Source organism: Mirounga angustirostris, unplaced genomic scaffold (assembly GCF_029215605.1).
Source record: "Mirounga angustirostris isolate CCGP_5_RB_7025 unplaced genomic scaffold, mMirAng1.0.hap1 SCAF_6, whole genome shotgun sequence".
NCBI lineage: Eukaryota > Metazoa > Chordata > Mammalia > Carnivora > Phocidae > Mirounga > Mirounga angustirostris.
Window position 1 is genome coordinate 27,933,851 of NW_026991714.1, and position 128,519 is coordinate 28,062,369.

Here is a 128,519-nt window from a genome sequence, read left to right on the forward strand (position 1 = left end):
ACTTATTGCGAGGATAAGCTTTGGGGCAGTGCCTGGCACACTCTGAAATGCAGATTCTGACTCAGTAGCTCTGGGGTGGAGCCTGAGCTTCTCCAACAGTTCCCAGTGCTGACACTGCTGGTCTACAGCCCATACTTGGGGTAAAAAGGCTTTGGGAGATCCAAGGAACTAGATAGAATAAATCTTCTTCAAGCAACCACTCATAAATAGTTTTGCAATCACTTTTTTGTTAAGTATTGACCAGACTGACTCACACAGATGTCCAGTTGTGGCCTGGCATGGGCAAGGCCAAGCAGAGGCTGAAATCTGGCCCTCACTCCACTCACGAACTCTGCCCCATCCCCGCACGGTGGAGACACAGGGGCACTGAGCGGGCTGGCGGCAGCCCCCGGGGGGTTCTGGGGCAGGGAGCCGCAGTGCGGTGCAGTCCCCATGGAGGGGCAGACAGAGACCCTCAGCAGCCCCTCCAGGATCCCTGGGAACCGTGCAACATCTCCACCTCCTGCTTCTGAGGTTGCCTCTGTAGGTTAGGCTCCCTTCCTCTTGGAGAAAGTGAAGTGAAACCCAGTCCACCCCAGAGTGCATTTGAGGCTAACAAAGCAGGGGTAGCTGCTGGCTCTCTCCCCTCTGACCAGAACAGGAAGGAAACTCAGGGATATTACAGCAGGAAGGAGGAGGGACACCAGGAAGAACTTCCCAGGGATCACATTCTTGAGGAGCCACACTAAAGCAAGTGGTGGTGAAGGACTTGGTCTGCCCGTGCCAGGGTTCTAGCTTGGATTAGGGGTGGGGGGCTGCAGCAAAACTTCAGGAGGGCCCCCAGGGCAAGCTTCTGTGTCTCCAAACCTTTCCTGTTTGCTATACCCTTTACCCCTGACCCCCTACAGGCTCCAGGGCTGTCCATCAGCGCCGGGCACACCAGGGTTCTAGGGGTTAGCCCAGGTATTTCCTGACCCCAAGCCCCACCCCCAGCGGGTCCCCCGGGCCCCGCAGCGTGGTGCCTTTGCACCCCCATGCCAATCTGGAGGGTGAGGCTAATACTTTCTGGCAGGTAGAGGCAGGGCAGGCAGAGGGGGAGGCGGCACCCTGGGCTTCTGCATTCAGATCAGGGGAGCCAGCAACGAAGCGAGGGTTGGCGTGGCGTCGGCTGGCGGGGGGGTGGGCATTCCTCTTTCCGCTGGCTGCACATAGTTAATGGGGGGCCTTGTTCTGGCTGGGCACGCAGCCCTGGAGGTGCTGGTGATGGCCGTGCCTTGTCCCAGCCCCCGGGATCTCAAGTCTCACTGAGTGAAACTGCAAATCTCTGGGGACCCTGGCACCTCCCTCATCCCACAGTCTTAACATGGCCTCGCTCATGCTCCTTCCTCCCCTTCTCTTCCCTCTGCCTCTTCATTTAAACACAATCATTTGTCTCTGCAATATCCTGGGATCAGGAACTGCCAGCCCGACAGGAAACAGGCCCAAAGAGATCAGAGGACTTGTCCAAAGGCACTCAGCAAGTTGGTGGCAAAGCAGAATTCTAGCCCAGGGTCTCCTGATTCCAGTTCCACTGACCAGAGAGCGGACCTACAGCTCAGGTGTGCCGGTGTCCGGGGAGTCTCAGACAAAATTGGAGGAGGGAACCTATTGATATCCCCCCATTCTTCCAGAATGGGCAGCCCTTCACTGCACAGTAGCCGGAGGGTGGGAGAGCTGGGAGGGCCGGGGCCAGCAGGGCTCTGCGGGTGGGTGGGAGGATCTCCTGAGGGGGCTCACATAGGGCACTAAATCTTTGTCTCCTCTCCCTGGACCAGCCACTGTGGCTGTTATATGGAGAACTGTTGATGTAAAACAGGGTGCCAAGCACAGCTGTGCCTGCGAGGGAGTACAACTCAATTAACGTTTATCAGTTGAATAAATGAATAGTAATAGTTAACGCCCTTTGAGGTTACTATGCGTCAGACACTGTTCTAAGCATTTTCCATATATTAACTCATTCGGCCCTCCCAACAGCCCTACGAGGTGGCCATCATTATCGTCCCTATCATTTCCAGGTGAGGAAATTAAGGCACCAAAGAGTAAATCCTTCCCCAAAGATTGATGAAAGGCAGAGCCAGGATTGGAGCCCTGGAGGGGCAGCTCCAGAGCTCATGCACTTAACCACGCTGCTATACTCTGAAAAACTAGGAAGGGGTGCAACTCACACAGAAGCCCTCCCAACAAGCAAAGGCCTTGCCCCCCAGAGTCACACCAAGATTCAGGTGCGCCCCGTGCCTCACCTTGGCACAGTGCACCCCGTAACCCTTGTCCCCTGCAGATGCCATGCTCAGGCCAAGGAGTGCCCCCAGCCCAGTGATACCCAGTGTCCCTCCCACCCCTGAGGCCACCTCAGGTACATCCGGACAGAAGCTGCCTCTTCTACCCTATGGCATCCCTAAGGAGACCCCTCCTCCTGTCCATTCCTGCCCTCGTCCCCCCGTCTATCAGGATTGTAAGAACAGAAGACATGTATCTGCGATGTTAGAATCAGAGGACAGAGCACGGAGAAGGGGTCTCATTTGAATCTATGACAACTTGGAATGGGAGATGGGAGGCTGGTCAGGAGATTTCCTCATTCTACAAACCAGAAATACAAGGCTCAGAGAGGTGAAGAGCAGGACAATTTATGCGACCCAGTGCAAAACAAAACTGTGGGGCCACTTGTTAAAAAATGATGAAGAATTGTAAGATGGCAAGAGCAGACAGCATTCACCCGAGCACGGGGCCCGTGTGGTGGAAGAGAGGGCACGTCTGTGATGTAGGCGCTTGTCTAAGGGGTTAGCCCAAGTCACCCAGCTCACAAGTGCAGAAGCTGGTAACTGTGCTGGGAGAGCTGGGGTCCAGTCCGGTCTGAGATGCGAGCTGGCTCCCGGCTCCGGACTCTCCTGGGTCTGCCCCCAGGTAAATGAGGGCGGGAGCCCAGGCCCTGTCCCAATTCTTGTTCTCTCTTGCTTTTGTCCTAGACAATAGTCCCCTTCCTTTCTTCTCTCTTCCCAGCCTCCTAATCGGCTCTGTCCACCACAAAGGCAGGGGATTAGTTTACGGCCCCTTCCTGACTCAACCTTCACAATCTCTGAACACTCGATCCACCTCCCCTTCCTCAGACACCCCCACCCTTGGGCTGCCCCAGATCTGGAGCTGAGGAGGAGGGAGAAAGACCGAATGCATAGTCCTGTAGTGTTTGCGACCCTGTTCAGAGTGCCCCCTGCAGGTAGAGGCTGGTACGTGTGTGTGTGTGTGCGTGTGTGTGTGTGTACACACGCACATGCCCATGTGTTTGAAGGGGGGCGTGTGATGTAGTCCTAAGAGGAAGGGAACCAGGAGCCCAGATCCTGCCTTCAGGAAGCTCCCAGTCTGAAGCCTGAGTTCTGGCCCTTCCCCTGAGAGCTCCAACTTCTAATGCCCGGAATCTGAATCTGATAAGGCAGAGCCTTTGTCAGGTAGACAGACAGATGGACACACACACGCCCTCAACAGACATGGGTACACAGTCCTACTTGATATTTTCGCAGCGGCGTGGGGCGGGGGGAAATAACATCCCCTATGTGCTAAGCACTCTTCCAAGCAGGACCTTGCTTAATACAACCACTTCATCGGGGAGAGATGATTATTCTGTTTTGCAAATAAGTGTCTACCTAGGGCTTCTAACGCCCACTCCTGTGGTTTTTCCCTTGCACAACTGTCTCTCCAGGGGTTTCTCCATCGACGGCATTAGTTAACATGAGCTTTCCTCCCTCCGTGCGCCTGCCCCCTGCTCCTTATCTGGACCTGCCTGGTGCACGTCTCACTCCCCACAAAGTGTCACAGTTATTTGTGTGCTTGTCTTGTCTCCCCCTCCGAGCCCCCAGGGCAGAGGAAAGAGCCTGGGCTTTGGAGGCCCCAAGCTGACCTCCAACCTTGGCTCTCCCCCGTCACCGGGTGTCCCCCTCCCTGTCTGAGAGGGGGAGGAAGGACAGGACGGCCCACAAGGGTGGATGCACGAGAGAGCCTCCAGCACGGTGCTCCCAAATGAATGTGTGCTCCCCACACGGCTAGAGAGTTTGAGTGGCGTTATCACTGACCATTAACAAAGGGGAAGGGGAGGGCGCCTGGGTGGCTCAGTTGGTTAAGCGACTGCCTTCGGCTCAGGTCATGATCCTGGAGTCCCTGGATCGAGTCCCGCATCGGGCTCCCTGCTCGGCAGGGAATCTGCTTCGTCCTCTGACCCTATCCCCTCTCATGTGTTCTCTCTCTCTCATTCTCTCTCTCTCAAATAAATAAATAAAATCTTTAAAAAAAAAGGGGGGGGAAGGGGAGAGCACAGCATGAGCTGGGAGGAGAGGTATTATCAGGACGCGAACAGTGCGCTCTGGCAACCGTGCTTGAACCCGGGCTTACATACACTCTACACAGAGCTAGCCCCACTGAACGGCACAGTCCTATATGCAAAGGAACATGAAGCAAATTGGGAGAGACCCAGGGACTGGGGAAAAGAATCCTTAGTCGGGGTCAACCTGAGCGAAGGCTTCCTTCCTACAGGAGGTGTTAAAAACCCCTTAGTGGCTGCTGCCTTGGCCTGTTTCCCAGGAGTCAATGGTAACTCAGATCGGGAGACCATTCAAACTTGCAAATCACACAGGGAGGTGGAATAAATCTCAACAGTCTTGATCCTCCATAGGCCACCTGAGCGACCACCCCCTCCCTGCCCTGCAGTGACCCGAGCCATGAACTGGGCTGGGGTGGTAGATGGGGACGGTGATGGCACTCCTTTGCACCACCACTCCTCCCCTCTTTCCCCTTCAGTAGCCCATCTGCCTTGGCTTTGGGCCTAGGGACCATGTCCAAATCCCTGACACCAGTGCAATGGAAGGCACTCAGCACCCTCCTCCCATCCGCCTCTCTGGACACTCTCAGGGACACCCCCACCTCCTCCAGCACCTCCAAGGGCAAAGGGGAGGGGACAGTGGCAGGGAGAGAGGATGAGGAGAACTGTGTTCTAGATCTAACCCTCTGCGTCTCGCTCCCTGCCAAGCCCTAGATTGGCGGAGTTGTCAGATGCAGAGCTATTTTTTGCCTGCCTCCATTTCTCCATCCAAGTGCTTCTCCTTCCAAGGGAGATCAGAGTGGGTAATAACAATAGCCCCCATGTGTCGGGCATCTGCTGTGTGCCAAGCTGCAAATTGCAAACTCTGCCAAATTGCAAACATCTTTCAAAGAGCTTGATATTCTTACACCCATTTTGAAGCCAAGGCATTTGAGGCTCAGAGAGGTGAAGAATCAGGGAGGGCCACCCAGCAAGTTAGTGCTGGAGTTGAGCTTTGAACCTGCGCGGCCAGGCTGCAAACGGGAGCTTCTTCCTCCGCAGCAATGCTTCCAGGTGTGGCAGAGAGAGAGAGAGAGAGAGAGAGAGAGAGGGTCTCGGCCCCTGGGGGACTGGATGATGCCTGGGGTTGGCTAGATGCCTTTGGCTGGGAGCAGCCTAGTTGATTTATCCCAGCTGCTAAACACCTTGAATCCATTTTTGTTTTTTAAATGTGTGGCCTGAGGCGAAAAAGGCCAAGAGCCCAGCTCTGGAATATCCTGCCTCGAGGAGTGAGACGGAAAGTCTGTGGTGATGAAGTAACAGAGCCCCAGTGTGTTCTGTGTTCGAGGCTCCTGCTTTCCCTTTTCCAGGAGGGCCTTGCCTGTCCGCTCCCTGCCTGAATTCCCTGGTCCTTCAGGACTCAGGATGGGGTATCCCCTGACCAGCACCGTCCTCCCTGTCCTCAAAGAGCTCCTAACCTCACTGCTGGTCCTCCGGGGACACTCCCCATGACCATCTGGTACAGTGAGCCAACTCTTCCTGTCTCCTCTGACATCCCCATCCCCATCCTGACGGCCTCACAGAGGACCCAGCACCTTCCCTTCATGCAGCCCCCACAGAGGAGCTCCCAGAGACCCTGCTGGCCAATGGGATGGGAATGAAACCACCAACACTTCTTGAGAAAGACAAGAAAACTGGAACTAGGCTTTAAGGGACTGCTCCACCTGGGAGTTTAACATGCCCAGAGTCTTGCCCATTCCCTCAGAGCTCCAAAACCCCCAGCTCTGACCCCCTGAGCGGCAGTGGTTAGGGCGAAATCCCACCACTGGCTGTCGGCCTCAGGCCAGACTCTTAACATCTAGAAGTCTCAGTTCCTCATCCTTAAGATGGGGATAATGTTAGCCCCTCTCGCCTGGGGTTTCTGCGAGATGAAGCCGGGGGGAATGCTTACACAAATGCAGTAAATGCCAACTAGTACCACCATAGGTTAAGGCAGCGAGGCCCTCACAGTGGCACTTTCCTAGATATGTCTGTCTGGGCCCCAAGGATGACCTTCTTGACAATCTGGTTTCTTCCTGGAAGAAAAGTTACAGTCCAGGGAATGGAAATGTCAACCAGGAAGGCAACCAACCCCACCGTGTGCGAGAGCAGACAGGAGAGGCAGGAAACTGGGCACGAGGAGCGTCCCTGGCCCCAGCCTTAGATTCTGTATCTCACACGATTCATCAGAGGGGGCCCCGATGCCCCAGGGCTGGGGAAATTCAAGATACAGGCCTTCCTTATTAGCTCTGGAGGAGGAAGAGGACAGTGGCACAGAGGGCACCTTGGTCGCTCTGGAGGTACCCTGTCTTGGAGGAGCAGGGCCCAGCCCCCACCTGCCTGCTGCCAGCCCGCCCATGGCCTGCTCTGGCATGGCTCCGGGGGGCGCAGTGCCAACCCCTGAGCCCGACCCGCCCCCCCCCCACCATGTCCTTTCACTGCTTCCAAAATAACTCTGCTCCCTGCCCAGGTTTGGCCTCGTGGGTGTTTTTCTCCTTCTGAGACCTGTTCTCCCATGTCTGAAGGGCAGGGGGGGTGGGGGAGGAGGAAGACCTGAATTGTCATTAGAAATTGGGGACCACCCCCTTTTTTAGCAAGGAACTAGTTAGCACCAAGGGGCTCCCACAACCCTGAGAGCCCCTGAGTCAGTAAGTCCATTTCAGTTTGGCTAAAAGAAGGCATCATTTCCAACATGAGAAAGAGGGTTGGAAATTTCTCCCCCACCCCTGTCTCTTGTACCTTCCCAAAGCCCCAGTGGGACTCCTTGCCTTGGCCCTGCACCCAACAGAGTGAGTTTATTAGCCTAAGGGTCACACAGCCCATTAGGGACAGGCTCAGAGAACCCTTACTGGCCCCTAAGGGCATGTCCTGGAGCAGAAATCCTAACGCCCCGCACACACCTACTTTTCCTCAGGCTATACCAGAGAAGGCTCTAATTCCACAGAACTCCCGCTTCTAGGGAGAAGCTGGGCTCTGCAGACAGGGGTGACCTGGAAGCCTAGACTTCTCTCTGGAGAGTCTCCCACCAGGTACCAGGCCAGGGCCCAACTCCTCACGTGTCCCTGTGAGGAGGATCACTTCCTCCATCATCCCGGGGGGCTGGGAGCTCAAGAGCTGAATGGGCTCTGTGAAAGACCCAAGTCCCTGAAGGCCAAGGGGAGGGGGCTTTATTAGTACAGATGGAGGGAGGGAGGAAGAAAGAAGGGAGGCAGGTGGGGCCGATCTGATGGGGCTCTAGAAGATCACACAGGCACCTTACATCCCCACCCTGTCACAGGTGGCTCTGTTATTCCCCTTCTGGTTCTCAGCAGATCATTTGCAGGTGAAAAGATGGAGAAAAACAATATAAATTGTCAACATTTGAAAGTGGGTATAAACATGAAAGACACCGAGCTCTGCTTTCTTTGTGTCATGAGCCCTTCCCCCACCCCCTTCCAAGTAAATACTGTTCCTGCTTCCAGGTTCAAGGTGAAGAAGCTAACTGTGGAGAGGTTAAGTGACTTGTCCAAAGGCACGAAGCCCCTAGCTGCTGGGGTGGAGAGACTGGGGGCCACAGCCAGAGCCCCCCGGCCTCCCGGGCAGGGTCTCCCCACGCGGTGCCCTATCCTGTGCCCTGTGCCCCATCTGTCTCTCAGCCTGGTGGGCCAGGGGCAGTGCGGGAAGCGGGCTGTGGCACGTGTGGGGCCATCAGGGTTGAGAGCCCACGGCATGGGGGAAGGCGGGGTTGAGCGGGGGGGTGGGGGTGGGCTGGGGGCCAACTCTGCTCGGAGCCAGGCCTTCTTCTCCTCCACCAGCCGCCCCACCCGGCCGCGCCCAGGACCCGCTGCTGCCAGAGCCCAGAGGTTTCCTTTTTCTTTTGCCTAGGGTTGTTTCCTGCCTTTCCTTTGAACTGGGGTGTTGGCTCCTCCACGCACTCACCCTCCTCCGGCGACCCCCCAGGACTGCCCTCTGATGGGCCCGTCCCCCTAGGCTGCACTTTGGAGGAAGCCTGGCACCCCATTTCCTGGAATCACTCTCCCCGGCTTTGCCCTTCTCCTCTCTGCCCTGATCTGGGTGCTGTCCGGATCCTCCCCCTTCCCTCAGTCCCTTCCTCTACTGCCCACCTCCGCCAAGCTATTCTCGCTGGAGGCTTTCTGCATCCTGCATCAGGGGAGCAGGCCCAGGGTTGGTTTCTCCCTGCCTCTCCCACTCTTGTTTTTTGACGAAATGTGTAGACATTGAGGTCCAGAAAAGTTTGGGGGCTCGCATCACAGCAACTGAGGGACCGAGGATTAGAACTCACAAATCCCAGGTTTCAGGAAGGCAGAGATGGCTCAGGCTCTTAGAATCTACCAGAAAGGGAAACTGAGGCCTGACCCAGGGAGGGTAGCCTTGGAGGTGAGACAGGAGACCGGGCACATTGAGCCCCCGGGTACATCCTGCCCAAGGCCAGCTCTTATCCACTGAAGCTGCTTGCTTCTCTGCTTCTTCCTGTGACAGGCCCTGAAAGGCCCATCGGGACATGTTGGGAGGAGGCTGGCATCTTCCATCCAGGGTCCACCTCCTGCCCCGATGCCCTAAGACTGCACCAGCCAGCCGAAAACTATAGCTACTCCGGGTCCCCAGTATAGCAACTTCTGTCTCCTTGCCAGCCACTCTTCCTTCTCGTGGCCCCACCACACACACACCCACACCCACACCCACACACACCCCATCCCACGCCTTTCACAGAACAGTGCTCCTCCTCTCCTCCCAGTGCTGGCTCCAGGACTTCCTCCTCCAGGAAGACTTCCATGCCTAACACTTCTTGGCCCCAGTCACCCTAATAACAATACTGGCTAACACTGACTGAGCTCTTCCCACAGGCCACACACCATGCCAGACCCTTTACAAACACTACTTCAGTGAATCCACACAGCAACCCTATGAGGTAGATATTAGCTCCATTTACAGATGAGAAAACTAAGTCACAGACCAACTGGCCCAGGTTCACAGCTTAGTGATGAGTCATCCCCCGCTCTGTTGTGGCTGATGCCTGTGCTCTCAACCCCTCTGCCCTCCCCCTGTGGCCTGCCTCCATCTGGTCATGGGCATCCCCCACGCAGTGATGAGGAGGATGCAAATTACCTAGAATACACACACACACACACACACACACAAACAGCTGACCTTACAAACAAGCTTAGTGGTTATCATGGCAGTCTGAAAGGGAGTGAAGTCCCAAGAGGGCAATGAGCAACCTGACTAAGGCTGCCCAGAGGGGCGGCCCCTCTCTTTGCCCCCAAATCAGTGGGTGATGGAGATGGATGCTCAGGGCCAACTGCAAGTGTAGGGACCTCAGGCCTTTTACAACTCACCTCCCAAGAAGGCTTTTCTCCCACCATCCGCTCCTGATACGGCTCAACTTTGGAAGCAAAAGGAGGAACAGAGAGTAACTACTCAGATTCTCCTACTTGGGGTCAACTCTGGGTCTTTGCCAACAAGTATTTGCTCTCTGGACATCCCTGTCCCTTCACTGTGTGTATGTGGGGTAGAATACAGCAAGAGGCATCCTGTCTTCACGTCACCATCAGGCTGGAATGCCCCAGAGCTCCACCTCCTCCAGATGGTTTACCAGAATAGGCCCTACCCAGGAAGAAGGTCTAAACCCCAGTGAGGCTCATGGCAACTCAGTTTGGGAGGAGACTTCAAAAAATGAGAGATCCTTGAAAGATTGGGGGTATTTCAAGTCTGTCCTCCCAAGCCTGATCAAACAGGGCTGGCATTGGGCCCCAAAAGAATCATAATTTTTGGACTTAGGTGTCAAAGCAAAGGGTAGCAGTTGGGTATAAAGACTTTCTGGTCTTCACTAGAACCAAGATGGAGGAAGGTAGAGGTGTGTGCACCACGAGAGGTAATTGACTAGAAGGAGGGACTCTCACCTTCCCGGGGTGGGGAAGCAGATGTGAAGTAATTTTTATTGGGGCAGGTCTAGGGCCCCCAGGTATCTTCTGGAGTCCTTAGTTCCTTGGTACTGCCTATGGTTCAATCTATGGCTCCTTCCAAGGATCTTCAAGTACCCTCTGGCCTGCCACTTCTGTACACCCAAGTGCTTTAATCTTACCTTTCACCTTCTTGACCCCGTGTCAGGAAGACTTAAGAGTCCACTCCCCTCCCACCCCCACCCCCACCGTCAACCAACTCCTTGGACCCCAGGCCCCCAGAACAACCAAGCATTGAGCAAGACCAGCACCCACAGATGACTCCCTAGCACACACCTTTCTTCTTCCTGCCACAGACCATTCCCTTGGGTTCTTTTTATTTAAAGATTTTACTTACTTACTTACTTACTTACTTATTTATTTATTTATTTATTTATTTATTTATTTATTTATTTGAGAGAGAGAGAGTTGGGGGAGGTGGGGAGGAGCAGAGGGAGAGGGACAAGCAGACTCCGTGCTGAGCGCAGAGCCCAATGTGGGGCTCAATCCCAGGACTCTGAGATCAGGACCTGAGCCAAAATCAAGAGTTGGACACTCAGGGGCGCCTGGGTGGCTCAGTTGGTTAAGCGACTGCCTTCGGCTCAGGTCATGATCCTGGAGTCCCTGGATCGAGTCCCGCGTCGGGCTCCCTGCTCGGCAGGGAGTCTGGTTCTCCCTTTGACCCTCCCCTCTCTCATGTGCTCTCTCTCGTTCTCTCTCTCTCAAATAAATAAATAAAATCTTTAAAAAAAAAAAAGAGTTGGACACTCAACTGACTGAGCCAGCCCGGCGCCCCTCCCTTGAGTTCTACACTCATCCCTGGACTCAATTTCCCTCCTATGTGAAGTGTCCTGGGAGCTTGCTTCCATCTCCACTGCACACCCAACAGCAGGCATGATAATAATAGCCACCATTTCTACATCACCCCCCGTGTGTCAGGCGCTGTGCCGGGGACTTCATACTGACATATTATCTCATTTAATCCTCCCTGCTACCTGTTTCTCTCTATGCACAAATGACGAGCCTGAGGCTCAGAGGAGTTCAGTGACTCAGTAGGTGACAAAGCTGGGAAGGAACCAGGGTTTGGGGGCCGAGACAAAGAGGCACTCTGGGTTCCATCATCAAATACAAATCTGCACCATCCTCCGCTAGAGCTGGGCTCCTTGAGGCAAGGCCAGACTGGGCATTGCCTGACATTGCTGAGGAGGAAGGGAGCCCCACGACCTCCCTGCCCTTGCTCTTCTCGGTGACAACCCTCATGCCTGCTCCACCTTCCTGAGAGGCAAAAAAAGAAGGCTCCTCCTCTGAGCCACCCTCAGGCCAGCTGCCCCCAGCAGAGACCCCTTCATCCACCATCCACATGGGACCCATCCACAGCCCAGGGCAGGGGACATGGTTCTCTCCCACCTCCCTCCAGTATTCCAGAGCCCACTGCTAAATCCCCCACATTGCCTCAGGACCCTACTCCGTCTCCTCCCCTCTCCCACAAGTCTGAGTCTTGGGAGGGAAAGGCTTTCTCTATTCCCACAGAGACACAAGACAAGTTCAGAAAGTGCCACCTCCACTGAACCCAAGTGCAGATCTCACAGCTCCAGGGAACTGTGACAAGGTGGTGGAAAATCTCCCATCAGCCTGGATGGCGGGACGCTTGGATTCCAAAGGTGGCATTGTACCTCTCCTTCCCCAAGTTCTTCCAGTAAAAGGGTCAGTCTAGAAAGACAGGTGCTGAGAAAGGAGACTGGAGCAATCAATTTCTGGAAGCCCCCCCACCTCCTTCAACCCAGGAAAAGGCCCTTCCTTCTGCTCCCCCGGAGAAAGACTCTACAGATGCCATTTCCAAACTCTTTCTAGCCCCAGAACCCTGTCTTCAAATGAAACAATGTCATATACCCCCAATATATAAAATGGTTAAAAGTGGGGCTGCCCTAGCTGTAGCAGACATGGGGGCCAGAGCCAGCCCTCCTCCGCCAGCTGTGGGGCAGCCTCCCAGCCCCCCAAGGGGCTCACAGCGTTCACCCCTGCCTTCACCTCCCGGGCTGTGAAGGATTCAATTTGCCCTTTTGGAATATGGACACTATTTTCTCCTCTCACTCCCTGCCCTCGTCCCCAGCCTGTGCCTCTTGAAGTGGCGACGGACATCCAACTAGGGACAGAAGGACTGGGAAGGGAGCTCCATGAAGGCTTGCAATCAGGACCCTCCACGTGCCACCAGGACACCCTCACAACTGATTGTCGGATCCCATTTAGCTCAACAGACACTTGCTGGGCTCCTGTGAAAACTAGCCCAGCCCCCTCTTCCTCAGAGCTCCCAGGTCCTGGAGCCCCAGAACCTATCCCCGGGACAGATGGTCCGGTACTTTCCCACCTGAACTCCTCTGAGAAAAGGTGAAGGAGCCTGGGCAGGGCTGGGGGGGGGGGGGTTCCTTCCCAGAGCAGAGGTGGGGTGGGGTTAGGTGGTCTGGAATGCACTCTCACACACTCCTCCTGCCCAGGTGGGAGCAGGGAGTGCCCCCAGCCCTCAGGCCCTGAGGGGGAAGCTCCTCTGAGCCTTCCCTGGGACAGCTGCCCCCAATAGGGTCCCCTTCACGTGCCATCTCACCCCAACTCAGCTCTAAAAATGGTTCTCTGGTTTTTGGCCTCGGCGCCTGCCCACAAATTAGTGTCTCCAACGCGGCCTCTTGGGACATGACTTCAGGGAGGCCCCCGGGGGAGACAGGAGGCCTCAGCAGAGGGAGATGGTGCTGGCAGGGGCCCTTTTGGAGGAGCCAAGAGTAGCTAGGCCCCTCTCCCAGCTTCTAGGATACCCTCCCCCCGGGGGAGGCCACCCAGCCTGTGTGACAGCTCTGCTCTCCTTGCATGCAGAGGAGCAGACATCTCTGCACCCCACTGGGGCCCCACCCCTCTGCTCTACCACCAAATCAGTCAGCTTCACGCTGAGCCACCGTCTGGGCACTGCTGTGCAGGGGGAGAAAGCAGCCCCAGGGCCCCCCAGCTCCAGGGTCCAGACACCCACCTCTTACCAAGCCTGAGCTCCCACAGTGAACCCCAGACAGGGGCCACTGAGAAACCAAGGGAAGCCCAGCCTCACCACTTGTCTGGTCCACAGTCTCAGACTCACCTCCGCCCCCCCCCCCCCGGAGGGGCACGCCTCACCCCAGTCCCGCAGCAGTCCACTTGGAAGGGGAAGAGCCCTCCCCGGATGCCCATGCCTCCCGGCACCCTCCTGGCAGGTGCCCTAGCCTGAGGCCGGAGCTGGGCGCTAGCGGCGGCCAGGCGGGAGCGGGGAGGGGCGTGCGGGCCAGTACTCACAGGTAAGCCGTCAGGGGGTCCAGGTCCCCAGGCACGGCGGAGAGCCCGAGCTCCGAGCAGTCGGCCGACAGCATGATGCCGTCCTCCTGGCAGTGGCAGGGGGCCGGGCAGGCGGCGGGCGCGGGGCCCGACTGGGGGGCGCACGGGGAGGCGCACAGCGCAGCGCACAGCCACAGCGCCCCGAGTCCGGGCGGGCTGGGCATCTCGGCGGCCGGCGGCCGGGGCACCTGGCGGGCGCTCCGGCGCGGTGGCGGCCGCTGCTCGCCTCTGGGTCCCGCGGCCGGGCGGGCGGGCTGCGCCGTCGGTGGGGACCGCCCCGTGGGCTCTGCTGGGTGTCGTCGGCCGCGGCGGCGGCAGCGCGGGGCCGGTGCAGTCAGAGAGGGGCAGGCATTGTTGAGTGATCTTCGTTATTCAGTTTCACAGGCTGGGCTTGGCAAGGGAGAGAGACACAGGGGGAGGAGGAGTCAAGGAAACTTTCTGCGCTGTGGCTCGCTCCCCTTCCCTCCTTCCTTCCCAGCTGGCAGGAATTTCATCCAGGAAAGAAGGGGGAAAAAAAAAAAGGCAAAGAAACCCTAAGAGAGTGAGCAGAAACGGCATGTCGGCATGTCGGGGACCTGTGCTTGCACTTGTTTGGAAACCGTGAGATGTCCCAGGACCTAGGCTTGAGGACTGGGGACCCTCTTGCCTGCAGGGTCAGCCACGGCTCCGTGGGACTTGGAGGAGGCCCTCTGGAAGCAATCTTAAGAGTTCCCACAGGCCCCCAACCCCTCTACCACATTTGCCACAGAGACCCAAGAGGGAAGTGATTTGTTCAAGGTCACATGGCTGAGGGGGAGGGGGGCAGCCCCAGAATTGGAATTCAGGGTCTGTCCTTGTCACCTTGTCTCCTGGAGGAGGGAAGTAAGGCGTTGTCCTCAAAGGGGTCAGGCGGTGAAAGGTTCCACTTTATGCAAGGATGGGGGCAGTGGGCAAGGAGGAAGGGCCTTCTCACTGAGCAGCCGGCCCCGCCACCAAAGAAATGGGTGCGGATTTCCACCCACTGAGTGTACTTTGCATGCATGCAGCCCCAGTCAGGTCTAAGGCCCTGGGACCACCCTGATGCTGTCCACGGGAGCAAGCTAGGTAGATAGACGGAGAGACTGAGCCAGCTGGGTTGTCAGAGGCTTCCTGAAAGTCAGTGGATTGGCACCACCTGGAGCTCAGAACTGCAGCTGCAGCCCAGCCACCCTGAGGCTGGAATCCCAGGGTCCTTCTGGCCGTCCCAGGGCCTTGAGGGGCAGAGCAGATGGTGGCTAAGGCTGGCATCAAGTCCCTACTCTCTTCTTAGACCAGACTGGGCTGGCTGTGCTTCCTTCACGTAGCCTTTTGCTTTCTCTGGTCTCTCCCACGCTGAGCCAAACCCCAGTGCAGAGCTAGAGCCTGCTCTGTCTCCCATTTGGGCTCTATCTTCCCATGGCCCATCCAGAGTGTATACCCAAAGCCTGGAGACTCAGAGGCAGCCATTATTCCTTCCACCCCATACCTCCAGACCCCTCCATACCTCACATCAACTGCCCCCACCCAACCCCGTTCTCTGCTACTACTGCTAACCTCCCAGGTCCCCAGGTCAGCCAGCAGACCCTGAGCCAGGCTCCAGTTGGGGCCATGGCCCTGAATGTAGCTGAGCCACCCAGGAAGGCCAGAGAAGGTCCTGCACAGATGGTCCTGGCTCTCATTACCAGAAAAGACCCACAAATGGAAGCTGCCCCTGCCTTCCCAGATCAGCCTGGGTTTCTGGCCTCACTCATCCATAGCTTGGCTCCATTCCCCTGCCTGTTTGCAGCTCCCTCTGCTCCAGTGTGAGGGGCCCAGACTGGAAAAACCATGGTTGAGCCCCGTTCTGACCTCAGCAGCAGCCCTTCATGGCAGGCGTGGGGGCCTCAGAGCTAGTCTCCAGCCCTCCAGTTTGAGGGTCACGATGGGGCCAACCTCTGGGACTCCTGATAAACATAGTTTAGAAGAGGCCACGACATCCGTTCCCCCCGGTGGGAGCATCAGAGTCTAACCTCATCCTGGGAAGGCTCCGGATCGAGCAGAGAGCCCTACCTCTGTTCCGCTTCTCCAGCCAGGCCTGAGAAAGGCCCTCTCTGACCCCTGGCGCCTTGTACTTTACCAGGAACTCAGGTCGGCCAGTGAGAGTTCTGTCTCCTCTTCCATTTGGGGATCTAACTGCATCTCAGGGCCTCCCGCTCTGATTGGCCTGGGGTTTTTTTGGGCCCCGGCCCCCACCCCAGGGCCCTCCACCAGGGACAACTGCTGTTGAGCCCCAGGCACCTGTCATCCAAAATCGTGCAGTCAGGGAGTCAGATAGGAGCTCGTGAGGCCATATCATGTAACGACGTGGTGTGCAGTTCAGTCCTAAGGTGTGGGACGGACTGCTTCTCCTGGGTCCTCAACCCCACCCTGTTTTCTGATTCTCCTCCTGGTTTTCCTCACCTCCAAAATTCCCTCACTGCTTTCTCTCCACCCTCCCTCCTATGGCGGAGGGGAGGAAGGAGGGGGTGAAGGAGCTGAGAAAACTTGGCAACTCCGGCCTGAGGAGCAGCCTCCCAGGAAGCAGCAAAGCCCCCAGCTCCCGCCTTCCGCGTCGGTGTGCCTGCGTCCTGGAGGGACAGCAGATGTGGCTGAAGAGGACCCTGGGGACACTGGCTGGTAGAGACGGCTGGCGATGGCAGGAGAAGGCAAGCGAACGCAAGGAAAAGGGAACAGGATTGGTTCTACTGCATCAGGGGTGGGAGGTGGGGCAGGAGAACCCTGAGTAACTGGGGCTCTGAATCTGGGGCACCCCAAGACCCTAGAGACCAAAGTCTAAGGCCCCCGGAAAATTGGAAGATGGGGCATCAGGGGCTGCTCCCCAGGAAAAGCTGTCAGCGGGCAGGCCGTGGGTCAGCCCCTTCAGCCAGACCCCACCCTGGCTCAGGGTTGCCCACCAGGCCCTTGCACTGGGCCCCATGTTGTGCCAGTCTTTGAGGCCATTTCTCTCCTCCTTGGAGGGTGGACGGACAGAACACACTCAGTCTCAGTCTTGACCACATTCTTTATTCCTCAACTCTGCCCCTTCCCAACACAGGGCCAGTGTGCAGGCTGCCCTCCCAGGGAAGCCAGGCCCCAGCGGGCTTGCTGAGGCCCATTGTCACTGCCCAGCAGGGCCCAGACCTCTTCTGCTCGTGCACAAGCACAGTGACCAGTGCTGACTCAAGGCAGCCCGTCCATGAGTGCGCTGTTCAGACAGGTGTAGAGGTATATATACTGCTCCTGGGGGCAGACGTGGGGTAAGGAACTTCCCCCTGCCTGCCCACATCTCTGCAGAAAGGCTCCCTTGTGTCTCCCAACCCTTAGGGTTCCATGCGGGAGCATCGTGGTCCCCAGCACCACCTAGTGGCTGCCCAAATAGTGCTGCCTAAAGGTGGCTCCTAGAACCTTCCCCGCCCCCTTGCCCCTTCCCACAACTGAGCCCTGGTGGCCTCTCACCAGCGTTGGGGTCATGAGGCCACAGGCCTGCGACTGCTGCAAGGCCACATTAAAGATGTCCACGGTGCACTCGGCCCCCGCCTGCTGCAGCAGCTGGTCCATGGCCAGGAAGGTGCCCAGCTGGGCCACACCCCTGCTGCAATTGACCTCCAGTTGGATGGGGTACCGGGGCGGGGGGTGGAGGGGCGGAGAAGGCTGGGTTATCCAGGTATATGGGGAAACCCAACCTGGGCCTGGGAACTGAGAAGGGACACACCGGGCACCTGGTGGGCCCGGCAGCTGGGGCCCGAGCCAGGAGAGGGTAAATTCCTAAAAGATGTCATATTCCCCAGAGATATCAGGGCAGAGTAAGGAGATGGGAACACTGGGAGACTGTGGCCTTTTGACCCATGACCCAAGGAGGGCTCAGTGAGATGTGAGGGCCTGCTGCAGAGGCAGTGAGGGGGTCCGGGCACCCACTCCCCGCCCTTTCTCTCCAGCCGTACCTGGAGTGGCTGAGCAGTGTGCCTGGCTTCGTCTTGTCCCTAGAGCAGCACCGGCCCACGGCAGCCAAGAAGGGTAGCAAGGTGGGGGCCGGGAGCTCACGCCCTGGCTCCCAGCACGGGAACAGCAGTCTCTGCACCTCCCTCTCCTTCCTGCTCTTCCCCTGGGGGCAAAGCCATCAGCACCGGTGCCAGGGAGAAGCAGAGGCAAACCAACACGCAGCCCACCACCCCACAGCCTGTGGCCCCGACACCTACGTGTGTGACCCTCAGGAGGGTACAGGGCCAGCCTGCCGTGCTGCTCTCGGCCACCCAGTGCACCGTCACCATGTCCGTGACAATAGGCCGTGTCTCCGTTGGCCAGAACTCCTGTGACCGGGACCAAGTCAGGGCTGCTCAGGTGGCTTCCCAAGCTCTCTGCCCACACCCTGGTCACAGGCCACACCACAAGCTCCCCCAGCCCTGCCCCAACACCTGAGGCTCCCCCCGCCCCGTCTCTCTGCCCCCCTCACCTTCTCCCAGGTGTCAGGCGGGCACAGGGAGACCAGCACGTGGGCCCCGTGCTCCCACACCAGCTCCCAGAGCTCCTCGGGCCCTGCAGGGCCAGTCAGCACAACATGGTCATGGCCAGAAGGCCCACCCTGCAGAGCACAGATAGTTGGCTCCCAGGGACTGAGGTTGTCCCCTGCCCATCGCAGCTCCAGGGCCCCCCCAGAAACCCCAGCTCCAGCCTAAGAAGCACAAACGATCCGAGAGAGCAAGTGATAGGGCACCATCTCACCGGGAAGAGCCAGGCTTCGAGCATCTCATTAGGGGGGCTGTCCTCCACCGGAGAAAACTGCACTTGAGAATAGTCGTCTGAGGGAAGATGGGGAGGGTGAGGCCGCCAGAGGCCCTCCACCCAGGCCAGGTCCAGAAGCCCTCCACCTAGGCCCAGTGCGGGGGCCCCACCCACTGGGACCACTGGCACTCACAGGAGACCATGCTGTCCTGCTCATAGCCAGGAGGGGGCGCTGAAGAGTCAGCTACGTCCTTGACGGCCTGGAGCAGGAGCTGCAGGGGGTGGAGATGGGCGTTAGGAGGCTCAGCTGGACAGAGCCCGCAGAAGTGCCGGTTGGGCAGGGACAGCCCCCGAGTTGTCACCCCCCTGGTGTGAAACACACCTTGTACTCCTTCAAGAAGCCAGCGTTGGCATTGGCCGCCCTCTTGGCGCAGGCCTGTGCAAAGTTCCTCACCGAGATGGGTTGGGACCTGGGGGAGGGGCGGGGAGGGGAGAAGGCACTCGGGGTTCCCCAGCTCCCGCTTCTAGTCTTCTCAGCTCTGCCCATGGACAGGATCAGGGGCCTGTTGGTGGGAGGGCACAGGGAACCTGCGCCCCCACCCCACAAGGGCCCCAGGGGAGCTGCGACTCACTCAAAGATGTCAGAGGGCCCTTCCAGAATCTTGTTCAGGAGGCAGCTGTGCAGGAAGATGTACTGACTCTGGCAGGAGGAGGACGCGTCAGTGGCCCGGCAGGGAGATTTCCCGGGCTCCAACCAGCAAGGCAGGGATGGGGCGAGGAGGGCGGGCCGCTTGGGAACCTTGCCCCGCTGCCACACAGTGTCAAAGCTGGCAGGGGCCTGTCCCACCCCCCACCCCCCGACAGAAAGGGAGACAGAAGCCTGGGGAGGATGGCGACATGTTCGAGCCCCTCCCCACCAGGTCCCCTGTGTGTCCCCGAGATTCCTTTTCCTGGCCCCTCCAGCGCCGCGGCCCCGCAGCCACCCACGTCCCGCCCACCCCTTCGGGTCCCTGGCCGCCCGGCCCAGCCTGCGGAGCCCTCACCGGGGTCTGGATCATGAGGGGCCGGTACAGCCGCAGCGCGTACACCGCGTTGAACACGTCCACGGTCTGCTCCTCCTCCAGCTGCTGCAGCAGCCTCGACAGGGCCACGAAGGTGCCCGTGCGGCCCACACCCGCACTGCGGGGACAGCCCTGGGGCTGAGTGGGCGGAGGGGCGGCCCCGGCTCTGCCCAAGGCGCCGAGCCCTCCCCCCCCCGCCGCCCCCCCCCCCCGCCCACCTGCCCTCACCTGCAGTGCACCAGGATGGGTCCGGTGGCCTGGGTGGCCCTCGCCTGCTCCCGTACCAGTTCCGCGAAGGTGAGCAGGGAGCCGGGGGCCTCAGGGACGCTGTGGTCGGGCCAGGTGGTGAACTGCAGCTGCTTCACCCTCCGCTGCTGTTGCTGGGCAACCTGACAAGGGGGCGGGACGGGAGCAGGGACCTAACGCTGGGGTCCCTCTGCTCAGCCCTCAGCGTTCCTCACCAGATCCCTGAGGGCAGGGAGGCTGATGCCTGCCCCCTCAGCAGGGTGGCCGCTATGCCTTCCCCCCAGATCCGAAGCTTCCCTGGCCCCCTGCCTTCCCCAGCCTCCTGGGTAGTCTCGGCCTCTAGGGGGTGCCCCGGCAGAGGGGTGATGCCGGTCCCTGGCCTTCCTGCCCCGGCCTGCCCTTGTCACAGCCTGGCAAGGCAGATGGGCACCAGGGGTGTGGGGTGAGGCAGGAAGCCCTGAGCTGAGGGGAGGGCAGAAACTGTTGCTTCACCCTGCTCTACCTTTGACACACTGTGCAGCTTTGGAGAAAACCTTAACCTCCCTGTGCCTTCCTATCCCCTCCCTAACCAACTTCCCTGGACAGCGGCTGGGCGCTTACAATTCTCAGAAGGACGCAGGCCAGGGGACCCAGAGGTGAATCAACCTTCTCAGAGTCGCCACCGGAGTGCCCGCCCCGCCCTGTCCCCTGGGGCACGCACATGCTGCAGCTGGAACTCCCGCTTGGTCCACTCATCCTCGGGCTCCTCAGCCAGCAGGTGGACCATGATGTGACCGTGGGTGATGGGGGTAGGGTCTGCCGGCCAGTAATGCTCACATAGCACCTAGGGCCGGAGGGTCAGAGCAGAGGGGGTGGCTGTGGGCCCAGCCCCATCACTGCCACCCGCTGGTTTATCCAGACAACCCTTTCCACCATCTTTCTGGTCTCTGCCACCCTGCTGAAATTCTGCTCTCTGTACCCACCCAGCTCCACGGCTACCTCGTCCAGAAGCCTCTCTCCTCTGGCTGGCCCCTGACACCATCACCCCTACACCTCTCATATGACCCTTAGGACTTCAGGGCAGCTGCTGGGCTCCTTTGCAAAACCAGGTGGCTTTATTTAGGGCTGCCTGCCCTCGCCTCACTGCACCAGCTGGAGGACAAACCCAGCAGGTGTTCTCTCTGTCCGGGGGCCCTGCCCTGAGCCGCGCACGGAGGACACATCCACCGGGCTTGTTGAAAGAAAGGCTGCAGAACGTCCTATCTCTGGTGCCCACCCTGGGGCCATCCATACCCCATTCTTCTAACCCCTTCGCGGCTCTCTGCCTAGAGCGAGGCAAGTGGAGACGCAGAAACAGCAGAGGTCAGAGGAAGCGGAGTCAACCTGGGAGCTTAAGTACCTGGTCCCTCCTCCTGTCCCCTTCTGGGTGGCCCTGGGGACCCCCACCAACCTCCAGGCCTGACTGGCCTCACTCCCGCCTGACCCACCTTCCCAGACCTAAGACTGAGACAGCAAGGGGGCCATTCCTGTAAGGAGAACGTGTGCCACCTGGTGGCCATTCTGGGAAACTGCAGGGCATGCTCACCCTCCCGTTCTCCATGCCCACAGTCAGCATGACGATGATATGAACTTGTTGCTCCCACACAAGCCGCCAGAAGTCCTCCAGAGTTTTCTTGAGAGGCCCCTGGGTGGCAATAAATTCCTGCGGGTCGGTGTAGCCCTGTGGGGGTGGAAGACAGGAATGTCCTACTCGGTGACTCCTTGGTCCCCCAGGCCCCACCAAGCACACAGCAGTAAATGTCCCATGTATGGTCTCCAGGAGTGAGGATACCATGCCCACACGTGTGCAAACACATGAACACGTGTGTGCACCAGGAATTCAAACCAGGAGGGGCGGCTTCAGAGACACGGCCATCACTACCCTAGCGCGACCTTGAAGGGGCCAGAAAAACCTACATGAAAATAACAAGGTCCTCACGAGCCAGAAGTAGTGTCCCCAGTCCAACCTCTTCACCAACCCCTCTCTCAAACCAAACTCCATGTTTCTTCCATGCTCAAAAGTCCTCCATGGCTCCCTACTGCCCTCCGAGTAAAATCCAAAGCCCTTAGCTTAACAATCAAGCCCCTCCTTCATCCAGACCCAATCTGCCTTTCCTGTCTCATCTGCCACCACCGGGCAACCCCAGCCCCACACACCACCTGCATGCTCCCACCCAGCTCTTCTCTGGCTGTTCTTGTCAGCCAGAATGCCCTTCTCCCCTTTCATCTCTTATCAGAATTCTACTCATCTTTCAAGTGAGTACATGTCCCCTCCTCCAGGAAGCCTTTCTTGATTCCTCAGGTAGGCTTAATTTCTCCTTCTTCCATGTGCTCTGAATACCATGCCTGTTCCCTTAATACCTCACTTGTCACACTGAGCAGATGTGACACACTGATGCAATGCACGCGTGTGCACGCACACACGGTGTGCTCCTTCGAAAGCGAGAATACAGGTAGCCAGCTCTGCCTCCTGCAGGCCCAGCACAGTGCCTGGCACACAGGAGGCCCTCAACAAATACCTGGTGGACTGACCTGGAGGAACACAAGCTGGTGATCTTCGAGGACAACTGCTAGAGCTAGGGTAGGGCAGTGTGTCCTGCACAAGGGCCCGTCTCCCAAGCGGACTCCCCCCCAGACAGCCCTGCAGGTGGCTCTTACTGGGATGAAGTTGGCATTGATGTAGTCGGAGTGGGGCTCTCCCTCCAGCTGGGTCAGCCTGACCCGGGAGTGGTCATCTGCAGAGGGGAAAAACTGAGCATCCAGCGCCCGGCAGACACCAGCCCCCTACCCACGCCCACAGCCCTGCTGCCAGCACTCACAGGGTAGCACGTGTGGGTAACGGTTCTTGGTGGCATTGGCCGGGTGCTCTGCCTCCAGTCTGGGCTGCTCCTTGCCCACCTCCTTCAGCTCCTGCAGAGATCGGGACTGCTGCTGAAGAGGACCCATCTCACCCCACCCCAGGAGAGGGATGGGGGTGGGTGTGCACAGCTGGGAGCTCCCGCCCCGGACGTCAGGGCAGGTCCCACCTGAGCTAGAGGCCCCAGGTCCTCTATGCTCTGAGCCCAAGGGCGGTAGAGGCCTTACCTCGAACTCCTGAAAGAAAGCCTGGTGAGCGTGTGCACTCTTGGCCTCATAGTGTTGCCGGAAGCTTTGAATCGGGATGGGCCGGTGGGTCCGCCTGGTGGAAGAGGGAGGGGGTGGGCCCACGGCAGAGCCCGCCCTGAGCTCAGCGGCGGTGGGAACAGAGCTTCCCGGGTCACGCGGGAGCACATGGACAGACAGACCTGGGCCCGACCTCCCCGGAGTGGAGCCGGGATGCATTTCGAGCGCGTGCTGATGCACGGTGGGGGCTGCCAACCCCCAGTGCGGAGAGACAGACAAGGGGACAGGGGGAGGAGGGCGGGCAGTCAGGCTCGACCCGGGAAGGCACCCGCGAGTCTTTCAGACCCCGGCCCTGGTGCTGAGGAGGGCGTCTGTGCGCAGCCGGTGCTCCCCGATGTCAGTTCCAGGTGAAGTCAACGTCAGGGAGCACAGGAGGGACAGAGCAGAGTGACAGGCCTAACATCCCGAGAGAAAGAAAGACATTCGGCCCCATTCCATCGAGTGGTGTATCGGGGATAAGGGCAGCCCTGGAGAAGGTGAATTGGAAGGAGGAGGCTGAATGGGCAGAGAGGAGCCAGAAGCTCTGGGTTTGGACACCGCTGTGAAGGTGTGACAAAGGTGTGAGGTGACCAGGGAGGGATGCAATCCCAGAGGGGCAGGCTGCCAGGAAGGTCGGGGGCAGTGCCACCGTGGCCCATGCAAGGCAGGCCCACACTGCCCAGCACGTCACGAGGAGAGGCGGGAAGGCGCCCTCACCGCAGGTTGTAAGCTGTCAGCTCTTGGGAACACCGATTCTTCTCTGCCCTGCAAAGGATGAAGAGGCGTGTGGGAGTGAGCCCAGGGGGGCAGGGGCGTGGGGAGCTTCTTGGGGAAGATGCCACTCCTCCCCCAGCCACGCTGGCCCCAGCCTGCCCTCGCACTCACCTCTGCCCCTTCACCCTCCTCCAGCACAGCAGGCCCAGCATGGCACAGATGGTGAGGACACAGCCCCCCATGATGCCCACCACCGCTGGGAGGGGCATGACTGCCCCGGAGACGCTGACCCGGGGCTCTAGGAAGGGCAAAGGAAGGGTGGAATACAGTCGCCCTTGTCCCCCTGCAGTGACACGCCAACCTCTCCTGGACTTGAAACCCTCTGGACGGAGGGCATGGCGACAACCCACCTCCGGAAGTCCCACATTCCAACCCAAGGCCAGAGACGGCTGCCGGTGGGACCACCCTGCATGGGGACCCAGAACGCCCGACAGGCAGCTCTCCCTGCCCCTGGCGTCTGAGCTTGCCCCAGAGACTCTACTCCCCTCCCTGGCACCGTCAGAGAAAAAGAAGAGGGCGAGGACCGGGCTTCCTAGACCTTCTGGGACTGCACTGTCCAGCATGGTAACTACTAGCCACATGGAGCTACTGAGTGCTTGAAATACCTCTGCTCCAAATTAACATTTGCTCTAAGTATAAAATACACGTAGGATTTCAAAGACTTAGTAATAAAAAAAGAATGTAAAATATCTCATTAATAATTTTTAAATTGATCCCATGTGGATATGATAATATTTTTGATATCTTAGTTTAAATAAATTATTACAAAAATTAGTTTCACCTGTTTATTTTTACCTGTCTCATGTAGCTACTGAGAAATATTAAGCGGCATATACGGCTCACACTTGGGGCTTGCTTTATGTTTCTACTGGACAGTTCTAGACTGTTGGACTGTTCTAGAACCTCGATGGTCTGGGAGGAGCAGCACAGAGAAGGGCAGTACAGGAAGGTAGTGTGATTGTGGGGAGTGACACAGCATTTCATTAATGGTGTGTCTCTACCTCTCCTCTCCTACTCACCCCCTCAGCCCACCTAGGCCAAGTCTGGTGCCAGGAGCACCTGTATCCCCGGCTCTGGGTCTCCCAGCTCTCCTCTCCCTGGAGTCTAAGCTCAATCCCGCCTGCTGCTGATTGGGGGTGAGCCTCAGCGGGGGGATCCCAGCACTCTTCCCCTCCCCCCGGGGCCCAGCTGGAACCCTAGCCGGGTGTCCATCCTACCTGAGAAGGCCGAGAAGGAGATAATAGTCTCGGGAGGGCTATATCTGGTAAAAGCCACAACACTGAACCTGGGGCAGAGAAACAGGACCTTATGTTGGGGAGGGGCAAAGAGGGCAAAGCCTTTCCAGGAAACGGAGTCATGAGCAATAGACGCTCAAAAAGTGAGAGCCCTCCTCACCTGCTAAGAGGCTATGTATCATGCTGTCTGTAACTTTAGAACGAGCCATGCCTAACCTCTCTTCCATCTTCCCTGCCCTATTCTGACAGCAAGAAGCCTCAGAAATCGGTACCTACATATCCTTGGAAAGCTGAAGCAGAATCCACCCCCCGCCTTTCTTTTTCTGAAAAAAAGATCCATGTAACAGATGGGTGTTCCCTTTTTTGCCTCGCCTACCAGGAAGCCCAGTCAAAATAACTCAGTGGACCCTTATGGACCAGCAAATGCTTTCTCTTTGTAAGTCAGTCCAGATCTTTTGAGGAGAGAATGTGCAAACAACCCCTAAGTGAAACTCACTTACAAAACCGGCCCCCCCCTTCAGTCTTAGCCCTCACCGATACTGGGAACCTGGCTTGAGTTGCCCGTTACATATCTCCTGGGTCTGGCCACAGTCCTCTGTACCCATGGGCACCATCCAGGATCTCGGCACAGCCCAGGGCCCCGGGTAGAAGGGGTTGGGAAGCAGGATGGCCAGGTAGGAGTCATGTCCTCCATAGTAGTGGTCGTACCACGTGTGGTTGATGGCTTCCTGGGGAGGCCGAACCACTGCAGAGGAACAGGAAAGGGGCAGAGTCAGCAGTGGGGCTGAAGCGGCTCTCCCCGCCACAAAGCAGCTACCCCATTTCTCTAGCATATTCCCACCACGCACAGCACGACATCAGCCCTAACTTCAAGAATGTTCCGGGTCTCCCTCCCTGCTCCAGTGCTCATGCCGGCCTCAGACATTGCATCTTACCAGTCCGGTGTCTGGAGCCCCCTCGCCCGGCCCATGCTAGGTAGTCACCGGGGTCTCCCCGGCCCCTCTGGCCCAGGACTCACGTGACATGTTGGTGGTAGCAATGACGCCGTACCACTGAATCTGCCCATCGTCCTTGCCAAACATGCCCCGTGTGATCATCACTCCCATCCCCGCCTCTGGCTCTAGCTGGGGGGCTGCAGCTAAATCCGGGGGGTGCCAGCCTGGAGATGGCGAGGGGAAGACTGAGGTCCTAACTAGGTGCCAGGGGCCAAGGGCAGGGGTCATGCGGTCATATCCCCAGCACCTCTGACAATGTCTGGCAACTGGTGTCTGATGGATAGGCTCAAGAGCATATGGAATGTGGGTCAGGGCCATTTCATTAATGGCATGTTCCCTGGGGGGCCAGGGAACAGGGAGAGCCCCCGGCAGGGAGAGCCAGGGCGGTGAGAACCCCCGCGGGCAATGCTCGAGGGGGGCTGGGAGAGCAGGGGGGGCTCCCCAGGCCACGGGAAGGGCTCACCCTCCACAGAAGTGGTGCACACCAGGGTGACCACACGACTCCACAGACCGTTCCTGCCCAGCACGGTGAGGCTGAGGCGATAGGAGGTGGCAGGCACCAGGCTGGGCAAGAGGAGAGCGTCCCCCGAGGTATTGGCCTGGAAGACGAGGTGAGCACTCCCTCCGGCAGCCACTTGCTCTGCCACCACCAGACAGATGGCCACATCCCCCGAGGGCACCATCCAGTTCAGGGCCAGGCGAGTGGCCTCAGGCTGACACTGCACGTCCTCCACAGGGCCAGGCTCTGCGGGAACCGAGGGGTCTATGTTGTGTGGGCATCGGGACACCCCAAGAGGCTGGCATCTGGGTCAGCTGCTCTCAAAACCAGCAGGTACAAAGGGACCGGGCATTTATGTCCACAGAAAGGGGCCCTGGCCACACGGAGAAACTTCTCCTCTGGACATCACTGCCCGTCGGGAGAGGCAGAGAAAGCGTATCCCCGGGCGGGGGTGGGGAAGCACCCACCTGGGAGCAGCAGGTGGCTCTGAATAGAAGGGGCAGTGCCACAGCCTGGATCGGAGCCTGTGCTCAGGGCCACCCCCTTCTCCCCCGACAGACACCCACATACCGACAGGCAGCACCACGGGGTGAGTGGATGCCTGCAGAGGCCCCGCCCGGCACAGCACTGACAGGGACAGATTGCGTCCGGGCGTGAGGTCCCTCAGAATGAGGCGGACCTGGCCGAGCCCCAGGGGCCGCTCCCAGGAGAGGTGCCCAGCCGCTGAGAGTTGGGCATGGCACACCCCGTGCCCCAGGGGGCCACTGGCCCAGGCCAGGCTGATGACGGCGCTGCCCGCCTGCATGGACACCAGCAGCTCGCTGGGCGTGAGCGGGGCTGTGGAGGGAAGGAGAGCGGGTGAACCAGCTGCTGAGGGCCCAGCACACGAGGCCACAGGCGCACTGACCCTAGGCGGGGCCCTCGGGTGTGGAGTTTGGGAAATGGAACTAACATGGGGGCTAAGGTGCTGTCGAGAAAAGAATCCGGGGGTCTCAGAGGCAGCCCTGCCCACCTCTCCAGCCCTCACTCACAGGTCCAGCCGGAGGCGTTGGCTGCTGCCGTGTGGAGGGGTCCAGCCTTCGAGATGATCTCCACCTCGTACTGAGTGCCCGGAGTCAGAGCTGAGAAGCTGGTGCTGTCCACCTCAGCTCCCACGGTGCTGGTGCCTGCCTGGGCCCCTGCCTGGTACAGAGTCACCTGGTAGCCATCTCGCGCCCCGGGAGCATGGGCCCAGGATGCCCGGAGCTGGGTGGGACCTTCAGGGGTCACATTTACCAGAAGAGGGGCGAGGGGGGCTGTGGGGAAAGCAAGATACGGGAAGGTTGAGGAGAAGAGAGGTGTTATAGGCCAAATTACATCCCCCCCAAAATTCATGCTGAGGTCCTAACCCCCAGGACCTCAGAATCTGACTGTTTGGGGGGATAAGGTCTTCAAAGAGGTCATTAAGTAAAATGAGGTCATGAGAGTGGAACCCTCATCCAACATGACCCGTGTCCTCGTAAGAAGAGGAAATTCAGACACACCCACGCACAGAGGGGAGACCCTGTCAGACACAGGGAGAGAAGATGGCCATCTGCGAGCCAAGGAGAGAGGTCTGGGACCGATCCTTCCCTCAAGGCCCTTGGAAGAAACTGGTCTTGCCAACACTTTGATCTCAGACTTCCTGCCTCCAGAACTGAGAGACAATATATTTCTGCTACCCATGCCCCCAGCCTGGGGTGCTTTGTGCAGCCCTGGCAAATGAATGCAGAAGAATGCAAACCAAATCTCTGGCTCCCTCCTCCCTTGGGTGTGCCTCCATCCTTCCCAATCAGGAAACAGCAGCTCAGGGTGGTCCAGTGAGCCCGAGATTCTCCCCGACAGAAATAGCACCACATCAGGGCTCTGGGCTCACGGCTCGTCCCGGAGAGCTGCGCACAAACTCGCCCAGTAGCGCATGAGCGAATTAATCCCTCTCCCTACCAAAGTACCCCTCCTGGAGGCAGGGCTGGACTGGGCAACACCAGAATTAAATCCAGTGCCTTTTCCCAGCCCCAGCCCCTGTACCCAAGCAGCTTTCAAAGACCTCCACGTGACTGGGCAGGTTCTCAAAGACAGGCAATGTCTAGGGGCCCAAGTAGTGCCCCTTCACCCTCAGCGGGAGCCCAAGCCCTGAAGTCACATAAGCCTGGCCCCGTCACCTAGTCAACACCTCCTTTGCAACTGGGGGAAACTGAGGCTCGGCGAGGAACAAGGTTTGCTCTGGGTACTGAGCCATAGCAAGCACCCAGGTCTCCTGCCTCCCAGGCCAGAGCTCTTTCCAGCTTCTTCTCGGGCCTGTCTGAGGTCACATGGTCCCTGGGAGGAATCAGGAGGGCAGGGCCGGGGTGGGGGAGTCACCACACCGGAGGAGGCTGATGCTAAGGGTGGGGGAAGGGCTCCAGCAAGAATGCGGGAAGCAGAAAAGGCAGGAGGACCCAGGCCAGTGTGAGAGGGAGCGTCCAAACCCAGCTCTGTGGCTCTGGAGGGTTCAGGGGCGAAGGAGAGAACCCCACTGCGTGATGCGCAGCGTGTCCTGCGCTTGACCCTTTCCAGCGCCAGCACCCCCCCCCCCCACCTCTGGAGGTTAGGATGTGGCAAGGAGCACAGACCCTGGGTCACAGTGCTGGAAATGGAATCCTAACTCCCCACTAGGGCTGAGGAACCCAGGACAAGTGACTTGGCTTATCTGTGCCTCAGTCTCTCATCTGTGAAATGGACAGAACCATAGCATCCACCTGCTAGGCTGGTCGTCATGAGGAGGAAATGAGGGAACACAGGGAGAACACTTAGCAAAGGGCCCGGTGAACCCGAGCCACTGTCGCTGCCAGACGCCCCCAGCCCAGGGCGGGCTCGGGGCTGGGTCCTGGCTGGGTCCCCACTGCCCCCCACCCCCGTCCTGACCACGCAAGAGCCTGGACAGTGGCATGCCCCGGCTGCCCTGCAAGAGCAGACCCCTGCGTTCTGCCCACCTTCTAGGAGGTCCCGGGGGCTCCCAGTTAGGGTCGTGGGGCCTCCTGGTGTCTAGAGGTCAGGGAACAACCCCCATCACCCCAGCTGCCTGCCCACAGATGACAAAGACATCGAGGAGAACATGTAGTCCCCAGGGAATCCAGCCAGCAAGGGTGGCCAGGCAGGAAGGGGTGTGTGGGCGGCACTCACGCGTCCAGCCTGTGGCGTTGGCTCTGCTGCTCTCATCTGGACCCCGCAGGGTGACCAGCTGAACCAGGAACTCGGTGCCTGGGGGCAGCTGGGCCCAGGAGAAGTTCTGAGCCTCCGGAGCCAGAGTCTCCTTGCTTTCCAGAGTCAGGGGCCTCAAGCGGTAAAGCCACAGCTGGAAGCCATCCCTGTCCCCCGGTGGGGGCCTCCAGGAGGCAGTCAGGGCAGGAGGCTGGGAGGCAAGGCCCAGGCTCAGATTGGCAGGAGGAGCAGGGACTGCAAAGTCAAGGACGAAATAGATTTGGAACGACCCAAATCCCCTGCCATTGTCCCCCGCCTCCCCTTCCCCACTACCTGCACCCTTTTCCTGGGTCTCCACAAGAGCCCCAAACACTGCCAGCCTACAAGTCCAGCTTCCATGGGGCTCTAAGCACACTCCTTTTTCTTTCCCAAGGAAACCACCTGAGGGGCACCTGGGTGCTCAGCTGGTCAAGCCTCTGACTCTTGATTTCGGTTCAGGTCATGATCTCAGGGTTGTGAGATCGAGCCCTGTGTCGGGCTCCATGCTGAGCAGGAAGTCTGCTTGAGATTCTCTCTCCCTCTCCCCTTCTGCCCCTCCCCACCTCTCTCATATAAATCCATCAATCTTAAAAAAAAGAAAAAAGAAAACCACTTGAAAAACATGGGTCTCTGCCCTGATGTCTGCGCCTCCACCTCCCCACACTGTCAGCTTCTTGAGGGTGTGATGTCTGGTTCACAGGGTCCCCACAAGACTCAGCACCCACCTCTCTAACCCCTTAGAGCCCTGGTCAGCTCACCTGCTGACATTCAGTTCCCACAAGCTCATTCTCTCTCCCTCTCCTCCAACCTCCTGAGGGCCTTGGTGCATGTTTAGCCTCTCCAGAAAGCCCTTGTCTGTCCGACTCAGACTGCAGGCTTCTCAGCTCACTGTCCTCCTCCTCCAAGAAGCTTTCCCTGACTCCCTAAGCAGGTTTCCCTCTTGTGAGCCCTAAAAGATTAGCCTGAACCACATACCACATGAAATTCCTGATAGTCATCAATTTTAACCTATAAGAACACAGTTGCATGTGGTTTGAAATACATTATGCATATTCCTATCATGCATTTACATTTATGATATATAAAATAGTATACATTATATATGTGCATGTGTGTATATATCTATATATAATCCTCTGTTTGCTGTCAGTCTTCCTTTCTAGACTGTCTTGTTCGTGATTTTTAGCCTCAGCACCTCGCCCCATACCTAAAACACGCGAAGCACTCACTAAATATTTGTTGAATAGATGAATGGATGGATGGATGGATGGCCAACCCGATGGTAGGAGGCGGAAAATGCTTGCAAACAGATTCACCAAAGGCCCCCGTTGGATGGGCACGTGACCCTCCAAATCCAGAACGTGCACACAGAAGAGCAGACAGTAAAGGAAGCTGGGCCCCCACCCCCACTGTCCTGGGCCAGCCTCCTGGATGCTACCCGGGAACGCACGGGGGCTCACAAAGCTGGAGCTGAGGTTCCCTGCCCAGGTCCACACTGACACAGTGTTGCAGTGAGAGCCGAGCATTAGAGCCCTCAGAGTCAGGAACTATCTGGAACTATCTGGTCCCCAGGCGACAAGACTGCCCCGTGACCTCTGGCTGCCCTCATGATGCCAGGTGACCCTGGAGCCTTCTTGCTGCCCTGGTACTGGGGGCCCAACCCATGGCCAGGTCAGAGGGGCTGCCCCCGCCGGTGACCTCCAGGGACTGTGGCGCCAGGGGCTTTGAAGAGAGGGGCAGTTTGGTCAGGGGGCCAGATAGTGTCTGTGGCCCTGGAAAGCCCCCTCCCAGCTCTCCTGAGCCTCCCCTCTACCCAGATGTCCCTCCCCAAGGCAAGCCTCACCCCGACCAGGGGACACAGTGGCCGGCACTCACTGGTATGGTCTGTGAGGCTCCGGGTCATGGCCCGGGTGGTGGCAGGTGGCATGGAGATGTTTCTGAGGAGGCCTGGGGCTCCCTCAGTGTAGAGCAGTGCCTGCCTCCTGGGATCCCCGGTGGCCGCCAGCCCATCCGGCTGGAGGTTGGTACCATTGCTTCGTCTGGGCTGGGCGACAGAATCTGCAGAGGATGCAGTTTCTGGGGAGTGAGGACCCAGCTGCTTCTCCATGCAGGTGCCCCTGGGCAGGACCCCAGCCCGTTCCCCACCAGCCCAGACTCACCATCCAGCCAGGCACTGGCCCGGGCCCAGGCGCCGTAGGGCCCAGCCAGAGCCCTCAGCTCCAGAGTGTAGTGTCCAGCAGGCAGGGGCCCCAGGAATGTGGCATTGAGGGCTCCAGGGCCCCGAGTGGTGTTCTTCTCCACCTGCCCGCTTAGCCTGAGCAGGTAGCCCTCGCAGGCACCAGGCCCCGCCTTCCAGCTTGCCCAGAGCACGGAGGGCAGGGGAATGAGCACCAGGTCCAGAGGAGCAGAGGGATCTATGGGGACGAGGAGCAAATATGTGCAGAAAAACCTAACCGGTGGATGAGAAACATCCTCCCCTCCTCTCGCCAGCTTCTTCCCGTTTGCTCTAGGCTGTGTCTCGCCCAGAGACAGGCGGCTGCCATTTGCCATTCCCGGTGGATTCTGGGACCTGGCCGCGGACAACAGTCACAGAAAGAACACCCAAGTGACCAAGTGTGTCGATGCCAGCAGGGGTCTAAGTGCCCCCCACGCACTGCCTCACGAGCATCCCCGTGACACTGCCGTGATAGGGCCCTCTTACCACCAGCCCCCTCTAAAGAAGCAGAAATGGAAACACAGAGACGCTAAGTAACGGGTCCGGAGACCCCCAGCCAGTGAGAGGCACCAGTGAAATTTGGAACCCGCTCAGCGGAGCGGTCCCTCCACCCTTAAGCACCGCGAGATGGGGCATCTCGGAGCAAAAACGTGGCAATGTCCACGTGGGCTCCACGGGCACCCAGCCTAGGCGCAGACTGGCGTGGCCGCTCACCAGCTGCTTGACCTTGGGCCCCTTCTCTCTGCACTTCAGCCCCCTCTACCCTACCCGGGGGGGGGGGCGGGCGGGGGTGGGAGTGGTGGTGACAGGGCTCCGTTGGTTTGAGGACTAAATGAGACGATCCGCAGCAAGTGCACGTCACCATGGCTGGCCCGTGAAGGCTGCAAGTGATGATAACTATTGCACCACCCTCATCTCTTCAGGGGCCACCCCCACCCCCGCCCCCCGCCAGCAGGGGGGGCGCTCCCTCCGAGCCTTACCCCTTCCCCGCAGGATTCCAAAGGCACCCCCCTCCACCCTTTGTAGCCCACCCACTCAGCCAGACAAGAGCTGAGGAGCCTCTGCTGTGTTCCCTGGACCCCCCCCCCCCAAAGCACTCACAGGTCCACTCGGTGGCATTGGGCCCTGCCACCCACTGTGGCCCGGCAACAGCCCTGAGCGTCAGCTCGTAGGGGGTGCCCGGAGAGAGGTGAAGGAAGGTGTGATTGGAGACCCCGCGTCTGACTACCGCGGTCAGGTTGGTGCCACCCAGGAGGTCCGTGAGCACCAGGTGGAGCCGGGCGGCCCCCTCAGACCTGTTCCAGGAGGCTTGTAGGGCCCTGGTGCTCAGGGTCTGCAGCACCAGCTCAGGAGGAGACACGGGGGCTGGAAGAAAGATGGAGAGAGCAAAGCCAGGCTTAGAAAGAGCCCTGGAGTCGGATCCTGCCGCCAACCAGCTGTGTGGGGACACGGTTGCCTATGAGGCTCTGGACGCCCCCCACCACTCCCAGACCGGCTGCCACCTGGGTCTTGCCAAGTGCCTGCCTTACCTGTCCACTGGTGGACGCTGGTCTTCGCCTGGAGGTTGCCAGCCCAGGTGGTAACCTCCAGAACATACTCGCTACCTGGTAGGAGGTTGCTAAAATTGTAGGACAGGGTGCCCGGTGGCATGGAGGTATTATGGGCCAACGCCTGGGATTCTAGGTGGTAGAGGAGAAGTTGGTAGCCATCCTGCTCCCCAGGGGCAGCCCCCCACGAGGCCTCGAGGCTGGATGGGCTCCCAGGGCTGTGGAGCCGCAGGCTGTAGACGGTCGATGGGGCTGTGCCAGAGGTAGAGAGAAGCGCCAAGTTCAGGGCCAAAGGGGCATCACCCGTGTGCTTCTAGTGCTTCTACATGGGTCACCGTAGCAGGCATAGTCCTCAGAGAAGTTGCCCTCCTTGGCTACCCTGTCCCTGGGCAACCCTCCAGGACAGCTGCTTGGACTGCGAGTGATGCCTGCCCACACCCGGCCCCCCTAGCCTGCAGACCACACACCGGTGCGGGCAGCGAGGGTGACCGTGGCATTCTGTCCACAGGCTCGCAGGGCAGTCACTTCCAGCAGGTAGCGACTTCCTGGCACCAGGTCCTGGAACTCAAAGCTGGATGCGTCGGTGTGGGCCTGGAGCGGCTGCCCTTCTGGAGAGCCCAGGGGACTCAGGTGGGTGAGGCGGAGGGCATGGCTCAATTTGTCTGGCCCCGGGGTTGCCCAGCTCAGAAAGAGGCTAGTAGGCCTCCCCTGGCTGCTGACGTTCACTTTCAGAGGTGGTCCTGGGGGAAGGAGGTGCATTCAGAGTCTCCCAATGCCCTTTCTCCTCTAAAGAAGGAGGGAAGGCAAAAAAAGGGCCAGAGCAGAGGCCAAGTCTGGCATGGAGAAACTGAGCCTGCACCCCCACTCCCTACCTCCCAGACCTCCCTTCCCTACTGAAGACACCTACCTCCACTCTCTCTGTCCGGGCTCCCTGCCAGGGTGTGACACTCATCTCCCTGTAAGAAGGAAGGGAGGAGGGGAGGGGAGATGGGCAGAGGGCTCTGGGGTCTAGGCCTCTGGGAAAGCCAGTGGGGGCCAGGGCCAGGATCAGAGAGAAGGCTGTCCTCTTGTCTGGCACTCCCCCAGACAGGGCCAAAAGGACATCACCGCTAGGCACACCTAAGGCCCGGGAGCCAGCCCCGGGCAGGCAGAAGCAATTTGTTCTTGCTGTGCTCTGAGCCAGTGGCTGGGAAGGAGCAGCCCTGCTCTGCTTAATGCAGACCAGCTGCAGGGCCCCGCAGAGAGGTGGGAGCCTAGACAGGCCCCAAGGACAGGGCCCCACCCGCCCACCTGCCCCCAGTGCCCACCTGCCCCCAGTGCCCACCGTACCTTGGCCAAGAAACCCCGGAGCCAGAGGAAGGCAGCAAACAGGATTGAGGGCCTCATCCCGATGTCTGTAAAGGAAAGTTAAGAGGCAGCAGGGGAGGAGCCAGTCCCCCCAACCCTCCCCTTGCCCCGCTGGCTGGCTGGCTGGCGGGTGGACGGGCAGGCAGGCAAGGGTGGGAAGGCTGAATTCCAGGCAGATGGCAGGCAATAGACAGCCAAAGAGCAAGGGGCTGCCTCTCAACCCAGACCCTAACCGCTCACCCCATCCAGCCTTGGCAAGATTCCGTGAAGGGAGAAAGACCCCAGGGCCCAGAAGGTAGAAGGGGACTGCCCTGTCAGGCTGCAGACAAGCCCACCTCTCCCTCTGCCTCCCCCCGCCCCCCGCCTCCACCCCTCCTCCAGCACTTGACTTTCTAGGGAGGCCTTGAGAAAGACCAAGACAAGAGATGGCCTTGCCAGTGGACACACAGAGCGAAGGCAGCTGGCTCCCCACTCCCAGACCCCAGAAGAAGAGTGTGGCTCTGTTGACTCTGTCAACACGTGGGAGAGAGGCTGTTTGTGTTCAGTCGGGGGAGGGGGATCCTGGGGACACCACGTGGATGTGCGTTGCTGTGGAGTGGATGGCCCAGCTGGGAGTGTGTGTCTGCTTCTGTGCACCCGTGTGGTGCCATGCCCTTGTGGACAGGGTCACAGGGGCATGTTCTAAGGGCCTTGAGTCACAGACATTATAGATCTAGAAGAGCGCACCTGGGCCTTGCGACCAATCTGTTCCCACTCCCTCACTGCCCAGATGAGGGAGCTGACCTCCAGAGAGGGGAAGAGCCCAGCCCCAGAAGGCAAACCCTGCTCCTCACCCCCAAATTGGGGTCCTCTCTGCTTGGAACTCTCTGAAGAGCTACTTGAATCTCTAGGATATCTGCTTTCTCTCCCCCACCTCCTCCCTAGATCAGTGGGTACCCCCCTATCCCCCCACCCCCCCATCCCCCCACCAGGCTGCAGGCAGGTGAAGGCCCAGGGGAGCTTCCCTGAGGCTTGGCCTAGAAGCAAGGCTGCTTCACCCCAGCCTAAAGCCCGCTGCTCACCTGGAACTGCTCACCCATGTGTCCCTACCCCATGACAGCTGACGGTGGGGAGGGGCGGGGAGAGGGGAGAGGGGAGGGAGAACAGAAGGAAGAAATGGCTCTGGGCCCTGGGAAAGAAGCCCAGGACTCAAGCACTAACTCAGGAAGTGGGGAGGAGGAATATGCAGACAACAGGCAGGTACAGAAACTGAACACCAGGACCCCTTCCTGGGAGCCAGGCTCTCAGGGCTAGCCCCAGCAGGGAGGACAGGCCTGCATAGAGACCCGCTCGGCCTCCCTCCGGCTCAGTTCAGAGCCAGGGGCTGCTCCCTGCCCTTGCCCCACTCCACCCAGCCCCAAACCTCAGAGCCACCCACCCGGCCTCTGGACAGGGGCCTGGAAACTGAGCACTGCAGACTCATCAGATTTTCCAGGCTGCGTGTGAGTGTGTGTGTGTGTGTGTGTGTGTGTGTACATGCACGCATGTGTTCTTTCAAAGGGGAGTGGGGGGAGGGGGGTGCAGAGAGCAACTGGGGAAGCTGATACAAAAGGACAAGGTCCCCGTCTGGCCAAGAGGTGGGGGAAACATCCTCCCCCGCTCCCCTCCCCCATCCCACCTCACCTGGGGCACCTCACTCTGCTCTTACTAGCAGAGTCTCAGTCAGTAGCAGCACAGGGGAGAAGTGGGGTGGAAACATCCTAATTCAGAATCTAAGTCGAAGAGCTGTGGCAAGACATGGTTGTAGGTAAGGGGGGGCGGGTCTTAAACCCTGCCTGAGAGGCCCCACAGAAGAGGAGCCTGCTGGGGACAGCATAGACTCCGTAGCTAGTTCTGTGGACAGTCCAGGAGGACGCACCTGGCCATAGAAAGCACACCTGCCAGGCCCCCCGCCAGCCTTGCTGATGGAAGGGGGGTGCTCCAGAAAGGGGGCAGAGAGGATCTGACAGATAAGATCCAGCCTCCCCAGCCCAAGCCTCTCCATTCAGCAAAAAAGTACCACAAGGGCTGTGTCTCCTGCCCGGCAACCACTCTCACAGACAAACCCACATCCTCTCCCTTAGAGAAGCCCCGGGGTCCTCCTGAGGTCTCAAAGCACCTTACTGATTCCTTCTGGAGAGAGCCAGCCGGGAGGCAGAGGAGGGCAAGAGACAGGTCCAGGCATCCTGATTCCCAAATGTGAGCCAGCCCGGTCTCTCTCCGCGGCTGCCCCACACGGCTCCCTTCCGGTCCTCCCCCTCCGCTCCCATGGCCTGTAGCTAGGCCTTGGGCACCCCCACAACAGGGGAAGCTAATCACCAGGCGGGAGAGGGGTAGGATGGATCCGGACAGCCAAGTCTCCCACTCTTCCTCCCACGCCCTGGGGAAGGTCGCCAGGGGGGCAGACCTAGATTCCCCTGACCAGGCTGTGGGACGGCAGCAAGGGGCTGGAGGCAGCGGATTGGTGAGGGTGTGCGTGGGTGCGCCGGCGGCCTGGACACGTGTGTGGAGGGACACGCTGTGTGCATGCGTGTGTGCATGAGCCGTGAGGGTGCACATACCTATCTGGATGAATGTGCACGTGTGGGCATCTGCGTGTACATGGGGGTGTCCAGGGACATCGTGGAGGGGGAGAGGGACAGGAAGGTCCCTGGAAGAAAGGACCATGTTGTACAATAGATGTCCATCTCACCAGCTCTGGCCTTGGGAGAGAGGGAGGGACTCTCTTCCGTCCTAGAGTCCCTCCTACAAGGGACCTGAGTTCCAGCAAGCAGGCAAAGAATGGGGCTCTTTCCTGCATCTCAGGCAGGCCAGCCTTGGCTCCCCACGTGCTGAGCTGGCCTGAATCACTGGTCCTTCGGCCAGGGGGCGTGAGGTATGGGAAAGTCCCCTTCACCCACAGGTCCCCAAAAGGTGTCAGGGAAAGTGGGTCGGGCGGGGGATGAGCTTCCGGGATGGCCGGCACAGAGGCAGGGCCCCGGGGCAGGCCCGGTGGGTTTCCGTCTTCCTTCAGACTTCACACCAGCAGGCCCAGATCACTGCCACGCCGCCAACAGCAATAGTCTGGCCCACTCGCCCAGGGTCTCTCCTGCAGTGCCTCCCTGCTCCTCCTGGGATGAGGCCTCCCAGCTCCTAGCTCACTGCGTCTCTGTCTCCCCCACACAGCCAGGGGCAAGCGGGAGCCTGTTAACACTGGGGCGGAAGCAGGCCTAGGCTGGCCCAGGATTTGGGGGCGGTGTGGGGGAGGACCTACGATCCTAGGGCTTGAGAGAGGAATGAAGAGGGCTAGGGAGGGGAGCAAGACATGTGGAGTGCACGGGACCCCAGAGTCCTGGCCCCCAGCAGCAGGCCCTGGGCCCAAGGTCCTCCCCTTGGGAATTTTACAGGGTGGCAGGCTTTGACTCTGGAGCTTGCAGCAGCTCGGCCTGCTCCCCAGGTGCTGCCGGGGAGCAAGAAGCTCTGGGAATTCCAGACACAGCTGCCCCTCCAAGGGGCTTCTGACACTGGGGACAGCAAGTGGTGACTGGCAGCCCTGGGGTTGGCAAATGGCGAGAGGAGCGGGGCATGTGCCCAGGCAGCTCTGTCCCTGCAGACTAGCTGGAGAAAGGGAGCAGTCAGGAGGAAGGGGGTCTGGGAGAGAGGGGACATGGATCCTCCCTCCAGACACTACTCCCCCGGCCCCCTCCCCTGGCCGGCTTCTCCGGCTGACAGCTCCTGAGCCCTTCAGAGGCCCAGCCCCATTTGATGGATCAGAGAGGTGCCAGGATCCTCCACCTGGGAAGGGAGGAGCCTGATGTGGAGACTGAGCCTCAGGGATATTCAGTAACTCACCCAGGGTCACACAGCTAATGGGCCACAGTTTAGATTCATTGCACATGGGTCTTTTTGGCTTTCAACTATTGCTGTGCTTTCTTTGGAGTCAAGGGTGGCCGGAACCTAAATCCCAGCTCTGGAAGGCAAATCAGCTACTGGAAAGATGAAGGCTTGAGAGCTGTCTGGGGCTGTTCCACCCCAGGAATGAGGAAGGTTCTGGGGGCAGAGGAGTCACTTCCAGGGAACCCTGGGCCTTTCCCCATTCCAGCAGCCTGGCCAGTCTGGGGAAGAGCTGCTGCAGGGCATCTTGTCCCATCCGAGGCTCATGGGTGGTGCGCTCACCCCTTCTGAGCTCTAGCCCCACACCTCCATGGATGTCCAGGCATTTCTAAAGCAGAAGGGAGAGAAGGGGCAGGAGGAAAGGAGTGACTATATCCCCCCAACCCCAAACACACCCAAAGGGAACTGAGAGATCCTCAGGGTCTTGCCTAATGCCATTGCCTCCACCCCCACCCCCAACTACCTCTCCCAACTCCTGGCCCCCAGCTTCCTTGCTCTTCACCCAAGAGCTCAGCTTCCCGCTCTTCAAACTGCTGCTGGGCCCAGCCTTGGGAGGGTAGAGGGTGTGCTCACGGCCCACCATGGGGCTCAGACCCTGGAAACCTGGTAGAAACTTGGAGGCACTGGTGGACCAGTTGGGGGAAGGCTTTGCCTGCTTCCTCCTCCCCACCCCTGTGGTATCCTAGCTTCCTGTTCTTGATAACAATCAACAGCTTGGCCCCACGGGGTTGGCCCTCTTTCTGATCCCCTCCTGCCCCCTTCTTTGATCCCCAGGCCCCACGATCCATTCGTGGAGATACTGGTAGGTTTGGGGGAGCAGTTGAGGCAGAAGCCAGCCTCAGGTCACTTCCCACCGATTTACCAGGGATTCCCAGGCTATCCTGCCCCCGCCTCCAGCCTGTTCTGGGTACCAGGGCTGACTACTACTCCAGCCCCTCCTTTCAGGGAAACCCCACCCACTTCCCAGAGTGAAGAAGGGTCCAGGACCAGCTGGCCCAGGAGGGGTTCAGAAAGGACCCGGCCCCTGGTCCCCCACCCCCACTTCCAGAAGCAACAACAGGCACTGGGAGGCCACCCGAGCTCCAAAGGGTCATCCTGGTCTCCGTCCCACCCCTCCTCCCCCACGGGCCAGCAGCCGAGGCCAGCACCCTCCCCAACACCCCTCCCATGTGCGCACCCCCTGTGTCTATTGTAAATCATTTCTTTTTTGCTGTCACCATTTGACAGCTGAATCAGAGATGTGGGAGGAAGAGAGAGGACGGGGATTGCGCGTGTTGGGGCCGGGAAGGGAAGGGTGTTTGGAATGTTACAAGGTAGAAGAAGCTGTGCCGCGAGCATGAACCGGCCGGGCTGCTGGCCAGCAAGGGGCCTGCCAAGGCGAGGCAGGGGTGGGGGGCAGTGGAGTCTTGGACGCGGGGGCCACTTTCTAGGCCCCAGGCATCCAGGCACCCCAGAAGCAGAGAAGACGTGGGAGTCCCCCTGGTGTGAGGGCCAGAGACTGTCCGCTGTCTGTAAGTCTTCTAAATAGATGTCAGGATTCTGGGAGGAAGCCTGGAGGGGCTGGGGGCAGGGAGAAAGAGCCCCAGACTCTCCTACAAGCTGTCTCTACTATCTACTTCCTGGCTGGCTGGTCCATCTCCAACCACAGGTAGCTGACAGCTGGGGTGTGGCTCAAGTTCTGGGGATGACCCTTCTGGTCTGGCCTGGGCCTTTCTTCCCCATCGTGGAGCAAGGATTCCTGCCTCCTTCTTCCCTCACCCCACCCCAAGTCCGCACCCACCTCTGCTCTGAGAAGGTGCAACCTGGACCTGATCATGAACTCGCAAGGCTTGAAGGGACGAGGGCTTCCAGGACCAGGGCTTTGAGGCAGAAGTCAGTCTCTGGACAGGGCCAGCTTGAGCAGGAACAGCTTGGGGTTTCTGTGTGGGACAGCGTGGAGCCGGGGGTCAGCTGAGCTCTGCCTGGTAAGCAGGCAGAGACTGGAGGTGACAAATACCCAGAGGACAAGCAGTCCAGGGAGCAAGGGGGTTTGGGAGCTAGGGAAACCAGGGTGGTCAGGAACAGGCCGGCCTCTCCCTCTCCATCCCCACAGAGCAGGGCCTTAGGCCCACGGCAAAAGTGCTGGGCCATAGCCAGGCCACCCCCAGAGGGGCGCAGGCAAGAGGCACCGACCCCTGGTGGTGGCAGCGGGCGCAGGAGGGCAGCACGCCGCTGGGGTGTGCGTGGGCGGCAGCAAGGAGGGGCAGAGGGAGGAAGCTGGCTTCCTGAAGCCTCCTCAGCCCTCAAAGACAGACCAACAGACAGACAGACAGACAGCTGGTAAGAGGCAGCCTGGGGGACACGGCTGCTTCAGTAAGTACCTGAGTGGGGGGAGGAGGGGCCCTGTGGTCCTGGGGTGGTGTGAGCCCTGGGGAGGTGGGAGGGCATCTCCAAGGGGGTGTGAGTGAGGCTGCACCAGGAGCTGGCTGGGGAGTGGGCGCTGACCTAGCTGACATCCCCGAGGGGCACGGGCCAGGGGAGCCACAGGGGGGCTGCAAGGACAGCAAAGGCCAACCACCCCCTTCCTGCTTCGTGAGAGCTTCTCTCTACCACCCACATCCGCACGGGGCCCACTCTGTCCCCTCACCTCTGTGCCTCCCTGCGGGCTTAGCAACTCTCACACCGCCCCCACCCGTCAGAAGCTGTGACCTGGCTCTGGAAGATAGGGACTGTCCCCCAAGAGGACATGGGCCCCACCACCTCCATGCCCCCTCTTGTGCCCCCAGCTGTCGCCTCACCATGCGCTGCCGCTCAAGGGCTTGGTGAGGCCATTTCCTGTGACGGTTACAGAGGCGGGAGATGGGGGGATGGGCAGAGGAAGAAGGAAACACCCCCCCCCCAGCCTACCTCCCTGGACAGAGACCCCAGAAACCAGAATGAACTTGGGCACTGCCAGCAGTTAGGATAGGGTCTACAAGGGTCCCCAACTGGCTCCAATGCTGCGAGAGGCCTCAACCCTCTCATTTCAGAGAAGGCCCGGACGAGAGGTGGTTTCTGTGAGCTTTCTCTCTCCCTTCTACACAGAACACGTCGTTTCTGTTTCCTCCCTTGCCTTCTTGCACCTGGGCCCCAGCTGAGAGCCCTCTGTACTCTGGCCTCGGGCAGCCTCTTCTCCCCTCTCTCCCTCCTTCTGGAGTCTTTCCTGCCCCCCCCCCCCCCACCACCAATCTCTATGCCTTGTCTGGCCTGCCTACCACCCTGGGTCCCCTTGTAGGGATCCCGGCCTTCCCGCAGTGACAATGACAGCCCTGCTCGGAGAGCAGAAGACACCCCAGTGAAAACAGAGGTGCTGGAAAGCGGGCGGCTGGCCTGGGCTTGGGAGCCTTCTCCTGGCCAGTCGGACAGGCCAGAGGTCAGCTGCTGAGGGGCCCTGTCTTTCAGGTGAACCTCATGGCTGAGTGAGCCTCCCCTGGGCCCTGCACCCCACCCCAGCATGGTCCAGGACCGTGGGGGGTGCTCCAGAGCACAGCTGCTGACGTGGTCTTTGGGGGCAGCCATGACCCAGCCTCCACCCACCAAGGCACCGGCCAAGAAGCATGTGCGGCTGCAGGAGAGGTGAGATCTTTCCTGGGGGGGGGGGGCCTTCCCAGCCCTGAGACCCTGCCTGGTTCCCTCCATCTGCCCCCTCCAGCTCTGACAGCTGGGTCCAGAGGGCCCTCAGCTGTTGACTCCAATCTGGAAAGGAAAAACCCAATGTGTTCATTTGCATGGCGTTTGCATGGCATTTGCATGCCTGGGGTATAAAGTTTCACGTCAACCTTGTGCCTGCTCCCCGAACCCTAAGTTGGGCTGAGCAGCCCCTGGAGCAGGGCTGTCTTGGGTCCGGATGTAGGTCTGAGCTTTAGCGGCCTGGAAGGAATGGGTAGAGGTGGGCAGCTGGAGGTTCAAGGCTGCCCTGATCGGACTGACAAAAAAAGGCCATATAGCAGGGGCCTGAACCCTTGAATCTCCCGGGCCTCTGGGTCCAGGGGAAAACAAGGAGCAGCCCCCTCACACGTACCCCGGAACAGTAAGAATGGCTAGAGCAGCTCGTGCTCCTGGGTGCTCACTGGGCGCTGGTTGTCTGTGCCTGCAGGCGGGGCTCCAACGTTGCTTTGATGCTGGATGTGCAGTCCCTGGGGGCTGTGGAACCCATTTGCTCGGTGAACACACCCCGGGAGGTCACCCTACACTTTCTGCGCACAGCTGGACACCCCCTCACCCGCTGGGCCCTGCAGCACCAGCCACCCAGCCCCAAGCAGCTGGAAGAGGAATTCTTGGTAAGAACTTGGGGTCCCCTCTGAGTCACTCTGCCCCTTCTGAATCAGAGACAGCCAGCTAGCACCATACTATCTTGGGCACTGCGGGTATGTCTCTTCTTTGGGCCCTCAGAATCGACGAGAACCCCAGCGCCAGGGGAGAAAATCACCCCCTGCTCCCCCTTCTGCCCTCCACCCCATCCAGACCTACTAAAGCCAGGAGAAAACAGCCAGGACCAGCTCCACTAGATTGGGGGGGGGAAGGGGGGAAAAAGGCTGGGAAGAGGTAGTGGCTATTCACTCATTTCCTCCCTCTGCCAGAAGATCCCCTCGAACTTTGTCAACCCTGAAGATCTGGATATTCCTGGCCACACCTCCAAGGACCGATATAAGACCATCTTGCCAAGTAAGAACTGTGGCAGGCATCAAGGGAGGTGGTGCTGTCCCTGGGGCTGGACAGGTTCAGAAGGCAAGACACACAGCCTCAGCCAGGGAAGAGCTCCCTTACCCGGGGCACCTGCTTTCAGCAGAGAAATACCAATACCTTGCCCCGGCTGGGGGAAGGAGGAGCGAGAACCATAACCACAGTAAGAACACGGCAACTCGTATTTGCAGATGCTTACTGTTGGGCCAGGCAGTGCTGGGAGCCCCTGATGTTAACTCATTTCTCAAGATGACCCCATGAAGTTGACGCGATGCTATCATTACTCCCGTTTTACAAACGAGGCAGAGGAGTCACAGAAAGGTTGCCTAACTTGCCGAAGATCACAGCTTCTTTGTGCTCTTCCTCCGCTGCGGGAAACGCCCAGCAGAGGTCCGTAGCGGGAAAGGCACCATCAGGATGGCTCCCAGAGGGAGGGCTTTGAGCAGCTCAGATGCAGGGCATCCAAAAGAGAGCAGTGACAGGTTTGGAGATGGGAGTCCAGGGGCTTTAAGGGGTTGACCCCTCAAGCTCAAGGGACCCAGGGATCAGCACCTCCCACCTTTCAGAGGCAAGTGCGAGACCCTCACAGATTCTCTCCCTCCCCCCACTCAGAGCAGCCTTGTCCGGCCAACCCACCTCCAGTAACTCCCAGTCTTGAGGCCTTAGATCACCACCAGCTCCTGTGGTTCCAGCCCTCTGCCCGCAGGGGTGGGTCAGCACTCAGCATCTAAGTGAGGGGGAGGGAGCAGCCCTTGTTCTTGGCCAAAGTCTAACCAGCCGGCAGCCAGGAGAGAGGGGAGAGGGTCCTCTGCCTGCAATCCCCCTCTGTCCAGAACCAGGCCAGCTCCGGGAGAGCTAGTCTCCTTTCCTAGCAGGCTAGGTTCTCTGTCCCTGCTTGGATTGGATTTGGAGAAAGCCTTCCCCCTTGGAGGGACAGGCTGACACGCCCAGTATCGGAATGAAGCCGGAATTCTGGTCCTGCTTCCCCACTGTGGGATTTTAGGCAAGTCATTCATCCAAATCCTGTATTCACATATTCACCGTCAGAAACAAACTCTTTCTCCATGACATCTCTTTTTCTGTTCCCACTGGTACAATCCTGCTCCACACCCTTACCAATCTCAAGGCTAGAATATCTCAACTCACGGCCCATTAGGCCCCTGCGGCTCCATTTCCTTTCCTCAATAGTCTGTCCTACAGGGCACCACCCAGTTAACCTTCCCCAGTGATTCCTTTGCTAGTGTCACTCCACTGCTCCGAAACATTCTGTGGCTCCCTATTGTCCACATATAAAATTTAGTGGGTCTCTGGCCACCTGCTATCCCAGAGACACTGTGATAAGCACAGGAACTCACCTCTTCCTGACCTTGTTGGCGTGTACATTAGTTGGTCCCCTTTTGACCTCTGACCTCTGCTGATTTTTACTTCCTAGATCCCCAGAGCCGCGTCTGTCTAGGCCGGGCACAGAGCCAAGAAGACGGAGACTACATCAACGCCAACTACATCCGAGTGAGTGGCCTGGCTGAGGCTGCCCTGCAGGGAATGGGGGTGCAGGGGCGGGGGGGCTGTCTTTGAAGATGTCTGTCCCCAGAGAACATCTTCCAGCTGTGAGTTCCCGCCCCAAATCACAGCTGCCAAGCTGGGGCAGACACTGAATAGGCCCCAAGCCACCAACCGAGAAAACAGAGCAGATGTTAAGCTGAGAAGAAGATACCAGCCAGTCTCCTTCATGCACACTATCACTTCATCCCTGCCCACCTTCTACACAGGGAGGAAATTGCATTGTTGAACCCACTCCCGCATATCCCCCCGGGGCTCATCCCTCTTAGCTCTGCTTGGAAGGTGCTCGCACAAATAGGAGCTCTTAGCTGTCTCCCTTTTCTCTCTCTCTAGGCTTAAGTGCTCCCCAAAGCAGCCCCTCCTTGGTGGAAATGGTTTAACATCAAACTATAGGAGCCGGGGAGGCAAGGTGGCCTCTCTACCCCAGCTTCCCACCTCTACTGGCCCTAAGTAGATGTAAAAGCAACGCCCCCTAGTGGCTCAAAGTGGGTAGGACGGCAGTCAGAGGCGCCAAGAGGTGGAAAGCTGTTAGCCAAGGCCCAGAGAGGAAAGGAGAGCTCTTGGCCGCATCTGTTTGCGGCAGAAACTTGGTGAACGGTGGTGCACGGTGGTCTGTCTGGATTTCCTCATCTTCGGGAGCTGAGATTCTAAAGGGGAGAGGAAGGGGTCAGCAAGAATGTGCTACATCTTGCTACTAAATATATACAAGTAATACATAAAAGTGAAACATTCACTCCACCAAAGTTGAACACTGTTTTCTTATTTTGTGCTAGTAGAAAGCAGCAGGGGAGGAAGGGAACACACACGGACAAAGTATTTGGTATGTGCCTTCCTCTCCGTATGCTTTGTGGAATGTAATCTGTATTATACTCCTGCAAGTTAGATATTACGCCCAATTTACAGATGAGAAAGTTGAGGCTTACAGAGGCTAGGTAACCTGCTTACGGTGGCATAGCCAGTAAGCAGCAGAACAGGGATTTGAACCCACGTGTTCCTCCCCCAGAAGCTCTGTCCTCTCTACCATGTGGCTTCCAGTGCACACATGTGTGTGTCTGTCTGTGCGTGTTCAGTGGCTTTGGCCGGATCCCAGGACCTACAGAGTCTGGGATTCCCCCAGAGAGCTAACACACTGCTTCCTACCCTTCCTTTTGTGCATCCACCTCCCCAGGGCTACGATGGGCAGGAGAAGGTCTACATTGCGACCCAGGGCCCCATGCCCAACACTGTGTCGGACTTCTGGGAGATGGTGTGGCAGGAAAAAGTGTCACTCATTGTCATGCTCACTCAGCTCCGAGAGGGCAAGGAGGTAGGAGCCACAGTCTTTAGTGAACCCAGAAAGAGCTACATTGTATCCTACCGCACAGGCCGCTACTCAGGGCAGCTCAGGACTAAGGGCTCCCCTGGGAGTTGACAATACCTATAGCCAGGCCCAGCTTGCACTTCTAAGAAAGTTTCTGAGCTATATGCCCTGGGGGCTATCCACAGCTAGAATGGGGGATAGGGGGCGCACTTCACCTGCACGTGCCAAGCTCAGGCGAGCCCGCCCCAGGTGCCAAGCCACCAACCGAGAAAACAGAGCAGATGTGAAGCGCAGTGCGCAGCCCCTCCAGCGGGGGTGGGAAATTGGGAGGGGACCCCACTCCCCTTTCTGCTGTGCTGGCCCCTGCTCAGGCTGATAGACACTTCCCCCTTCTGACTCCCAGCTCCCTCCCTCCTAGAAATGTGTCCACTACTGGCCCACAGAAGAGGAAACCTACGGACCCTTCCGGCTCCGCATCCAAGACACAAAAGAGTGTCCAGAGTACACGGTGCAGCAGCTCACCATCCAGGTACAGGGAGCTCAGACCACCTCCAGCATCTCTGAAACTCAGGCCCAACCTTCGCTGGGAGCCAGGGGTTGACTCATCTAAACCCTCTTGAACACACATCTAAAAGAAGAGCTTGAGGCACAGAAGAAAGAGAAACATGGGTACTGCCCTGGTCTAATAGGGCAGAGCCAACAAACCAAGCAGGAGCTGCTGGGAAGGCCCGTCCGTCTGTGCTGAATGGGCCAAGAAAGGAGAGGTGGGGTCCCGGAGTCATGCTGAAGGAGCCCCAGGAAGTCCAGGGACATGTGAAGTGCTTTAAAATGCCTTCTCTTATCATATAGCATTTGATATCTTTCAAAGCATTTCTCTACCAACTCCTTATCCTCTAAGCATCCAGAGAAACAAACCAATAAGATATCACTGTGTCCTTTTTCTAAGTGAAGAGAATGAGGTTAAGGGACTTTGCCCAAAGTCATGTGCTAGTGAGAGGCAGAGCCAGAGCCAGGACTTGAACTTGGGTCTTTCCCCCCTCCCTGGATGGCATTCCTGCCAGCATTTCAGGGGAGGGAATTGTGGAGTCTGATGAACAGGAGAAGGGAGAGCTGACCTTGCCTGCTCGGGGTCCCTGACCGTGCCATGGAGTCATTCTAGCCCTTGACCTCCTCTGGCCCCAGAGAAGGCTGGCACTGCCCCCTCCCCTGACCCTGGTTCTCATGCCTTGTCCCTCTGCCAGCACCAGGAGGAGTGCCGGGGAGTGAAGCACATCCTCTTCTCCGCCTGGCCTGACCACCAGACCCCAGAATCGGCTGGGCCCCTGCTGCGCCTGGTGGCCGAGGTGGAGGAGAGCCCAGAGACAGCTGCCAACACTGGGCCCATCGTGGTCCACTGCAGGTATGCGCCCCGCCCTCCCCGGCAGCCTTCACGCGGGCCCCTCTTCCCTTGCCACTGGGTCTTTCCTTGGAATGGGTCCAGGAAGGACAGCATCAAGCAGGCCCGATTCTTCCCAGGATGGGAATCCCTAGGTCACTCAGCAAAGTGCCCTGTGCTTATTCTCTCCTTCAAGCAGAACCTGGCCATGTGGGCTAGACATTCAGGCACAAGCCAGAGAGGGGAAAGACTATCGGAAAGCTTCCCAGTCTGCTGGGGCAGGAGGTAAACATGGTCCCTGCTGTTGAGAAACTCAGTTACTCAACAAATGCTTATTGAAAACCTGTTATTGTCAGGCACAGTGATAGATGCTAAGGAGACAGCTTGGCTTCTGCCCTGACAGGCTCGCAGTATGACGAGGGCTATGATGGCGGTGTCGGGGGGCACAGAACCAAGTCGCTCATCTCAGAATTTGGCCAGAGACAGTTTTCCAGGAGAAAGGACATTTAAACCAAGTAACAACCTGAGAGGTGAATTAGCCAAGAGTAGAAAGGGGAAGCATTCCAGACAGATAGAACAGCGTGTGCAAAGGCCCCTCGATGACATTTTTTTTTAAAGATTTTATGTATTTATTTATTTGATAGAGAATGAGAGAGAGTGAGCACAAGCAGGGGGAGTGGCAGGCGGAGGGAGAAGCAGGCTCCGCACTGAGCCCAATGTGGGGCTCGATCCCAGGACCCTGGGATCATGACCTGAGCTGAAGGCAGACGCTTCACCGACAGCCACCCAGGCACCCCTAGATGACATTTTTAAATGGACACATTGCGGGGAGTAGACTTAGAGGATGGGGATGGGGGCCTGGAGGTCAAGTGGGGGAGGGGAGGAGAGTGATAAGAGATAAATCTGGAAGGCCCGAGGCCTCATAGGACTGGCTAAGAAACTTGGATTTAGCCAAAGGAATACTTGGGCTACAGAATAAGAATCTGATTGGGATGGAGTCCGGGGTAACACAGGGGACAAGCTTACAATAAGGAAACCATTCGGGAGTGCATACCCTAAAAAGAACGTAGTGGCAAAAGTATAGACAGAGGTGGGATGCCTGGGGGGCTCAGCCAGTTAAGCGTCTGCCTTGGGCTCGGGTCATGATCCCAGGGTCCTGGGATCGAGCCCCGCATCGGGCTCCCTGCTCGGCGGGAAGCCTGCTTCTCCCTCTGCCTCTCTCTCTCTCTCCCCCTCTCTTTGACAAATAAATAAATAAATAAATAAATAAATAAATAAATAAATAAATAAATAAATAAATAATTTTTTTTTTTTAGTACAGACGGAGGGGACTCATGAGCCCCCTCCCTGCAGGTGGCGCCTAGACATTAAGTGCTGGGAAGCCCTGAGTGGCTTCTATCAAGGGTTCAGACAAGTCTTCCTAAAGAAGGGGGGCTGAGAAGATTTTGAAATAAAGAGCAAGACAGAGCAGAGTGGAGGGCCAGCTGTGGGAAGGACTCAAGGTGGGAAAAGGGGGCTGAGTGTCCGCAGCTGTGGTGATGGAGGAGGTCACAGGGGCTCCGCTAGCCCAGTGTGAGCACTGATAGCTGGAAACCGTTTCCTGCTGCTAAGCAGAAGACGGCTCCTCGAAATGTCCACGGGGACTGGAGGGGGACCTGGGAAAGGTATACGGCAAGACTAGTAGGAAACGTAACCTCCTCCAGCACCAGCTCTAACCTGAGAAGGTACTGCGGCCTTCCTCCATCCTCATGTCCCCACCCCTAAAACAGAGTGCCCTACGACTTTCTCTGTAGTTTGAGGCCTGGCCCCTGTGTTCCCTGGTCACCTGTCTCCCATGTTTCCCACTCGCCTGGCCCCCATGTTCCCCAGTCTCCTGTGACCTCCCTGTCCCCTCCCTGGCTGTGTCCAGTGCAGGGATTGGCCGGACTGGCTGCTTCATCGCCACCCGAATTGGCTGTCAACAGCTGAAGGCCCGCGGGGAAGTGGACATTCTGGGCATCGTGTGCCAACTGCGGCTGGACAGGTGGGTCTACGGATGTGGATGGGAGCAGCACCGTGGAGGAGTAGCCTCCGTGCTTCCTGGGCTCCAGAGCACTTAGAGGCACCATCAAGCACTCCCTCGAGAAGGGAAGGGGCCCTTGGCTTAAAGAGCTGTTTCTTTTGCACCTAACACCCAGGAAAGAATCTCTATCTAGAATTTTAGCTTGGGGGCCGAGATTGAAATGTGCCACTCTGTGGATATCTGAGCCTTACATCTTTTCTGGGTTTGTTTTTTCCAAATTCCCTACCCAGGGAAAGGTGGAGGAATAGGGGATGGTTGGTTCTAAACACTAGGTAGACACAGATAATGCACAGAAGCCCACTGGATCTGGAGAGAGGGAACCAGGGTGCAAATTCTGCCTTGCATCTCACTGAGCTATCATGATCGTTCTCTGGGCCCCCATGTCTTTATCCGGAGAGAAATAATGGCTCCTTCCCCCAGACAGCTGTTGTAAGGAATGAGTTAACTCACTGTGAATGTGTTTTTCGAATATAAGAACCTACTATACACATATATGGAATTATTATGTTTACATTTAAGATGGGGAGGAGGAAACTTTGAGGCTCAGGAATAATCCTTGTCCGGCCTGAGGGATCAGGGGCCTGGTTCTGCCCCAGGAACTGATGGGTCAGAGAGGAACAAGTTTCAGTGTGGGCTGTCTCCTCCTCAGCACAGCCAGCCACAGGACCCAGCCCTGAGTATGGGGCCAAGGGGCTGTCCTTGTGGGGAGGGTGTGAGGGGCAGCAAACAGGAGTAGGAAGCCCAGAGGAGGAACATATGAAGTAGCTGACGGGTTCTTTGGGAGAATCTCCCTGGTGAACTATGAAGATGTTTGGCCTGAACCCTCTGCTCGCGGTCTGCTTGCTTCCCTCACAGGGGCGGAATGATCCAGACCACGGAGCAGTACCAGTTCCTGCATCACACGCTGGCCCTGTATGCGGCCCAGCTGCCGGAGGAGCCCTGCCCCTGAGCCCTGGCGCCCTCCACCAGCCCAGGTGCCAAAGTCCCCCAGGCCTGAGCAGGTGGGTCTGGGAAAGTGGGTCTTGTGATCTGAGAGACGCCTTGGGTGGGCCTGGAGAAGGGGTGCCCCTCAGGAGGCGCATGCAGTCACCGGAAGCTACATCAGCAAGGACTGGGACCAGACTCCAGGTCTTTACCACTGGCCATTCTTCTGCTTCCTCTAGTAGCCCCAAACAGACACTTGAGGGACCTCCCGTGTCTCTCTGACCTTCGAGCTAGGAGCTGGCATTTACGACAGAGCTGAGAAAGGAGCCCAGGAGTCCTGTCTTTCCCAAAGTGCTCTGTGAGCTTCATCTCTCCGTCTAGGACAGGGACATTAGGTGCTTTGCTGCCATAGGGAAAAGTAATCAGAGAAGTTCCTAGAAGCCTCTCCAGCTGTATCTCCTTCCTGGGGCTGGCAAGACAGTGATCCCAAGGTCTTCCGCCTGGGCCCTGCCCAAAAACAGGCCAGATGCCAGAGCTGGGAAAAGTCTGGTCCTGACCACGGCCAAGTTCTCAACATCCTAGCAGTGACTCTGCTTCCTCACCCCACATCCATGAGGGCTGGATAACCCGCCGAAGAGAACAAGAACCCAGACTACCCCTGTGCCCACACTTGAGTCCTGGGATCAGGCTACAGAGGTGACCAGGCCAAGCAGTTGAAACCTCTGGAAGAGGGAAAGTATGGGGGCCCCTCAGCGGTCCAGAGGGCTACCCCTACCTCCATAATGGCCAGCCACTCACCCCAGCTACTCCCTAGGGAGGCCCAATATCCGCTGTCTTCTCCTTCCATGACCTTGGAAGATCCCGGGGTAGGAGGAGGTACAAAAGAACAAGGAGTGAGGGAGAAACAAAGAGCTTGGCCTGATTTTAGAAAACCAGCCCCCCGGCCCCCACCCCCTGCATTTGCAGAAGACACCTGGAGAGCCTGGCTGCTTCCACGAACAAATGGGTGAACCCATTCCATGCAGACCTGGGGCCTCAGACTAAATTGGGGTCCCTCAAAGTCTATCCCAGAGAACGAACTCCCTTCATCATCTCAGTATCAACACAATTTCCAGGGCACCCAAGATCTATCTCAGGGCTCACCTACACACCTCCGGGAAGACATCTAAATCCTTCGTCCTTGAACCCAAGATGGGTTGCCTGTGGCGATGAAGGAAGGCATCATCTCTCCGGGCACGCAGCCCCTGCGGTCTGCTTTGGCTGATGCCAGTTCTCTGCAGAATCCCCCAAGGAGCTAGATCCTGGAGAACAGCTGAGCCTCCTCATTCATGACATCTCTTCGGAAGAACCCACAATGTTGAATCTGAAGTGAATTTTCTTAATGCTTCTGCTTGGTCTCACAGTGGGCTCTCCTGCAGCTGCACCTTGCCTAACCCCTATGGGAGGCACTCACAGCTTGTGACCGTGAAGCCAGGCAAAGAGTTCTCAAGCGCCTGATCCTGCCCTAAGTTCACACCCAGCTGGGAGGAAAGCAACTGCATGAGCATGGGCCCAGAGGCTCCCCTCCCTGGCACTGTCGCCCCGACCCCGTTCTAGAACTTAGAGAGTATAAGCTCTAAAAGAGGAACCAAGTGGGAGAATAAAGGCTTTTTGGATGACTGATTCATTCCTTCTTTCCATCTTTTTCTCTGGCCTCCGGAGCCTCTTTATAGCAATAGAGTAAGAATCCATAGGCCAGGAATAGGCTGCAGATCCTTATCCCAGGATATGCACATTTCTAGCACTTCTTGAGACATCAAAGTGACACTGGAGTCAGTTTAGGAAATGGGGCAGAGGTGTACCCTAGGAGCTAGATAGGGACCTATTAAGGGGCAGAAGCTAGAAAGATGATACTTTGTGATCCCTCCACTGTCTGATCATTTGGAGTCATCTTGGGTACGTTTGATGGATATGGCTTAGGTCGACAGTTTATGCACTTTTAACTAGAACAATAGACTACATGTGAGTACGTTTGAAAACCAAATACTGGGGTGCCGGGTTGGCTCAGTCAGCTAAGCATCTGCCTTCCACTGGGGTCATGATCTCAGAGTCCTGGGATCAAGCCCCATGTGGGGGGCTCCCTGCTCAGCAGGGAGTCTGCTTCTCCTTCTCCCTGTGCCCCTCCCTCCCATTCATGCTCTCTCTTTCAAATAAATAGATAAAATCTTAGGAAGGAAGAAAGAAAAAAAGAAAGAAAGCAAGCCAAATACTAAGGAGCACCCATCCTAGGTCGGGGCCTGCCCTGAAGCCTGGGATCATTGGGGAACAGCCAGCCCTGGGGTTCCGCAGGCCCTGTGGCTATATCCTCTGAGGCAGGCAGCATCTTGGCCTGCCCTACACCTCCCGCTGACAGTTCTCCTCCTGAAGAAAACTTTGGCTTTCACCAAAACAGGCCAACTTTTTCATCCACCGCACATCTTCCTCACTGGAAACCGTCCCCACCTCCAAGTAGGATTTTATCTGTGAATTATGGTGATACTAGGGAAAATCAGCATCAGCCTCAAACAGCTATTTCACTTAGGGCCAGAGACTTCCTAAACAAGCAGTTCAGGTAAACTGTGGTTAACAAAACAAGATGGAGTATTAACACACCCAAACCCGGTTGTTACTCTCCACTGGTTAGGTTTTGAGAGGATAAGACTCAGTCCCCAGAGATGTTCAGAGGCAAGGACTCAGGGAACAAAAAGCCTCCATTGGCCGGCCTTTCATAGAGATCTCATCTCCGGGTCCTGGCAAGTGGGTGAACCATCCTCCTCCACCCTGCTTAACGGGGACCTCACCCACCTCGGGCCCACCACCCTTTAGGAAGGAACGGGGTGCCAGCCAGGGCGCGGCAGCCCGGGAAAATAGATTAGACCTCTTTCCCCGAGTGCCCCCGGACGCCAGCAGGCGCAGGCCGTACCGCGGAGGCGCGAGAGCTCCCCGCGCAGCCCACCCGCCGGCCGGGCTCGGGGCGAGGGAGGGGCGCGCGCTCGGGTGCGAGCCGGACACGGCCGGGCAGCGGCGGCGCGGGAGGGGGGCGGCGGCGGCGGCGGCGGCGGCGGCGGAGGAGGAGGGCGCTGAAGCCACACCCATCGGCGAGCGGATCCGGGGGCAGCGAGTCGTCGGCCGCTGCGCTCGAGCCTCCGCCCGCACCGAGCCGCGGGACCCGGGCCGCACCGGGGAGGGGCCGCTCCGGGCCGCAGCGCGAGGGCAGCGAGGGGCGGCGGGCAGCCGGCACCGGGCGGGGCCGGCGGCAGCGACCATGATCGCTTTGTTCAACAAGCTGCTGGACTGGTTCAAGGCCCTGTTCTGGAAGGAGGAGATGGAGCTCACGCTGGTCGGGCTGCAGTACTCGGGCAAGACCACCTTCGTCAACGTGATCGCGGTACGGGGGCGCGGGGCGCGGGGCGCGGGCCCGGGGCGCCTGCCGAGGGTCGGGCCTGTCTCGGCCCGCGCCGCGCCCTGGTGAGCCGGGGTCGCCGCCTGGCATGGCCGGGCACCGCCGGGCGCCGGGCGGGGGAGGAGCGGGCCCGGGCGCTTGGGGCCTAGCACGGCCCGCGGGGGACCCGGGTGGCGCGCGACCCGCTCTCCCGTCCGGGCCGGGATGGCACGGCTGGGGGGGGGGGCGGGCGGGGAAGGGGGACGAGGACACGGGCTGGGGCCCTGGGACTGGCGGCCGCAGGGGGTCACGAGGTAGGAGGGAACCGCCGCCTGCAGAGACAGGCCCCCTCCGGTCCCCGCGCATGGGGGCATGATGGGGCGAAAGTGCCCGGGCCTGCCCGCCCCGCGTGCGGAGGGTCGTGGGACCCGGCGGCTGGAGCGGCTTGGGGAAGGGGGCTTGGGCGAGCTCAGCCCCACCCGGAGGCTTTAACCCCTCTCTGCCGGAAGAGGAAGCCCCGCGCTATTGAGGGGGAGGGGACCCGCCCCCTGGGGATAGTGGAATCAGCTGAGGCCCTTGGCTCGCGCCCAGACTCCTCCCCTCCAGGAACCCGCGGCGTCTTCGCTGGGGGTCTGGGGAGGGTGGCATCGGGAAGGGAGTTTGGAGTCTCCGCCTGGCTCAGAAGTTGCAGCTGGAGGTGCCTCGGACCAGAGGACGAGTTTGGAGGGGCGCTGCCCACTCTGGGGACACGGGAGAGAGGGGCTCTGAGGCCTTTGGGTAGTCGAGTCCGAGGTGGGCAGTTTTCAGTCTTTCGCTGCCCGGGAGTGGTGGGGAAGGAGTTAAAATGTGTCTCAAAAAAAGGGAAGACGAGCTCCCTGGGGGTGTGAGCTGAGGCTGCAGTGATGGCTGCGGCCTGCTTTAAAGAACCTGGCAGGACTGGGCGTGTGGGGCTCAGGGAGGCTTGGGGCAGGGGGCGCTGGGGTTGTCGCGGCCCGGCCCCAGTCCCCATACTAGGGTTTCTGAGAATTGTGAATCGGCCCCATACTGGCCCCAAACGCGCATCCTAAGAGAGGTCAGCGAGGAAGTGTGGCCAGGCAGCCTAGGTACCGCCCCGCGTCCGGAAGAGAGCCCCCTGACGGATCGCAGCATCCCAGAGGCGCGAGTGCAGACGGAGGGCTGGAGCCTGGAGCTGCGGGTACCCCGTGGCCACATGTTTGGGTACCCGCTTCCCTTTCCAAACATGCTTGGCGGATGACCTCTGCCCCTTCCTCCACCCCATGGTTCCTGGCTCCTCATCGGACAGGGCAGGACCTTCAGGCCCCCGCTGGGTGTTTTGGCGTGATGGTTTCCTAGCCAGCATGCACCCCTGAGCTCCCGTCTGCCCAGGCTCTGGGCCTAGAGTCTGGCCTCTAGTTAGATAGGGCATTGACTCGGGCTCTTGGGCCCCTTGGAAGCATAGTGCATAGTGCCTGGACTCTGATCCTGCAGCCCGGGGTGGCTTGGCTTCTAGGCATTTCCATCTGGGAGGTGTCTCCAGGGTAAGGCCAAGAGGAGGAAGTTCCTGCTGCTCTAATGGCTCAGCCTCCGTGTCCCCTCCAGTCCCCAGGGAAACTCTCCTCATGGAGCGTTTCTGAAAGCCATGCTCCTGGCCAGAGACCCACAGGTCCCCGGGGGGTTTCCACTTCCTGGTCAGGAGGGCTTCCCCTGGACCTGCATCATATCTAAAACAGGAACAGAGCTCAGGAGTCACAAATGACACTGTCAGGGGCAGAGTTTCTGAGAGGTACAGGGAGTGCGCCCCCCACCCCGTGCATTCCCCTTTCTAATATTCAATCTGCCACTTCGGCTTGCACATCCTAAAAGTGCAAGCAAAATTTCCCTTTAAAGAGGCTTCCCAAGAAAAACCACCCCTTGTGGACTTCAGTGGGAGTTCCAGCATCAGGGGAACCTGTGTTCTCGGATCTCCAGGGCGCCGGCACTGGTATTTCTGCCCACCTTGTGCATAACCACAGTAGAGTGTCTTTCAGAAAGAAATGAAGAATTGGGACCCCTGGGCTCTGTTCCTATGCCCACTACTGACTCTCTGAATCACCTTTGCCTGTTCATTTGGCATCTGTTTGTCTCAGCTTTTTCCCCCTTTGGCTTTTTCTACTCGCTATATGAGGTCTGACTGTAAATAGAAATGGAGTTGATATGTCTAGCCGCTCAGCAGGCTAATGTGAACTGGAAAAAATAATTATATAGAGACTTCACAATGCTTGTAAGAACCTAAAACTGATCTTTTGAGTTCTTCTGAAAAAGTTGTGATGTAGAAAGGAGATGTTTTGCCTGAGGGAACCAAGAGAGCCATTTTCAAATATTTCAAGCCGTTTAAAGCCATTTAAATATGTAAAGGCCGTCACATGGAAGAATGCATCTCGGGGTACCCAAGCCTCTGGAACAAGGGATGGGAGTTACAAGAAGATGGATTTTTGACTCATTATAAAGAACTCTCAGAGACCTGGAGCCCACCCGAGAGGGAATGAGCCAGAGCGAGAGGGAATGAGCCAGAGCGAGAGGGAATGAGCCAGAGCGTATTCAAGTGAGGCCAGAGGTTAGACCACATGACTTTGGGGTTACTTCTAACCTTAAATGAGGAGCTTGTGAGATCAGCAGGCATTAGCAGGGAAATGAAGTCATAACCTGGTTCCAGCTTAGCTTTGGTTCACAGCTGAACTGGAAATATGGGTGCCCGGGAGCCTGGTTCCCTGGCAGTCCTCCTACCCAGGAGCACATTCGGCCAGGCTAGGCTTTTCCTTTATCCGGGAGCCTGTGGGTCTTCTAGTTCCCAGAGATGCGAGATGGGTCCTCATGCTATATCCAGGCCATTTCCAAGCACTCTGTGAGCCTTATTTGCCAGTTTCTAGAAACAAAAACCCTTCTCCCCATTTCACAGAAGGAAAATTTGAGGCCCAGAGAGGTTGAAGTGCCTTGTCCAAGCTCCTCCATGATGAGTGATTAACAAAAACTGGGCTTTCTTCTTCAGACCTTTATGTTCTTCATGAGCCCAGATGAGGAGGAGTGGACTTTGGTCCAGCAGATGCCCCCACCCTGGCACCCTGCTGGGTTTGAGACTTAGACTGCATGTGGTTAGGGTCTCCATCCTTAGGGAGAATAGAAGCCATCCTCCTTCAGGGCACTCCTTTCTCTCAGTGATTCCTAACTTTTAGGGCTCTTGGGCCCTTTTGATATCTGATAAAAATAAGAGACCCTTAGGGCGCCTGGGTGGCTCAGTCGGTTAAGCGTTCAACTCTTGGTTTCCGCTCAAGTGATGATCTCAGGGTCGTGAGATTGAGCCCTGAGTCAGGCTCCACACTGGGCGTGGAGCTGGGTTAAGATTCTCTCTCCGGGGCGCCTGGGTGGCTCAGTTGTTAAGCGTCTGCCTTCGGCTCAGGTCATGATCCCAGGGTCCTGGGATCGAGCCCCACATCGGGCTCCCTGCTCGGCCAGGAGCCTGCTTCTCCCTCTCCCACTCCCCCTGCTTGTGATCCCTCTTTAGCTGTCTCTCTCTCTGTGTCAAATAAATAAATAAAAAATCTTAAAAAAAAAAATTCTCGGGGCGCCTGGATGGCTCAGTTGGTTAAGCGACTGCCTTTGGCTCAGGTCATGATCCTGGAGTCCCGGGATCGAGTCCCGCATCGGGCTCCCTGCTAGGCGGGAAGCCTGCTTCTTCCTCTGACCCTCTCATGCTCTCTCTATCTCGTTCTCTCTCTCAAATAAATAAATAAAATCTTAAAAAAAAAAAATTCTCTCTCCGTTTGCCCCGCACCCCCTGCTTGCTCTCTCTCCCTCTAAAAAAACAAAAACAAAACACACATTAGAAACCCTTTCCCCAGAGAAATGTCCATACAAACAGAAACTTTGCACATGCAGATTGGGTGCAATTTCAGGGGGTTCAGGGACTCTCTGAAGTTCATCTGTGGCCCACAGGTTAGGAACCCTTGCTCCACCTTGTCACGAGCATCAGTCATGGGGACTCACTTCTCACTTCCAAGGGCCTTAGTTAATGAGTCTGAGTGATTCTTGCAGATAAAAGGGAATCAATCCCTCTCATTCAGATGGGACCTCAGGAGTCTTCACTCAGGCCTACAGGCTCTGAATAAGAAATCATCATCTCCTACATCTTGGCTAATGGTCAGAGCCCCTGACTTCTGTATGTGACATGAGGTAAATTATTCCTGCCACCTGGCAGAAGAAAATGGCATGGTACAGAGACAAGGCTGTCACCCTCAGATTCAAGGCTAAATAAGCCCCATCTCCTGCATCTGGGGGAGGAGGGTGGTAAGCAGAAGTGTCCTACATGGGAACATGAAGATGACCTTGGAGGGAGTTTGGCCTGGCCTTACTTCAGGCCTGGGGCTAGTTTAGAGCAATCTAGACATCTTGGAGATGATTCAGAGGGGGAGACATGAAGATCATTGGAATTTGAAAATGGGGCGCCTGGATGGCTCAGTTGGTTAAGCAACTGCCTTCGGCTCAGGTCATGATCCTGGAGTCCCGGGATCGAGTCCCATATCGGGCTCCCTGCTCAGCAGGGAGTCTGCTTCTCCCTCTGACCCTCCTCCCTCTCATGCTCTCTGTCTCTCATTCTCTCTCTCACAAATAAATAAAATCTTAAAAATAAATAAACAAATAAAAGAATTTGAAAATGGGTTATGGGATATGGAATTATAGTCAACTTCTTATTCAGCAAACATTTGCTAATGTTGTTAATGGGGGCATGGTTCCCCTCCCCAGGAAGCTCTCAGTCTAGTGGGAGACAACATGAGTCAACAAGGAATGTAGAGTATGGATTATTCGCCCTAACAAACAGAGTATAGTGCAAATAAACCAGAACCATGGATAATCCAGAAATTGCTTCGTGTGCAGTGCATTTTGGGGTGGCCTATTTACCTTCCATCAAAGTATTTACTGCTCATTTGAAGATACGTCTGCTTCCCTTGAGATTCCCCCCTGTTTGCCCTGACCTGTTTGAGGTCCTTCTGCTGGCAGCTGATTGCTCTTCTGCTCCACTGGAGACTCAGTGCAGTAAAGGAGCTTCCATTGCGACAGAGAGATGGTGGTTAGACCTTAGGAAGAATTTTTTCTCTGTCTAGGCTGAGAGACTTTGAGGCGGGCAGGAGAAGACAGGGCCTCTTATTCACAGGAGAGCCGTGTGGAGTGGGTGGACACCTGAGTTGTTGATGGCCGTCCTGCCTGAAAGCAAGGGACTCAGGAGATGGCCCCGTGCCCCTTGCAGAGGGTGCCTGTGACGCTCTGGCCTGGCCTCTGCTTTATTCTTGGCAGCCCTTGCCTGCCAGGGACACACATCTGGGTTCTGTCGACTTGGACCCCTTTTCCAATTCTGACTCTTCCTTCCAGTCAGGACAGTTCAATGAGGATATGATCCCCACTGTGGGTTTCAACATGCGCAAAATCACCAAAGGGAATGTGACCATCAAGGTGAGTGGCAGGAAGCCAAAAACTCTGGGCACACGCTCACTCGGGGCCACAGAAGACCACCTGTGTGCCTGCTGGGGCGGGGCCCCCAGAACGAGTTGGGGAGGGTATCTGAGACCCCTGGGAGGAGAAGCTGAAGGAGGGCAGAGGCTTGGAGAGGTGGGAAAAGAGCACAGAACTTCTGAGGCAGTCAGAGGGGTGTAGGCACAGGAGGGATGGAGAGCAAACCAGTCCCTGGGTGGGGGAGGGGGACGGGAAGCCAAGATGGGTTTGGTTGCCTGCCTGCTGCTGAGACCATGTTGCCCTCTTCTCACTCAGCTCTGGGACATCGGGGGACAGCCCCGGTTCCGCAGCATGTGGGAGCGCTACTGCCGAGGAGTGAGTGCCATCGTGTAAGTGCAGAGCCGGGTTAGATATGGGGCTCAGCCTCCCCGGCTTCCCCCCCAGCCTCACCGCCTGCGGGGACCCCTCCCCGGCTTCCCCCCCAGCCTCACCGCCTGCGGGGACCCCTCCCCGGCTTCCCCCCCACCTCACCGCCTGCGGGGACCCCTCCCCGGCTGCCCCCCCACCTCACCACCAGCGGGGACCCCTCCCCGGCTGCCCCCCCAGCCTCACCGCCTGCAGGGACCAGAGGCGCAGAGCTGGATTAGTCACAGTCCTTGGTTCAGGGTACACTTTCCGGTCCATACGAAGCCTGCCTTTGCTTCGCTTCACGTGCTGCGTGTTTCTTGCCTGCAAAACGCTCTGAGCACCTCCCGGCCAACCTGAGAGCCAGAGCATCAACCAGCCGAAAGTACCTGTGTCTCCCTGCCTCCCCCACCCTAGAATCACCACTCTCTTGAAATTTGTATAATTTAAATGATTTGTTCCCTTGCTTTTTAAAAATAATTTTATCCTACATATATATGCCCAACAAAAGATTGTTTTGTTTTTGTTGTGTTTGACCTCATTTTTTAGAAGTATCTTGCTGTAAGAAAATCTGGGGCTGCCTTTGCTTTGTTCACTCAACCAGGGCTAGTCTTCCCGTGGAGACTGAAGAGGGTCATTTTGGAAGGGATTTACACCTAATCTTAAAGGGCCAGGCTTCACCCCTACGTGACAGCTTGTCCAGAGGGGACTTTGGGATGACAGGATGATGACAGGCCGTGGGGGAGGCCCCTAGCCCATAGATCCAGAGATGCCCAAGCCCCAGCAAGATGTTTCCTCCTGCGAGCGCAGCTTCTGTTCCTACCTCTCGGCCTGTAGTGTCATCATGCTTGTCCCCACCTGCTGTCCCCCAGGTACATGGTGGACGCTGCTGACCAGGAGAAGATTGAGGCCTCCAAGAATGAGTTGCACAACCTACTGGACAAACCCCAGCTGCAGGGCATCCCGGTCAGCAGCCTAATGGAGTGGGAGGGGAGGGAGCCCGCTGGGAAGTCACTGGGGGCAGGGCGGGAGGCAGGTGAAGGCGGTCGGGGTGGGGGGAGGGGAAATGGCTATCCTGGCGCAGCGGCCCTGGACCTAGTCCCTGTCCTCCCTTCTCTGTAGGTCTTAGTCCTGGGTAACAAGCGAGACCTTCCGGGAGCATTGGATGAGAAGGAGCTGATTGAGAAAATGTGAGTTTGGTTATTCTTCTCTGTCCTTCCTCCCTGCTCCCCAAATTTCCCAGGCAACGGAGAGACGGCTTGCTGCTGCTCTCAGTATCCGCCACACGGTGGCAGCAGAGCCCGCCTCGCCCGGAGCCTCGCCCTCCCGGTGTAGCTCCTTCAGCAGGAAAAGGGCTCTGTTGCCCCCAGCCCCAGGCCCCTTGGGCAGTCCTAGCCTCAGCAGGTTCTCCTCTGGCTCCCCCCCAGGAATCTTTCTGCCATCCAGGACCGAGAGATCTGCTGCTACTCCATCTCCTGCAAAGAAAAGGACAACATTGGTGCGCGTGGGTATGGGGGAGTTGCTGACGTTCTGGGAACAGCCACAGGGCGAGGGGAGGAGCAGAGAGGCACTCCTGGGGATTCCCATTCAGTGGCTCTCAAAGCTTTTCCCTCCACAACTTTCCCTGAAGCCCAAAGCTCGAATCTTCTCCTGGGGTGGGACCGGTGTCCAGGGAGCTCAGATTCTGAGCATTACCCCAGCTCTGCCCTTGACTGGTTGTGTGATCTTAGGCCAATCACTCCCTTGCGTGGGCCTCACGTCCCGCACTGTAACATCACAGGGTTGGATCAGGCAGTCCCCGCTGTGACATCCCCCGGCTCCGGCTTTCCCAGCACCCACCCCCCCCACCCCCCACCCCCCGCCACGCATCCGGGGCTGTTTGGAGCTTGATGGCTCTGGGCTTCTGGTGCCCTTAGAGCTGATCCCCAGTTGCAGTTTCGGAAGCCCTGGGCTTATGCCACGCCCCTGGGTGTTTGCTCCCCACCTCCCCAGTCCGCCCAGCACGGGAAGGCCTCTAAACTTCTCCGTTGTCCTCCACCCAGACATCACCCTACAGTGGCTTATTCAACACTCAAAGTCACGGAGAAGCTGAGACCGCGGTCCTTCCCCCTCGGACCAGGGACCTGCTGTCATCCAAACCCGAAGCCGAGCTCCCCGCCCACCCCGCCGTCCCCCCTAAGCCTGCCCCTCCTCACTCAGCGTGGGGAGGGGCCCTCTGGGGATCCCAGAGTCCTGTTCTGCTGAGGTTTGAACTCCTGATTTTATTGTAAAATAAACTGCTCCCATTCTGGTCCCCTAACCTCTGGCCCTCCCCCTTCCCTCTGTTCCCCCCCCCCCCCCCGCTTCCGTCCCCTTAACAGCCCAGGCCCCACAGCCCCTGCCCTCCACTCTCCCGTGTCCCACCCCTACGCTGCCCTTTTCAACACTCTTCTGTTATTGTCCTGTGTGTACAGTATATATATGTATATATATTTTAATTTTTTAATTTAAGCAAAGACTAAAATCACCCATTTGATGCTGCAGGGGCCCATCAGGATCTGGGAGGGGGGCGGTGTGGAAGGAAGGCAAGAGAGGCAGGGCTGGCTCTGGGCAGGTTGAGATTAGGAAAGTGAGCGCCCCTAGGGCAGGTACCAGCCTGGGCACTGGTGGCCGTCCCCATGTCCCGTTTGTTTCCACTTCTCAGTCTGGCTTGTCCCTGCAGTGCTTGAATGTCACAGGCTGACAGGAGCGTCCAGAGGTGCCCCTCTCTGCCCCCAGTCTCAGCAGGGCCACCGGGCACACCCGAGTGCCAGAGACAACCGGGCCAAAGGGGCAGGAGGCCAGCCTCCACGCGGCCCCGGCAGCCCCTCCTGCCCCTTCCTAGGGCCCCCAACTCCATGGGCCACCTCATTTTCTGTTCTCATTTTGCAGAGTTGCACAAGGAGAGAACTCAGCATGGGGGGTTGGTTCTTTGGGTTTTGTTTTCTGTTTGTTTATTTGTTTAATTTAATGATTTGTAAAGTGACGTTCCTCTTCCTTTTTTACACTTTTAGCTCATATTTAACCTCTGTTTGGAAAATGATTCTTGTAACTGTACATTTTTTTGCCTCCTAACAACAAGAATAAATGACCAGTTTTGTGTTGGGGGGGCGTCCGGGGCTGGTTATTTGTCTGTAGACACCGCGGGAGGACTGGCGGGCCCGCACACTGGGCACAAACAGCCACAGAGAGCAAGGCACGCGCTCATGCTGGGCACACAATGGCACCTCACAAAGCAGCCTCCCGCATGTGTGCCTGGGCCTTGCCCGGCCTCCTCCTCCCTCCCTCGTCAGACTTGCATGCGGTCCCGGCTCTGAGCTTGCAGCTGCCAAGGGGAGCCCAGCAAGTCTGTGGGCTGGGGGTCCGCATGGCGGGAGTGTGGGCCTGCATCCCGATGTGTGCAGGCCTGAGCCTCTGGTTCCCAAGAGTCCATTCAGAACCCCACCTGGCAGCCAGAGCTGGGCCGAAGCCGGAACTCTGTCCCCACCCATGATGAGCCAGTTACTTGTCCTCTAGGGCCTTTAGGGCCCGATGGCATCCCTCCTTCCCTGCTCCCCTTCTAGTGTCAGTGCTCCTGGTTTTCTGGGAGAGGGTGCCCCATTATCCCTCTGCCCAATCTCAGTCCTCTCCCCCGCTTGACCCCAACCTCAGAGCTGGTCCCCCCTCCTCCTCACCCACAGCTGCTGCCGTAGAGCCTTGTGGGCCCTGCTTACCCAAATCCGGGGCCATCTTGACCCAGTTTTGCAGCAAGCCCCGCCTCCCCCCTGCTTGCCCCCCCCCCCAGCCTCCCTCCCCGCCGGAAAAGGGAGCAGGCCCCTACAGCTGCTCCATGCCCTCTCGTCCTGCCTCTGTAGGAAGAAGGAGCCACAGGGTTTGCTAAGATCTGGGAGCAGGGAGCCCAGGGCTCAGAGTTCTGAGCCTGTTGGCTCTGAACACCAGCCCTTTCTTGGGGCCCAGGGCTTCCTCCTGGAGGCACTTTTCTCGTCAGAAATCACTTGCCTCAGGGGAGTCTGAGGAAAGAACGTGGATGGAATTTGGCAAAGGGAGCAAAATGATTTTAGGGTGTCTTCCAGCTCTAAGGAATAGGAAATGTGCCCCCTGGTTAAGGAGGTCGAAGCTGGGGCCAGCCTGCCCCTGTGCTCCCCCTGCTGCAGAGGCTGCCCCTGGCCTGGGAGGCCGGAAGAGGCCTGTCACTCATACGGGGAGCAGGACGGGGGCAGGTGTCAGGGTTGACCTGCCTTTCCCCGTCCTGAATCCCCCGATGAGGGGCAACATCTGAGATTAGTCAGGATGAGCTGGTGATGAGCAAGTAGGCATCCTCCTACCGCCCTGTCTGCACACAGCAGGTGCCTAATAGGGCCTGAAGAACTTGTGAAACTTGGGCAGGGAACAGACTTGGGCGTCTATCTGTAAATCCTCATGCTTGGGGCCCTTTGAAGTGCCAAAGCCTGGATGAGTTTTGAGAGTACCCTGGCCAAGCCTACTCTGTAGTACTAGAGAATTCATTTCCCAAAAGGAGGAAAGGAAGAAAAGGTGCCAGGCGTCATGCCAGATGCTTTATGTATCTTGTCCCATTTCACAACTGTAGTCCTCTGAGAGAGGGGTTATTCCCATTTTATGGATGAGGAAACTGAGAGGCTCAGTAACCATCCAGTCTGATTGGAGGGAGGCGATTCTCACCGCGAAGCGCTGGTGCTCTCCCAGCGGAGGGGGGAGGCTCAGTGGGTTGCCCTCCCCCCCCCCCACCCCACCCCGGATCAGGGGTCTGAGGGCTGGTCTAAAGTTCGCCCTGATGGAGAGGGAGAATGTCTGCGCTGCCTCTGAGCATCCCAGCTCAAATCCACCGCCCACCACTGTGCCAACCTGCTCCCCCATCCCAAGCCTGGGACCCCTAAGCAACAAATGCCACATTGTTCCGCCAGCTGGCCCAGGCTGGAGGGACAGTGGCTCTTTCCCAAGGCCCTGATGGCCTGCTGACTAATCTTGCAAGCCACTCACGTTGGCAGGCGTGGGAGGCCGAGGTGGTGGCTGGGCCCCGGAGACACCATCCCCCCACCTCCCTTCAGCTCTGAGCTGGCCAACCAGCAGGAGGGAGAGACAGGGATGTGTGTGTGTGGGGGGGTGCCCTCTGGAAAAGGCCTCCCAAACAGGATGCTGAGGCTCCCCCCCTCCCCTTTCCTCAGTCTTCATCCTCAGCCCTCTCCTGGTGCCAGACTTTACCTCAGTTCACCCCGGGCCCCCTCCCTACATCCCATGGGAAGCTCCTGGTGAGTCTAGGACTGGGGGTGGGAGTGGGGGTAGAGAGGAAGTTGGGGGGTATGGGAGAAATGGCCCTGGCGACCTCAGTGCCGCAAGCCTGCCTTTGGCCCCCTCTCCAACCTGCCCCCCACCCACCCATCTTAAGTTTCTACAGACAAAGCCGAAGGCTCCAGTCGCTGTGGCAACAGGTCTGCTGAGAGATGGGTGGGTGTCATTCCTCAGCACATGGCGGCCTCATCACTTAGCAACGGCCTCCCTCTCTCTTGGCGTCACCCATCCTGGGGGTGGGTGCCAGGAAGAGAGAACAAGGCCATTAAGATCCCCAAGGCGGGGGGGGGGAAGGAGGCTTGGGTCCCGGCCGGGCTGAGGCCAATGGGTGTGGGTGGGGTAGACAGAGGAGAATGGGGCCCAGTGCACTCAGCAACCACTGTCCCTCTTTATCCCGGGTCCCTGGGGCCCTTCCAAGGCCCCCTGTAGAGGTTCTAGGTAGACCTGGCAGCCAGAAGTTGCTGGTGGGACCCGGAGCTGCACTTTGGATGGGGAAGGGTGGTTCTGAAGGAAGCTGGGCTTAGGAGGCGGGAGTGATTTGTGGCCTAGGCCAAGGTGTCCCTTCTGGTTGACCTCGGGCCAGCTTCTCTGGGCCCAAACGAGGTTAAGGGGGCCTTTGCAAGGGCCCCAGAGGGGGACCCGGTGGAAGTGGGACACCTGGGGCAGGACCAGCAGGAGGAGCTGAAGGGTCCCTGCCGGCACAGGATGGAGCTCTGGCTGCCAGGAAGGGGGTGTGGTGGGGGCAGGATGGGGGCAGACGGGGAACAGGCAGCTGGGCCGTCTACAGGCAAAACAGTCTGTTCTAAGAAACTGAACAAGAGCAGATCTCTCAGAGTCAGAGGGGCTGGAACCCCCAGGGCTCACAGAGGGAAGGCTGCTGTTTTCTCTAAAATGGGGGCTTTGTGGAGAGCGAGGAGCAGAGGTGGGGGCTCCAGAAGCCTTTTGACTTCCCAAGGATGCTCAGGCTCACGTCAGGATGCAGACTTAGTCTCTACTTCCCAAGCCCTCCCTCCACTCTGCCCCTCAAAAGCCATAGGGCTGTTGGGCTGGGCAGGATATCAGCCACAGGCCAGAAAGGGCCAGAGGGGGCCGGGAGGAATCCCCCTAGGGTCCCACCTGTCCTGGAGAAGGGCACTGTCAGGGTGTAGCACAAGAAACTCCAGTGGGCACAGGGATAGTTCTACCTAGTTTATTGCTTTTGAAGAAGGGCCTGCTACAGAGGGGGACCCACCAAGGGAGGTGGGGACAGGGCAACCCAGGATATGTCAAAGAAGGAAGAGGAAGGAGAGAGAAATCCTCTGGGAGGAGGGGAGTTGCCAGGAGGAGGAGGAGGTGTCCAAGGCTGGGGAAGATCTGGTCCAGAGAAGAGCCAGGTAGGGCTGACCCCCAAAGGACCCCCTATTCTAGGATGGATGAGTGTCAGAAAGATGATACTTAGAGAGGGCCCAACTAAAGTATAGCAGATTCCAAGACAGAGACAGGTGAAGTTCTGGCTCCCGGCTGGAGGTGGGGGGTGGGGGGGGCAGAGGGGCGGGGACTGAGAGTTTCTAGGCAGTTCTAAGGACCCGGAAGCATCACCACCCACCAGTTGAGAGCCCAGGGCTAGGAGGCCCCACAGAGTGACAGGGAAGGTCCTGCTGAGGGAGGGGGCTTTGCTGTGCCTGAACCCAAACCCCGGCAGGAGGAACCAAGTCCATCACTAGAGAGCAAGACGGCAGAGAAGCGAGACCTATGGGGGCAGAAACACCAGACCCAGGCTTGGGGGGGGCGCCCTCCCCGCCCCTCCGTGCCCCTGCCCCCGTGCCTCTCCCAGGCTGGAGCCTGGCCTCAGCAAGGCGTGCCCAGGGGCAGGAGCGGGGGCGACTCCCTGGGCTTGTGGAAGTAGATGGAGGAGGGCGCGGCGGCCTTGAGCTTGGCGTCCGAGGCGCGGGCGGCCGAGGCGCCGCCACCGCCCCCCCAGCAGCAACAGCAACAGCCCAGGAAGGCCTGGCCCAGCGGCCTGCAGGTGCACAGGAGGAGCACGGGTGTGATGGCCCCCTTGGAGAAGGCCGAGAACTGGTTGATGAGGCCCAGGAGGTCTAGGGTCTGGCGAGTCAGCTCCGTGGAGAGGTAGGCCACCACGACGTTGCAGACGTTCTCGGGGAGGGCGCAGAGGGCGTAGACCACCGTCAGGCCCACCACGGTGCTGTTGAGCTGGCTCTCACACTGCTCATGCTTGTCGGCCCGGCACTCGGGCTTCCTCCCCAGAGGGCCCCGCACCCGCCACGTCACCAGCTGGCAGGTGACGGTGAAGAGGATGGGCAGGCAGAAGTAGCAGCCGAAGTACCACCACATGCGGGCGTTCTGGTAGGTCATCACCAGCGAGTAGAGCGACTCGGGCAGGCTGGCTGACGGTTTCATGATGCATGAGTCCAGGGTGCCCGTGGTGGGGGCAGGTTCCTGCGACAGCTGCCACAGTAGGAGCTCAGGCACGGCCAGGATCACGGAGCCCACCCAGATGATGGCCAGCTTGGCCAGGATGGATTGGCACCGCTCGATGGGCCTCACCTTGGGCAGGGTGCTGGTGGCCACGTGGAAGCGGTCGATGCCCAGGGCGCAGAGGCTGAAGGTGGTGACTCCCAGTGAGGAGACCTGTGGGCAAAGGTGTGGAGGAGAGGAGCATGTGGTCAAAGCCAGAGGGCCTGGGGGCGGGGGGTGGGGGCTGGGGGGAGGGGGCAGGGTGCCTGGTCTCCAGCCTAGACGGGGAGCTGAGTGGCAAGTGCAGAAATGATAGGAATGACATTTAGTGAGCGTTTCTCACACGTCAGGCATCAGGCACTTCACACCCTGTCACCAAATCCTTGCAGCTGACAATCCACACGGGACGAAACTAGCTCAGGCAGGACGAGTGACTCGGTCAATGGCAGAGTTGAGGTCCACGTGCAGACTGGTCCCACTCTTTCCACCTTGCTTCTTTGCTTCCTGGGCGAGGGAATGAATGGCCTGGGTCCCACAGACCCTTATGCTCTCTGAGACTTTGAAAAATCATCTCGAATGAGGCATTAAGACAAAGACATAGAAGTTCTGGGTCTTTGCAGGTCCTTCCACTCCCACATCCCATTATGTGCATCAGGTGAAAGGTTTTTGAAATGTGGCTGAGATACACACACATACACACACTCACATACACACTCACTCTCCCCATCCTATCCAGAAAAGCCCAGGGCCTGGCTGTGTGGGGAAGCAGCCCCCCTCCAAAACAGCCTGGGCCCACCCTCCCGGATGCTATTCATTGAGCACTGAGGAAACTCGCCCGGGAGCCAAGAGAAAGAAGCCAGAGCAGCAGGGGAAGAAAGTGCCAGAGAGAAAAGAGGAAGAAAAGAATCCTCCCAAGCTGTCGGATGATGCTCGACCACACTCAGGGATTGTGCTCAGATCCCCCCTTCTGTCCAAATTCTTCCTTCTTCTGGCTGGGGGAACACAATCCCTGGCTCATTAGCATTGCCCGCAAGTGATCTTTGTGAGAACCCGCGCCCTCCCTTGGCAGGGGAGCCCTGCGGATGAGCAGCCTTTGGGGCTTGGACAAAACCAAAAAAATCAAATTCCAAATTGTCTTCTCCTGCTCCCTCCTGGGGTCCGTCCTGGGATCCTCCCTATAAAAGTGTTCCAGAGCAGGGTATTTTTTTTTTTTTAAGATTTTTTTTTTTTTAATTTATTTATTTGACAGAGAGATAGCACAAGTAGGCAGAGCGGCAGGCAGAGGGAGAGGGAGAAGCAGGCTCTCCACTGAGCAGGGAGCCCGACGCGGGGCTCGATTCCAGGACTCTGGGATCATGACCTGAGCTGAAGGCAGCCACTTAACCGACTGAGCCACCCAGGCACCCCCAGAGCAGGGTATTTTAACTCGTACTCCATCACCTAGCCTGAAGGGGGGGCTCTACAAGCTCGTGACCATCTCCATCCTCTAGGAGGTGTGGAGCCAGTAACCTAGGAGGGTGGAGGCCGCAGCCTGGGTATTAGGTATGTTGAGACCCATAGTCAGGCACGGCCAGGCTTCCATGCAGACAAGAGTTCCCGTATGTCTGTCTTCCTCCTCTCCCTTTCCTGGCAAAACCCAATACTTACTGAATTATTTTATTTTATTTTTTAAAGACTTTATTTATTTGACAGAGAGAGAGACCGTGAGAGAGGGAACACAAGTGGGGGAGTGGGAGAGGGAGAAGCAGGCTTCCCGCCGAGCAGGGAGCCCGATGTGGGGCTCGATCCCAGGACCCTGGGATAATGAGCTGAAGGCAGTCGTTTAACGACCGAGCCACCCAGGCGCGCCCTTACTGAATTATTTTAATGCTAAGGACTTTGTAGATATTACCCATTTAATCTTTCAAGAATTCATTCAGATGGTTTTTATTATTATTATCCCTAACTTACAGAGGGCAAAACTGAGGTATAGACAGGTTAGGTCACTTACCTAGGTCACTCAGCTAGTGAGGGGTAAAGCCCGGTTCCTCACCTAGTCCTTGTGTCCGGCGTCTCACGGGGCGCCGGGGCTCTGCACCCTACAGGTAACTAAGATGCCAAGGCTAGCCCCAGTTGCAGGATCTTCTTTGAGGTTTGAGTACCTTTGGCCCCGGTTAAGTGGTCTCTCTGGGTTGGGAAGGACGCGAGGGGCTGCACCAACTGCTGAGCCTCAGGCTGTCCAAATGTGAAATCATCACTAATATACGGGGAACTGGGGACAGAGTTGGGAATAGGGCCCACAGGCCTGATCCTGATTCCTTCTCCACCCCGGGCACATCACCCATGGCCCACAGCATCCTCCACGCATCTGGAAGAGCAGCAGCCTTCACGGGGAGGCCAGTCACTCCCGTCCTCATGAGTACCCACTCCCCGCAATGTAGCCAAAATTTAAAAGGCTGCTTGCTTATTTTGTGCTCCTGTACAGACACGGTGGCTGGCCTTGCTGGATCTTGCCTAAATGCACAAAGATTGGTATATTTTTGTAATGTTTTGATTAAGGTGTCTGTATATGATCTACACCTCCATCATCACCCATGCACCTGTCTTAAGGTGGAAGTCCCCAGAGGTGAGGATGATGGTTTACTTTGGAATTGTAGAAGAAACCTGCCAGAGGGGCCATCTGGTCTACCCCATGGTTGAGAGCTAAGCAAACTGGACAGGAGGCGTCACCTGCCCAGTGACGCCCAGTGTGTCAGAGACAGAGCTGATCCTGAGCCCCTCACCCCCGGGCTCCGGCACCCTTTCAGAGAGCAACAACCATCACAGTAAGGAAGGGACTTTCTTTCTGGTGTTTGCATTCATGGGGAGTGGACACTGACTTGATTTTGGGGGGCGCTGCAGGAAACTGGGATCTCCCTTCACACGCTGCTTGGAGAAGCAGGATATTCAGAAGTAAAGAAGGGCAGGGCAGTGGCAAAGAGGGAGAAAAGGAGACATACTGTGGACAGAGCGATTTCCTGCGTGGACAAATGGAGAGGGGTTAAGGGGGGAGGGGACAGTTCAGAGCAAAGAGAAAGGGGGAGAGATTCGCCTTGAGGCTGCTCCCGAAGCAAGAGACCGGGCTGGGGCTGGCCCCCAGAGCTCCTGCCCACCTCCCTGCTCCCCTTAGCTGGCTGCGTTTACCTGAGAGCCACCAGGAATCAATGCAGCACCTGTCTCCTTGCCCAAACGGGATGAGAAGCGAGACAGAGCTCCAGGCCTCTGAGGTCCTGCGCACCCACAGAGCCCGCTTCGGACAGCCCAGAGCCGAGCTCCAACAGGATGCACACTCACCTCCATGAAGGGCACGGCCCGGCAAGAGGCGTCGCCCAGCAACCTCTGCTTGGTGAGCTCATTGAAGATGACCACCGGGAGGCAGAAAAAGAGGACCAGAAAATCCCAGAGGGCCAAGCTGGCCAGGATGGAGTTCCAGGCACTCTTCAGGTAGTAGCTGTGCCACACGATGCACATGACCGACAGGTTTCCCACGATGCCCACGGCAAACACCACCAGGGCCAGGACCATGATGCAATAAGCTCTGTAGGAGCTGTCAGTCACCGGGTACAGGGGGTTCTGAATCTGCAGCCTCTGGCCCGGCGTTCCTGTCAGGTTGCCCCGAGGCTCCTGGCCGCGGCCTGCCGTGCCCCCATCCTTGTCTGGGTTGGGGCTGGTGGCCACCAAGGGCTTGGAGGGCTGCAGGCCAGCAGGGTGGATGGGCCGGGGGTACTCGGCCCACTCCTCGGGCACATACTGCTGCACCCCCTTGGCCTCCTCGTCCTCGGTGCCTCTCTTGGACCGGCTCTGCTGCTCCTGGGCCTCGGCCCTGTGCCGGCCCGCGGGCAGGGCGGCACCCCCAGAGACTCTGCTCAGCCCCGCAGCCAATAGCACGGCAAGAGAGACGGCCAGTGGCCACAGCCGCCGCATGGCCGGACGCCTCCCCAAAGAGCAGGTGAGGGCGAGGGACCCAAGCGCTGGGCTGACCGGAGAGAGGCAGCGGGCCGCTTGGTCCGCCTCCAGTCAGGCATCTGGCATCACCAGCCTGCTCCAGTAGACTCGAGCTGCTCCCTCCCACCGGCTGGCCAGGGGCTGGGCAGGGCCCTCTGCTGGACATAGAGCACTCTTTGCTGCCCTCACACATCTCGCCCTGCAGGACATCCTCCTCGGCCCCACAGGGCGGCAGCAGGTCAGACCTGCAGGGCCCTCGGAGATCAGCTGCTCCCACCACGGACACCAGAGAGGGAATGTGGCTGGCCTAGGGTCCCACGGTGTGCAGAGGCCGAGCCGGACGATAACACTCGCTGTCCTTTCTCAAACATTCACTAGCACCTGGCTGACTTCCCCACTAACCCTCACAACCGCTCGACTGGGCAAAGGCTACCATTACCATTTTTCAGGCTTGCAGAGGTCAGTCACTTAGCACACAGCTAATACATGGTAAAGCCAAGCCCAGGACCCGGATCCGACTCCAGAGCTTGTAACTCAACAGGCACCAGTCCATCTGCCTGCCTCGTCAGCACATGAACTCCCCGCAGAAAGCAGCAAAATCAAAACTTGAAAACCACATTCTGATCCAAACACGTGATGGATGGACATTTGCAATAACCAATATTTACTGAGCACCTGCTATGCTCCAGACAGTCAGAAAACAAAAGGGTGAAAGACCTCTGCCACCAAGCAACATTCCTTCCGGAGGGGAAAAGGAACATGTCAATAAGTAATTATAATTCAGTGTGATAGATCTTGTGAATGGCAAAGGACAAGTCGCTGAGGGAACCCACAGGGGCCTGGAGGGATCTGGAAGGCCTCCCAGATGAGCGGGCATTTGAATGGTTCCTGAGACATGACTGTGTCTGCCAGACAGATGATAGGGAAGTCAGCGCTCTGGGCAGAAGATACAGCAGGGCTATGGCTCAGAGATGTGACTGGAGCAATGCCCCGGAGAGCCAGCAGGAATGTCAAGGAGGCTGGGATGCAGGGGACTGCGGGAGAGAGCCTGGGAGCTTGGGGCAGGGAGCCTGGAGAGGTCAGCAGAGGAGGGACCAGGAAGGACTGTGTCTGCCAGGCCGAGGGGTTTCCATTTATCCCAAAGGCAGTGGAGAGTGTTACAAGCTGCTGAGCAGAGGAACAGTGACTTGAGCAGGTTATTTCGAGGGTTCCCTGATGGCCAGCTGGGGTCTCAGCAGGCAGCCGGGAGCAGGAGGATGCAGGAGGACAAGAGGCAGGGGCACCCTTTGGGAGGCAGCAGTCTGGAGAGTGGCAAAGAGCAGAGTGCAGGAAAACCGCCAGCCTTGGAGGGCTCTGGCTGATCCCTGGGCATGGAGTGGACAGTGAGACACTCCTCTGTGCGGGGAAGAATGTGGAGTGAGGGTGGGAGAAAGCCTCAGCTTTGCACTCGTGGAACTGAATGGGCCACAGTCATTCGGGTCAAGATCTGGGAAGAAATGATCTGCAGCTCCCGAGAAAGGAGAGAGAGGAGGGTGGAGGCGCGGGTGGGTCAGGGGGCCAGAGAGGGTGCAAGCACACAGAGGGGAGGGTTCGGGGTGAGGCCCGAGGAGCCCCTCACCCACAGGCAGCCCCAGGAAGTGGAAGAAAATGGACTAAAAACAAGGAGAGGGCCGGCCGCTGTGTCCCGCGCCTCATGGCCCAGAGCAAGAGAAGAGCAGCCGGACCTCTGGGGCCCGAGCTGCAAGTCACTCACGCACTCAGCAAACATCAACCAGGGCCTCCCAGGAGCAGAGCAACTTGGAAGTGACTTTCCTGGAAGACTTCCTGACCAGGAAATCCTCCACACCCAGAGGGGCCCCAAACCTGCTGCATAAAAATAGGAATCCCAAGAAAAAAAGGAAGAGGAGCAAGAGAAGAAGAGAAAAACACTGACATACCCTCAGACAAGGTCAGGGAAGCATCTATGGCCTTTTAAACATTTGTCTTTCCGGCTTCTTACTGTTCATCCTTTTCACGGGGACACGGGGCACAGGTGGCTGAAGGACTGACCATGTCTGGGGTTCAGAGTGTCACAACAAAGAGGCAGAGGTTCACCCAGAAGTTAGGTCAGCCAAGGACTCAGCTGTCCCCTTTGTTGCCAGCACCCCCCTGGCCGGCCCCCCGCCCCCCCAGCAGAGCGGAGTGGCCAGGACTCAGGCTCACATGCTTGGGAAGGGTGGAGGAGGAGCTGTGGGAGATGCACCGGGCACCCAGCCCTCATCCCCAGCATCCTGTGGTCCACCCTCGGAATTGTGCTTTCTCAATCCCACTGGAGAACTGACCCCTGGCCCTGCCCCCGAGTGAGTCAGCTGCTTCCAAACGCCCATGGCACTTAGGCTGTTGTTGAAACTACCTTCTGCCTTGTGGTGTGGCTATTTTGGTAACTAGGGTCACCATCCACATCGTCACCACTATTTACTGAGCACTCACCAAGTGCCAGGCCCTGAGCTAAACACTTGGTATAATTACCATACTTAATCTTGACATTAGTACCCCGGGCTCGGAGAAGTAAAGTAACTTGCCCTGGGACACACAGCTCATGAACACCAGCTGGGATCCAAATGCAGGTTTGTCCAACTCTAAAGCTAAAAGTCTTAACCACTCCTTTGTGTAGCCTTACAGATTTTTATCCAGGAGGAGACCCTAAGGATGATCTACACCACCCTTCTTACTTTTCAGAAGTGGAAACTGAAGTCCAAAGAAGTCAAGGCCAGGCTCTGATCCCCAGTGCTCCGTGTCAGGTATGTGCCAACACGGTGTAGCCCTTAGCCCAGGGCTGGCATGGGGTGAGCTGGGAAAATGTTAGCCATCTTCTTCTTTATACTTATGGATATGCCCCACTGCACTGCAGCGTGTGCTTGGCACGGAGTAGGGACTCAGGAAACACCCACTGGCTGAAAGAGCACCCCCTCTGCTGGTCCTGAGCTTCCCGGGTTCGGCTCCGGCAGTTGGAACGTCGGAGGCCACTAGGTGGAACCAGATGTTCAGTGATGGAAGTTAAGGAAGGCTTTGTCTCCCTCCCATCCTACCCACCCCACCCTGCCCAAGCCCTGTCCTCTGATTCTCCGCAGCTGTCTGAGGGGGCAGTCTGGAGACAGGACAGGGTGGGTTCCCAGGGGCTGATAGCAGGGGGGAGGGAGGTGTCACCTATCCCCTCTCCACCGTTTCACCCCACCCCTCCTGAGGGCACCCAGCACGAGTCCCCCAGATGTGCTCATCTCCTATCCCTGCTTCTGCCTGGGGGGAGTCCTCTGCCGGGCCAGCTGCGCGCGCCTCCCTCATTCATTAAGCACACCAAGCCGAAGGCAGAGGCTTCCGGAGCCCTTAGGAATGTCTCTCCCTGATCCCAGGAATTCCCCATTCTTCTCCCTGGGGATTTCCCCAGTGCTGGCAGAAAAGGCAGTGAGGTGGGACAGGGTGGGAGAGAGACTGGGACTGTCCCCGGCACTGAACGAGGGGAGGGCCTCTGGGCCGCAGTGGCAGTGCCAGTGCCAGTCTGGAATCAGGAGCGAGCGTTTCGTCGAGCGGGTTCCACGTGCACGCGCGCTCTGGCTAAGCACGCACCCTGGAACTAGCCTGTCTGGATGTAAGTCCTCACTGGCTCTGCCACTGAGTAAGCTGTGTGTGCGTGTGTGTGTGACTTCGGCCAAGCACTTAACCTCTCCGTGCCTCAGCTTCTTCCTCTGTAACTTGGGGATAACAGCAGGCTTGCTGTGGAGGTGAAATGAGTTCAGTTATGTAAATCACCAGCACAACGTCTGGCACCCAGTAAGCAAAGCGCTCGTGGCCAGGTAGCTCATTTAATTCCCGCAACAACCTTCTGAGGCAGGGTGCTGTTACCTTCACGTCACAGGTTTGGACACTGAAGTGCAGAGACGCAGGAGACAAATGCCGAGCCAGGTCTCCCACTGCCAGGTTCTCGGCCTGAATAGGGACTGCAGGCGGCACCAGACGAGGGTGGGGCGAGGGGAGGAATAGACACCTCTGACCCCACTGGATCCCCCTGGGACAGCTCTCCATACTCTGGGCTCCCGGGCCCAAGGGGCACTTTGGGGTCCTGCTCTGGAGGACAGGCAAAGGGCCCCAAATGGGAAAGTATGCTTCTAAAAGTCAAGGCATCTGAGACCTGGTCCCAACTCTGCTACTAGCCAGCCCTGTAATCTCAGTAATCACACATTCATTTATTTCACAAATACTTATTGAGCATCTACTATGTGCCAGACATCGTCTTAGATACCCAGGAAACGGTGGACAGTACAGCCATGACCTCCGCCCTCCTGAGATTCACATTCGAATAAAGGAGGCAGCCCCTGAAGAGACTAACCCCCAAACAGCATGCCGATGAACTGTGAGGATATGGAGGAAAAGAGGACGGTGCCGTGGTGTCTTGGAACCTCTCTGTCCTCCCGTTTTCTCCTTGGTAAAAGGTAAGGAGCATCATCTCGGGCCTGAGGTCTCAAGAGGATGCTATTGCCATGAAATGTGGGCATCGTGAAGGCATTCGAAAAAGGTAAGACGTCTACAATAATGTGTGTCAGTGGTTCACCAACACCTGGAAACTTATTTGAAATGCATATTCTCAGGTCCCTCCCTGACCTGCTCCATCAGAAACTCTGGAGGTGGGCCCAGCGATCCATGTTTCAGCAGATCCTGCGGAGGACGGCAATGTGTACTGCACTTGAGAAGCAGCGTGTAAGGAATTCCCGTGGTGGCGGGGGGGGGGGGGGGGGGGTCTCTGCAGAGCCCCTGGGCTGCGCCTGGGGCAGAGGGAACAGCAGCCCTGGGAGCTCCCAGAACACCGACTCACTGAGCTCTGGTATCTTTCCGTTGGCTTCCTCAGCCCTTGGCATTCAGTGGATGCTTGATATATGTGTTTAAGGAAAAAAAAAAGAGAGAGAGAACAAATAAATGGTAAGCAGAGTCATAAAACGACTCCCCAAATCCCACTTGCTCTGTGATACCCAAATCCCCTCACTGGGGACGGGGCGGTGAGGAAACCTCTGGCTTTTTCAACAAAAGGAAGACCTACAACTGCCAAGGTGGTCAGTGGGAAGATGTCCAACATCCCCAGACGCTCCTTTCCTTGGGGCATCTCTCACTATAACCTTGCCGAGCCATGGCCGCTGCCCCCCCCCAGAATGCCAGGTTCTAGACACATCTCACCTTTCCTCAGCCCTCTGCAGCACAGCTGAAGCAAGGCGGGAACGTTCGGACTCGGGGGAAAGCTTCCGTTACCATGTTGATATAAACAAAGCTAGTTCCAAGGAATCTGACAATGTGGCCAACAAGGTGTCATTCTACTTTCCAGATCCCAAAGCACCTCCACTGTGGTTCCCAGAAGACAGCCAGCACCAGGGCTCAGTACAGGCACTACTCTCTTCCAGGGGTGATCAGAGGTCCTCTCTTGCTTACCTAGACTGCCCTCTGGGTTAGGGTTCCCCCATCAGGATGCTTTAAAGATCAGCCTAACTTTCAGGACCCAACTGGTTGGCCCCATCAGCACAAAATCCCAAATTTTTACGTATTGTAGGAAGGGAGTGAGTCATGTTGGAGTTGTTTAACAAAAGTTTATGGAGGGGCGCCTGGGTGGCTCAGTTGTTAAAGGTCTGCCTTCGGCTCAGGTCATGATCCCAGCTTCCTGGGATTGAGCTCCGCATCGGGCTCCGTGCTCCACGGGGAGCCTGCTTCTCCCTCTCCCACTCCCCCTGCTTGTGTTCCCTCTCTCGCTGTGTCTCTCTCTGTAAAATAAATAAATAAAATCTTTAAAAAAACCCACAAATGTTTATTGAATGCCTACTCTGTTCCAGACACATAATTAATGCTCAAAAGCATTTGTCACTAATAAACAACAAGCCATTCTTTGAAACCTTCTCCTGACAGAGAGGTCACTACCATTCAAGGCAGCCCATTCCCATTTTAGATGCTATAAGAATGTGGAAGTTGCTCTTTTATTAGATATGTGATTCCAGGAAGACCCGCCCGTTAGTTCTGGATCTCCTGGAGGACACAGAACGTGCTCGCGCACACGCACACACGCACACACCATCTAGTGTGAGATTGTCAACAGACCTAAAATCAGTTCCATAAGGGGTAGGACTGGCCCCAGCAACAGGCGGAGGTGTGTGAAGATGGCCAGCAGGACAAGAGTGCTTGAGGGCAATCAGCAGGCCTTTGATGAGTCAAAGAAGGCTTCCTAGAGAGAAGTCTCACAGGGGATTTCTTCTGGAGCAGAGTCTGGATGAAAGTGAGGGAGCTGGTTTGGCAGAAAGGAGGTGGGGCAAAATTTCCTGGCAGGAAGGTGGGGAGGGAGGTTTGATTCCAGGCAGATCCAGCCTGTTGGGTGAAGCGGAGTGTCACCCACTAGAGGAGAGAGCTTGGCCCCGGAATCACAAGACCAGGCAGGTGAAGAGCCAGGCAGCAGTGGGGTGAGGCTGAAGGCATTTGGGAAACTCGCAGAAGACCATTCTCTGTCCTCTCCTGTCTGGTCCTCCCTGGGTGATCCCAGGCACGAGAACACCTAAGTCCCTGACTCACTGGGTTGTTCCCTAAGACACCTCCACTGGATTCTCGTCCCCCGGAGCAGGTTGGAGGGCTCTCTGGAGCTGGGACCTGGTTGGGATAAATCTGAGGGGAGAGCCAAGCCCAGGCTGTGGCTATTCAGGGTTTGGCTGCAGCCAGGGGGACGTGGGGAAAGCCGCTTAAGTTTCTGTTTAAGTGGTGACTGCCTGGGAGATGAAGCAAGCTCTAGACACAGCGTAGTTCCAGGGTCCTGCCCTTTTCAGTCCCCCATTGCCTCCCTGACCTCCCCCCCCCACCACCACCACAGCCCCTTGCCCTCAGGTGCTGGCGCTGGGGGCCATCCCCGCTCTCCACCCCACACCACACAGCCTCGGGGCAGCCCGGCCAGGACAAGCAGATTATTCATTGCCAGGTGCCCTGGCCATGTCCTTTCTGCTTTCTTGCCCTGATGTCCTGACATAAGCTGCCAGCCAGAGCTCAGCACAAAAGAATGCAGTGTGGAGCCAAGGAGGAGGGGTTAACCCTTGCCTGGGCAGCATCTGCCTGGGCAGCATTCAGGGCACAGGTAGGGTAGGTGTTGAGGGAAAAGAGAGCTGAACTTCTACTTTGTCTTTCTTTTTCTTTTCTTTCTTTTTTTTTAAAGTAGGCTCCAGGCCCAACGTGGGGTTCAAACTCACCACCCCAGGATCAAGACTCACACGCTCTACCGACTGAGCCAGCCAGGCATCCCTGAACTTCTCTACTCTTGAGTCCTTCTGAGCCCAAGAGCAGCACCGTCTTGCTCTCTTTCTCTGGAGTCGGTGGATTGTCCTGGACACAGCATGAAATCAGATTCACACAAATCACTCTTTCCATAGTTCCTAACTGTAGCCTCGGGCAAGTCGCTTAACCTGCCTGACCCTCTGTTTTCCTGACTGTAAATGAGAATAGTAATACAAACTTCAAAGGCTGGTTCTGAACCTTAAATTATATAACTCAAGTGACATTCCTGACACAAAGCATGTTTTTAATAAATGTCAATTCCCTTCCTGTCTCCGTGTATTCCTTCCCCGTCCATGACACCTGCCTCATGCCTCTGGTCCCACTAAAAGCGCTCCTCAAAGGGCTCTGCACCTTTGTGCTCACGATGTGCAGCCCCCTGGAATCTCCATGTCGTGAGGCCTCTCTGGACCTGCTGCCCAGCCAGCCTGGCCACATAGCCCTGACTCGGGTTGCCGATGGGACTTTGTGTCACGCTGCCAAGATCCCGGGGATCTGAGGGACCCTGGAATGAGCTCAAGGGTCTTCTCTCTTCCTAGGAGGAAAAGTTTCATCTATGCCCACCTTAATCATTGCCCCAAACTAGGGTGGAGAAGGAGAGGATGTTTCAAAGGGAGGGGGACTAAAAGTCCCTGGCTGCACCCCCCTGTAGAACCCACGGAGGAAATTCTCCCATATGCAAAAGAGGCTAAGGACAGACTCAGAGACCCCACCCCGGGTTGGGCTTGTCTCGCCCTGGAATCACAGCCCAGCCCATTCCCCGGAACCAGCAGGGCCAAGCTGGCTGTCCAAGGTCTCAGGTGAGACTTGACCCATGGATGGACAGAATGATTTCTGGCCCCAGGCAAAACTCCTCCCACCTCTGGCTCTCCTTGGCTGCAGAGGTCAGATCTTCCCCTTCTGAATCCTCCTGGGATTCAGGCGTTTTCTTTCCTGTCTAAACCAGCCCAAAAAGTCCCGCGGGTCTACTTGCAGACTCGCTCATGGTTTTGCCTGACTTCGGATCCTGTGATCGTGGGAGCCAAGATGGGAGGGCCTTTGCAGAAGCTACCCTATGTGAGTACAGACTGCGGGGAAGCCGGTGCCTGGTTAACTGCGGCCACCCCAGCGCCTAGCATGGCTCCTGACAGAAAGTATGCACTTCATACATATTCATTGTCTTTGTTCTTAGCGGGGCTGCGCAGTCAGGTCCATGCCGAGGAGCTCAGCACTTGCAGCAAAAGCACCTGGCCTCTGGGGGACTTGAAAATGTGTGGATTTCTTCCAAACCCTCCTCCTGGGTTACCCTGTGGCAAACTGTCCCCATCTCCCTCTGTTGAGGTCACTCTAGCACACAGCCCTGAGCTCCAGCTCCTATGAACTTAGAACAACTCTTTGGCCATTTGTCCATCAGAAATGACAAGATAGGGCGCCTGGTGGCTCAGTCGGTTAAGCGACTGCCTTCGGCTCAGGTCATGAGCCCAGGGTCCTGGGATCGAGTCCCGCGTCGGGCTCCCCCTGCTCTGCGGGGAGCCTGCTTCTCCCTCTGCCTCTGCCTGCCACTCACCCTGCTTGTGCTCTCTCTCTCTGTCAAATAAATAAATAAAATCTTTAAAAAAAAAATAAAAAGAAATGACAAGATATCCCAGACTTCTCAACACTTGGGCAGGCTCCAGGTAAGAAGGTTGGGAAGACAATACATTGCCCCTTTCCCATGTCTTCCCCTGGGCCTGTCTGACCCACCACTGCCACTTTGGGGGTTCCCATTTAGGACATCCCCCAGGTGGGCCCATGTGACCAAAGTCTGACCTGGCTCCTAGAATTTTGGCAAGATGCCCTTGCCAACAATAAGGAGCACTGTGCCTTCCTTTAGATAGAGAATTCCCCGAGTTGGGACCCAGCCCTCACCCATAAACTTGGGCTTTGCTAGAAGTCTCGGTCCCCTATCATGGAACACTTCATCTAAAACTAATGATGTAATGTATGGGGATTAACATAAGAATAAAATTAAAAAAAAAAAAAAAGAAGTCTCGGTCCCCTTCAAAGCCCAGTATTCACAGGGGAACTTCAATGGATGACACCTCGTTGATATTTTTGTTTGTTTGCTTTTGTTTTTTGGATGAGGAATGGTTCATAGAAAGCTGGCACCGGACCCTGGAGAGACATATTCAAGTCTGTTGCAATCTCCTGGACCTTTTGTCTTTTGCCAATTCTAACCCAGGCGGATGGCATTGGTGTATGTCTTTGTGCTCCATACATACCGGCTTGCATCTCCCTCCATGTTAGAGTTACAGAGCTCTCCCAATGCAACTATATACAGAGATTTACATTTCTTTCTGGAATGGTTGGGGCAGGGGTGTGGTCCAACAGATGGCTAGCAGGTTACAGGTGTGTCTGGCTGAAAAAGGTCTCTGGTTCAGCGCCTTCTGATTGGCTGTCCGTGAGTCACTGTAGCTGGGTCCCTGGAGTGGAGCTAATTGGCTGTCATGGAGTCGGGTTCATGCCCTGCCTTATCTTTAGAGCCTTCTCCTGTCAGCCCAGACGGACAATGTTCCCTGTATCGGCAATGACGCTTTCAGGCTGCTGACTGCGGGTCAGTGGGACATGCCTTTGGGTAGCTTTCCCAGCAGGCCGTGGTTTCACCTTGACATTGCCACACTCCAACACCTCAAGCCTTCAGTGCCCAGTGGCACCCACCCGGGAGTGATTCGAGGGGCCCGTTCCCTGGCTGGCTGTGACCTGGCAAAGCCACAAAGGGGTTTCCTCAGTTCTGAAAGACTCACCTGAACTGACTGACAACATAAAATGTTTGTGGGTAAACATTCTAGAAAGTAATTCCAGACTCTGGGAAAGGCCTCCAGGGAGCCGGGCAGGGAAATGTTGCCACGGTAACTCAGCAATCTTCTAAGGGTCTGGTAAAGAGGAGGAGAGAGGTGGGGGGAAAGGGTCCTCTGCCCTGGCTTTTCAGACACAAGGGACCCCTGGACATGCAGGCCGTGGGAAGCGTGCTGTCTCCCAGTGTCAGGTCATGCGTGCACGCAGAGCTTCTCCCTTTTCCTAGGCCCTCTGTGGGTGTGGCTTCATGCCCTCCCAGCCCGTGAGGGCCGGGCCCACACGGTCATCCCCATGTTTGAGTTGGGACAGAGCAAGGCCTTGACAGGGTTACACGCCGCCCAGGTCACAAGATGGAGACCAGCAGCGAGCAGGAGCGGACACAGGGACATCTGACCCCAGCAGCTCTCTTTCTGCCTGGCCATGGCAGCAGCTGCAACCCTCAGTGCTCCATTTGTGTCCCACTGGGGCTGGTACAATCATCTTGAATGAGGACTGCGACTTCTGAGAAGCTCCCAGGTTTCAACAAACAACCACGAGCTTCCCTATCACTCCTCCTCTCTCTGCCTACCTGAGCAGAATACAATTTTTGTGTCTGGGCAGTGGGGCACGATTGAGCTGGAGAGGCCTTGGCAGGCCCCCGGCCAGCTCCCTGTGGCTGCCAGACTGTTCGGTAGTGCCCTGGACTCCCAGCTCCTGCCCAGCCAGACTGGCACAGTTGCCGTCCAGGGCACCTGGGCAGAATGCCAGAGGGAATTTTCCACCTGCCCGGCTTTGTTGTCCACTCTGTGGTCTGGAGCCTGGGCCTGGGGAGGGGCAGGCCTCCCCAGGTACCTGGAGGAGAGCTCCTAGGTTGTCCTGGGTGACCTCACACAAGACTGACCAACTCTTGGCTTGTTCCAGGGCCGCTGACAGGGTCTCGCTTTTCCTCCACAGAGAGATGCAGGAGCTTAAGTTGCCACCGGGTCGTGAAGCCCATCTGGTTGCCCAACAGAGGGCCAGGGTTAGAAGGAGCCTTGGCTCACCCAAATGAGCCCCTGCCTTGTACAGATGGGGCTATGAGGCACCTAGAGGGCAATGAATATGACCCAGGTTACAGAAAGGAGGTAGTGGCCAAGCCAGGACTCAAAGCCAGGTTTCCAGACTCACAATCCAGTGTCCACACCTTGACCACACCTTCTAGTCTTCCCCCAGAGCTCTCTTCTCCCCTAACCTTGCTCCTCCATCTCACGTTTACTTGGGTTGCCCATCTCCCAGCCCTGCTCTCTTTACACACCTTGTCCTCTCTTCTTTTTTTTTTTTTTTTTAAGATTTTTAGTTTATTTACTTGAGAGAGAGTATGAGTTAGGGGAGGGGCAGAGGGAAAGGGACAAGCTCACTCCCCGCTGAGCATGGAGCTTGAGTTGGGACCCTGAGATCATGACCCGAGCCGAAGTCAGATGCTCAACCCACTGAGCCACCCAGGAGCCCCTTGTCCTCTCTTCTTGACACAAGGTCTGTGGGGCCCGCCTCCCCTCCACACCTCCTCAATGTGAGAAGCAGCTCTGGTAGCCCCACCTCCTTCAGGGTGCTCCACCAGCCCCCCCTGCCCCTGCTGAGCTCTCCCTGGGGGGGCCTTGGGGTCAAGGGTGGGGGCAGGGCTGCTCTAGGAGTAGCTGGTGAATGACGAATACTGAAACCACCGATGACCAGGGGAGGCTGGAAGACTCCTGGGGAAGAGATTAGAGGCAGATAGCTGAGGACTCAGCAGCTGGTGGGGGGGGTGCCTGAAACCTGGGGCCTCTGGGAGTGGCAGAGCCAGTGGGGGGGGCAGGAAGGGGTTGCTAGGTCACTCAAATCTCTCCACTGGTTTGGGAGCCCCAAGACCCCATCCTGGCCTTGGGCCACCTGCGGGGGTATGGAGTTAAACAGTGCCCCCGGTGTCCCCAGGTCCCATCTCCCTCCCACCGTGAAATGACCCAGGTGCACCTGCTCCTGGGAGTAAACAGTAAATGCAAGGCCCGCGGCAGGGGCGGGGCAAGGCTGAAACTGGGTGCCGGGAGCCGGATGAGTCACCTTCTCACTCTGAGGCCACCAGGGAGTGGAGGATGGGGGAAGGACAGATGGAGCCACAACACAGGCAGATCCAGGCTCCACACGCCCCTCCTCTGGGACTTCTGAAAGTGTCCTCAGAAATCTCTCTTCCAACCTCTTCAATTTATTGCGTTAGGGGGCTGCGCCTTAGAGAAGGCCCAGAGAGGACAAGTGACTTATCTAGACACACATGGCATATCACTGGTCTTGGGAATTCAGAGCTGTGGGTTCGAATCCAGAGCCAGGAACAGAACTCCCAGCAGGCCTGCCCTGCCCAGAATCAGACCCTGCAGCCTACCGGGAAGGAGTTCTGAGAGAGATTTGTAATTGTAACCATTGCTAAAGAAGCAGGCAAGTCCCAGAGCTGCCCTGGGGACAGGGGAGACGTGCGTGCGGCCCTGCCACATCCCCACTGTCAGCTGGGTGTCACCAATCCCCAGAAACCCTGCCCAAAGGCATGACGTCACGGGGCTGGACCTGCTCTGCTAGGAAGAAAGGTTCCACCCTGGTGAGGGGGTTGCGGAGGGAAGCCAGGTCTGGCTTCGTGTCTGGGGAGGCAGCAAACCCACTGCAGGGGGGGACCGAAATGCCCGCGTTCTTCCTGCTGCCCCCCTCCTGCGCACCCTGAAACCGAGGACCCCCTGGGTGCTGCACGCAGGGCTGAGTCAGTCATCTGGGGCCAAGCTATGAATAACAGAGTCCGGCCTCCCCTGACTATGTGTGGTATTGTGGTTAGGAGGGTGGAATTTAGAGAAATCGGAGGAGCAGGTCATGCTAGCAAATCTCAGCTTGTCACTCATCAGGTCAGCGGAGACCTGGGCAGGTTTCTGGCCTCACTGAGCCTCATCTGTGAAGCAGGGATAAGAACATCTACCTCCTGCATAATTGTTGTGGAGATTCAAAAGAGTGACCTGAGTAAAAATCTGGTGCAAGTCCTGGCATATTGCAATAGGGGCTCGATTTCTGGAAGATAAAAATAGTAGAGAAAAGGACTCTTAACATGCCCAGGGTTTACATCACAGAAGAAGAGTGTAGAGTCTTTTTCTTTCATTTATTCCACAGACTTTTCTGAAAGTCAGTGAGGAGGTGCCCCTCCGACCACCGTGGCTAATGGAGATAATGTGGGGCTCCTTCTCCAGAAGCAGAGCTCACAGGATGGCGTTCAGAGAAGGGCCGGAGCTTTCTGGCTACTGCACAAATCCGTGCAACTTCTCCTCTCTGTGCCTGTCGGCAGGCTGTTTTCTGACTAGAACTCTTTGCCGTTCACTCTCAGCCTCTTCGCTACCAGTTCATTTCTACTCCTTCAACCGCTCCCCCCACCCAGAGGCTGACACAGAGCAACGCCCACTCCGGGCAGGTCCCTCCCACAGGCACCCACAGCAGCTGCTCTTCCTTTCTTGCCATTTGTCACAGTGTTTATCCAAGCATTCCACCCACTCTGTGATGAGTTGTCTCAACTGTAAGCTTCCCTAGGCCAGAGACCTCTTGCTATCTTGAATTCTCAATAGAGATAAGAGTAAACGTTTGCACCACGAATACGTGGACCAAATAGGCTCTCTCGGGGACCTGTTTCTCCAGGTCTGTGAGGAGGGGGTGGGTGGGCCGTGGGACTGTCCATCTCAAAGAGCCCAGGACAGTCCCGGTGTATGCTGCTGGCCCATAGGGTTATTCATTGTGCTTCCTCCTTCACGTGCCAGAGGGTCCAGGTTTGAAATGTTACAGTCACCCTGGACCTGAGAACCCTAGACAGGAGATGTGGTCTTGCCAACCAAAGATTTCGTGTCAGTCTTCTCCATCATTTCCTTTTTGTCATCCCTTTGTTCGTTTTCCCAACTGTGCTGTGGGACATTGGTGGAATGCTCTATCCTGGCCTGGGCCTGGGTTATAGGGGACTGGGGAACAGTAAAGAGACCTGTGGGGCAGAGAGACCAGAGTGAAATACCTCCCCACCAGGGAAGTTCCTCTCCTCAGACTCTTAGGGGCGTCTGGGGCTTATTTAATTAAGGAAGCCAAGACTAAAAGGCAGTGAAGTTTCAAACGAAGTCAGTAGGCCCAGGATAAATATATAAAGAGGAAATTACCATACAATGAAGCTCTTTGTGTTTCTAAATCTGCAAGAGTTCTCAGAGGGGCCAGCTACCCCCTAGAGTGAGTGAGCTCCCAGCCCCAAAGGATCCAGGGGAAAGGTATGGAGACCTGAAACTCCCCCTCCCAAATACACACCAATGTGGGTCCTCTACCTCTCAGGGGAAGGGCTTAAGGGGACAGGGAGAGTTGCCTCAGGTTCTCCACGTCCTCCAGCTCCTGTGGGGAGACCTTTTCTGTTTCCTTTGTATTTCAGTGCAGGCGGGGAAGAGGGGAAAGGTTGGGCAGGGCAGGGAGGGGAGAGGAAAGGGGAGAGAGGGTGGGGGGTAGGGAGAATAAATGAGTAACCATGGCAACCAGTCCATAAATGAAGATTCATTGAGTCTGGAAGAGATCTTGAGGAGGCATCTAGCCAGCAACTCATTCAATTTATTCAGCAAACATTTATTTAGCTTTATGGGGTGCCAAGCACTGAGCTAGGCCCTGGGGATACAGAAATGAAAAAAACAGTCCCGCCCTGTGAAAGCCCGGCAAGCTTGGGGTGTGGGGGAGGAGACCCAAGCAAGCTGGCTGGGATGTTGGGATGGAGGGAAGCCAGGGGGTGGTGGTGGAGCCCAGGAAGTGCCCAAACCCAGAAACTGTTGGAGGTGGGGGTGGGGTGGGGGGGACATGTAAGAGACAGGACATCTGACCTCAGGCCTGAAAGAGGAATAGAGTCAGCCAGATGAGAGGAGATAGACACCCGCCGCCCCCCGAGAAAGAGATATGGAAGAGTGGGGCTATTTCTAGAACCTGGAGGATTTTAGTATGCCTTCATTTTCTTTTGAGGATGTAATTGGCTTTATTAAGCCATTCATGAATTGGACAGCATCCCATCCAGTAAGTAAAGAGATGTTTCTTTTAATATGCCTTCTTAAGAAAAATTACCCCCAAACTGGGAATAAGGCAAAGGATGACTGTTTGGTCTTTCAAAAGTATCCTACAGCATTAACGAGCCCATCTAAGGATCATCAGATGCTTTAGGGAAGACAGCTCTGTTTGACTTACTATTCATGACTGAGTGGGGTCCCATAGGGCTCTATAAATGTAGATGCTGACTTGCGGAAGTTGGTAAGTGGCAGGTAATTTTTATCTGGTAGAAGAGATCCTGTCAAAGGGTGGGGTATTATTGTTTTATAGGACGATAACCAATTTTGTATCTAACTTTACTATCTTCCAGCATTCTGCTTCCCACTGACTAGATATATGTGGTCTCTTGTACTCGCTGCTGAACCTGCTTCACATTTACATAAACTAAAGCTTTGACATATGTTTACTATTCATAGGAGATCCATGTTTTTAACTTTCTGAAAACAGTACTTTGATGTAGTGTGTACGAAGTCATGGTGGGAAAGGAGGGCTTTGCATGTCATGTTCAAATAGAGGTGAGAGTGGACGTTTGACTTTATAGTGCACTAATAGACTATTCGGGTAGTTTCTTATGAACATACCCTTATCATACAACCTGGTAATGAATGCCATTCCTAGTGTCTACCCAAGAGAAATGAAAGCACACGTCCACACAAAGGCATGTCCAGCAATGGTCACAGAAGCATTATTCATACTAGCCAAAAACTGGAATCAATCCAGTGTTCAGCAGCAGTTGAACGGATAAACCTACTACGGTACATCACACAGTGGAACACTACTCAGCAACACTAAGGAGTAAACTGCTGGTATATAAAACATCATGGGCAAATCTCAGAAACATGACTCTGGGTAGAAGCAGCCAGACACAAACGAGTACGGACTGCATGAGTCCATGTATATTCTAGAAAACGCGAAACTCTAGCGACAGAAAGAAGACTAATGGTTTGCCTGGGGCTGGGGAAAGAAGGAAGAGATGTAGGCAAAGGAGCTCCAGGGGAATTTAGGGGGTGATGGAAATGCTCTAATGCTGGTAGTGATAGTGGTGGTAGGGACAGGACTGCATACATGTGCCAAACTCATCGGGAGGATACATAAAATGAGTGTATTTTGTTGTCTGGCGCTGATATTTCCAGTAAGCTGTTTAAAAAAAAAAAAAAAGGTAGGGGAGAAGGGGAAAGGTCCCTGAGAGCACCAGAGGAAGGGTCAGCAAAGCAGGAAAAGAGAGTGTTCCCTTCTGCTGAGAGGGGTGGGAAGGAGATAACAGGGCTGGAATCCACAGGTGTCTGCAGGCGGGAACAGGGTTTGCTTGAGCACGTCCCAGCTCTGTGCGAGAGTGGAAAGCACTCCACTTGGTGTTCAAGCCTTCCATCTCCTGCAGATGCAAATCACTATAGTGTTTCAGAAAGAACACCAGACAGGCCCTAGAGGACTGCTTTCTTATCTTGACTCTATCTTTTCCACCTGTAGGCTAATTCCCGTAAGTTCTCCAAGTCTCAGGTTCTTCATGTGGAAATATGGATATTAATCCTTTCTCTGCCTACCATCACAGGGTTATTGGGAGGACAAAATCAGAAAATGCACGTAAAAGCACTTTACTGCAGGGGCCATAAATGGGAAAGGTGAGAGACGATCCCTGAGCTCTTACCTACTTCACCCGGCTTCCTCTGGCCCCTGCGTGGCTTGTTTGGTTGTGAACTCCTTGAAGACGGGGACCTCATGTCTACTTCTGTGTTTCTCATGGTTACTGGGGAAGTTATCCTGCAGAAGGTACAATAGCTGTTGCTGATGCTTGGAGGTCTTTTTTTTTTTTTTTTTTAAGATTTTATTTATTATTTGACAGAGAGAGACACAGCGAGAGAGGGAACACAAGCAGGGGGAGTGGGAGAGGGAGAAGCAGGCTTCCCGCTGAGCAGGGAGCCCGATGCGGGGCTCGATCCCAGGACCCCGGGATCATGACCTGAGCCGAAGGCAGATGCTTAACGACTGAGCCACCCAGGCGCCCCTAAATCTTTTATTTTAAAGACCTCCAGGGGTGCCTGGGTGGCTCAGTCATTAAGTGTCTGCCTTCGGCTCGGGTCCTGATCCCAGGGTCCTGGGATCGAGCCCCGCATCGGGCTCCCTGCTCAGCAGGAAGCCTGCTTCTCCCTCTCCCGCTCCCCCTGCTTGTGTTCCCTCTCTCGCTGTGTCTCTCTCTGTCAAAAAAATAAATAAATAAAATCTTAAAATAAAATAAAAGATTTAAAACTTGGGGGCTCTTCTTGGTGGCATTTTCTGCTTTTCTGGGCTGTTTGACCTGCTGCTGCTACTGAGGATGATAAGGTAGAGGAAGAAAAAACTTTTTCCATTCCCTCTTAGGTTCAGTGACTAGGATATACAAATTAAACTAATAAAAAACTAATAAAAAACAAATTAACGGGAGAAAAGGCACACAAGTGTTAACACTTATTTGATGTGAATGTTTTTTTTTAAAGATTTTGAAACTGGAGGTTTCAAACTTCTGTATTATAGAGACCAGGAGAGATGTAGAGGGGAAGGGAAGGTCATGGGATATTTGAATTTAAGATTGAAGTCATAGGGCAGTTCCAAGTGATGACAAATACAGGACATGGTCGTGGAGATGGAGGGCTGACCCAGAGGGGAGGGGAGATCTTTGGGGTTGAGGTCAAGAAACAAAGAGGTTTCCAGAGTGGATAGGGTGTCTCCATGGACTCTGAAACCACCCAGAATAATGGCAAGATGAGGAGAGACACCCACACAGGTCCCCCCATCCATAAAGAAAGCGGCCAAGTAACCAGCAGGTGGTAGAGAAGAGTGACGAAGAGGGGACAGATAGCAAAGTTGGAGGGAAGGAGCCTCATCGGAACTTCTGGAAGTGACCGTAGAAGGCAAGGGCTGCCTGCAGCGCCTGGAAGGTAGGAGAGTTACAGCCGCCCTGGGGATGCTGCTGGGAAGTGGGGTCCTCAGGGGAGCCAGGTTCCTGTTGAGGCCATAGGTGCTGGAAATAATCCATGAAAGGGCTGAGATGAGCATGTAGAAAATTTTCATGGGTCAAGACTTTTAAATGGCAAAATGGAAAAGTCTAGAACAAAGGGAAGCAGTGAAAGCCTCGGTCTAGAGAGAGGAAGCTCAGACAGCAAGGGGAGGAGCATAAGGGGAATGAATCTATGCCCAAAGATTTAATCTGCATGACTGATGGGGATGCTCAAGGCTCGGTGGCCGTGTGGCCTCCCTCTCTGGGGAGGTCATTCTCCACAGAAAGCTGGAGGTGAGGATGGGTTGGTATCTGCGGGAGGGATTGGACCTAGACAAAACTGAGGGGCTTTAAAAGAATCCTAGGGACACCAGAATGGCACAGTTGGTTGAGGGTCCGACTGTTGGTTTCGGCTCAGGTCATGATCTCGGGGTCATGGGATTGAACCCTGCATCGGGCTCCACACTCAGCGTGGAGTCTGTTAGGACTCTCTCTCCCTCTGCACCTCTCCCCCATGCTCTCTCTGTCTCTCTAAAATAAATAAATCTTTTAAAAAAATGAACCTTAAAAAAAGATAAAGGAATCCTAGACCAAGTGAGAAAGTGATTTAACCTCTCTGGGACTCTGTTTCCTTACTTGTAAAATGGGTATAAGAATATCTAACTTGCCAGGTTGTTGCAAATTTTAGAAATAAAGTTAAAATAAGTCACTTAACCAAGTATCTGGCCCAAGGTATGCTTTCAGTAAATGATAGCTGCTATTACTTGTCTTATTGTTATAATTAAGTCCCTTTGGAAAGGCTGAGGCATGGATGAGAGATGGCATGGGGTTGAGGTCGTAGGGTGTGAGAAACCTAGGGGTCCAGTCCACATTTTCCTCTCTTCCTTTCCCTGCTCCTCCTCACTATCATTGGCCTCCTCAAGAAAGGTGGCCATTGGGGGTGCCTGGGTGGCTCAGTCGGTTAAGTGGCTGCCTTCGGCTCAGGTCATGATCCCAGGGTCCTGGGATCAAGCCCCACATCAGGCTCCCTGCTCGGCGGGGAGCCTGCTTCTCCCTCTCCCTCTGCCTTCCTCTCTGCCTACTTGTTCTCTCTCTATCTCTCTGTCAAATAAATAAATAAAAATCAAGAAAGAAAGAAAGGAAGGAAGGAAGGAAGGAAGGAAGGAAGGAAGGAAGGAAGGAAGGAAGAAAGAAAAAGAAAGGAAGGAAGGAAGGAAGGAAGGAAGGAAGGAAGGAAGAAAGGAAGAAAGAAAGAAAGAAAGAAAGAAAGAAAGGAAGGAAGGAAGGAAGGAAGGAAGGAAGGAAGGAAGAAAGGAAGAAAGGAAGGAAGGAAGAAGAAAGAAAGAAAGAAAGGAAGAAAGGAAGAAAGAAAGAAAGAAAGAAAGGAAGAAAGGAAGAAAGGAAGAAGAAAGGAAGAAGAAAGAAAGGAAGGAAGGAAAGAAAGAAAGAAAGAAAGAAAGGAAGAAAGAAAGGAAGGAAGAAAGGAAGAAGAAAGAAAGGAAGGAAGGAAGGAAAGAAAGAAAGAAGGAAGGAAGGAAGGAAGGAAGGAAGGAAGGAAGGAAGGAAGGAAGGAAGGAAGGAAGGAAGGAAGGAAGATGGCCATTGGTTTCTCATAGGACCCAGGCTTTCTCTGTACTGAAAATAGAGAGTTCCCCATCACCAGATAGAAAGCCTCCTTTGGGTAGACAGACCATCCCTCACATCCCATTGTCCGGAATCCAGGGCACCCACCTGGCTCCTCCTATCAGTATCTCAGACCCGCTGGCAGGGGGCTTAGTGCTCACCCCCATCCTACCTCTCACCCGGCAGCAGGGCAGAATCTTGTCTGCAGGACTAGCCATGGGCAGCAGAGGCAGCACACAAAGTCCTTGGCCAGCCATCCCCATCGCCACGGTGACAAGCTGGAGGGCCTGAAGGCCCTTTGGGGAGCTGGCCCAGAGGAGAACAGCCCACCTCTAGTCGGCTCCTTTTCCTCCTCTCTCCTGTCTTCCCAGTTGCCTTTCCCTCTCCCGCCGTCTCCCCAACTCTGCACTTAGTCCTCTGTCCTTCACTGGCTCCCTTACGGCCCCATTCCACCTGCTCCCTGAAAAGGAACAGTAGACATGAAGGTGATTTTCAAAATCTGGAAGGCTGTTTTGCACACGTATATGCGTGCACACATGCACGCATATACACACGCATTCTCCATCTACCCCTTCCAGCCCTTCTTCCCCATCTCTGTTCCTGCCCACCCCTCTGAACTGATGGCCCTTTCCCTCACTTCTCTCACTCTTCTTCCCACATCTGTATCTGCCTGTCATCTCGTCCCTTCGGCCAAGACAGGAGTGATCTGAGCTCCCTTCTTGGCATCCGTGGGAGCAAGATCCTGGATAGCGCAAGGGGATGCTGCCAAGTGGCACAGCAGAGTTGGCCTTGGAAACCACAGAAACTTGACTATGAATTCCATCTCAATCTGTCCAAATCACCGAAGCTCTCTGTACCTCTGTTTCTTTTCTTTTCTTTTCTTTCTTTCTTTCTTTTTTTTTTTTTTGAGAGAGAGCAAGTGAGCATGGAGGGGCAGAGGGAGAAGGAGAGAGAGAAACCTAAGCAGGCTCCACGCTCGGCGCAGAGCCCAACCCTGAGATTCTGACCTGAGCCGAAACCAAGAGTCAGATGCTTAACCCACTGAGCTACCGAGGAGCTCCAATGCCTCTGTTTCTTTATCCATAAATGGTTTGTTGTGAGTAATGAGGAATGCATCTCTAGATTTCAGCTCATTGTCAGTGCGCCGTTAAGAGAAGCTCATGGGACACCAGCCGATGTCCCCACAGCTCTTCTCTTTACTCCGCTTGCCTTGTCTGTCTGGGTCTTCAGTCTGAGACCAAGAAGAGTCTACTCCTTCTGTTCTGATGTCCCCCAGCCCTGGTCTCAGTCAGCAGGGCCCGGGTACCACCCCCTCCGGGGGCAGCCTCCCCTCCACCCCCCACACCCGCCGGCTTCCCCTGCCAGGGCTGCAGCCTGCCACAGCTGGCCCGAGCAGGACTGGGTTGGGAACATCTCCAGCTCCAGCAGGGCCCAGTGTCAGTTTCAGGCCCTTCTGGGGTAGAAGGAGGCTCAGGGCGGGGCTGCCAAAGTCAACACAGCCCGCCCCAATGGGCAGGGCCTGGTTTGGCACCTGCAGCCCACATACTTGGGTCCTGGCCTTTTCTGGGGTCAGCTGGAGTTCCTCTCCCCTGCAGTTCTCCAAGTATAAAGCTTCTCTGTCTCCATCATGCAGTCTGGTCTCTGCTCTTTAGGACCCTAGCACTGCCAGCCACCCCAAACCCCTGACCAGCCCCTCGAGAATTCACCCTCTCCACTTACACCTAAGACAGAGACTACCTACCTACACAATTGATGGTCACATTAATATGACTTCACTATCCTCTTGTCTCTGGTAGCATAACGTTACTAATTCCATGTAAAAAGCCTGGTCATTTATGATAAGACCTGCTGGGAAAGACTTCAACAGTCTGCTCCCTTAAATTCTTTAAATCCTTTGCTTCAAAAATGCTCGCTTTGCTGTTTCCACCAATCCCTGACTGCTGTACGGGGACGAACTCCCAATTCTCAATACATCTGGACCTTGCTGTCCCTGCTCAAGAGGCTGCCAAACCTCTGTTGGGGTGGCCCTGTCCCTCACCAAGGTGAAGGGTAAACTCGTCTTTGTGTCATCAGTAGGCTGTGTTGGTAATATTTGGGGAGTAGACATTCAACACTCTCTGTCATCTTCTCCCTGAGATGAGCCATTCTGGGCTCTGCAGGTATAGCCCTATTAAGACCCCAAACCTGGTCTGCATTCCCCCTGAACAGCATGTGTCCTGAGTTCCTTGAGGCCAAACCCAGCTCCCTGCCCTACAGCTGCCCCTGACCAGGAGGCCAGGCTAGAACCAGCCACCCTCCCCCCGACCCCCAGGTCTCGTCACATGCAGACAGAAGAATGGAAAGGAAGAAACGGGTTGGATTTAACTAACAAATGGGTGAGGGGTACAACTGGGGTTGGACAGAATCCCCACCAATCCAGACTTCTCTCACTTGTGCTGGAAGGAGAGCAAAACTCTCACCCTCTCCAACAGCCTGATTTGTTTTGCAAAATCTGAGGATATTCTATACCTAGGCCACAGGGAAGCCACAAGAACAGGTGGGGAAGGGCAGGAGGCAGCTCCAGACTGCACCCACGCGACTGCATTAAGAATTGCCACCTCCGCCCAAATGCCCCCTTCTTCCCTTCTATTTCCAAACACTCTCCAAATTCTCCTGACCCCCAAATACTCTGTGCTCCACATCCCTCACTCCCTACCCTGATATCTATGTGCTCAGGTGTGGGAAGCTGGCAACAAGGGGGGGCCAGGTCTTCCCTCAAACAGAGGGGAGCAGCTGAATACCCCAATGCTAGCCCTCACAAGGATAAAGACTACATGCATTTTGAGTCCAAGGCTGGAGCAATTCAGATAGGAGCCCCCAGCCACCCCATCTGTGTCTGGGCGTGCCCCTCAGGCAGGCAGCAAGACGTCACTAATGCCCTTTGCCCATCAGGGGCAGGCTCAGTGGGAGCATGCAGCTGCCTCACCCAGCCCTGCCCCCCCCCCCCCCCCCCGACACACTGCCACCTCAGGGCGGGGTTGTCCTTCCTCTCCCCCAGCAGCTCCCGGGGCTCGGGTCCCAGGGCCATACAAAGAGTCCTTTGTCTGGGTTAGAAACAATTGTTCTCCCCTTTATGGAAACATGGGCTGTGTCTCATAATCAAGCTTTCAGACGCCGGATCAAAGGGCACTGTAGTATGGTGTGCTGGGGATTATGGAGTTGTCCTCAGAGCGATTGACAACCTGTTGGGAGCCCCTAATCCATACCTGTCCTGAGCCCACTGAGAACGCACTTTCTTCCCTGGGCTGGGCCTGTGTGAACCTTGGAGTGGAAGGGAGTTGGGGGAGATCAAGGAGGATAGGGTGGGTCCCCAGGGTGGGTCCCCGCCCCCCTGCCCCCCGCCCCCCCACCCTCCCCCCACCTCCCCCAGCACCCGGGGCTCAATTTACAGCTCTTGCCCGCACAGCATTGGGTGTGAACGTGCAGAGAGGCACTACTTGGTGAGAAAGGGTGGTGCCTGGTTTGGCCCCACGCCACCCCCATCTCCCAGATCCTCAGTCAAAGGGGGCGGGCAATGCCTCGGACTCACAGGGGCCTCTTCTCCCATTTGCTCTGGCTCAGGGTCAATCTCTATCCAGAGACACATGGGCCCAGGTTCCCTGTCCTGCCCCAGCTCTGCAGCCCTCTGCTTGTCACCACCTCCAACCCCCGTCTCCTCCCAGTTCCTAACTCGGTTCCACCTCACTTTGTGGCCCTTCCCAGCTTCCCTGCATCTGCCACATGGGAACAACTCGGAGCCAGAATCCGGGGTGGGGGCCTCCCTTCTCCACCACCCCAGGTGTCCAGGGGAGGAGACCGAGGACACACAGCTTCCGGACCACAAACTCCTTCTCTGCCTCCACAAATGGATCCTGTGTACCTTTTTAAAGAAACCAACAAAAACAAGTCCTCTATCACATGGAGATTAAAACCAGTCCCCCCCTCAAGAATGGAGCCCCCCTGAGCCAGTGTTATAGTGAGAGCACAAAAAAAATCACATTCTCAGAATCGGACGAAGCCTTAGGGACTAATTAGCCCACCCTTCCCCATCACACCCGTTTGATGTATCTATTCGTTATTCTAGGGAGAACCACAGATTTTGTTGATATTTCAAAATAATGTAAGACTCACTGGCCTCACCTGGCCCACATCACTTTACAGATGGGGAAACTGAGGGTCAGAGTGGGGAAGTCACTCAGCAAGGTTAGTGGCAAAGGTCCCCTAACTCCCAGGCCATGGAATTGAATCCCAGCTCTTTCTTCTGTATGACTCTCTCCCGGCCAGTAGCCACCCACAGGGGCGTGTGACCTTTTGCCAAGTCAAGGTTAATTCAAATGTCAGGGAGACCCAGTCCCTCCCCTGAGGAAGCTTACAGTCAAGCAGAGATGGCACAGATAGAAGCTGACAGATGGGGATAGGAGTAAACACATGGCTCATTGTAATGCACGAGATTACATCAAAGCCATGCCTACCAGGGTGCACACGAAATCTTGTACCCGGAGGGAGGCCGGCCTGCATGGCTTTGGTGCCCGGCCAGGCCGGCTGGGGGCCTGCAAATCCACCCCTCCGCTGCCTGATGGGGGCACTGGTCAGGCATTCTGGGTGATTCCCAGCTGAGGTACCTGAGGGACCCCTGGGAGGGTCACGGACAGCAGACCAGCCAGCCAGTCGGCCAGCAGACCTGAGCGCCTGAGCGGGTCCGGGTGTGTGGCCTGGACTCTGTAGAGACAGGAAGGAGGCAGGGATCCCGCTCCAAAGACATGGAGTATCCTCTTCAAGAGAGGTCCCCACACGCTAGTCCCCACACAGCAGCCAGATCGTTCAAACACTCCAGTGGCTCTTCATCTTACTTGAAGTGAAAGCCAAAGCCCTCCGAAGATCCTACACGATCTGCGTCCACTCTGGACCCCATCTCCCTCCGCCCTTTGCTTTGTTCCAGCTGCACGGGTCTCCTCGCGGTAGCCTCACCCTGCGGCCTCTGGTACCCCATCATTGCTCCCTGCCCGGATTCCCTTCCCGAGGGTGGTCCCACGGCTGACGACCCAGGTCTCTGGCCAAACCCTCCCTTAACCCTGAGACTTTCTGCAGTGAGCCCACACCCTTACCCAGCTTCATCTCAGTCCCTTTGCCCTGCTGTACTCTTCTTCAGGGAACACACCAACACATGACATAATTATTTGCTTATTGATTGGTCATTATATTTTTATTGTCAGCCGCCCCAGGGAGAATGCCGGCCCCAGGAGGACGGGATTTTTGTCAGTTTGGTTCAGTTCAGCACTGTATCTCCAGTAACTAATAGAGCACGCAGTGGGAACTCAATAAATATTTGAACGACAATTGCTGAAAGAATACAGGGAGAGGGGTGCTAGATAAATCACGCAGCCCTGGTCTCCCCACATGGAAAACGGGAGGGGATGAAACTGGATCCCTAAGATTCCGTGGGTCTGGAGGTGTCAGACAGGCTGTGCGGGATGGCCTCAGTGGGGCTGTGGGGGCCAGCTTGCTCCCAGGTCCTGAGGAGAACCAGGCCGTGTGCCGCAGGGCGAGGCAGGGTGTGCAGGGAGGGGCAGGAGGTGGACCTTGGTAAAGATCTATCCAGGACAGTTCAGACTTCCCAGGAATGAGACAGGGCCTCGGGGAGGGCAACCTATGGTTAGGGCAAGGACCCTTCAAGTAGAGAGCAGCCCTTCAGTAAAGAACAACACCCCTATTTACCATAAAGCCAAAACCCTAGGGGGTCTTCCGGATCCTTTCTTTTCCCTCAGTCCCCACATCAGCTCTCAAACCCCCAAGTCTTCCCAGTCCTCCTGCCAGAAAGCAATCTTTATAAACGCCAGCTTGTTGGGCACTTACTACAGGCCGGGGTCTGCTCCCAGCCCCTGTTTCATCCTGCCGGCCGGCCGGCCAGGTGGCTGTTGTCACCTTCCCTCAAGCCCCTTCCCTCCTCAGGCCCTTCACTGCTTGAAGTTGGGTCTCGGGCTGAATGTCACCTCCTCCAGCGGTCTTTCTGGCCACACCCAGTCACCTTCTAACAGGTGTCCTGTTTTAATTCCCCACAAAGCACTGGGCCCTCCCCGATGGCTTTCTGCTTCCACGTCTGACTTCCTCATTAGGAAGCAAGCCCCACATCAGCCGGCTCCCTGCCCTGTTCACCACGGCATGCGCCCCAGGGGCAGCACCGGGCACAAGGAGGGCTCCATGAACACGGGCTGAACGAAGCCCCATTTTCGGCCTGTGAAAACAGAGGCACAGAAAAGTTAAGTGCCTGGCCCAGCGTCCAACAGATAAGTGGCAGAGCTAGGATTCATCCTGCCAGGCTGTGCTTCCTGTTACCAAGCCTGTCCCTTCCATCCTGTCTCCATGCAGCCACGAAAACGAAATTTTCAAAATGTATATCGGCTTCCCTCTGATTCAGCGTCCCATGGCTTCCCATTGTGCATGAAACCATCTCCAAACTTCTTACATGGGCCTATCTGGCTGTCTTCACTGGTGTCTACCCACGGCTGCCGCTCTTGTCCCCCGTCCTGCTTCTGCTTCTCCCCCAGACAGATCACACTCCCTCTGACCCCTGGGCCTTTGCACTTGCTCTCTCCAGAAAGGTTTTCCCTTGGCCCCTTTGCATCCTCCCGGTCTCTTTAGAAAGGCCATCTGGACCACTCTATCTCAAGGCACCCAGCTGCCGTCCCCCAGTTGCCCTCCACATCCTACTCCCCATTTCCTCCATGGCACCCACCACTTGCTGTCATCACTGGCTCATGGTCTGTCCCCAGCACCCCCAGAGCATCAACCCCATGAGAGACTGTGCCTGGTGGACTCCCTGTTGTACCTCTGGTGCCCAGAAGAGTGTCCGGCATGAAGTTGGCACTCATAAAATATTTGTTAAATGAATGAGTGAATGTATGAGTAAATGCATTTGGGAAGAAGGCCCAATGGGCAGCAAAGAAATGAGGTCAGGAAGGCAGGGCTCGCTGCCAACAGGCATCTGTAGGATGAGAGCAGAGGCCTGCAGGCCCAGACTCGGACACCAAGAGAGACACACAGGAGGTCGGGGCCATGGAGGCTCCTGGCCGTGCTGGGGGAGTTGACTTGGGGGTAGAATATTGGCACTGAGACTGGCAAAAGGCAAGCAGGCCAGACAGGGGGGCCTAACCCTGTGCATCTCACTCCTCTTATCAACTTTCTCTGAAGTTCTTATCTCTCTGGACTTCAAACAGCTGCCCCTTATCTTCAGCCCAGCCCAGGCAGTTATCAGGTTCTAGAATAACAGCTTTCCAGGCTGCTAGGAGCCCAGTGCCAGGTCTCTAGCTTGGCATGGGGAAGGCTGCTGTGTGCCTGCCATCTCTTCACTCATCAGGGCACCATACTCCCAGCCCCCTGGTCCTCGTCACCGTCTAGGGAGAGACAGGGGACAGGCTCATCTCCAGGAAGCCCCCTCAGGTGGGATCAAAGCTAAAAACTCTAGCCGGGGGTCCAGTTGGTCCTCACTAACCTGTTCAGGGACAGGTACTAGGCCTCCTCTTACAACCTGGGCCATGGGCCTCAAAACATGCCCTGGATGTTAGGCTTCCTCTAAGAATACCCCAGTCTGAAACATCCTTTGGAAGGAAGAAAAGTTTGCCGGAGAAGTAGGCCAGGGTGTCCTGGTCTACTCTGCCCTGAGGAATCACCTCCCACCTGCCCAAGTCACCTTCAGGACTTTGATGCCCAATGAGCAAGGGGGAGACTGGGTCACCCTGCTGCAGAGACCAGGCCCTTGGGATTCTGCCTCCTCACCATCCCCAACAGAACACTGACTCCCCACGAAGCTCAAACAAAGTCCAGAAGGCCAAGGCTGACAGCTGCCTCACCTTATTTCACACCAGGTGGTGCCTTGGCCCAGGGCCCATTGAGATAGGAGAGCCAGGGCCCTGACTCTCCCTACAGCTTGGAGCAGGGGCAGGAGAGGCGACAGGGGAGAGGACACAGCATTGCATGCCCTGAAGGACTTGTGCGACTGCCTTCCACCGCTGCCCTCCTTCCATTAGCTGTAACCTCAGAGGACATCTGCAAACATCGGCCAGACCCCTCACCCCCTTGCACCATTCCACCGCCAAGCAGGGGGATGCCAACAGAGAAAAGGAGAACGTACAGAAGTAGAATTAGGAACACCTCGTCAGCACTTATACAGAGCAGCTTATCAGCAAATAAAGGCCAGTGTGATTGGAACAGAGAGAGGGAAGGGCATGAGGCTCAAGATGAGGCTGGGGAGATGGGCACATCTCAGGCCTCCAGTGGCCTGTTAAGCTGGGGTGAGGAGCGTAGACGGGACCCTAGGGACAAAGGAAAGCTGTCACAGGCTTTCCATAGGGGCTAGACAGCACCAGATCCGCAGCTTTGAAAGATCCTCTGGCTACAGAGAGTGGGGGAGGGCACGCCGAGGGGAGGGCCTCGGGCTTGCAGGAAAGACATCTCTGGAGCCAGCACACCTTGAGAAAGGGCACAAGTGCACGTGTCTTTCTCCATCTAAAGGTACTGGAAGCCAAACTCCTAGGATGAAGAGGGCCCTTAGAAATTTTTAAACTGCTTTTTTCAAAAAGGTCTTCATATGCCAAAAGGCTGGGCAAGCCTGCGGCTATGGGGTAAGAGGCAAACCCCTTACATGGACCCGCACAGTCTTCTGCGATGTGGCTGCGAGCCTGTCTCCTCTTCACCCCTCCCCTTCCCCCCGGGGGGCCACAGTACCCCAGGGCTCCACACCCCGGTGCGGTTGCTGTCCCCTCTGTCTAGGGCGCCCCTGTCCCTCTTGGGTCTTGTTCGACCCCCAGCACAGTGCCGGGCACATGGCAACCCCTCCGTCAGTATGTTTGTTTGATGCACAGCGGAGTTAATCACCCCCTCTTTTACCTCCCACGATGTGGCGCGCCCACCTCCAACATAGCTCGCAGGTCATCCTGCCATAAGCTGTGTGTTTCACATTTCCACCCAGGCTGCACACTCCCTGAGGGCTTGCGCTGGGTCCTGTTCATTTTGGTGTCTCGTTGCCCTGCACACAGTAAGGGCTCAGTAGGTGCTTGTGGAGTGAATGGATCAGCACTGTCTGAGCCCTTGAGTAACCACAGTACCTGCACACTCTCTTCTGAGTCCCCCAGCACTCTCTGCTGCAGCCAAGAGCTCCTCCAGGGACCCCAGGCGAATCCGGGTCCAAATCCTGGCTGCAGAATTTAAAGAGGACCTGGGACACCCCCTCGGTTTCAGTTTCCATTTGGGAAAGTGAGGGCAAGAACAGGGCATATTCCATTAGAGGAATGGATGAATACAATCAGGCAATTCATGGTTTGGCAAATGTCAAATCAATGGTAACTTTGTTATTCTGGCCTCACCCAGTATGTTCTCGCTCCCAGAATCGTAAAGCCAGCCATTTAGCACTGATTAGGAAGATAAGATGCCCTAGGTGTCACGAAGATTCTAAGTGAGGATAACATTTTTTTAAACATAAAACCAAGGGATGAGAAAAGCAAAAACAAAAAGGAAGGTCAGTGGGGCATCTGGGTGGCTCAGTCCGTTAAGCGTTGGGCAGTTGGTTTAGGCTCAGGGCTTGATCTCAGGACCCTGAGATCATGACCCTGGGATCCTGACCTGAGCCCTATGTTGAGCCCCCACATCAGGCTCCTCACGCAGCAGGGAGTCTGCTAGGGATTCTCTCTCTCCCTCTGCCCCTCCCTCTGCTCTCTCTCAAATAAATAAATGAATCTTAAAAAAAAAAAAAAAAGGAAGGCAGGTCAGGGTGGTGACAGCATTGGGAGGGACCTTGAGGCTGCTGGGGAGTGCCCGTATGCATTGGTGTGGCACGGCCAACCGTCAAGGGCCGGCCACCAGCCTGCCCAGCAGCCAGGTTCTGGGAGCCTCATCTGGCTCAGGCTGGATGGGCACCTCTGCCCCCACCCCTCCAGGGTCCGCCTCCTCCCACCTCCCCAACAAACCTGCTGTGAATTTTCTGGAATTGCTCTCCAATTAGGGATGGGAGCTCTTGGAGGTAAAGGACAGAACTGTCACCAGGAATTCAGACAGACCCACTAGCAGATTATCACATTCCCCAGGCCTCGTAATTCTTCATCTGCAAATTGGGATAGCAACATCTATCTCATAGAACGTCGGTGATTAAATTAGATAATGCTAAGGTGACTATATAATTTATTATCCAAGCTGGGATACATCTGAGAGTGAAAGGGGCCCGCTGTTAGCAATTGCACTGAAACAACAGGCATAGACCCAGACCGTCCTGGGCACATGGGGAAGTAAGGTCACCCTAGGTTCTGTATACAAGCGCTTCGAACCAGGAATAACTGTCAGAGCCGGCATTCATTGGCTCTTCCTACGTGAGCTGTAAGGTTCTAGATGCTTTACCTCATTTGATCCTCACAGTAGATAAATTTATCTATTCTATAGGTGGATGGCCACCATTTTACAGGTGAATAAATCCAGGCACAGAGTGGCTAGGTAATGTGTCTTAAGCCACCCAGATGGTAATGGTGGAAGCAGAAAGTGTCCATGTGCTGTATTAAACCATCTCAGCCTTGGTGAAAGCTATTACCCTTCCTTTTTTTTTTTTTTTTTTTTTTGAGAGAGTACGTGCATAGGCGGGGTGGGGGGCAGAAGAAGAGGGAGAGAGAATCTTAAGCAGACTCTACATCAGTGCGGAGCTCAACATGGGGCTCAATCCCACGACGCTGAGATCATGACCTGAGCCGAAACCAAGAGTGTGGATGCTTAACGGACTGAGCCACCCAGGCAACCCTATTACCCTTCCTGTTAAGACATCTCACACTGATCCCCAAGAATCACTGGGCCTTAGTCCCCTCTGGAGCCCACTTGTTCCTTGAGGTACCCCTTGCTGGCATCTCTTCCTTCTTCCGGAAGGCATGGCAATTTTCTCCCCATGAGCCCTCTCCTCCACATCTGAGCCCCTTCCCCGGTTCACGGTCACACACCCTCAGCTACAGGGTGAGGTCTCCTGAGGCCCAGCTTCTCTGCAGAGCTCCAACCCAGCAAACTCAGGGGCCTGGGCATTTCCAGTGTCCCCTCTCTTCACCCATAACACCCTAGAAGGGGCTGAGACAACCTTTGGCAGGGTCCAGGGTACTCCAGGGCAGACTACCTAGACTAGAGGAATAGATGAACCCATCTGTCCTAAAGATGCTCTCTCAGCAGAGCTCCTGATAGCCACTGCACAGCTATGCAGAGACGGTTTTCTGACGATCCCTGGGTCAGCGTGTCATTGATAGGCTCTTTTTTTTTTTTTTTAAAGATTTTATTTATTTATTGGAGAGAGAGAGAGAGAGTGAGAGAGAGCATGAGAGGGGAAAGGGTCAGAGGGAGAAGCAGACTCCCCACCGAGCGGGAAGCCTGACATGGGACTCGATCCCGGGACTCCAGGATCATGACCTGAGCCGAAGGCAGTCGCCTAACCAACTGAGCCACCCAGGCGCCCCATTGATAGGCTCTTAAGAAGCAGCCGTTGAGTCACAATTTGGGGTGCAACATGCTTCCCATGAACAGAAGGGGTGGAACAGCAGAACCAGGCAGAGGGAGAGGCTGAACGGCAGTGTGGGTCCAGTAAGGCCTCCGTCAACCTGGCACGGAGCTCAGGAGTGTCGCCTCTCAGACTCGTCCCACGCAGGCCTGAGATTGCCAGGCTTTTATACCCCCCACAGTACTCGTTGGTCGGATGTGGGTGCCCAGGAAGAGCCTGAAGGAGCTCGCAGCTGGAGGGCTGGAGGCTGGCTGGTGACTGCACCTGCACCCACCCCTGCCGTGCCCCACCCCCGCCCCCGTCCCTGGCCTGGAAGGGGACTGGAGTGGTGTGCCTTGGCATCCTGCAGCTCGGGTTCGCTCCTCCACGTCTATCTGGGCCACAACTCTGGGATCCTGGTAGACCTTTCTTCCTGGTGGGAACTTAGGACTGGGGGTGGGGAGTGGGTCACAGGGCACTTTCAGTTGCTGCATCTGGTCTCTGGTTGGCCGTAAAAACTCACCTTCTCTGCGTTCCAACATCCATTCTAGCTTCGCTCACCTCCGGCCAGCTGGAAGCCTCGGGAACTGGCTCACCTGGTAGAGCGACCCCCAGGGTCCCTGAGCCCCAGGTCATCACACCCTTCGCAGAGTGGGGTTGCTGTACTTACCCATTTACAGTCACCCTTGCCCCTCTGAACAGCACATTCCTGTGGTCTTGGTCAAAAGTGTGTCCTTGGGGCCCCGGGTGGGTCTTCTGATAGGACCCACTGTATCCGCATCAGTCCGCCCCCTTCCCCGCTCCCCTCATCCTTTCCCTCCCCGTCGGCTCAATAATGCTGCTACTGCAACTTCAAGAGGTGTGGAAGGTCACTTTCCCCATGCTTCCAGAAGCTATCACTGGAGCAAGTTCACACTATCTCCTGGCGTCCTTGCCGGGGTAGTAAATCCTGTCTCAGGATGACTCCAGAAGTCAGTACATTCTTTTTACTCCGTTTTATGTTCCAGCCCCTCAATCCGCATCCTCAGGATCCAGTTCTGGGCAAACTCCCCTGGCTCGGCTGGGCTTGTTCACTGGTTCTTGCAACTCAGTTGGAATATGGTCCTTTGGCTCTGGCACGAAGCCCAGCCCCTCCCCAGCTGGGTTACTTTAAGACTCAAAGGCCAAGTAGCCAGAGTAAGAGGTAGGGGTGGGTCCTGATGGGGTACATGCTGTCTGGCGGGGGAGAGGCCTCTTCCTTGACTTCAGGTGGGGGTGGGGTGGGAAGGACGGTGATAGCTCTTAATATGGAAGGTTGGACCACATCTGCAGACTCGGCGGGAACTGGGACATCAAAATCTTTGGGAAGCTTCACTCAGATGTCTCCATCCACAGATGTCTGCATCCCATGTGTCAGGGTCCCAGAAGTTTCTAACCAGGGCTCTGACTTTGGTACAATAGACTTAATAGACCTGTCTTTTTTTTTTTTTTAAGATTTTTTGTTTTTTAGGGCGCCTGGGTGGCTCAGTCGTTAAGCGTCTGCCTTCGGCTCGGGTCCTGATCCCAGGGTCCTGGGATCAAGCCCCGCATTGGGCTCCCTACTCTGCGGGAAGCCTGCTTCTCCCTCTCCCACTCCCCCTGCTTGTGTTCCCTCTCTCGCACTCTCTCTCTGTCAAATGAATAAATAAAATCTTTAAAAAAAAAAAAGATTTTTTTTTTTTAAATTTTTATTTATTCATTTGACAGAGAGAGAGATAGCGAAAGAGGGAACACAAGCAGGGGGAGTGGGAGAGGGAGAAGCAGGCCTCCCACGGAGCAGGGAGCCCGATGCGGGGCTTGATCCCAGGACCCCGGGATCATGACCCGAGCCGAAGGCAGATGCTTAACGACTGAGGCACACCTAGACCTGTCTTAATTGAATATTTAAGCTTTGAAATCCAGATGTTCTGACTTTTAAAACCTCAATTTTCTAGACCTTCCCATTCTGGTGCTTCTTTGTGTCTAACCGAAGAGGCCCTCGGGATTTTGACACCTGACTTTCAGTGGCCTGTTATTCCCCTCAGCTGTTCTTTATTTTTCTGTACAGCATCAGTAACTTAGCAGTGGCCTTCTCCATATCCTTCTCCTTATAGATGCTATTTCCCTGACGTCTATCAGACTCCAGGCTCGTCACGGCCTCTAGTGCATTCTCTCCCACGGACACCCCATCCTGATTTACCACCAGCAAAAGTTTCAACGATGCACCTCGTGCCATAGCGGGGTGGGGAGAACTGCATGATCTGCTGACCACAAGCCGTGGGGTCCCCACTGCCAGCCAGGCTGGGAGGCATCCAGTCCCCAAACCCAACTTCCTACCTGCTTTCTTGGACTATTCCCAGCGGGTTCTCTGGAAGCAGATGTTGAGACAGAGCTGGAGTGTAAGAAATGCATGAGGGACCAACACTTCTGAAGGACACGGAGAAGAAGCAGGACTGGACAGAGGAGTGGAACTACTGCGAAAGCCGGGGCCAAGCAGTGGGGAGTTCTGGAAGGAGTACTGGCTGTCACGGTTGGCCCGCGCTGGGGCAAGATAGTGGGTGTTCTCTTGCTCAGCTCACTGGGTCTGGATCCAGGCTGTCCTGGAACTGGGAGCTTCTGGTGACTTCACTCCCTATTCCACACAGCAAGTTCTTCCCTAAAGGGGATGCAGGCATTATCTGTGTTTGCTATCTACCAAGGAGCAATTCAGCATCCACTCATTCAACAAACATTCTCTGCCAAGCACTGTTCTGATGCCCCAGATACAGCAGGGTGGGGAAAAAACCTCTCTCTCTCTCTCATGGAGCCCTGTGACTTAACATTCTGTTCAACTAGGGGCAACATTCTTCTACTGATTGTTATAGGCCTGCTTTAAAGTGTGAAGAATGAGGAATTGAGGCCCCAAAGTTACACTCCATGTAGCACGGCCTTGACCATTATATTTCTAAACAGCTTTACTGTGATATAATTCACATACTATACAATTCAGCCATTTAGAGTATACAATTCAATGGTTTGCAGTATACTCACAGAGTTGTGCAACCATCACCACAATTTTATTTTTTAATTTAAATTCAATTAATTAACATATAATGTATTATTTGTTTCTTAGAGGTCAGTGATTCATCAGTTTTATATAACACCCAATGCTCATTATGTCATGTGCCCTCCTTAATGTCCATCACCCAGTTACCCCATTCCCCCACCTCCTTCCCCTCCAGCAACCCTCAGTTTATTTCCTATGATCAAGACTCTCTTATGGTTTGTCTCCCTCTCTGATTTCGTCTTGTTTTATTTTTTCTTCTCTTCTTCTATGATCCTCTGTTTTGTTTCTTAAATTCCTCATCTCTGTTAGATCGTATGATAATTGTCTTTCTCTGATTGACTTATTTCGCTTAGCATAATACCCTCTAGTTCCATCCACATTGTTACAAATGGCAGGATTTCTTTTTTTTTTTGATGACTGAGTAGTATTCCATTGTATATACAGACCACATCTTCTTTATCCATTCATCTGTTGATGGACATCTGGGCTCTTTCCATAGTTTGGCTATTGTAGATATTGCTGCTATAAAACCACCACATCAATTTTAGAACATTTTCATGACGCCCAAAAGAAGCCCCACATAAATTAGCAGTTGCTTGGGCGCCTGGGTGGCTCAGTTGGTTAAGCGACTGCCTTCGGCTCAGGTCATGATCCTGGAGTCCCGGGATCGAGTCCTGCATCGGGCTCCTTGCTCAGCAGGGAGTCTGCTTCTCCCTCTCCCGCTCCCCCCTCTTGTGCGCTCTCTCTCTCTCATTCTGTCTCTCAAATAAATAAATAAAATCTTAAAAAACAAAATTAGCAGTTGCTCCACATTTCCCCCCACTCCCCAGCCCTAAGCAACCACAAATCTACCTTGTGTCTCTACAGCTTTGCCTTTTCTGGGCATTTCATATAAATGGGATTATACAACATGTGGTCTCTTGTGACTGGTTCTTTCCCTTAGCATCATGTTTTCAAGGTTCTTCCATGTAGCATGTATCAGTCCTCTGTTCATTTTCACAGCTGAATAATATTCCACTCTGTGGGTCCACCACCTTTTGTGTATTCACTTATCAGCTGAAGAATGTTCACCTATTATCAATAATGCTGCTGTGAACATTTGCGTGTAAGTTTTCTGTGAACATATGTTTTCAGTTCTCTTGCCTGGGACTGAATTGCTGGGTCATGAGATAACTTTATGTTTAATATTTTGAGGAACTGCATTGCATTTCCAAAGTGACTGTGCCATTTTACAGTCCCACCACCAGTAGAGGAGAGTTCCAATTTCTCCCCATCCTTGTCAACACATGTTATTGTCTATCTTTTTTATTATAGCCACCCTAGGGTGTGTCTCATTGTGGTTTTGATTTATAGTTCCCTAATGCCTAATGATGTTAGCATCTTGTCATGTGCTTATTGATAGCCTCAGTACTTTTAGCTTGGAATTAAAATGATCCCCTTTAGAGTTTTTCACACTTGCTTGAGACTTAGAATTCTTTTTTCAGAGGATAATTTACAGGAAATTCTAATATACAAAGACATAGAACTGGGGGTTAAGGTTGGTGGAATGGTGACAGAAACTAAGGCTCTGCCTGGTGTCTTCCCCAGAGCCTACCCCTGATGATGAAAGTTCCTGAAACTACTAGAAGTTTGTAAAGAGTAGTTTGAAAATCACTGATTAGGGCAACATCACAAGATAACGGATAATACAGAGCAGTAAATAATAGGGATGGGATTGATCAATCTAAATGAATGGTATTTAGCCATCATATTTTGCTAACCAAACCAGAGTTGCAGAATCTGACAACAGAATATTTGAACCTGAAATACCTTTTGAAGACCCTGCCTTTATTTATTATTTTTTAAGATTTTATGTTTACGTAATCTGTACATCCAACATGAGGCTTGAACTTAACAACCCCAAGATCAAGAGTCACATGCTCTACCGACTGAGATAGCCAGGTGCCCTGATCCTGCCCTCATCGAACAAATATTGAGTACCTTTTATATGCCAAATTTTCTAGGTTCTGGGGATTAAAGCAGTACGCAAGACAGACAGGGCCCTACTCTCATGACATTTACATTCCCACAGATGGAGACTGACCACAGAAAAACAACTAAACAAGAAAAACATCAGACGGTAATTGGGGCTTTGCAGGGACTGAGCTGTCTCCAAGAGACTGGTGGCTATTTTAGAGGGACCCCCTGAGAAGGTGACATTTCAAATGAGAGCAGAAAGACCAGAAGTCAGAGGAAACCGTCAATGCAAAAGCCTGCTGGGACCCAGCATGACCTGCTCAAGGAGCCCCAAGAAAACTGAAGCAGACTGGCTCAGGGAGAGTGGTGGGAAGTAAGACTGGAAATGTTGCTAATAGACAGATTTTGTTAGCCCCTATGGGCCAGGAGAAGAGATTTAGATTTTTTTTCAAGTGTGATAGAAAGTCACTGGGGATTAAACAGGCAAGTGATATACCTGGTTTATACTTCTCTTTTTGGAATACACTTTTTTATTTTAGAATAACTTTCAATTTCTAGAAAAATTGAGAAAATACCAAGAGTTCCCATATACCCCATATGCAGTGTCTTTTTTTTTTTTTTTTAAGATTTTATTTATTTATTTATTTGAGAGAGAGAGAGAGAAACAGCATGAGAGGGGATAGGGTCAGAGGGAGAAGCAGGCTCCCCGCCGAGCCGGGAGCCCGATGCGGGACTTGATCCCGGGACTCCAGGATCATGACCTGAGCCGAAGGCAGTCGCTTAACCAACTGAGCCACCCAGGCGCCCGCAGTGTCTTTTATTATTAACATCTTACTTTAGTATGGTGCATAGGTCACGATTAATGAACCAATCCTGATACAGTATTATTAACTAAATTCCATACCGTGCAGTAATCCCCCCTTATCTGTGGAGGGTATGTTCCAAACCCCCGGTGGATGCCTGAAAACCACCCGTGGTACTGAACCCTATATATATTGTCTTTTCCCATACATACCTACCTGTGATAGTTTAATTTGTAAATTAGGCACAGTAAGAGATTAACAATGATAACTAATAATAAAATACAACAATTACAACAATAGACTGTAATCAAAGTTATGTGAATGTGGTTTCTCTCTCATAATCTCTTACTATACTGTACTCACCCTTCCTATGATGGTGTGAAATGATAAAATGCCTACGCGATGAGTCGAAGTGTGGGGAATGACGCTTTCATCATTTCATCAGTCATCAGCAGGTCAGTAGCTACTGACCTGCTGATGACTCTTCAGAAGGAGGGTCGTCTGCTTCCTGAGTGCAATTGACCCAGGGAAACTGAGACAACAGACAAAGGGCGACTGCTGTATTCAGGTCTCCTTAGTTTTTACCTAATGTCTTTCTGTTCCAAGATCCCATCCTGGATACCAGATTAAATTTAGTTGTCATATCTCCTCAGACTCTCCTTGGCCATAACAGTTTCTTAGGCTTTCCTTGTTTTTGATGACCTTCACAATTTTGAGGACTCCTGGTCAGATATTTTGGGAAATGCCCCTCAAATGAGATTTGTTTGTGTTTCTGTCAAGATAAAAAATGGGATTGGAGGGGCGCCTGGTGGCTCAGTTGGTTAAGCGACTGCCTTCGGCTCAGGTCATGATCCTGGAGTCCCGGGATCAAGTCCCGCATCGGGCTCCCTGCTCAGCAGGGAGTCTGCTTCTCCCTCTGACCCTCCTCCCTCTCATGCTCTCTCTCTCATTCTCTCTGTCTCAAATAAATAAATAAAATCTTAAAAAAAAAAAAAAAGGGATTGGAGGGCGCCTGGGTAGCTCAGTTGGTTAAACGACTGCCTTCGGCTCAGGTCATGATCCTGGAGTCCTGGGATCAAGTCCCACATCGGGCTCCCTGCTCAGCAGGGAGCCTGCTTTTCCCTCTTCCACTGTCCCTGCTTGTGTTCCATCTCTCACTGTGTCTCTCTCTGTCAAATAAATAAATAAAATCTTTTTTTAAAAAAATGGAGTTGGAAAGGCAAAAGTTGGATGCCAAGAGCCATCCAATAGGACAAGCATTTATTTATATCGGTATGGATGCATGGACATTTACTTGATGTGTTTGGTTATAGCCCAATACTACTTTATTCACTTTGTTGTTCAGATCGTTCCAGCTTTGGCCATTGGCGCCTATGTCCCGGTGACGTAACAAATCCTAAGACAGTAATGAGAAAGGCCAGAGACAACTCAATTTACAAGAATAGAATATGGGTAAATGGACCCTCTGGTCCCCTCAAGCCTCCAGCCAACATTTTGACTGAAGCCTTTTGGAAGACTCTGACCCAGAGCCCACCCAGCAAGCCCTCCAGAATTTCTGACCCAAAGAAATTGTGAGACAATAGAGGTTTATTGTTGATCTAAATCTCTAAGTTTTGGAGTAATGTGCTAGGTAGCAATAGAACACAAATGTGCAAGAAAATAATGTTATGAAAACGATAGAAAATAGTTGGAAAATAAAATTGAGGAAGTCTTGGGGCACCTGGGTGGCTCAGCCAGTTAAGCATCTGCCTTCGGCTCAGGTCATGATCCCAGGGTCCTGGGATGGAGGCCCACATCCCTGCTAAGCAGGGAGCCCGCTTCTCCCTTTCCCTCTGCCACTCCCCCTGCTTGTGCTCTCTCACACACACACTCTCTCTCAAATAAATAAAAAATTAAAATCTTAAAAAATATTGAGGAAGTCTTCCAGAAGATAGACCTACAAAGCAATGAGATATAAAGAGTGAAAAGATGAGAAAATTAAAGAATGAGTCCTCGAGAGTTAAACTTCTGAAAAATAGGGGTTGTTGGAGGAGAGAAAAGAGAAAACAGGAGTAAGAAAATCATCAGTGAAATCGTCCAAGAAAATTTCCCCAAACTGAACTGAAATATCCTTCAATTTCCAAGTTCAAAGGGCAGCAAGTACCCAGGACAATATATGAAAATAGAAATACACTAAGGCACATCACAGTTAAGTTTTAGAGCTCCAGGAATAAAGAAAGGTGTCCTACAAGCTTATATAAATGGCGAGAGAGAGACAGAGAGAAACAGAGAGAACATATCTAAATGATCAAGAATTAAAATGGTTTCAGACCCTCATTTTGGTGGGGCACACCTTCCAGTAGTTTTCTGAGAAAGAATATGTGGAAGGTAAATTTTTTGAGATTATTAATAACTGAAAATGTAGGGGCGCCTGGGTGGCTCAGTCGTTAAGCATCTGCCTTCGGCTCAGGCCATGATCCCAGGGTCCTGGGATCGAGTTCCACATCAAGCTCCCTGCTCTGCGGAGAGCCTGCTTCTCCCTCTGCCACTCCCCCTGCTTGTGTTCCCTCTCTCGCTGTGTCTCTCTCTGTCAAATAAATAAATAAAATCTTTAAAAAAAATAACTGAAAATGTACATTCCACTCTCACACTTGGTCAATAGTTTAGCTAGGTGAAGAATTCTGAGTAGGAAATGTTTTTCCTTCAAAAGAGTTTCTAAAAACCGTTTTGGCTAATCTGTGGAGAATGTTTGCAGGAGGTCAAGGATGGAAACAGGGAGACCAGTTGAGGGGCTAATGTCGTAAGTAGCCCAGGTGGGAGATGATCATGGCTGAACCTAGGGTCTGCGGGGTAAAGATAGGGAGAATTGAATAAATATAAAATACTTTTAAAGTTTGATAAAATTTTCTGGTAAATTAAATCTGAAGTAGGAGGATGTAGAAGAGGCAAGGATAACTTGATTTGGGGCCACAGCAACAATGGAAGTGCCAGTCACTGAGCTGAGAGGGAAGACTGTATTTACCTCACCTCTGGCCCCCGAGGGCACGAGACATTGGACACTCTCAATGTGACCAGGCTGCAGGGGGAAGAAGTGACCACAGAGTGGAGCCAAGTTTCGCTGAGGCCAGAAAGTAAGGAGGGTTTGGTGGGAGGAGGGGAGAGAATGGGAGGTTAGATCAAGCCCCTCGCACAGACTGGATGAGTGTACAGGAGGGCAGAGATGACCAGACAGAGTGAGGATTACAGGACTGTGGGTTTAGCCACAGCAGACCCGGTCCACGTCGGTAGCTATTAATAAGAGTGGTAGGTTCGTAAGACTTTGCCCTCTTGACATCTAGCCTTTGCTTACATACCTCTGGGTCCCCTTCTCAGAAGGAAATTGCCCATCCTCTGGCTGGAATTCTTCTACTAAAACAACATCTGCCTTCAAGGGACCTATTTTCATTGGTCCTTGATTTGTCCTCTGGTCAAGTATAGCAGAGTACCCCACTTCCATGCTTCCTCACTTCAAGCATTTGAAATTTTTTTTCCTAGTGATACCAAGGCAAGAACAATTCCACAAGCCCCAGCGAGAAGAATCAGATCTGCAATGGGTCCCAAAGACCAGGGCCAGATTTTTTTTCAATGTGATTTTGCACTTCAAGGTGTTCTTACTACCTTAAAGACCTTCATAGGGTCCTTCAGCTGATCCATCATCAGAAAGCCTTCTCAGATACCAGAGCTTTCCTCTCTGATCTTGTGTCCCTTTCTCCAGAGGACCTAATTGTTCCCTTCTTGGAACTCTCCATAGCTCCATTCATTCATTCCTTCATTCATTCACTTGTTCATTTTTTAAAATTAATGTTTATTGAGCAACCACTGTGCTCCAGACTCTGAGATTTAATAATGAGCAATAAAGACACAAAACCTCTCTTATGGCACTTATCTCAGATTATGTCATATTATAGTCAATCACACATTTATTTATTTAATCAACAAACTTTTACACGTTCTAAGTGCCAGATTTTGTACTAAGTGCTGAGTACACAGTAGTGCCCAAGACAGAATTCCTGATTATTTTGAGTGAAGGAGACAGGCAGATCAACCAGCAATGATAAAACAATGTGGTAAGGGCTCTGATAAGTGGATGGATGGGTGGATGGATGGATGGATAGATGGATGGATGGATGGGTGGATGGATGGATGGATAGATGGATGGATGGATGGGTGGATGGTTGGGTGGATAGACGGAAGGAAGGATAAGTGGATAGATGGATGGTGGGAGAGTGGAGAGGGAGGAGACAAATTGAGAGGTAAGTAGGTACAGGATAGGGCGCCTGGGTGGCTCAGTTGGTTGGGCAGCTGCCTTCGGCTCGGGTCATGATCCTGGAGTCCCTGGATGGAGTCCCTGGATGGAGTCCCGCATCGGGCTCCCTGCTCGGCAGGGAGTCTGCTTCTCCCTCTGACCCTCCCCCCTCTCATGTACTCGCTCTCTCTCATTCTCTCTCTCTCAAATAAATAAATAAAATCTTAAAAAAAAAAAAAAAAGTAGGTACAGGATATTAAGGAACTTATATCCATGGCTTAGCTTCACTAGATTTTAAGCTCCACAAGGACAGAACCCAGGCCTCATTCAGCTTCACATAAATAAGTGCTCTACGGGTGTTGATTGAATTAATGTAAAATTGTCTTCTAGTTGTGGCCAGATGCATGTGGGTCTCCCATCCCGGCCTGCTGGCAGGTGAGACACCTGGGCTCCATTCTTCCTTTCTTTCCAGTCCCGAAACCAGAAAAGGCAGTTTCACTAGCTCCCCACCTACCTTCATTCCCCTGGGATATGTTTCCAGTGAGGATCACAGGATCCCCCAGGCCACCCCCACTCATCTTATTGATCTGCCCTCACGAGGAGCCTGTTTCCTAGGATAACCCTGACCAGACCACAGCAAGGACACTTTGGTCAGCGCAGTGTGACCAGCCCCACCCTCTGCAGTCACATTTGCCCTCAGTGCCGAGATGACAACCCGGCTCAGTGTTTTGTTGGGTTCGTGACTGGAGTCTATTTGCAGAGTGCTGGCACCCAGCTTGGCAGGCCAACGGGTCAGACGCTCAGCTTCGTTCTCTGGCCCCAGGCCCACACGGCCACACCCGCCCACACACCAGTGAGACCAGCTCAGGTTACACCGGTGTGTCTATGGTTACAAAGGAGGCCAAGCACTGGGCGGGAGGGCCTCACCCCATCCCCCCACGTAGCTTGGGTGCTTCAGGAACCTAGCAGGGTCTTGTCTAAGGTCTCTGGGAGAATAGTCAGGGCGTGCAGCGTCCTTAATTGTCATAGATACCAGAATCTTGGGGCAGCTTCATTTCCTTTTCCCAGGATTCACAGTTTGGGGCCTCATCAAGCCACTTGGGGCTTGTCCATACTTGCCCTGCACGCCTAAGTCTAACCTCCGTGCCAGTCTTAGCCTTTCCCCGTCTTGACCCCACAAGGGCTGGGAAAAGAGTTCCAGACTGTGATCACAGCAGGCACGGCGATCATTCGGCATCTGGGCCTGCCCCACTGCTGCATTACCATCCGCAAAGCAAATGCCTTGATACCCTTGTTGGTTCCTCTATTTCTTGTGCATACACAAATCCATCAACAAGCCCTTTCCGTTCTACCACCAGAATATAATCTCCATCTGCCCATTTCCCACCATCCCCTCTCCAGTCCATGCACCACCGCCTCCACCCAGGACCATTGCAATGGCCTCCTGACTGGTGTCCCGCCTCCATGCTTGCACCCACCTGCGTTCTCCACGTGGTCCCCAGAGTGAGCTTTTACAAGTAGAGATCGGATTGGGTTACTCCCCAGTGTAAAGCTATGCCATCCCATAGGCTTCCCATCTCCCTTGGAACACCACCCAACTCTTCACTCTGGCCTACCAGACCCTGTGCATTCTGGCCCTCCAAGTCTACCTCTTCGGTCTCCTCTGGTACACCATGCCTTCACTCGCCTTAGCACACAGCTTTGGTGCTTTTTAGAAACACCCAGCTTGCCCCAGTCTCAGGGCCCTCCTCTGCTTCCTCTTCCCATGGCTCACTTGTCTTCAGACAGGTCTTAGCTTCATCTTACCTAGTCAGAGAGGGCTTCACCCAATTACCTTATCAAAAACAGATGCTTTTCCCAACTCCGTCCTGCCTCTTTAGCAGGTCGTCCTGTCATCTGGTCTTCAGAGCACTTCCTATCACCTGAAATTAGTCAGTGTCTTTCTTTCTTTTTTTTTTTTTTTAAAGATTTATTTATTTATTTGAGAGAGCGAGAATGACAGAGAGAGAGTACATGAGAGGGGGGAGGGTTAGAGGGAGAAGCAGGCTCCCCACGGAGCAGGGAGCCCGATGCGGGACTCGATCCCGGGACTCCAGGATCGTGACCTGAGCCGAAGGCAGTCGCTCAACCAACTGAGCCACCCAGGCGCCCAGTCAGTGTCTTTCTTTACTTGGTTATCATCTGTCCCTTGCTGACTCGAATATATGGTACCTGAGGGCACAGATCTTTGTTGTCATGTTCACATGTGTATCTCCAGTGCTTCAAAGGAGACATGCTCAAGAGAAACGTTTTTGAGGGATGCCTGGGTGGCTCAGTCGGTTAAGCATCTGCCTTCAGCTCAGATCGTGATCCCAGGGTCCTGGGATCGAGCCCTGCATCAGGCTCCCTGCTCAGCAGAAAGCCTGCTTCTCCCTCTCCCTCTGCTCCTCCTCCTGCTTGTGTTCTCTCTGTCAAATAAACAAATAAAATCTTTAAAAAAAAAAGAGAGAGAGAGAAACGTTTTTGAGAAATGAGCTATGCTAACAATTTAAATATCTTCTCATTTCTGTGCCAAACTCAGGGCCTACCAGGTCTTTTGTAAAATATTCGTAATAGTAATACATAGTTGAGATATTATTCAGTAATAAAAAGGAATGAAGTGTAGTCAGTTGACCCTTGAGTATCATGAAGGTTGCGGACCAACCCCCCCATACAGTCCAAAATCCAAATGTAACTTTTGACTCCCCAAAAACTGAACTACTAATGGCTTATTGTTGACTGGAGGCCCTTCCGATAACATAAACAGTTGATTAACACATATTTTGTATGCTATATGTATTTATACTGCATTTTTAAAAATATTTTATTTATTTGACAGAGAGAGACAGAGTGAGCGAGAGACAGCGAGCACAAGAAAACCCTGGCCGTCCAAACCTGTGTGGCTCAAGGGTCCACTGTACATGTAACAACACGGATGAACCTTGAAAACGTTATGTCAAATCAAAGAAACCAGTCACAAAGACCACATATTGTATGATGCCATTGAGGGGAAATGTCCAGAAGAGGCAAATCCATACAAACAGAAGGTAGATTTGTGATTGCCCGGGACTGGGGGTGGGAGTGGGGCAATGGTCCACAGTGTGAACATTGCAGGATCTACTTAACAGCTTTCATCTCTTCTAGGAAGTCCTTGGGGCTACTCAAGCTGCTGTGAACGTTCCCACCAGCTCTCCAAGGTCCCCCCTGGTTTCGTCCCTAGGGTAGAGAACGCAGTGAGCAAGGGAATTTCTGAAGGCAGGCCCTGTGTCCCAGGTCTCCGGGACTCGAGCCGGGAGCCTCCACGATGAAGTATGTGTTTATGAAATGAATGAAAAAACAACAAATTAATAAATAAACTGAATAGCTAAATTAAAGAGTAAATCTGACCCTGGAGCAGCTCTCCAAAGGGTCTCCGAGATTGTGAAGAATAATCATCATAAACCATCTTCCCCCTGCCCTGGGGTAATTTTAGAATTTATAAAGCATCTCCTGTGCCTCAGCTCCTTTGTGTTTTCCTAACCGCTTACTGAATGTCAATAGATAAGAAGGCACCATCCACCCCATTTTTGCATTGAATAAACAAAGGTTGAGAGAAGTCCAAAGTCTTTCCCCAGGCCTTGAAGTGTGAGCCTCTAGAGTGTCTCCAAGATGGCGTTGCCTCCAGGGAGCTTAAAAGGGCTAAGGTGGGTCTTCCCTGAGGAAATGGCCACCAGCAGCCAAGTACAACAGGTGAGTCATAACACAAGTCCTGATTCTCCACGGTCCAGCCATCCCGCCCCAGAAACTGAAGAAGTCCATATTTTAAAAAATCCTGCTATTACCAGTAGTATTACCATCTGCAACCCAACAGCTACTTTCCCTCCAAGCTCCCCGCCTGCCAGGTCGACCCTGAGGATGGCTGCTCTGAGGAAGGGTCCCCCAGATCCTCTTCATACAGCATGTGACGTGCTCCACAGACCTGAGCCAGCCCACGTTTAGAAACAGCAATCCGGGAGTATAATTTTATGTCTATCGAGAGAACAACAACAACAAAAAGGGGCTTACAATTTGTGAAACTTTTTTTTCCTTTTCCTTTTGTAGTAATTCGTTTTCATTGCGTCTTGCAACAGTATTTGATTGAAAAATCAAAACAAGCCAAACCAAACTGTTCTTTCACTACGAACAGTTTGCGAGACTCTAGTGCGGGAGACCTGGCTGGTGTCCGGGCTCCCCCCGCCCCCTCACTTTGGCCTGAGGGGAGCTAGCTCTCCTGTGAGGCTCTCAGCTCCCCGTCAGTACACAGAGGACCCTAGTACTTACCTCACTGGGCTTCTGCGGGATTGGGAGCAGACCATACACGGAAGCCACTCACATAGGAAGAAGCAGCTGGTCCCGCACCCCGTCCCCTTCCTCCCATCCCTTCTGCTGACTCTGGGACGTATGTTCTAGGGGACGGGAGAAACCTGGTGACAGACAGACAGATGGAGCGATCAGGGCTGGGGACAGGCAGAGTCACGACCCTGAAGAGTCAGGGGACGGAGAGCCGCAGGGCCCCTTGCAGAGGGAGCGACAGCCGCATAGAGGCGCTCGGCCTCCCGGGGGGCCTGTCTACCTTAGATCCTGTGTTTCTTGAGGGCAGAGGTCCCGGCGGCAGGCAGCTTCTTAACCCCGGGCCTTTGCCAGTCGCCGGCACCCTGGCATCCCCGGTGGGTGGCCTGCAGCCACTCAGTGACCGCCAGGGCGCTAGGTACCCAGGGGCCCGTGTGGAGGAAGGTGTGGGAGAGGGAGCCCCGGCAGCCGTGGAGCAGGCCTGTGGGCTGTGAATCCAGCAGAGGGGGGACGGCAGCCAGCAATGCGGGGGGCTGCAGGGGCAGCAACAAGCTGCTGTCCCACGTCTGCGGACATGCCACCCCCGACTGTGGCACTCTGGGCTTGTGGGAAGTGGCAGTGGGCCGTGGGCCGTGGGCTTGAAGGAGACAAACTGACAGGTGAGATCAGGAAGCAGGAGCTAGGAGACTATGTGGGCCATGACCTGGGGATACACCTCTTGACACTCCTGGGTGGGGGCGGGGGGGAGCCCCTTCGTTTGGGGTTGGTTAGGAAATCTCTGGTCCCAGGCTTCCCAGAGCCTCGTCTTGGTGCCATCATCGAGGAAAGGAGAGAAATTCACTCCCGTGAGCCTGCTGGGGAGTCCCTCCGTCACACACTCTGTCTTTGACAAAGGGCAGGTGAAAATGAAATCCAAGAAATTGTGTCCAGGACACTGGGGGTCAGGTGAGGGGGCTGCAAGCCTTGGCATGAGCATCCTAATGCAGCAAGCAGGTTGAGCCAGTTCTCAGCTGGGCACGCTGGGCCTCCTACCTGCAGAGCAGGATCCCCTGAAGTAGGACCCCTGAGGCTCTTCGAGCTGAGCCTCTCTGTGCTGACCCCACCCATCCTGAAAAGGTGAGCAGGGATGGGACACCCCACAAAGAGGGCAGAGAGGGCACCCCCCACCCCGCTGGGGAAGAAGGTGGTGTGGGTGCAGATTCGATGGGGCAAGAAACCAAAGGGTGTCCTGTTGGATTTCCTGACTATTCTGATGAAGGCGACAGCAACATCATTTGGTGAGAGGAAATGAGGAGGTTGGGTTACAGGAGCTGGAAAAGAGGAATGGGGGGTGCTGGGGGAGCAAGGGGGACGCTGACTGGGACAGCTCTGACCTATGGGGTGCCGGGGATTGGTAGAGACCCCGATGAACACAGAGCCAGCGACTGGATCACAACAAAGTGCTGCGCATGTAGTAGGCGGTCAGTACATACCTGGTGACTGAGTGTCCAGTCATCACCATCGAGAGACAGAGGAGACCGTGGGGAAACACATGTTACATGAACTTGGTCAGTTAATCATTCCCTGTGGAGGAGGAAACTTCTCCCCACTGAGTCACAACCACCCAAGGCCCCGGACTGACCCAGACCAGCCGGAAATCAGCCCGGGGGCTGGCCACCCTCCGTCCTTCCTGCTTTGGGAGAGAGGTTCCATCTCCTAAGTCTCCACCAGATGGGCCTCACCTGACACCTCTGGTCCTCCCCTCCACCCCTTCCGCAAGCCTGCCTTCTCCCCTCGTTCTTTCCACAGGTGTGAACTCCAGATTCACCCTCACTGGCTCGACTGACCTGACAAAGCCCAGAGAGGGAGAGCTTCCCCTCGTCCAAGGCCGGGCTGAGCCCAGCCCCAGGGCGGCCACCCTGGGGTGGCATAGCGGGGTGTCTTATCAAGGGGCTCAAGCATGGATCTTATTGCCAACTCTACCCTCTCTCTCCCTCAACCTCAGTTTCCCTCGAGGGAATGCCCATGAGAACAGAGTTGTTGGTCCTCTAGCCTCCAGTGACTTGGCCATAATGTCCCGCTACTCCCTGAGCAAGGGAGCCCCCCTGGAGGCATCTCCCTCTTGGAGTTGGCTAAGAATCCCTAGCCCAAGGCCGCAAGAGCCTGGCACCAATGGTACCATGGAAAGGAGCAGAGCTTGCTCCCTGAGGGCCTGAGTCACCTGCCAGTACTGCTCCCCACCCCCAAGAGCTCTGCCCAACCTGTCCTACAGGTGTGTCTGGCTCGGAGCCAGTGGGGCCCAGTGCCCAACTCATTTACGGGAAGGAAGGATGTAAACAGAGGACAAGGGGCGGGCGGAGGACAAAGGCGACCCAGGTCTTTTGTTTGCACCTCACTCAGCCTAGAGGCTGCTCACATCACACCCCAGGGGGGCTGGCACCCAGAAACCTGGGGACCGGCCCACCAAGGGGGCAGCACGCAGTGCCAGAGCCGTCCTCACTTACCCTCCACCGTTCCCCCTTCCCCTCTCCTGGGGCTGCCCTTGGCCCACCCGTCCTCTCTCACAGCCGTGGTCTCAGCCTTACCACTCTGCCTCTCTCCAGGACACAGCTAGAGAGCAATAGGTGCTGAGTCACGAGTTTGCCACGTGGCCTGCCCAGAGGAAGGAGGCCCTTTAGGCTTCAGCTCCCCATTTCAAGGAGTCGAGGGGAGGTAGCAGACAGAAGGCTGAGGATGTCTGGGCCTCAGCAATAATCAGCTAGGAACCCAGACAGAAAGAGGAGAATACTGCTCCCTACCTCTCCAGGGTAATCCATCTCAGATGCTTATGAGTACTTGGGGCCATAGGAAATTCAGAAAAACTCCATGCATTCAGCAGACATTTGCTGACTATGTACCATGGCCAAGCATTCTCCTAGGTGCCAGGATCCATCCGTGGACAAAACAAGGACCCTACCTATCCATGTGAGTGTCCACTCTGGTGGGACGGTAGACATTTAAAGAGAAATACATCAATGTATTGTGCATGACAAAATCGTAAGTGCTGAGAAGAACGATGAAGCAGAGAGCTGTGGGGAGGGGTGGCCAGGGTGGCCTCCCTAAGAGGTTATTTGAGTGAAGACCCGAAGACAGTGAGGGAACCATCCTGCTGAAACTTGAAGGGACAGCATGGGGGCAGAGCAAAGAGGCCACACGAGGTCTCCAGGGGTGAGCTTGTGTGGCATGGCGTGGGGGGCGGGGGAGACAGTGAGGAGGCCAAGCGAGGAGGCCAGCCAGGCTGCAGTTGGAGGTGTGGGGGGCACTCACCACCAGGGCCCTGTGGGGGTTCCATGTGTACTTGAGTGAGAGGAGCCATGGAGGGTTCTGAGCGGAAGAGAGTCGTGAACTGATTTAGGATTTACCTGGACAGCTCTGGCTGCTGGGTTTTATATATATATAGTATTATCTAATATTATATTATATTATATTATATTATATTATATTATATTATATTATATTATATTATATATCTTATTTTATAAGATATTATATAATTATTTGAGAAAGAGCACACAAGCAGGGGGAGGGGCAGAGGGAGAGGGAGAAGCAGACTCCCTGCTGAGCAGGGAGCCCGATGCGGGGCTTGATCCCAGGATCCTGAGATCATGACCTGAGCCAAAGGTAGACACTTCACCGACTGAGCCACCCAGGTGCCCCAGTGTATATTATTAAATGCTAGCTATTAGTTTGAAAATTTTTCCAAATTGTACAATGTACGTAGCATAGAATTTACCATTGTAAGCGCGTTAGAGCGTGTCGTCCGATGGCATTAAGTGCATTCGCACCGCTATGCAGCCATGGCCACGGCCCGTCTCCAGAACTCTTCCATGTTCCTGCGCTGAAACCGGAGGGATTTCTGAGCTCCCTTGCAGACAGGAAAGGTGATGGTGAGGGGTCACCACGCACTGGGAAAATGAGGAACTGCTGTCTGGGGGTCAGCAGTTTGGGGGTGGTTGGAAGGCCCTCGGCTTGCTGTTTGCCAGGTCCTCTCTCTCTGCTGCCCTTGACTGGAGGTGGGGGACCTGGTGGGCTGACCCTAATGAGGGACTGGAAGCCGACTGCTCCTACAGCCCCCTCCTGCTAAAGATCCCTCACCTGTAGACTCTGTGTTGCTCACCACACACACACACACACCTGCCACCCTGCTGGAGTGACAGAGCCACCCCCTGCACATTTCCCTAAAGCGACCGGCTGCCCTAGTGCCGGCCTAGTGTAGACACCCCATGAGTGACTTACCCCTAACAGCTACTGGATGCCGATGTTGTGATGGAGACATTCCCAAGGAATTAGGGAGCACAGGGGAGGACCTAACCCGGTCCAGGGCAGTGGGGGAGGGTGTCAGTGAAGTTTTCCAAGGTTTCCACCAAAAGGTGACCAAATATTGCTCCTTCCTCTGCTCAGTTATAACTCCAGTAGTAGACGCGTAGGAGAGATGCCGTGCACCGCACTGCGTGCTTTACCTGCCTCACATCAACAAATCTTCTCATGATCCCATGAGGTAGAAACTCTTATCATCCCCATTTGACAGCTAAGGAAATTAAGGCTCAGAGAGGTCAGCCACTTGCACAAGGTTACATAGCTCAACTGTGGCAGTGTCGGGGGAAGATCCAAGGTCTGTATGACCCCCTCAGTTGACATTCCCTGGTACCCCAGGCTGCCTCCCAAAAGGTAGCATTTCCCAAGGTATGGGCAAGCATACTGCTGATGATTCATGGTCGTTCACAGTGGTCCTAGGTGGTACAAGGACAAACATTTCTAAAAATTCAATAGAAGTGAATTCATTTTAATGCATGCTAGGAAAATGATAACTAACGTGTTGAACCCTTGATGAGAAATAGAAATGTGAAGTTTCTTTTTGAATTAGATTTAGGTGAAAGGGGGAGCCTTTTTTTTAAAGTCTCAATCCCCTTCTAATTATACTCTTCTAGGTATCACATAAGAATGTCATGTTTATCAACTAGTAGTTGATAAACTAAGGTTTTTTTCTTTTTTTTTAAATTTTTAAAAAGTATTTAATTGGAAATGCTTCTCTTACAGAGATGGATAGGGGCTTTATTTTCCCAACTTCATGTTGATGAAAGTTATTTATTTCCATATGATTTCTATTCCTTTAAAAATATTTTAACATAAAGAACTAAAAAATCTTATTCACATATAAAAGTATGGAAACAGGGGCGCCTGGGTGGCTCAGTCGTTAAGCGTTTGCCTTCTTGGTTATATGCCAAAACTCACATGGTGAGCTATTATTTTTTATTTATTTTATTTTTTTATTCTTATCTTAATCCCCATACATTACATCTTTAGTTTTAGATGTAGTGTTCCATGATTCATTGTTTGTGCATAACACCCAGTGCTCCATACAGAATGTGTTTTTTCTTTTTTTTTTAAAGATTTTATTTGTTTATTTGACAGAGAGAGACATAGTGAGAGAGAGAACACAAGCAGGGGCAGAGGGAGAGGGAGAAGTAGGCTTCCCACCGAGCAGGGAGCCCGATGAGGGGCTCGATCCCAGGACTCTGGGATCATGACCTGAGCTGATGCTTAATGATTGAGCCACCCAGGCGCCCCAACTAGGGGATTTTCTTAATTTTGGTAAACTATACAAACAAAATTGACCATTCTACCATTTTTTAAAGATTTATTTATTTGAGAGAGAGAGCATGCAGGAGGGTGGGGGCAGAGGGAGAAGGAGAGAGAGTCTTAAGCAGATTCCATGCTGACCGCAGAGCACTCACACGGGGCTCAGTCTCAGGACCCTGAGATCAGGGCCTGAGCTGAAATCAAGAGTTGGATGTTATCCATCTCTAGAACTTCTTCATCATCCCAACTGAAACTGTGTCCCCATTAAACAGTGACTCCCCCATCCTCCCTCCCCTCAGCCCCTGCTTACCGTCATTCTGCCTTCTGTCTCTACGCAGTTAACTATTTTAGGTACCTCATATAAGTGGAGTCATTCAGTTTTTGTCCTTTTCTGTCTGGTTTATTTCACTTATATTATCAAGGGGAGCCTATTTAAAATAGAGGAGGGCGCCTGAGTGGCTCAGTCAGTTAAGCATTCAACTCTTGATTTCAGCGCAGGTTGTGATCCCATGGGTTGTGAGATGGAGCCCGGAGTCATGCTCCCCACTCAGCGGGGAGGCTGCTTGAGATTCTCTCTCTCTCCCTTTCCCCCTTCCCCTCCCCCTGCTCACTCGTGCTCTCTCTATCTAAAATAAATAAATAAATAAATAAAAATCTTTAAAATAGAGGAAAACGGCAGAATAAATAAATAACTTAGTTGGTCGACAGATGTGGCAATGGCATGGGGGTGAATAAATATGGGGAATTGTCAGGCTGGGAGAGCAGAAGACTTCTCATCCCTCCTGTCTTCAGAGGAGCAGCCAGAACTCCATCTGTTATGCCTGCTGTGAGGAAACATGTCAAGGACACAAGGAAGAGGAGGCAGTGAAGGAGGCAGAGAAGGAGCCAAGTATAAACTCCTCATCCAAAGAATTAACTGGGCTATTCTGGGAGACTTTGCCCTCCCAGAGCCCTTGCACTCCCAGAGCCTAGGGATTGGGTGTCCACTCTGTGAATGGCTGATGGGTAGCTGATAGATGGCCCAAGCTACAGGCTACATCTGGTTCCACTTCAAACCTTCTGGTGCCATTTTTTTCCCACTCATCTAACTGGTCAGGGCCCAAGTGACGGCATCCAAGGGACTTCGAACTGCTGCTAACTCAGGTTATGTCCAAGACACCAAATGGAAACCAATGACTGGATGTCACATATCTCGGATCTGAGTTAGTAGGGAGATAATACTTCAGGCAGGAACCAAGCAGAGAGAAGATGGGCTGGAAAATCCCCAGGGACTAGGCTCCAGAGATTGCAACAAATGAAAGCATTTTCAGGATGGAGAGGGAGGCTAGTTCTTCCCTGAGGGTTGGGGTCCTGGCAGAGTCCAGACCCAACGTCTGAGTAGGCAAACTCCTAGCACCATGGCCCAATGAACCAGAAATGTCAGGATGTATGATTTTTTTCTGAGAAACACATTCATTGCCTGGAATTCTCTAAATAAATGTCATGTGCATGCTACAGGGTGCTTTGTGCTGAGTGCATGTGTGCGCTCCGGTCTGTGGGAGGGACTACCGCCATGTCGGTGGTGTGGATTGCTCTGAGCAGTCCGGCCCTGCAAGCGGATCGGTTAGTTTCTGACTCAGGTCAGCTCTAACTAGCAGCCAGGCCTCACCCAGCTGTGCAGTTTATAAGATATTATTCTTTAATCCCACAAACTATAAACTCTTGAGAGAAAGGATAAGCTCTGTTCTATTCCCCGGTGGTACCCTCTCTCTAGCACAGTACTCAATATATCTACCTAGGTAATGTAGCTCATTGAATATCCGTGAGATGAATCAACGTATGCATGATCATCGGCTCTGATATCTTTTATTGAATTGTCATCTTTCTCCGGTCTTCTTTTAAAGATATATGACATTGACATATATTATATGTAAAGATATACAACGTAAGTTTATGTGTATATATGTAACATCTATATGTTTGTGTAAACATATAATTTGTTAGCTTTCTATATCTAGTTTTGTAAATATCCAGAATCTTGTGATATTTCTTGAGGAAAAACAATTTGCTTTCTAAAATATAATTTGCATCTCTATTGCTGGAGTGCCGTGTACCCACTCCTACAATCAGTGTATCTATCCCTGAAAACAGAACAACTACACAATAGCCACAATGTGACTACATGGAATGTAGTTCCTTTTTAAAAATTACAACAATCTGGGGCGCTTGGGTGGCTCAGTCGCTTAAGCGTCTGCCTTCCGCTCGGGTCATGATCACCGGGTCTTGGGATCAAGCCCCGCATTGGGCTCCCTGCTCAGTGGGGGGCCTGCTTCTCCCTCTGCCCCTACTCCCCCTGCTTGTGCTCTCTCTCTCTGTCAAATAAATAAATAAAATCTTTAAAAAAAATAATAAAAATTACAATAATCCTAAGAAATCTTCTTTTGAAAGAGGACACAATTCAAATGCGAATGGAGTCATCACGGGTGAAAACAAGAGCTCCAGCGGAAGTCCTTTCTATGCAACATTCCCCTTAGGGGAATAAGTTCTTCATGAGAGGAATTCCATGTTTGTCCCCAGTCAAGAACTTTCTGCTCCAAGTTGCTAATCCTATTTCAATATTTTATTTCAATCTTGGGTCTACTTCTGGGGTGGAAGTACTTTTGGTGTTACAGAGAATCTAAAGAATGACAAAGGGAAGAGAGACAATGCTGAGATCTTAAGTGGTAGAAAGTATTTTTTTTTAAAGATTTATTTATTTATTTGAGGGCGGAGAGGCAGAAGGGGAGAGCATCTGAAGCAGACTCCGTGCTGGGCCTGCTGGGCTTAGTCTCACAACCCTGAGATCAGAACCTCAGCCGAAACCAAGAGTCGGAAGCTTGGTTTAAAATATATGCCCTACATGGTTTAGATACAGATATATACTCTTTGAACAATACTAGATGAATAAAAAGCCATCTGAGCTTATGAAAAATGTAAAATGTGGTTTTGCCGTCAGGAAACCTTCCATATCACATGTATATTTATATGTACCGTGGTCACATGTGGTCAAATTACAATAGTCACAAGCAGTAATGCAGATAATAAAGCAGGGGCTGTCACATACCCAGCTCTGGCCAAGGGGTCTTCTCTGTCCCCTGCCCTGTGGACGTCTACCCGGGCCAGGTCTTGAAGGCTTTGCGCACCCTGGCCACTGGCCCTCTGGTTCCATTTGGATCTGGTTAACCATTTGCTCCGCTCCAGGGTGAGGTAATCTGAGCTCACTTGGGAGAGGTGAGTACCTGCGGGCAAACCAGCCCAGGCTGCATCGCAGGGCTGATGTCACCCTGACCCTTCCCGAGGCCACTGCCCTGGCCAGGCCTCGAGTGGGTGGGGAACAGGGGTGCTTTCTTGAACTAAGGTCACATTCCAGACTATAGTCACTCCTTCTCCCACCCTAGCTGTCTCGTGGAACCCCCTCCCATAAACCCAGCCCCAGGTCCCAGGTGCAGCAAGAGGAACCACGGACTAAAGGAAAGAGAATCTTGGGGTGCCTGGTGGCTTAGTCGGTGAAGTGTCTGCCTTCGGCTCAGGTCATGATCTCAGGGTCCTAGGACCAAGCTCCGTGTCTGTTGGGCTCCCTGCTCAGTGGGAGTGTGCTTCTCCCTCTGCCTCTCCCCCTCCCGTTTGTGCTCTCTCTCAAACAAATAAATAAAATCTTAAAAAAATAAAAATAAAGGAGAGGGAATCTGGAAAAGTCCTCCCGTCTAATATGAGGGGCACTTGATGGTGGGGCAGGCTGTGTGGCAGGGCAAGAGACACAATAGTTGGAGATAACCCAGGAAATGTGGAAAGAGCCCTGCATTCAGAGTCTGTAGACTTTAGTCCTGGCTCTGCCACGGCCCCATGCCCCCATCCTTACTCCCCAGTAAGGACAGACCAGAAGCTCCTTGGTCCTCTGTCTCTGCTTGGAAGTCCCTAACATGTGTCAGGTGCTTTACACAGATGACCCTGTTTAATCCTCAGAACAACCTCAGGAGATGGATATGAGTGCTAAACATATTTCAGAGGTGGGAAAGTGGAGGCATGGAGCTGGAAGTCCCAGCCCCAGGACCGCACATCAGCAAGGCTGACTGAGGACTCCGACCCAGGCAGGCTGGCCCCGGGGCTCTGACCCACAGCGCCATCTTGCCTGGTGCCCCTGGTGGCCCTCCCTTCTGTCTGATCCCCCAGCCTGGCCTCCGTACCCTGCCCTCCCTCCCTCTGCCTTTTCATACTGATTCCTGGAAAACCCCAGGCCCTGTCAGTTCTGAGAGGAAGGCCTGTGACGAGCTCACTCACACAGTTTCCTCATCCTTCCCAAGAGCACGACAAAGAAAAGTCCACCGGTAGCAAAGATGCCAATCTTTTACCTGTTGATTAGAGTTAAAGGTCCTCAACCTTGTTAGAGGTCACCAGTGAGGAGGGGTCAAAGGTAACAACTGATGGCCATTAATGTCTGTATGAAGTGTGAAGTGGGTCTGCTCATTTATTCAATAAATTATTTATTGAATGTCTTCTCTGCGTTTTGTGGCATTGTGACAAAATGGGCAAAACTCCATACCCTCACGAAGCATACAGATTCATGGGAGAGAAGGTCAACTGACAAAAATAAATAAAGAAACCCATATATGGTGTGTCTGATCATGATTAATACAATGGAGAAAATGAAATAAAACGGGAGGAGAGGATGAGGCGTACTGGCAGGGCTGAAATGGGGGACGGGTTGCAATTTTAATCAGGGAGATCGGTGGACTTCTCAGAGGAGGTAATATTCAAACGAAGACTCACAGGAGGTGTGACAATAAAGCATCTGGGTACAGAGAAGACTCCCAGTAGAAAGAGGTGGCAGTTCAAAAGCTCTGGGGCCCCAGCATGTTCCAGAGCAGTGGGGTCTATGTCTCGAACAGAGCAGAAAGCAGTGGGTGCGATCAGAGAGGTGAGGCACCAGAGGGAGTCCGGCCTCACCTACCCCTGGGAGGATCTCAGCGTCTCCTCTGATTGGGAGGGAAGCTTCAGAGGATTTTAAGCAAAGGATCCACTTGATCGCAAGCCTGGAAGAACAATTAGAAGACTTTTGTGTTAAGATAAGTGATCTGGTTGGTAGCAGAGGAGATGGGTGAAGTGGTTGGATTCTTGATACATTTTGAATATAAGACAACAGGATTGCATCCAGGAAGGATATGACACGTGAGAGAAAGAGAGGAGTCAAGGATGACTCCAAGGTGTTTCTCAGAGCATGGTGGCTGGGTCCTAGAAGCAAGTGTCCAAGAGAATGAACCAGACGGAAACTATATTGCCTTTTGTGATCCAGTTTCAAGAAGACACAAAGTCTTTCCACTGCATTCTATCCATTAGAGTTACTAAGACCTGATTGTATTCAAGGGGAGGGAAACTACACAGATTTTCAAACAATTGCACCCAGCCAATTGCACTTAACTGAGAAACAGGCCATCAAAAGAGAAGGCCCTTCACTTCCTCCATCTGCACCCTCCCTTCCTGCCACAGTCAGAGAGGGGGTGCCTCCCTACTGTCCCACAGCTCAGCCTCCATTGGTGCTCTGACTTCATGCTCACGGAATTCTGATCTATCAGCCATTCTTCACCCTCTCTCTTCCCCGAAAGACCACATCCTCATGACGTTCATGATTAGGAGCTAAGACTCCCGTCTCTGGAGTCAGGATCCTTGGGAACCTGGTCCTGTCACGTACGTACTTGGCTC

At 55.0% G+C, this 128,519-nt stretch overlaps 4 protein-coding genes and 1 long non-coding RNA gene across 10 annotated transcripts; 3 read left to right on the top strand and 2 right to left on the bottom strand.

The window, feature by feature from the left end:
- Nucleotides 1–16,750: 16,750 nt before the first annotated feature.
- Nucleotides 16,751–34,714, bottom strand: LOC123845674 (receptor-type tyrosine-protein phosphatase V-like). Its single transcript, XM_045876382.2, is given in 35 exon segments — nucleotides 16,751–16,881; nucleotides 17,098–17,233; nucleotides 17,583–17,743; nucleotides 17,838–17,948; nucleotides 18,054–18,059; nucleotides 18,092–18,220; nucleotides 18,361–18,437; nucleotides 18,554–18,632; nucleotides 18,743–18,830; nucleotides 18,993–19,060; nucleotides 19,404–19,539; nucleotides 19,650–19,810; nucleotides 20,368–20,490; nucleotides 21,232–21,366; nucleotides 22,344–22,420; nucleotides 22,505–22,595; nucleotides 22,770–22,863; nucleotides 23,544–23,591; nucleotides 23,712–23,838; nucleotides 24,818–24,885; nucleotides 25,370–25,580; nucleotides 25,854–25,994; nucleotides 26,294–26,575; nucleotides 26,900–27,166; nucleotides 27,361–27,624; nucleotides 29,510–29,782; nucleotides 31,005–31,212; nucleotides 31,214–31,288; nucleotides 31,410–31,624; nucleotides 31,726–31,980; nucleotides 32,883–33,146; nucleotides 33,311–33,580; nucleotides 33,796–34,068; nucleotides 34,236–34,284; nucleotides 34,658–34,714. Coding segments are annotated over 35 exon segments (5,079 nt in total). The 3' UTR covers nucleotides 16,751–16,821.
- Nucleotides 34,715–41,944: 7,230 nt separating this feature from the next.
- On the top strand, nucleotides 41,945–52,135 carry PTPN7 (protein tyrosine phosphatase non-receptor type 7). Its single transcript, XM_045876115.3, has 9 exons — nucleotides 41,945–42,160; nucleotides 42,681–42,864; nucleotides 43,165–43,249; nucleotides 44,700–44,776; nucleotides 45,996–46,133; nucleotides 46,546–46,656; nucleotides 47,369–47,526; nucleotides 49,412–49,525; nucleotides 50,420–52,135. Exons 1-9 carry the CDS (start codon nucleotides 42,039–42,041, stop codon nucleotides 50,511–50,513), a joined length of 1,083 nt encoding a protein of 360 aa, XP_045732071.1. The 5' UTR covers nucleotides 41,945–42,038; the 3' UTR covers nucleotides 50,514–52,135.
- A 1,454-nt stretch (nucleotides 52,136–53,589) lies between these two features.
- Nucleotides 53,590–62,897, top strand: ARL8A (ADP ribosylation factor like GTPase 8A). 6 transcript variants are annotated; one of them, XM_064594005.1, is made up of 7 exons: nucleotides 53,590–53,894; nucleotides 59,289–59,369; nucleotides 59,685–59,758; nucleotides 60,647–60,740; nucleotides 60,897–60,964; nucleotides 61,179–61,278; nucleotides 61,817–62,897. In XM_064594005.1, the coding sequence occupies exons 1-7, from the start codon at nucleotides 53,772–53,774 to the stop codon at nucleotides 62,042–62,044; spliced, it is 768 nt and encodes a 255-aa protein (XP_064450075.1). In that variant the 5' UTR covers nucleotides 53,590–53,771; the 3' UTR covers nucleotides 62,045–62,897. The 6 variants fall into 6 exon arrangements, with proteins under 6 accessions (XP_064450075.1, XP_064450077.1, XP_045732990.1 ...); XM_064594007.1 differs by having other exon boundaries at nucleotides 61,179–61,282; nucleotides 61,817–61,965; XM_045877034.3 differs by having other exon boundaries at nucleotides 53,591–53,894; nucleotides 61,179–61,272.
- Nucleotides 62,898–66,924: 4,027 nt separating this feature from the next.
- Nucleotides 66,925–71,943, bottom strand: GPR37L1 (G protein-coupled receptor 37 like 1). The gene is made up of 2 exons (XM_045876117.2): nucleotides 70,869–71,943; nucleotides 66,925–67,730 (listed from the first exon to the last, which is right to left on the bottom strand). Exons 1-2 carry the CDS (start codon nucleotides 71,496–71,498, stop codon nucleotides 66,927–66,929), a joined length of 1,434 nt encoding a protein of 477 aa, XP_045732073.1. The 5' UTR covers nucleotides 71,499–71,943; the 3' UTR covers nucleotides 66,925–66,926.
- On the top strand, nucleotides 71,928–77,325 carry LOC135364710 (uncharacterized). The gene is made up of 3 exons (XR_010412231.1): nucleotides 71,928–74,299; nucleotides 75,780–76,250; nucleotides 76,867–77,325. It is a non-coding gene; the product is annotated as an uncharacterized LOC135364710 (long non-coding RNA).
- Nucleotides 77,326–128,519: the final 51,194 nt, after the last annotated feature.

Coding starts and splice junctions, on each gene's coding strand:
- GPR37L1 (XM_045876117.2), bottom strand. CDS start 71,498: ATGCGGCGGCTGTGGCCACTGGCCGTCTCTCTTGCCGTGCTATTGGCT. Junction 67,731..70,868: donor GGGCCGTGCCCTTCATGGAG/GTGAGTGTGCAT, acceptor CTTTGCCCACAG/GTCTCCTCACTGGGAGTCAC.
- ARL8A (XM_064594005.1), top strand. CDS start 53,772: ATGATCGCTTTGTTCAACAAGCTGCTGGACTGGTTCAAGGCCCTGTTC. Junction 53,895..59,288: donor CCTTCGTCAACGTGATCGCG/GTACGGGGGCGC, acceptor TCTTCCTTCCAG/TCAGGACAGTTCAATGAGGA. Junction 59,759..60,646: donor CGAGGAGTGAGTGCCATCGT/GTAAGTGCAGAG, acceptor GCTGTCCCCCAG/GTACATGGTGGACGCTGCTG.
- PTPN7 (XM_045876115.3), top strand. CDS start 42,039: ATGGTCCAGGACCGTGGGGGGTGCTCCAGAGCACAGCTGCTGACGTGG. Junction 46,134..46,545: donor AGCTCCGAGAGGGCAAGGAG/GTAGGAGCCACA, acceptor CCTCCCTCCTAG/AAATGTGTCCACTACTGGCC. Junction 49,526..50,419: donor TGCCAACTGCGGCTGGACAG/GTGGGTCTACGG, acceptor CTTCCCTCACAG/GGGCGGAATGATCCAGACCA.